At 42.3% G+C, this 144,179-nt stretch overlaps 5 protein-coding genes and 1 long non-coding RNA gene across 22 annotated transcripts in view; 3 read left to right on the top strand and 3 right to left on the bottom strand.

The window, feature by feature from the left end:
* KIAA0232 overlaps nt 1-44,914 on the bottom strand; it is a 53,402-nt gene extending 8,488 nt beyond the window's left edge. Inside the window, exons 1-8 of one of the 7 annotated variants that reach the window (XM_081015126.1) lie at nt 44,763-44,914; nt 41,126-41,236; nt 29,102-29,611; nt 14,667-14,804; nt 9,723-9,789; nt 7,967-8,051; nt 3,269-6,539; nt 1,454-1,562 (exon numbers count right to left, since the gene is read on the bottom strand). In XM_081015126.1, coding sequence (XP_080871252.1) covers nt 1,454-1,562; nt 3,269-6,539; nt 7,967-8,051; nt 9,723-9,789; nt 14,667-14,804; nt 29,102-29,332 — 3,901 coding nt within the window. In that variant the 5' untranslated portion in view covers nt 29,333-29,611; nt 41,126-41,236; nt 44,763-44,914. Of the gene's footprint in view, nt 1-1,453; nt 1,563-3,268; nt 6,540-7,966; nt 8,052-9,722; nt 9,790-14,666; nt 14,805-27,837; nt 27,924-29,101; nt 29,612-41,125; nt 41,237-41,605; nt 41,735-44,762 lie in introns of those variants that run through there. The other 6 variants (XM_081015129.1, XM_081015127.1, XM_081015125.1 and 3 more) reach the window with 6 other exon arrangements.
* On the top strand, nt 21,215-25,527 carry LOC308481808 (tigger transposable element-derived protein 1-like; the record flags this gene model as incomplete). The annotated part of the gene is made up of 3 exons (XM_081014516.1): nt 21,215-21,267; nt 22,032-23,720; nt 25,522-25,527. Exons 2-3 carry the CDS (start codon nt 22,215-22,217, stop codon nt 25,525-25,527), a joined length of 1,512 nt encoding a protein of 503 aa, XP_080870642.1. The 5' UTR covers nt 21,215-21,267; nt 22,032-22,214.
* Nucleotides 44,915-50,041: 5,127 nt separating the features above from the next.
* FAM193A (family with sequence similarity 193 member A) lies at nt 50,042-106,606 on the top strand. Of its 5 annotated transcripts, none has more exons than XM_081015139.1 (16): nt 50,042-50,212; nt 57,656-57,800; nt 61,791-61,865; nt 74,057-74,169; nt 74,714-74,962; nt 76,747-76,897; nt 77,054-77,236; nt 79,404-79,658; nt 82,041-82,227; nt 83,525-83,800; nt 87,783-88,059; nt 94,019-94,205; nt 97,535-97,765; nt 98,669-99,458; nt 100,547-100,628; nt 105,840-106,606. In XM_081015139.1, exons 2-16 carry the CDS (start codon nt 57,735-57,737, stop codon nt 105,931-105,933), a joined length of 3,216 nt encoding a protein of 1,071 aa, XP_080871265.1. In that variant the 5' UTR covers nt 50,042-50,212; nt 57,656-57,734; the 3' UTR covers nt 105,934-106,606. The 5 variants fall into 5 exon arrangements, with proteins under 5 accessions (XP_080871265.1, XP_080871264.1, XP_080871263.1 ...); XM_081015138.1 differs by lacking the exon at nt 50,042-50,212 and adding an exon at nt 55,401-55,583 and having other exon boundaries at nt 79,407-79,658; XM_081015137.1 differs by lacking the exon at nt 50,042-50,212 and adding an exon at nt 55,402-55,583.
* Nucleotides 106,607-107,829: 1,223 nt separating this feature from the next.
* ECSCR (endothelial cell surface expressed chemotaxis and apoptosis regulator) lies at nt 107,830-117,004 on the bottom strand. 2 transcript variants are annotated; one of them, XM_081015244.1, is made up of 7 exons: nt 116,876-117,004; nt 115,443-115,490; nt 113,628-113,753; nt 111,573-111,671; nt 110,242-110,278; nt 108,623-108,705; nt 107,830-107,968 (listed from the first exon to the last, which is right to left on the bottom strand). In XM_081015244.1, the coding sequence occupies exons 1-7, from the start codon at nt 116,931-116,933 to the stop codon at nt 107,937-107,939; spliced, it is 483 nt and encodes a 160-aa protein (XP_080871370.1). In that variant the 5' UTR covers nt 116,934-117,004; the 3' UTR covers nt 107,830-107,936. The 2 variants fall into 2 exon arrangements, with proteins under 2 accessions (XP_080871370.1, XP_080871371.1); XM_081015245.1 differs by lacking the exon at nt 111,573-111,671.
* Nucleotides 117,005-130,472: 13,468 nt separating this feature from the next.
* LOC308482264 lies at nt 130,473-130,924 on the top strand. Its single transcript, XR_013989166.1, has 2 exons — nt 130,473-130,555; nt 130,656-130,924. It is a non-coding gene; the product is annotated as an uncharacterized lncRNA (long non-coding RNA).
* Nucleotides 130,925-131,148: 224 nt separating this feature from the next.
* The window catches only part of STING1 (stimulator of interferon response cGAMP interactor 1), an 18,860-nt gene continuing 5,829 nt past the window's right edge, over nt 131,149-144,179 (bottom strand). For 4 of the 6 annotated variants that reach the window (XM_081015189.1, XM_081015187.1, XM_081015188.1 and 1 more), the window contains exons 2-7: nt 140,473-140,722; nt 137,137-137,317; nt 136,549-136,657; nt 135,136-135,374; nt 134,033-134,219; nt 131,149-131,572 (exon numbers count right to left, since the gene is read on the bottom strand). In XM_081015189.1, coding sequence (XP_080871315.1) covers nt 131,385-131,572; nt 134,033-134,219; nt 135,136-135,374; nt 136,549-136,657; nt 137,137-137,317; nt 140,473-140,717 — 1,149 coding nt within the window. In that variant the 5' untranslated portion in view covers nt 140,718-140,722 and the 3' untranslated portion in view covers nt 131,149-131,384. Of the gene's footprint in view, nt 131,573-134,032; nt 134,220-135,135; nt 135,375-136,548; nt 136,658-137,136; nt 137,318-140,472; nt 140,723-143,333 lie in introns of all 6 variants that reach the window. The other 2 variants (XM_081015186.1, XM_081015190.1) reach the window with 2 other exon arrangements.

The following is a 144,179-nucleotide window of genomic DNA, read 5'->3' as shown; positions in this document are numbered from 1 at the left end:
CACTTGTGTGGTTGTGATGTGTGAGTGGTTGTGGTGTACACTAGGCCTGAGCGTTGTATCAATACATGGGCTAGGACCGGTATGAGGGCCAGAGAGCAATGGCTGCTTCACCTGTAAGAAACACTGGGTAAAACTGCCATCGAGCTCTGGCCCTCATATCCCAGAGGGACTGCATAGGAAGGAGGCTTCTTTATATTGCTCCGCTGAAGGGTGTGCGGCTGCCGCACCTCAGTGGAGCAGTTTAATGAAGCCCCCGCTGAGGGACACTCAAGCTGGAGGCAGGGGGCTTGATCAGCTGAGAAGCGGGCTTTCTTAAACCACCCGCCCCTCGGCTTGCATGAGCCGGAGTGGGAGCTTCTTTAAACTACTCCACTGATGGGCATAATTTTCTCTTTTGGCCCATAAAGCTTACAATGGCACAGAGAGAACAAAAAAGACCCAAGTGAGGAAATGAATCAAGTAGAGGCTAGATATTTCTATCATTTTCTTGGATTAGCAGGAAGCAAGTTTAAATGGTAACATTCCTTTGTAAGATTGTTCATTTTTAATTAAAAGCTAAAAGTTGCATTTCAGCTGACTGAAGCACAATTGTTAGTTAAAGCCCAGTATGTCTTGCATGTAGAACCTATGGAGAAGGAAGTAAAGCACGATTACATTCCACAGCACTTACTCCCAGGCAGGTATGCTGCATAAAATGGTAGTCACGACACAAAATAATTTGGTCTCTAAGGTGCCATACAACTCCGTGAAATACTGGGGCATTTGTACATATTAAAAATTAAAAAGCCAAAATCCAAAATTCCCCATATTTTGATGCTTATACTAGAAATAACATTCACTTTACTATTTTTTAAACATTCGAATATACGGTCTTTGATGTATGAAGGAGAACAAACTGTAAAAAGCAGTGCAGCTATTCAGAAGTCAAGAGGTTTTTTTTAAAGCATGTGTTCATCAACCTACAAAAAACCTTAGCTATACAACTTCAGTTTTTAATCAGACAATACAGTGCTAATAAAAAACAGTGGTGATAAAATGTTTATAATACTGTTGTGTTCTCCTGGGGGGACTGGACTTCACAGCCAGCCATAATTTGCAGACCCTGTCTGAAACATCCCAGAGTTTCCCCTTAGCATGCAGACATCCCTCATGTTTTTCATTAGCCTCATTGTAGCTTCATTTCTGTCGGCACTCGCCACTTCGGTTGTGAGATAGTAGCTAAGATTAAATATAGATGACCATTCTTAATATGCCAGAAACTACTTTGTAAGCTCACAACACTATGATAAGAATGCATGGGAAGTAGGTGAGTGGCAATTCCCCTCCAAAAGTATGTTTGGCATACAGTACTTAATGGTTACAAGTTGGTACATGCTCAACTGCATTCACCTTCTATTTCTGCTCAGATATAAAGTGTTCAATTCATTTTAAGTAAGTTAAAAGATGCTGCTACCTTCAAACTGTGATGCAGGAAAGAGTGGCGTATAAAGAGCTTTCTCCCACCAGCACTGCTTCGCTTGATTGTAGCTTATTTTCTGAAGATCATTATTCAATACAGGAAACTGTTTTGAGAATAACTGTATTTTAGTTTAAGAGATAAAACACTGCACTAAACTGCACTTCTGCTTACTGATTAATCTGTAGCCAAAATACGTTTAAATGTTGTTTAAAAGTTACAGGTGCAAAGTTTGTGCTTTTTGATAGAGTGACTATATAGCACCAGTTACACTCATGCAGCACTGACTGAGAGGTCAGCCCCACTGAAGCTTATTCGCAGATTCAAAGCAGTCTGTTTCCCAAAAAACAGAAGAGAATAGCAGAAGGTATTTGTGCTCAGCCTTGAGATCAACACCTATGTTTGAATTGGATCCCAGCTCACATTTAATCCCTGTTTGGGGATGACAGGTAGAAAGTCATGGCTGCTGCATTCATTCCGCTGCTCTGTAGTTCTCTGGCTTGGGGCCCTCAAAAATCCTCATACTGATAAGAGCAGCCGTTTTTAAAAACCTCAAACAGCTAATAATTCATGCTTTAAATTTTAATTTTAAAATATACCATACTGCATATACTCGAGGATAAGCCGACCCGAATATACCGTAAGCCGAGGCACCTAATTTTACCACAAAAAACTGGGAAAACTTATTGACTTGAGTATAAGCAGGTTCACCACACCACAAACCTCCTGGTGGGCCAGAGTGCACGCGCGCACGTGCACATGCGCACACGGCAGAGGGGGGCTTCTCTCTCCCCCCAGCCCCTCCCGTCCCCCTGCCTACCTAGGGTGCTGCTGAGAGGCAGGGGCTGGTGGCAGCAGCGGTGGAGGAAGAACAAGCAGCCCCAAAGGGCTCCTTTTTGCTTCTCGTTCCTCCGCCGCCACTAGAGTATAAGCCGAGGGGGGCTTTTTCAGCATAAAAAATGTGCTGAAAATCAGCTTATACTAGAGTATATACAGTATTTTAAAGTCACAAATTCAAGCCAGCCTTTCAGTTGCTAGATTATATAGCATGACTGGAGGATAAATTCTGAAATCCTCTATCTTTTACCCTTCATAAAAAAATTAATCATAACAGTTGCATCAGGACTATACATTTTAGGCAGTTTGTCAAATTCTTCCAACAAGCAGCATAATACAAGAATAGAACAATCATTTTAGAACACCTTGGAATATTTACACAGGTTCTTAATATAGTGCAACAGCTATACCCTGCCCAACAGGGTTAGACAGCAGGTTGCAAGAAAATGGTATTGTATTTGCTCACTGAGAGAGGTTTGTTCTCTTAGCAGTCTGGATGCCAACCCTGTCTCTCTCATGTTCCTCTACTGCTTTCTTGAGTATCTTTGAGTTTACATGTGTGAACAATGTTGATCACAACCTATTTAACACATTAATGTAATTCATAGCCAACATGCCTTTTGTGATGGCATTAAGGTTCCATTTTTCTGAAATATGTTAGATCTTTGAATTATACAAAAAAATGTACAGAATACAGTGGTGCCTCGCAAGACGAAATTAATCCGTTCCGTGAGTCTCTTCGTCTTGCGGTTTTTTCGTCTTGCGAAGCACGGCTATTAGCGGCTTAGCGGCTTTAAGAAAAAGGAAACAAACTCGCAAGAACTTGCAAGACGTTTCATCTTGCGAAGCAAGCCCATAGGGAAATTCGTCTTGCAGAACGACTCAAAAAACGGAAAACTCTTTCGTCTAGCGAGTTTTTCGTCTTGCGAGGCATTCGTCTTGCGGGGCACCACTGTACATCTCTCAAGAACATACCTCTTTCAGCTGTGCTGAAGTAACAAGATTATCTTCATATGAATTATCTCCACAACTGCAAGACTTGTCTTCCTCTTCTTGTGGTTCTACAACATTGCAACTAGTGTTAGGGTTTTCCGCAGCCATCACGTCTTGCAGGTCTTTTATACCACATTCTGCGCAAGAACTCTCGTTTTCCAACAGCAATATTCCAGATGATTCTTCCTGTGAATCCAGAGATGTCTGTGCACTCTTTTCCATTCCACACTTCTTTAATCTAGGAAGGAACTTTCCAGACTCAAGTTCCAATTTGCCATAATAATGCCCTTCTTTTTCTGCATCTTCTTCCAGTGGCTTAAGATCTGCTTGTGGATCATCAAACACTTCAGTCTGTGAAGGGGCAGGGATAATCCCCTCATCTTTCTCTGATTCAAAGTCAGATTCACTTCCACCACATGGAGAAAGTTCAGATGCAGAAATGGGGCGAAAGTGAGTTCTAGGAGAAATTCGTATCGCTCTGTATTGTGTTCTCCCAGCACCACATATTCTAGGACGAAAAACCTCCCTATCAGAATCAGAGCAAAGAATAGATTTGGGTTTAAAGCAAGGGCTGAAGGATGCAATTCCTTCTGGTTCAAATGTACATTCTACATGAAGAACCTGTGAAAATGGATTATTCAAATCAAAGGAAGAGAATGAATATTCAAGACCAGACTCTTCACCTTGAAAATTACCACAAGCTTCTAACAAGTCTTCATGGAAGATAAATGAAAAACCCCTATTTAATCCACGATCACCACACTTCAACTGCTCACTCTGTTCAAATGATACTAAAGGTCGCCATAACTGTCTGTGACCAGGGGCAAAGCTGTTTCCTGGTGTCATGAAAACATCTGTACCAGCTATTGTAACTACATCAGAAGTTGCACACTGTAGTAAGTTTCCTTTTGGATGGTTAGGCGGCACCACTGCCCACTCTCCATCACTGTTAAAGGTTTTGAGCTCCCCATACACACCACCAAGAATAAATGAACTTTCTTTATCTTGGTTAATATCCCATGGTTTGGAGGGTGTAGTATAATCCCCACAATCCACTTCTGATAAATTGTTTGAAGCAAAAGCTCTTTTCTCCAAATTCTCTTTCTGTCCTTCCCACAGATGATATTCTGATCTTTGCACTGCTTTGTTAGGGTCCTGAAGAATTTCTACCTTTGTGTCATTTAAGCAACAGCAATAATGATTTACATCAGTTGAAAACAGCTCCTCTTCTACACCATCTATTTCTATAATTGCTGCAGAATTTCTGTCTGTCATATTTGTCCAGATGTCTTTAATAACCCCTGAGCCATAGTCATCTTCATGTGGACTGCTGTCACTACACACTTGTGTAGATTCATATTCTTTATCTTCGGCTTTTTGTTCTAATTGTATACCACATATAGATTCTAGTTTTGATTTTTTTGTAAAAACTAAGGTAGGCATTTCTCCTAAAGGTCTAGTCTGTTCCGGGCAGGTTTCCTCCTGCAAAAAATCTACAATTTCTTCATCTATGTAACTTGAAGATACTCTGGGAACTACATAATTTATCTCATCCGAGTTAAATTGAGGGGATTCTTCAAATGGAATATTTAAAGTCTCATTGTCTGAACGTGTTTCTTCAGAGTATGACCATGGACTACAAGTTCTTGTTGATAAATTAGAACAGTGTTCGTTTTCATCAAAGGCACTATTTTTGGTCCATATTAACAATCTAGACTGTGTTTTCCCAAACATACCAACATTGCTACTAGAATCTGTATTTTCATTTCCCAAACTGAATTTTTCTAAAGGAAATGGTAAGACAGAATTACTGCATTGCACTTCAAACACTGAAAAAGAATTTAAACCAGACCCTTCATTAGTATCTGAAAACAGCTCTTGATTGCCTGCAAGCATGTGAGAATTAAGCATTGTGCTGTCTAAAGTAGGAGAAAGTCTAATAGGAGAATCTCCTCCAAAGCTTTCCCCATCTGCATCACCAGAGCTAGAAGACGAACAGCACTCCCAAAATTGAGCTAAATTACTAAGATCTTGTAAGAACCACCCTTCAGCACCAGAGGTGGCTGAATCTGCCCATATTGCACTTTCCCCTTGCAACTCCATTCCATCAAACACTATGCAACATTCTGCCTCAAAATTAGTCCCCTCTTTACTTTTCTGCCGAATCATATTCAAAATCCGACTCTCTCCTTCCATCTTGCCTGAGGCACCAGAATCCAACATGGATTGGTCAATATCCACTTCATAGAAGTGCGTTAGTTCTGACAGATGAACGCCATCTGAGTGTGTATCGTCCTCTGGTTGAGAACACTTTGAAGTCCTAGTGAGGCCAATGTCCTCATTTAGAACTGCAGGCATTTCCACAAAATGGCCATCAATGAAAGTACCTGCTGCGAGGTATGTTTTATTAATATTATTGTTGCTAATGCAGAGACCTTGCACCGATTCAGCTAATTCTTCTACAGCCTCCGAAGTTGCATCACATGCATCTTGCCTATTGCGGTACGTCGTCTCCAGCTTGCTTTTTCTACTCAGGGGAACAAAGTATTCAGTAATTGGCTCAGTATACCATAAGGGCTCTTCCTTATATTCCTTCTCATTTCTGCTATCAAAATATAGCTCTTTTCTCTCGTAGTTCCCAGTTTCTTTCCTTCTAATTTCTTTTAATGGCCGTTTACCTCTTTTACAGAGTTGTTTGATAGATCCATTACTGCTGCTGCCACCATGAATTTTTCTTTCAGACTTCTCACCAAATTTTGCCAAATGCCTGCTTTGTCCATTGCGTCCTTTTTTACTCCGAACCTCCCTTGTTTTATGCCTGACTTTAACACATTTTGTGGTTGCCTTTAGTTCACCTTGATTACCACTAGAATTTGAACCTTCTTCACTGGAGCCAGAAGACCAGGATCGCGGGCGTATCTTTCCCTCAGATTTATGTCGGACTTGCTTTTTATATAAAACAGATTTATCTTCAACACTGCTACTTCCAAACTTATTCTCTTTTTCATCTTTATCCTTTTTCTGTGTGGTTCTCTCATGGACAGTGGCATGCACTTTGTTACCATTTCTCTCTTTGGAAATTTCACTTTCACTAATACAATCCTTTGGAGATGATGTATCTGTGCTAGTTGCTGGGGCAGTAGAAGACGATGAGGAGCTGGAGTAAGAACAAATTTTGGATTTATTCCACACTGTCATAATTTCTTGCAGGCAAACAGGTTTCTTGGAAAGAGGTGGGAATGCTTCATAATACCTGAATGGAGAAACGAAAAAATAAATAAATCAGGAAGAAGTTTTATATGCAGGACTTACTGTAGATATGGATTTGACACTCAATCCTTCTCTCATAGCTTGCTAGATGAAAGGGGGATGACAGACAAGGGTTCCCTTTATATGAAGGGGCAATTGGAATGTCTCAGACACTCCCATACCTGTATTGCTTGGGGTTTGTGGGCATCACGGGAATGATTACTCATTGTGCCCAGACATCCTGGCTCACTGTACATGCACATGAGTGTCCAAAGTCTCTCTGCAGAAATAGGTGGGCCCTTTCTGCCACCTCTGAAAAGCAGTGCAAAGTGGGAGGCAGAAGGAAAGGTTCCATCCAGTGCTTTTTTCTGGGGGGATGCAGGGATACGCATACAACTAAACATTTTATGAATCTTAAGCTTGGCCTCATTGAGGGGCAGTATTTCAATATGAGTAGGAATATGAGAGTACCCCTAAACACTTTTTTTGGGCGGGGGGGGGGGAGCACTGGTTCCATCCATGTCAGGAGGGGCACAGAAACACAGATCTCTAGAGTCCCTGGTGCCCAATGTTGTCATCAAGCATGAAGAGGCAAAGAAGCCAGATGTCCAGGAGACCATCTTGTAAATTCATGTTATTTTACTCAACAGGTTGTTCACTATACCGCATATCATGAAAAATAAAAAAAGTGTCACTGAAGACAACATTTCTGACACAACAAAACTAACTTCTCCAGCAAGGTGAAAGGTAAAGGACCCCTGCATGGTTAAGTCCAGTCAAATTTGACTATGGGGTGTGGCACTCATCTCTGCTTCCAGGCCAAGGGAGCCAGTGTTTGTCCAGACAGCTTTTCAGGGTCACGTGGCCAGCATGACTAAACTGCTCCTGGCGCATGGAATACTGTGACAAGTGCCAGAGTGCACAGAAATGCAGTTTACCTTCCCGTTGTAGCAGTACCCATTTATCTACTTGCGCTGAACTGCTAGGTTGCCAGGAGCTGGGACAAAGCAACAGGAGCTCATCCCGTCATGTGGATTCGAACTGCTGACCTTATGATTGGCAACCCCAAGAAGTTCGGTGGTTTAGACCACAGCCACCTGTGATTCATCAAATCAATAGCTTTTCCCTGCTTATTTTTCTCATCCTTAGCACCTTGTTTGGTAGGACTGATAAACTGGGGAAGCCTTGCTGAGGATGAAAACCAATATTATCCTTTGTCAAAGGAAAATATAACTTTCTCATGTATATATTTTTTAAAAATCTTATTTTATGATTACAATGCAGAAGTAAACATTTTAATAGAAAACAAAAGACGGAAACCCTTATATTAAGACCTGTATATGTTTAACTGTCTATTTAAAATAGCATTTGGCTTTTACATCAACATACACAGGAAAACACAATACTTCATTTTAAAAGAGAGATACCTACATTTCCACCTGATCCTTTGCTGCAGGAGAGAAATCAACTTCAGGAGGCAAAGAGCCCTCAAGTTTTTTGTGAATCTTCTCCTCTGCTAAGAAATAAAATAAAAACAGTCTTCTGAAAATTTTATATCATACTTTCCCTACCATGCTATATCTTATAATGAGAAACATGCATCATATTAAGTAATTGTATTTACAGTAGTATTATTGCATAGTTTAATGGTTTAAGCACTTTATTTTAAACCTTTCATCAAGTGAATTTTGTCCTCTAAAATTCATCAAATATTATTTGAACACAATCAGGGTAGCCTTATATACATTTGGGATTTAACTAATTTTAATAATTTTCTAAAACATACTCATAAGTTATTGAAGCCATTAAAATATATAAAATTTGTTAATACAGCCTTTATATCATGCAGGGGTGTAATTCAAATAATCTGCTCAAATAACCCACATTTTAAAAAAAAAAACAACCCACATTTCTTTTACAATATAGTATTCTGTCTGGAGACAAGTGAGGAGCAGTTATGAAAGTAATGGATTAATTAATTTCAAGGAGGCCAGGAAAATTCATTTACCTAAGCTTTCCAAAAACACCAGCTACAGATGCAGATAAAAATGTGTTGATGTTCAGCTGTTTGGTAAAACGTTTGGGGTTTGAGACCGGAACTAAGATGAGAACTCAGTGAGTTAAGAGTATGAGATCACCCAGATATTTCTGGTGAACAACATTAATGAGACACAATGTGTTATTTTTTGAAGCCAAGGGATGGATCCAAGTGGGGTGATGGCTTGCTTTTGTCTGCTCCCTTGTATCAATCCCACAATTGTAAATCTGTATGTATTACTGCAGGTAAAAGTCTAGCTTAAAATGCAATCTAAAACAAGGTCAAGTGTAGGCTTTAACCTCTGAATCATCACTCAAGAGACTTAATAGATCCTTTGCTATGAAAAGAGAGAATGATGATGACCACCAACTTAAATCTCATTGATTTCAAAGGGCCTAAAGTGACAATAATTTATTCTGGCTTGCCTTCCCAGGCTAAATACTTAAGTGTGTTACTGTTGTAAGTATTGTATTTTCTTAGTTTCAATATAAACTTTTTCAAGTGCATCTTCAGACTTTTATCAACCCATTAACAACTCTAGAAAGCTGGTCATTGACTGGGGTAGCCAAGATAGACAGGGATGTTCCAAATTGTAATCCAGCAACACCAAGCTGGTCTCCCATGGATTACATTCTCTTGTTATGGCTTCACAATGTTCCTTATATATAGTGGGACGGATCTCAATTTACTAAGAAATGTCGCACATCATGACCCAATATTACATCTACAGTCCTTGAAGAACTTGGGTGCAGTTATCATAAAGAGCCAATAAAGTGGATTGTACTACTTCAGGCTGCATTGGAGGCTCACATGACTGAATGCTCCATCACAATAAAAGTATTCCTGTGCTCAGCAAACGAGATAAAAGGCTTGACTTCAATGTCTAAGACTGGGGTAAAGGGTGAAGCACTCTAAACATGCGAGTTCTCACTAGCAGCCTGAAATGGCAGACACCTTACAATTTGAGAGACCTGGGTTTTGTTCTAGCCTAACTGAAACCATAGAACTGTGTAAGGTACTGACCTAATGCATCTAAGAATGGTCTAGCCCCACTGCCTTGTGATATTTTATATGAAAGTGTGGTTTATAAATACTTAAATAAAAATAACAAATAACTCTGAAGATATGTAGTCCAAATGTTTTTCTCACCTTGTTCACTCTGGAGATCTTTCAACCTGCAGCAGAGCTCCTCCACTAAAGTCTCAATCCCAGAGCTCTGTGTAATAATAAAAAAGCTTACAATGACCACTTGGCATTTACTTAATACATTTCAAGTACTGAAAGTGCTTCATATATATTGTCTCCGTAAGAGTCTCAGCATGTATCCCCCACTCCAAGGTAATGCTGGCAAAGAGAACAGTGGCTTGTATCTAAGCCAACTAGTTAATTTTTGGTTGCAGTGTGAGCAAGTAAACAATTTCCCCATCTTTGCTCAAATTTGGAGTCACTGGAGCTGCTTTTAAGGAACTAACTGGAATCTTCAGCCAGGAATCTCAGTGGAATGTGTAGTTTGGCCTTAAAGATATGGTAGGTGTCAAACTAAAATGAAATGGAGCGGAGGGCCATGTTACCTATCCAAAAGTTCCCCAAAGAACTCTAATTTTAAAACCAAAAAAGGTCAGTTCAATAGCTACAACAGATCTTATCCCAAGTAATATAACAACAACAACAACAACAACAACAACAACAACAACTTATTTGTACCCCGCCCATCTGGCTGGGTCTCCCCAGCCACTCTGGGCGGCTTCCAACGAAGATTAAAAATACATTAAACTGTCACACATTAAAACTTCCTTAAACAGGGCTGCCTTCAGGTGTCTTCCAAATGTCAGGTAGTTGTTTATCTCTTTGACATCTGATGGGAGGGTGTTCCACAGGGCGGACGCCACTACCTAGAAGGCCCTCTGCCTGGTTCCCTGTAACCTCACTTCTCGCAGTGAGGGAACCACCAGAAGGCCCTTGGAGCTGGACCTCAGTGTCTGGGCAGAATGATGGTGGTGGAGACGCTCCTTCAGGTATACTGGGCCAAGGCTGTTTAAGGCTTTAAAGGTCAGCACCAACACTTTGAATTGTGCTTGGAAACATACTGGGAGCCAATGTCAAAAGGCAATCCCAACAAATCTCTAATTTTTGAAATATTAGTGTTATTCAGAACTACAGATAGGGAAGTACAGTGAGAGATAGTGGCCAACCAGCTGCATTTCACTTGATCCTTACACCTTGTCACCTACTGCTTATTTTCATTAATTGTTAGTCTACCAGCTGAAATGTATTTTCAATCATTTATTCAACCCTATGCTCCAGCACATGTCTAGCCTTTGGCACAACACTCTATGTCCCATGCTCTACTACTATGGTGAGAAACCACTGGCCCATGCGCCTAAATAGGAACACATACCCCAGATGGCCTGCAAGACGGCCACTTTGGCCAAACAACATCCAGCTGTCACTCACCTGACATCAGGTGAAGGGCAAGTAAAGCCACAGCTGCACAAGAACAATCAGGAGCCTTAGAGAATGCTCCTGATGGTTTCTTTGCACCATGACTTCAAATGATTAAATTTGGCTCTGAATGTAAACTGCACAACTTTTGAGCAGATCATGGAGCTACCCAAGAGCTCTGATCATCACCTCTGTCTTACTGAAACTCAGATTGGAACTATGCCCGTCATATACAACCTATTTAGCCTCCCCTCCCCTTGGCCTGCTGCAGTCAAATGGCAGCTTGATTTCAAGTTTCCAGCACCCTGGGGAATGAATTTGCTTTGAATGTCTGCAAAATCACTCTTCTTCACCTTTCTCAGCACACCTCCTGAAAGGTAATGCTGCAGGGGTTGCATGGCCTGAAAGGTAAGTTAGCAAGGCTTGACTGGTAGGAAGCTGTAGCTCCTGATTACTCAGAGCTCTCAGAAGAAGCTTGTGAGGAAAAAATGGCTCCAGGGCCTAAAAGCAAAAGGCAGGAAACCTTGTAGCAGCTTAGATAATAAAAAAGAGGGAGGGGAGTGTATTCATAAAATAAGAAAGACTTTAGCAACAGACTGAGCAGCTCCTTTGCAGTCACTTGAAAGCAAGATTGATATGTTATCTAATCAAATAGCTGATGTAGCACAAACAGCAAACGAGACCCTCAATACCAGCTTAAGTACCCAAACATAACTGCAAGCACTTAAGGTAAAATGGCAAATGAATATTTAGATTTAAAATTTGCTTCTCAACTGGATAGAGAAAAATTTGAAAAAAAATTAAACTACATGGGATTCTGGAAAAAGAGGAGGGGGAGAGATGACTGATTGGGTTTTAAGTTGGTTAGACAGTTTGAATATATAACCCCCCCCCATCACTCTCCATGACACTGAAAGGGGACACAGAGTGGGTGCACCAAGAGCAAGTAACTCAGAGGCACCAAGAAATATTGTTGTCTGCTTTGAACGCTACCAAACTAAAACTCTGATTTTAAATGCCCTACGCAACTATCCAGAACTTAAATACAACTCATTCAGTGTAGAGGCATTTCCAGATTTATGCCAGGAAACTGGCTCAACAGAGATAATTCATATGTCACACCACTGCGCTGAAGGCTGCAGGGATTTCCTACTGATGGGGGTTCCCATTTAAGTTGTTGGTGCAAGTCAATGGCAAACACATTGCTGCCTCTGATAAACTGCCTCTGAAAATACTACCCATGAACGTAAAATTGCAATCCCCAAAGTAGCTGCAAGGAGTGGAACTAACCTCCCCTCCTCTTCCTCAGGGTTCTCACACACAGAGAAAAAGAAAATGCAAAGCTCTGCAGCAGACTCTCTTTGTTCACACCATGGCTCTTAGGCCTTTGTAAAGCACAAAGGATTAAACCAAGCACTTAGCCATCAGGCTTATTATGACTAACTCCCAGAGGAGGAGAGGGTGTGGAGCGAGGGTGTGGAGCAAAAGATCTTTCTCTGCCTCAGCCCCCCCTCTGTTCCTTGGTGTGCTAGCATAATGCTCTCCACAGCTTCCCCTATTCCAGCCACAGATAGCTGGATGAACCTTGAACAGTTTGCTATGTTAAAAGTTGAAGTTCTCTGTTCTTACTGTTCTCTCCTGTTGAGAGTTTATTGTACAGTGCAATCAACCCTCAAGCATGCTGCTGTGTTCTTACTTCTTCCTTTGACATATTGGATAAGCACTATTTGTTCTCAACTATGGTTATAGTGCCACCCACTGTAAAGGTTATTTCATTAAATGCTAAAGGTTTAGGCTCTGCTGTGAGGTGCTCCAGAGTAGAAACGCTCCTGAAAAAGGAACATCCAGATATAATTTGATACAAGAGACACACCAAAAGAAAAACAGCAAAACAACTACATTGCTACAACTACACTGCTATTAAAGGGCAAATGGTTAGGTGACCAAACCTGTGCCCTCAGCAAGGGGTGTGGCCATAATGATTGCAAAAATAAATAAATGCCCATTCACTATTCAGGACTCCATAGCGGACCCAAAAGACAGATACCTCACTAGGGTCTGAGAAAGTTTAGCTCCCTAAAGCCTGGTGAAGCCTTCACTAAACTTTAGCATGCCAATAATTTATGCAACCTCTGGCAGATCTGCCACCCCACTGACAGGGAATTTACATTTCACTCGTACATGTATGGCCCATTTGGACCATATCTTCATATCCAAAGATCTCTGGTATAAAGTGACAAAAACAGATATAGGAATCATCCCAGTCTCAGATGATGCCCCAAATTCTATCTCTTTAGCAGTGGACTCTCTAAGCCCAAGTTCATTTCGCTGACTTTTGATTCTCTCCTACTAACCAACAAATTGGCTAAAGAAAATCAAGCGCTAAAGTTTTATTTCCTATAAAATGCTATCCTGGACACTAAAATCTCGAGCCTATGGGATGCCATGAAACCAGTCATCAGAGGGCAAAGCCAAAGCCAATCCAGCAGAAAAATAAATAAAGGGAACTTGCTTCTTCCAGAAATACGGGACTTGGAAATCTTGGAGGAAGGAGTAGCAGAGTTGTCAGACTTTATCATCCCAGGACCCAAGGAGGTCTTGGGGTCCCATGTCTTAGGCTATGCTATGAGGCTTTTCAATTAAAGCAAATGGCGCACATTATTAATGGTTCATTCTCAGGGGCTACAATTAGTATGGGAGAGTGATCTGGGTCTCTGGATAGAGCAACAAGTATGGGAAACGATGTAGTCTAAACCCTCACTTAAAACAATTTCTGTAAGAATACAGAAAGCCACACTGAAAACAGTGTTAAGATGGCATTGGACTCCACTCCACCTGCCTAGAATTGGCAAAGGGTACTCTAATTTATGATGGCGGGGTTGTGGTCACAGGTGTGGTCACATTGGAACACTGCTCCATATGTGGTGGGATCGCTGCATAGTTCAGAGATTCTGGACCCAAATTTTTGAAACTATCTCCACCATCACTCCTATCCTTGGAGCCTGGTACCAATTCACCCATCATGCACAAATCTCTTGTGTCTGTGGCCTCCCACTGGAAATCTGACTCACCTCCTTTCCGAGAGGAGTGGCCAGCAAAAGTATGGGACATTGGAGAACACCTGACACATAAATGGAGAGTCATTAATTGTTCACCAAAAATAGACCACTTTCATTTGATGGTATAAGTTTTTCTCCTATGTTAACTTGTCCACACAGCCTACTAAACCCCCTGCTCCACAGATAAATAGGTGGAGAGGCTTTATTGATAACTAATTTGACTCACCTTTTTCTTTTTATATGTGATAAATATATACAGCATAGCACTCTCAGTTGTTTCCCAGTTTTCCCCTCACCTCTGTATTTTCATTTCATTTTTCTATTTGTATTTTTACATTCATTATTCTTACTGCGTTTTGTATGTGCTTATGTCAATAACCATTCTGTATGAAAATGGCAATAACAATAATAATGAAGTTTCTTATTTTTTAAAAAAGATTAAACTTAAGATTTCATATTCAACTAGGATATTTTGAAGGGAAGCTTTCTATAACTGAAATTTACCAACATTACAAAACTAAAATTTATCCACCCCAATACCACATTAAGAATGAGAAGTTACATAGAATTAAACAAGGGTGCTAATTCTTACTTCATCAGAAGCAGAGCGAAGACACTGAACAGCAGCCTGTTTTTTCATTTCTTCTAGTGTTAGATCAGAGCATTTTTTCTTACTCTTTCCCCATTTCTTGTAAGCTCCTTTTTCCCAACCCAGGAAGATGTCATTCTCCTAAAAATAAATTAAAGCGAAGAATAAAAGTTAACAGCAGTATTTGGCTCCATGTTGTTTGCAAGACGCTGAAGACCTTTGTACAAGGATGGCACAAATACCGTGGTGAGGAGCAGAAGCACAATAACTATGTACACGAGCTCCATGAGCCCATTACTTGCCCTCCTGACTCTTAGCTTTAATTACAGTAAATCCAACCAACTAAATTTTCCAAATACAGCTTTACAATAAAGATTTTAAAACACAAGAGAATATAATGTATGCATCAAATAACATCAGCAACACTTACAATAGCACATGATAAAGCAGCACAAAAACTTAGGCAACACTTATTCTGCTAAATTGCCTCGGAGTGTAAGCACCTAGGTGTCCTAAAAGCAGGCACAACGAAAGCCTCACTGAGGAAAGTATTCCAGAACTGGATTGCCACCACAGAGAAATCCATTGCCTGGTCACTACTTGACATAGTTGTGAAAACAGAGGAACCCAAGAGAAGGTTCCCTAAAGATGAACTACACAGGTTAACTCAAAAGGAGACAGGTGGTCTATCAGATACCCTGGCTGTAAGCTGTGAAGGGCATTAAAAAGAAACAGGAGCTAGTGCAGAGATCAGTACCATCAGTGCCCCCAATGCCTGGTCCCAGTTGGCACACTCAGTTGGATTTTGCACTAAATGTAATTTTTCAATTGCCTTCAAAAGGCAACCAAACATATAGTGGTACCTCGGGTTAAGTACTTAATTCATTCTGGAGGTCCGTTCTTAACCTGAAACTGTTCTTAACCTGAAGCACCACTTTAGCTAATGGGGCCTCCCGCTGCTGCCGCACCACCGGAGCACGATTTCTGTTCTCATCCTGAAGCAAAGTTCTTAACCTGAAGCACTATTTACCTGGGTTAGCGGAGTCTGTAACCTGAAGCGTATGTAACCTGAAGCGTATGTAACCCGAGGTACCACTGTAATGCATTAAGGTAAAGGTAAAGGGACCCCTGACAATTAAGTCCAGTCGCGAACGACTCTGGGGTTGCAGCGCTCATCTCGCTTTAAAGGCCGAGGGAGCTGGCATTTGTCCGCTTAAGCAGACAGTTTTTCCAGGTCATGTGGCCAGCATGACTAAGCCGCTTCTGGTGAAACCAGAGCAACGCATGGAAACACCGTTTACCTTCCCACTGGAGCAGTACCTATTTATCTACTTGCACTGTGTGCTTTCAAACTGCTAGGTTGTCAGGAGCTGGGACCAAGCAATGGGAGCTCAACCCATCACGGGGCTTCAAACTGCCAACCTTTCAATCAGCAAGCCCAAGCGGCACAGTGGTTTAACCCACAGAGCCACCCGGGCCCCATATAATGCATTACAGTAGTCTAATCTCTAGGCCAGCACAGCAGAGATAACTAAAAGTAGGCTCTGTCCCAGCAGCTGGCACACCAGTCAAACTGATAAATGGCACCTCATGCCACAGAGGCTACTTGTGCCTCCAGCAACAAAGCTAGATCTAGAGCACCAACTGATAAACCTGCTTCTTTATGGGAAGTACAACTCAAAGTGTTGCCCACCAACAGCTCTTGTCTTATCTGAATCAAATTTCAGTATATTGACCGTCATCCAGTCCATTACTGGGCCCAGTTACTGATTCAACATTTCTACCACCTTATATGAATCTAATGTAAATAGATTCACTCTCAAGGGTCCTCTCTAGTACTGGACATCACATGAATGGATACTTAACTGCAAGTGGTTGAAATCTTGCTCCAAAGTTGACTGAACACCTGTAGTCGTGTTTACCACATGGCCGTGAAGGCAGCAAAGTCATAATTCACCATGTCCATCACACCCTTGATAAGTGAGCTGGCAAAGTTGTTCCGTGTAGTCCAGAGACTAGTTAGCCCAAATTCAAGGGGCGGACTCCTAGAACACATGGTAACTAGCAGCTACTATCTTGCAAGGCACTTTATCTCTGATATATGTAGCTCAGTCAATAGAGGATGAGACTCTTAATCTCAGGGTCATGGGTCCGTGCCCCACATTAACCAAAAGATTCCTGCAATGCAGGGGGTTTGACTAAATGACCCTTCTGGTCCCTTCCAACTGTACAATTCTGTGATTCTATACTTCAAGGACAAAATCTCTAAACTTCATAGTGACATGGATGTTATTATTATAGCAAATCCAATCAGAGTTCCAAGGCAGTGTCTGGCCTATTGTTATGGGACCATTTCCAGTTGATGTGGCCTGAAGATGTGGACAGATACTTGAAGAAATAGAGCCAAGCATATGCCCTCTGGACATATGCCCTTTCTGGCTGGCTACAGCTAACCACAGCGGGGTGGCTGGGTGAGTCTAGGGTGTTGTGAACACATCACTGCATGAGGGGGAGGTCCCAGCTGCCCTTAAATAGGCAGCTACTCCTTTAAAACCCCACAGTGGACACAATACACTTATTTTTGAGAAACATGGTGAAGATGGTGGTTATGGAGCAATTCTAGCATTCCTAGATGACAATGATTATCTGGATCCACCTCAAACTGGATATAGGCCAGGTTTCAAGAGTATATTAGCCTTGTTATTAATAGAGGGCCAGGGGAGTGTGGCCCTGTTACTCTTATGAACTTTGATACCAATGACAACAGTAACCTCCTAGATTCATTGTGTGGGACTGGAACTGGTGGTATAGAAAAGCTAGGAGTCAAATGGCTTTTGGGACCTGGGCTGTGGGCACCAAAACAGAATGTCTAGTCATCAGTGGGGTGTGTATGTTGACAACCATTTTTGTTATTATTTTGTTAAGTATGAATTAATACGCAATTCACATAAGTGACACATTGTCAATATCTCATTTTTAGCAGAAATTGTTAATACATTTTAATTTGGTGTTGACAATAAAAATATTGGTACCATACTTCAGTTTTCAAACATTCTACTCTTTATTGTTAAACGCCTTAATGTATTGTCTATCCTTAACATATACTTTGAGCACAAACATTTCAGTAGTCCTTGAGTGTCAGCAGACACAAAAATGGCACCCAGACTTTTTGAGCTCGCAAATGGAGAATTTAGGCACAAAATGCACCTGGCGCCCTGCTAATTTTGAACCCTGCCTGCAACTTGTGCTGTGGGGTTCTACATGGCACAATTTTGTCCCCAATGTTATTTAACCTCAGGACTAGATTGCTGCAATGTGCTCTATGTTCTTGGGCCTGGTCTAAAAATTCCAGCTATTGCAGAACGCTGATGGGGGAAGGCAGTCAGCATTTGCACTGCTGCCCAAATGCTACTGGGCCAGATTCAAGGCACTTGGTGTTGATATACAAAGCCCTGAACAACTTGGGTTCACAGCACCATAAGCAGCTGAGCGTTTATACCCCAGCTGGATCACTGAGATCATCTATAGATGCACTGCTAGTCGTTCTCATGTTACCGAGGTCTGACTGTCCTCAGCTAGAATGTGGGCATTTAGTGTTGCCAGTCACATACTGCAGAACACTCTTCCACCATTTAAAGCCTTGAAGACTTTTTATGCAGCTGTTTAAAACACCATAATGATTGTGTTCTCTTTTTAATGGAGTGTTGTTTTTTTCTCACTATACACTGCCCTGCTATTCTATGATGTATGTATATGTGTGTGTGTGTGTGCACACATGCGCGTGCTAACCCAGACTTCCTCAAACTCAGCCCTCCAGATGTTTTTGGCCTATAACTCCCATGATCCCTAGCTAGCAGGACCAGTGGTCAGGGATGATTTGAGAAAAGGTTCTTAAGTCCATGTCAAAGAAATGATCAACTTCTTAACTGAACAAGGAAATCCATCTGAAGAAACTGATTTGGTGTCAATTGGGGGCTCAAAAGTAATTCTAAGTGTCGAAGCTGTCAAGTGTGTTAGAGAGGCATTTACAATAGGACTGAAAAAGTGTGAAGAATATGTCATGCCTCATCTTGATCAAGTTCAAAATACAATTCATGAATTTATTCCAAGGAGCAACCTTCACATTTTTAATAGAACAAAAAGCACCAGTAAAACAAAGTCCAAGATTACTAACTTGCGAAAAGACTCCAACTGGTTCTGCAGAGCATATGCCATATCTGAAGTATGGGATGGTGACATTGATGCTTTCTTTTCCTATGAAAAGCAATTGTACCCACCCTCCATTTCAGATGATGAAAAACTCCGAAAACCAACCAACAAGTCTGAAATTATAGACTGTATTCAATCAAAATGTGATGACATCTTTAATCACAGCAAACCAAATGTAATAGTTAAAATATTTGATGGAGCAGCTGTAATCCACAAACGTAATCTGGGCAATGTCAAAACATTTTCAGAATACTGTGAAAGTGTTTTTAAATCATATTTCAATAATCAACTGAAGGATATTTCACGACTAGATATGGTGTTTGATAGATACTCTAGTAACAGTGTGAAGGCAGATACTTGAGAATCAAGAGAAAGTGACATCAGTATTCAAGTCAAAAACTACAATTCCAATGCAATTTAAGCAATTCCTACGTGTTAATGAAAACAAGCAACAGTTGTTCCAGTTGCTAGCCAAGAGAATGGTGTAAAATGAGCGTCCAGGAAAACTTATTGAGCTTTTTGTTCATCTTTGATGCTGTTAAACTGAGTAAGAGGGTGATGAAGATTTTATAGTCATACAGTGGTACCTTGGGTTACATACACTTCAGGTTACATACGCTTCAGGTTACAGACTCCGCTAACCCAGAAATAGTGCTTCAGGTTAAGAACTTTGCTTCAGGATTAGAACAGAAATCGGGCTCCGGTGGCGCGGCGGCAGCGGAAGGCCCCACTAGCTAAAGTGGTGCTTCAGGTTAAGAACAGTTTCAGGTTAAGAACGGACCTCCAGAACGAATTAAGTACTTAGCCCAAGGTACCACTGTATTTGCAGGGCATGGGCTTGATGATCCTTGAGGTCCCTTCCAACTCTACAATTCTACGATGGGGGGGGGGGTAATCCTGATGTCTATTTTGCTTTAGGAGGCTTAAAAGGTAAAGGTACCCCTGCCCTTACGGGCCAGTCGTGTCCACTCTGGGGTTGTGCGCCCATCTCACTTAAGAGGCCGGGGGCCAGCGCTGTCCAAAGACACTTCCGGGTCACATAGCCAGCGTGACAAGCTGCATCTGGCGAGCCAGCGCAGCACACGGAAACGCTGTTTACCTTCCCGCTAGTAAGCGGTCCCTATTTATCTACTTGCACCCGGGGGTGCTTTCGAACTGCTAGGTTGGCAGGCGCTGGGACCGAACAACGGGAGCGCACCCCGCCACGGGGATTCGAACCGCCGACCATGCGATCGGCAAGTCCTAGGCGCTGAGGTTTTACCCACAGCGCCACCCGCGTCCCCTTAGGAGGCTTAGTTTGGTCAAAATTGAATATAAGTTTTGAGAGCTAATGCAAAATACATTACTTCTGGCAAATGAGCCACCTTACCTGCTAGAGGGTCATGAACATTTGTGTCCTGGGCTTCTTAGACTCGTCTACCCATGTACTTACTATCTGAAACCAAAGCAGCACATTGGTTGCCAGATGTAATTTGTTTTTCAGCTTTCCCACCCCAGTAGGTAGAACCCAGTGGATCTCCACAGCATAGAGGCCATGGAGGTTAACAGTACTTCCCTAGCACCACTGCTTAGAATTGACCACCCAGGGAAGAATGGAACCACCATAATACATTGCCCCCAATTCCCAGCACAAACAGGCTTTCAGAAGGATACTATGTTTAAGTGTACAGTTGTACCTTGGTTGGCGAACATAATCCGTTCTGGGAGTCCGTTTGACTCCTGAAATGCAGGAACTTCCTGCACTCAATTGGAAGCCATAGACATTTGGCTCCCGAAAAATATTTGCAAACCGGAACATTAACTTCTGGGTTTGTGGCGTTCAGGAGCCAAAACATCCGAGTACGAAGGCGTTCGATAACCAAGATACAACTGTACCGAAAGTGGCTCAGAGGTACAGGAAAATAAGCATGGTCAAACACCCTCCTTGTTTGTTTCTCAGCATTAGTCATCCATCAAGACAAAGCAAGTGGTGTTTGTGCCAAAACTATATCTGAATTCATTTCAATCAGATTTCAGGTCACCAGTCTCATCCAAGAGTATCTGGAACTCCATAACAACCTTGCTCAGGAAGGGAATACACTGGTACCTCGGGTTAAGAACTTACAGTGGTGCCCCGCAAGACGAAAAGCTCGCAAGACGAAAGGTTTTTTCGTTTTCGAGTTGCTTCGCAAGACGAATTTCCCTATGGGCTTGCTTCGCAAGACGAAAACGTCTTGCAAGTTTGTTTCCTTTTTCGTAAAACCGTTAATACCCAGGGTGCATTGCTGGAAGAGGTGCAGTTGCGACTTGACTTCGAGGAGCAACACATTGCACGCGGTGTGGTGGCCTTTTTGAGCTTTCTAAAGAGTTTGCTGAATTTTTGAAGCTTTTCCAAAACTTCTTTTGCAGCTGTTTGGTAAGTTAAACTTTTAAAACTTTTTTTGGGGGTTTTGGATTTTGGGTTGGGGTGTTTAGAATTCAAGGACTTGGTGTTGGGGAGAGGTTTGCAAGAAACTGGGAGCTTGTGTGGTTTTTTTCTGCATTTTTATGATTTTCTGTGACCATTGGGCCATGTTTTTTTTTTTTTTTGAAAAAAATTTCTGGGTTTGAATTTCTGTGTGCTGGGTGGATGGGGGAACAGTTGAGGAGGGGTTTGCAAGAATCTGGGAGCTTGTGTGGTTTTTTCTGCATTTTTATGATTTTCTGTGACCATTGGGCCATGTTGTTTTTTTTTGAAAAAAAATTCTGGGTTTTGAATTTCTGTGTGCTGGGTGGATGGGGGAACAGCTGGGGAGGGGTTTGCAAGAATCTGGAAGCTTGTGTGGGGTTTTTTTTTGAATTTTTATGGTTTTCTGTGACCATTGGGCCATGTTGGGTTTTTTTGAAAAAAAATTCTGGGTTTTGAATTTCTGTGTGCTGGGTGGCTGGGGGAACAGCTGGGGAGGGGTTTGCAAGAATCTGGAAGCTTGTGTGGGTTTTTTTGAATTTTTATGGTTTTCTGTGACCACTGGGCCATGTTGTTTTTTTCGAAAAAAATTCTGGGTTTGAATTTCTGTGTGCTGGGTGGATGGGGGAACAGTTGAGGAGGGGTTTGCAACAGTTGGGGAGGGGCTGGGGGAACAGTTGAGGTTTTTGAAGACTTTGGTGATTTTTAAAGCTTTCCCAAAACTTCTTTTGCAGCCATTTGAGGATTTTGAAGACTTTGGTGATTTGCAGCCATTTCGTAAGTTAAACTTTTAAAACTTTTTTGGGGGGTTTTGGATTTTGGGTTGGGTGTTTGGAATTCAAGGACTTGGTTCTGGGTTTGAATTGCTGATTTTTTTTTTCTTTTTCTGAGTTTACGAAGGTAAGAGCTGTGCTGCCATGGGACCCAAGAAGACTGCTGCTGCTGCGGAGGCCGGCAAGAGGAAGAAGGAGAAGGTAACGCTGGAAATGAAGAAGGAGATCATCCGGAAGCACGACGGTGGAATGCGTGTGACGGACCTCACCAGGGAGTACGGCAGGAACCCATCGACCATCGGGACCATCCTGAAGATGAGGGAGAAGATCCTTGCGACTGATGCAGCCAAGGGAGTCACCAGGATCGTGAAGAACCGCCCAGCTGTTCTGGAGGAGGTCGAGAAGTTGCTGCTCATCTGGTTAGAAGAGAAGCAGCGTGCAGGGGACACAGTGACTGAGGCCGTCATTTGTGAGAAGGCCAAGGCCTTGCACGCAGACCTCATCCGGGAACAGCCAGGAACCTCAGGCGAGCCAGAAGTCTTCAAGGCAAGCAGAGGCTGGTTTGACCGGTTCAAGGCAAGATCTGGAATCCACAGCGTGGTCAGGCATGGAGAGGCTGCCAGTTCTGATGTTCCTGCGGCTGAAGACTTTGCCTTGGAGTTCCTGGAGGTTGTGAAGACGGAGGGCTACGTTCCACAGCAGGTCTTCAACTGCAACGAGACCAGGCTGTTTTGGAAGAGGATGCCCAAAAGGACTTTCATCACACAGGAGGAGGCCAAGTTGCCTGGCCACAAGCCCATGAAGGACCGCCTGACCCTGCTCTTCTGTGCCAACGCAAGCGGCGACCTGAAGATCAAGCCCCTGCTGGTGTACCACTCGGAGAACCCACAGGCCTTCAAGAAACACAAGGTCGACAAGGAGCGGCTGAGTGTCATGTGGCGATCCAACAGCAAGGCTTGGGTCACACGTGTGCTATTTGTGGACTGGGTCAATCTTGCTTTTGGCCCTGCTGTCAAACAGTACCTGCTGGACAACGACCTGCCGCTGAAGGCTTTGCTTCTGATGGACAATGCTCCTGCTCATCCTAAAGGCCTTGAGGTGGACTTGTTGGAGGAGTTCAGCTTCATCAACATCATGTTCCTGCCGCCTAACACCACGCCACTGCTCCAGCCGATGGATCAGCAGGTCATCGCCAATTTCAAGAAACTCTACACCAAGGAGCTTTTAAGGCGATGCTTCGAGGTGACTGATTGCACCACCATCACCCTGGGGGAATTCTGGAAGGCCCACTTTGACATCGTCACCTGCTTGAAGATGATCACCACGGCCTGGAACGGGATCAGCCAGAGAAATTTGAATTGCGCTTGGCGCAGCCTGTGGCCGGACTGTGTGGCACCAAGTGACTCTGATGCACCAGAGTCAACAGTGGTGCAGGACATTGTTGCCTTGGGGAGGACCATGGGCCTGGAGGTCACAGAGGAGGACATCAGCGAGCTGGTGGAGGAGCACGACCACGAGCTGACCACCCAGGAGCTGGTTGAACTGCAGGCAGAGGTTGCGCAGGAGCAGGCCTCGCTGGAAGAGGAGGAAGCAACTGAGGAACGGCCGTCCTCCAAAGAACTAAGGGTCATTTGCCAGAAGTGGAAGGAGGTGCAGGCTTTTACAGAGCGGCACCACCCTAACAAGCACGTGGCACATGACCAAGCGAACACTTTTGATACGATGGTCATGTTGCCTCTCAGGGAGCTGCTGAAAAGGCGGATGAAGCAGCAGACCATGGACAGGTTCCTCAGCAAGAAGCAAAGAGTGGAAGAGGAACCTTCTTCGAGTGGTCCCCCAGAGTCTTAGAAAATGTATGTACAGTACACTTTGTTGATTTTTAAATGTTTTTCTGTCATGTTTAGAAACTTAATTTATCGTTCCTTCAGTTTTTGATATGCTCTTTAAAGTATGTGTGACTTTAAAGAGCAGTTAATAAACTATTGTTGTACCAAATTTGGCTTTGATTGGACTTTTTTTGACCATAGGAACGCATTAATTGAATTTCAATGCATTCCTATGGGAAACCGTGCTTCGCAAGACGAAAAATTCGCTAGACGAAAAAACTCACGGAACGAATTAATTTCGTCTTGCGAGGCACCACTGTAATTCGTTCTGGAGGTCTGTTCTTAACCTGAAACTGTTCTTAACCTGAGGTACCACTTTAGCTAATGGGGCCTCCCGCTGTCGTGGTGCGATTTCTGTTCTCATCCTGAAGCAAAGTTCTTACCCCAAGGTACTATTTCTGGGCTAGTGGAGTCTGTAACCTGAAGCATCTGTAACCCAAGGTACCATTGTACTAGCAATTGGCTGGTGGTTGTTAACTTCTTGATCCACAAAAGCTTCTTTAGGTGAAGCTTTATAGTTACTTCCTTCAAAGACAGAAGCACTCCTCCACAAAGTGAGGCAGTCGTCTCGTCTTTTACCTAGCTGGCCAATCCCTCCCTCCTTGATATAAAACAAGGGGGAAAGATCAAACATACAATAAACTGGTCGCCCTTGTCCAAAGAATCTTGTCTACACCCCAACAGCTGAAACTCATCTGAAAATACTTTGATTCAAATAAGTGCTGGACACATTTATAATCTGTACTCATCAACAGCAGCATCAAAGTCATGGAAGATATGAACAATTTCTGCCTCAATGCACTTTGTATGCACATCACAGCATATCAAAGGTTGTCATCCCCTCTGACATTATCTTCCACACCAACATTTCAGTCTACTTAAGTTCCTCCCTCACCACATTCATACACACCACTAGCTGCCATACCCTCTTCTGTCTCATTCTGCTCCTCTACCTACTGTCTAATTTCCCTCCTTCCCTCTGAACAGTTATCTCAACTTCTGGCTGCTCTCCACTGATATGGTACACTGTATGTATACTCCTCAACTTCTCTGCTGTCTTCTATACCATCAACCACTTTCTCCACTGCAACTTCCTTCATTCCTTTTTTTTTTAACATATTGTTCTCAGCTGGCTCTCCTCAAGGGATTGCTTGATCGAAGTCTTCCCTGTGGGAGGAAGTTTCTCTTGACACAGTCTATGAATACCTTCAAATTTTATGGCTTTTCAGGGACTCTTAATCTCAGGGTCATGGGTTCAATTCCCATCTTGGTTAAAAGGTTCATGCATTGCAAGGGTTTGAACTAGATGGCTCTCGTGGTCCCTTTCAACTCAGTTCTATGAGGTTATCTATATGATGATGGCACACAGCTCTTCCTTTCTACCTATGATCCTTCTTCCATCCCATTCCACATATGACTGCCCATCTGTTTTTTTTACTAACTGCTATCTTTTTACTTACTTACATCTAACTGCCACCTCAAACTTTGTATACAAGAACACGATCGTCTTACATCCAAAATTGCTGTCTGTATCCACTGGCATCAACATTCACCCTGTTAAACAGGCATAAGCCTCATCTTTGATCACTAAACATGATGAACAAAAAGCAGACGATTCTATTTGTGTTAAAGTGCTTCTCTCTACATAATGCAAAGCAAAAATTCATCCTATCCTCTTCACTTTAGTCCAAATAGTTGCAGGCTTCTCTCTGAACATTCTGGTCACATATTAGCCCTCTATAAAAAACTTCAAAGTGAAAGAGATTTGCCCCTCTTATTGCTCAAAATACATGATACCCCTTCTCCATTTACTACACTGCAATCCCATCCCTTTTCACAACATACACACACATGTATCTACCACATCTTTAGTTTTACAAACTTCCCTGAGTCTTCCATTCTATCCTTGTTCCCACTTACATCCCTACTGGGACCTCTACACTCCAACTCTGCCAGCAAGGACTCCATTGGTAGCTGCCATATTTTCTCCCCAGATATCCCCATGGAATGATGCTAGATTAGAATACCCAATTATATTCTGGGATGAAAAAATTGTGGCTATCTGCCACTAGAAGCAGCTGTGCCATGGACAAAAATGTTTCTAGAGGAATGGGGAGAAGGGCAATCCCAGTGTTATCAGGGTGGCATTTAGACTATTGCTTGAGGAATTGCTGGTTGCTTTCACATCAGCACTAACATTCTCAGAAGTGTTACTTCATAATCTGTAAAAAGGTAAAGGACCCCTGATGGTTAGGTCCAGTCGCAGACGACTCTGGGGTTGCGGTGCTCATCTTGCTCTATAGGCCAAGGGAGCCGGCATTGGTCTGCAGGCAGCTTCCGGGTCATGTGGCCAGTATGACCAAGCCACTTCTGGCGAACCAGAGCAGTGCACGGAAATGCCATTTACCTTCCCGCTGGAGCGGTACCTATTGATCTACTTGCACTTTGACGTGCTTTCAAACTGCTAGGTTGGCAGGAGCTGGGACAGAGCAACGGGAGCTCACCCCATCGCGGGGATTCGAACTGCCAACCTTCTGATCAGCAAGCCCAAGAGGCTCAGTGGTTTAGACCACAGCGCCACCCGTGTCCCCATATTATATTATAGCCATCTTCAAATATATATAGGGCTATCACACAGAGAATGAAGCAAGCTTGTTTTCTCCAATGGATTCAAGTTACAAGAAAGGAGATTCTGACTAAAAACAGGAAAAGGTTTCTGGCTGTAAGAGCTGTTTGACAGTGGAACAGACTCCTATGAGAGGTGGTGGACTCTTTTTCCTTGGAGGTTTTTAAGCAGAGGTTGTATGGTCATCTGAAATGCATGATCTAGTTGAGATGCCTGCACTGCAGGGGGCTGGACTAGATGACCCTTGGGGTTCCTTCCAACACTACAATTCTATGATTCTACAAGGATTACACGTGGGGTGAATTTTAATAAACAGAAATATATTTGATCAATGGAGAAATTTAATTTGTTTTAAATAAGGAACTTAGAATGGCTTTCCAGTATATTATTGTTTTTCTCACTGTCTTTTGCAAATTGTGGTAAGAAAACTTAAAAAGAACTGGCCAACAGTCAGGCAAAATGCAAGTTTTAGTCCAGCAACATCTTTCCCACTCTGGAAACCTGTTACTTTTGATTTTGAAATATACTACAAAAACAGTATAGCATAAACATATTAAAATAGATTTTTTTGACAAACAAAAATCAGTAAAATAGCAACAGATGATAAAAACAATTTAATAGTTTTGAGAAAGTTTTAACCAAGTGAAAGAAAGTGGATACCTTAACAAACCATAGGTCTTAAGAGGTTTGCACGCAAGAGTGAGACTGGATGGGGTCTAGTTGTTAGTGTTCAGTCTCTCTCAACTCTACAGGAGTGTTTATGCTATCCAGGTGCAATACGGGGGACCCAGAGGCATGGAGACGAGGTTGGAAAAAGTGTTCCTCAAGCAGCTTTGTCTGTCAACTTTGCCATGTTGGTCCTGAGCAAAGCAACACAAGTCCTAGCTCAGAGGTCACGGCAATGGCCTTAACTTTTGTTTTCCTTTAATGTTATTAAGCTCCACTGTAGGAGACCTATATTACTTTTGAGCACCAGGCTCTGCAAATACAAGCTTGCAGAGTTGAGAGACTAGGTGCCAGCTCCTAGACCAATAGTGGAACCTTGTGGTTCATACTCCTGTGTGCAAACCTCTTAAGATTTATGCTTTGTTCAGGTAGAAAACGGACAACCAGCCACATTCTCATCATCTAACTGGAGACCATTTATAAATCACATTTTCAAAATGCATTATAATTCATTCATTCACACACACACACACAAAATAACTACTAACGTAGGCGACTATTACTCCCATACTGAATATGCCACACTTGCCTACATTCTGGCTCTGGCCTGTCAAGTGTCCATTTGCTGCCACTGCTGGTATCTCCCACACCACAGATGAAGGAAGAAATTGTGATCTATTTGGTAAAACAGTGCCAACATTTTACTTGAGGCTAGCAACATACAGCACCAGTCTTAAGGAACAAATAAAAGGCATGAGGAAAGAACGGCATACGGATTGTGCCAAAACAACTGCCAGCCAAGCTGTTATCCAGGGCCTCTTTTCTGGTAAATAGACTGGCACAATCCTGGCCAAACAGGTAAAAGTTCTATTTCGGAACAGTATGGCCTGCACCAACTGACTGCCATGTTAGTAATGTCTGCCTGCTATTCCTGCTGCATTTGCTGGTGCCATTGCAGGAGCATTTAAATCCTGCTGCCCAGGATGTGCCCTCTTCCTTTCCATCATCACCATTGCTCATGTAATGCCCTTGTAAGTTCTCCTTTTTCAAGTTGCAGAACAAGTTTAAGTTTGTACATGCAATTAGGTTATGTAGATAGACACATGGACCTCTCCTATATTCTTCCACTGACTGCCAAGTAATGGGTTCAAGGAATATACGAGTCAATTTTCAAAAAGCGGCAAATTAAAGCTGCAAGTAACAATGAGCCTTCTCTGGACAGCTCTAACCCCACAAATTCAATGAACACCTCATGCCAAAGAGCAACTAAGAAAGTTTAAACATGGCTTAATGTCTAAATTTGAAAATAATAAATATGAAAAGAAAAAAGGGGAAGCGAATTGGGACACAAAAGGAAATTAAGGAAGGGACTAGGCAACAAGGATTTGAGTAAAAAACAAACAAGCTCCAGCCTTTGTAGACAGCACCTAAAGGCTGATGCCCAAAGCTTCATCTATCAATTAGGACTTAAGCAGATGATCCACCCTTTGCAGATTTTTTTTTGGGGGGGTGCATTTGTAATGTGCCTATGCAATCAAGGTGGGGGGAGCTTGAGAAGCACCTCTGCTACTACAGAGACAGGGATATGTGGTTCCAGATCAGGGACAGCCTTGGTTAAAAAAAAGGTTGTTCAGAATTGTTAAAATCTGCCCTTTCTTATCCCTCCTCCATCTGTAAGATTTGGGTTGCCAGTCAATCAACCCTCAAGTCTAGTGTAACCACTCTGTACCCAATATTTGCTATTCAAATGGGAATCCGAAATCAGTTAACACATTTAGAATTTCAAACACGTGTCACACAATGAAAACATGCATTCGTTTTTCACTCAAACAATATCCAAAATATGCAAATACCTGTTCCTGCAGGTCGTAGTCATAACTATCATGCAGTAGAAGACTGAGGACATAGCGAGTATAAATCATGGCATCAATGCCACATTTTTCTAGCTCTTGTCCCAGCCAGGTCTGCACGGGGCCCAAAGCATGAAGCAGAGACATTTCAGAAACAGGTACAGAGCCCAGACAGGAGCTTGAGGAGCTTTCAGATGGCAAACCATCCACAACAACTGTATAGATTGGGTGCATGAATCTAGGTGACCGTCATCCTTAGAACGTGATGCATTTTCTGTAGATGATATTCCGTAGGAACCTGGAGATGGTTATTTTTTTCACTCCAGCAAGGAGGAGAGAAGCTTGACTTCTAGGATAATCATTTATATTTCCTGGCAGTTATCAGTCTAAAGACAAGACCCACTCTTCAGGCATAACCACTGAGTACACTAAATCTTAACAGGAAACACATGTTTATGTGCATTTTTCTACCTTAATTTCACATTGACGCCAGATGTAAATCCCCAGCAGGACCTATAAATAAGAGGAAAAAAGAGGCTGTGATGCATATGAAGAAAAAAATCACAATTTAAGCAAAATACATGAATGTATAAAGGGAACAGAAATGTACACTTATGAAAAAAACAAAGGCTTGTTATAAAAAGGAACTGAACTGAAGTGAACATTATAGGCTTGAAAACTAAAAAGAGAAAGTTTTGGGGAGCACTTTCAGCTGAGAAAGGGGAACCTTGTCTCCCTTTCCCTTGCTCTAGGCAAATCTTCCTTTGAGCTTGATAAAAGCAATTCTTTGCTCAGGGGCAATTAAATATTTTGACATGTGATCCACCTGTAAAACTTAGTCAACCTCTGAGCACTACTTTCCTGCTCTAAAAAAGGAGTGGTAAACTTTGAGTCTTTGAGTGGTAAACTTTGAGCCTGGGGTGCTCTGGTCCATGGGGTCACGAAGAGTTGGACACGACTAAACAACAACAACAAACTTTGAGTGATTTTGTAATTCATTTTTAACCTTCCCTTTTACTGGATTCCAATCCCACAAGAGCCAAGCTTGCCATACAATATTAAATTAGCATATCTGTTTTGGTAATTATGGTTTTTCCTGCTATTCAGTTTTGTTAAAATTTTTATTATTAACTTGCTTCTGGAAATACTTGGGCAGTCATAAGTGGGCAATAATAAAATATTTACGTGGAGAATTCTGCAGTACAATGAATTCAAAGGACTGGTTTGTTCCTTGCAACACCTGTAGTACTTAAGGCAACAGACTACAATATTAAAATAAGAAATATATCACACATTTCGATGGCTCAGTTGATTAAAGCATGGTGCTGATCATACCAAGGTCGCAGGTTCTATCCCCATACAGGACAGCTGCCTATTCCTGCACTGCAGGGGGCTGAATAGATACCGTAATCTGCAGGGTCCCTTCCAACTCTACAATTCTTTTTTATATATAATTTTATTTTTTATTTTGACAAGGTAATAATAATAAATAAATAAATAACAATAAAAATGTGCACCCCACCCCTGAGACCATCCATTCTAACTACCCAACCTCCCAAAATTTCAACACCTCTTGCAATGGTTTGACCCCATTGCATTTTAACAGTACAAATTCTACAAATACCTTCCATAGCTCCTCAAAATCATTTCTCCTGCATATTCCCCATCTTACCTTAATAGTGCATGTTAATTTATCATTAATACCTATATCCCACACCTCTTTATACTATTCTTCCATTTTATCATCACCTTGCCCCTTCCACGTCCTAGCAATAATAACTTGTGCAGCTGTCAATAAATTTGTACCTTCCACCCCATCGTAAACTGATAATAATGCTACCTTGGGACTTTCGGTCAGCTTTAACCCAGTGATTTCTGTTATGTCCTTAAACACCCTTTGCCAAAAAATTGTACATATTTGCACCCCCACCACATGTGAACATAAGTCCTGGCATCCCCTCTAACATAACACTGAATATTCCTTGTTTATTTGATTTAATCTGACTGGTGTTAAATAACATCTCCAAATTAATTTATAATAATTTTCTTTTATCCTTATAGACAACATTTTCAAAGTGTGTTTCTCCCCAGCTTTGACTATTTATCTGCCCTGCTGTCTCCTTATCCCCATTACAAAAGTAATTAATCATACTTTGCCAACACTTTGTCTCTGTCTCTGATATCTTAACTGGCAACATTCCAAATAATTAAAAAGAAAATTTTGTCTAGATTTTTTTTATCACTATGCTTCCAAACCATGAAAGCTTAATTTTCTTATATTCCTCAAGCTTTTCTTTAATTTCCCTATTTAATTTGTTAAAATTCTCTTGTTCTAAATTTCTTGTTATATTTATTCCTAGGTACTTTATTACATTTCTTAATTTTATATCTATTTTTATTTCCTTCAAAAATTTTCATTTTTCATCATCACAGATGAAGGCTTCTCCTCAGATTGTACAAATCTTTCACCTTTTACACCTCTACAATTCTATGATTCTGTGATTCTATGATCAGCTCTTGCTCCATTATACAGTAAGATGAGAGTAACAGAACAAGTTGATACGATATGGATATAAAAACAGTCACTTCTAGGAGACACAAATACAGTAGATAGATTTAATCAGGAGATTGTGCTGTTTTTTCAAATTAATATCATTTCAGGAGCACAATATGAGAAACCTTTAAATGTTTCCATGCAGGGTTATAACTGCTTCAGACTTTAGAAGCCAGAAAACAAATAAAAAGAGAGGCAACATTATATAAAAAATGAAAAATGCAAGGAATTTGTTAAGGAGAAATAATGGAAGGCATTAAAAATGCTACAAGGGCAATTAAAGGTGCTTGAGATTGGTGAAGAAGTCTCACCTTTGGCTTTCTTGAGACAAAGGTTTTTGGCTTTGGACAACAAAACAGGAAATTGTCGGCTCATGTACTAGCAATGAAATCTTTAGCTGGAATGAAGGTCGAATAACAAAACTTTTGTAGGGAGTAAAGAATTTTATATACATCAAGTAATCCAGTCAGACAGACATTGAAACAGTTAAGTCAAATATTATATAGAAAATTGTCTAATTCAAAATCTTTTAGAAAAATCACACCAATAAACTATATTTAATTATTTCAATTTTCCCACTCACCCACAGAATAGACTAAAAGTTTATTTGAGGTTCTATGGCACATATTTGCCCCCAGATGCCACATGAAGCCACAAACTTTCCTGCAGTGGCAAAGAAAAATCCCTGAGCCTCAACTCTAGAATGCAGAAGTCTTCTTAAAAGGGCTCCAGTGTGCAGAGTACACACAGGAACTCTCTCCTTCTTTCTTCTAGCCTTTAAACTACTGTTCTCTGAAAAGAACATATAGTCTTGTGTACAGCTCCCCAACCACAATTTCTTCCTCTGATCCTCTAGAAAAAGAACAGAAAGGGAGAATACAGATGCTAGCAACAGCTTGGGATGCCCTGCTGTGCCTACAAGCTAAGGGTCATGGCAGGATGCTTGGATATCCGACCACTGTCCCTGGCCCCCCTGCCCAAGTGATTCTAGCCTAGAGAGAGACATGGAGCCTAGTAGTTGCTCAAGTGCCATGCTACACTAGCAGTTTTCCCTATCATCTCTCAACAGGAGTGTGGGGAAAGGACAGCTGCAAAGTACATGGTCTGGTACTAAAGCACCTGCTAGTCAATTGGTCCATTTAGGTTAAGGCTAAAAGGCATGATCTCCATGTCCTTCAGAGGCCAACAGCTGCCTAAGTGCTCAGCCATGTGCTCTACAGCTGTCCTTTCCCCGTTTCCATCTCTCAACAGCAAAGGAAAAAGGACAGCTGCAGGGCGCATGGTGACTGCTAGCCTGAGGGGACTGGGGCTGAATTGTGCAGCATTTCACAGAGGAATCCACTTTTCTTGTGATCCCCACAGATTTGCCTTTGACTCCATCTCCTACAAGCCTGTGAAGGTTATATGGCAGTAGATCTAATGGAGGAAGAGAATAAGTAATGCCATCTTACTTACATGGGCTTCACAAGAGTAAGAAAATAACTTTTCCTTTTTATGTCCACAAAATCTGTATAATTTTTGTGGTATATATATATATATATATATATATATATATATATATATATATTCTTTTAGTAAATGGTTTCCTTATAGAAAGAAGACATAAGCAGAGAAAGTCAGGGCTAGTGGTAAACTGTATAAAGCAGCTTTTAGTATTTTATTTTACATCTATCTGGCACAAGGGTGGGGAATTAGACTTGGTGGGTGGGCCAGATCATTATCTCCCACACAATGATCTCCTGATGTCACAATAACAGAAAGTGATCCATGTTTGCCCAGGCAGAGGATTGCTGGAGTTTGAATAGCTCTCTGTGATGCATAGCTCCCTGCGATGAAGTGAACAGGTTCAGTTATTTATAAAAATAGTTGTATGCCTCTATATCATAAAAAATATATCAAAGCAATAAAAACATCTCACGTGCAATCTGGACACCCCCTTGTTGTTCTTTTTATGTTGAGACCTGGATGCGCTCCAGACCCAAGAGTTAACACATAAATAACACAAAAGTCATTTTAATCCATCAAAAAGGGAATTAACATGCTGTCTCTAAGGGAAATTAGCATATTTACTAAATATATTGAACAAAATCAATGGGCAGCACACTAACAAAGGGCTTAGTTTAGAAGTCTTGTTCCTAAAGCATGCCTGAAAATACAAAGGGTACACTAGAAAGAGGGGAAATTGGCTGAGGGAATGAAGCTGGTACCAGGAGAGTTTAGCAGTAGGGAGAGAAGAGGCGGCTGCCGGAGGAATAAGGAAGGTTTAGGCAGTGGAGCTTTGGAAAAGTTTTTAGGCAAAAAATGGGAAAAAGCAGGTGACAGACTTTGGGTTAATGGCTGAAAGTCAAAGATTCATTTTTGCAGTAGTTGGCTAGAGAAAGGAGACATAATACCTGTCGAGGCTCAGTGTGTTGAAGTTGAACGTCCCTTTTCTGGCAGGAAAAGGGAGAAGGAAAAGCAGGGGAAGAAGTCTGCAGGAAAGTTCCTGAGCACAGATGTGGGGTGCTGAAGTAAAAAGCATAGCCTCTTATGTTCAAGCAGGGCTTGAAAACTAGCATAAAGAACACATTTCCTATCTTCCTGGTAATTAATGGGTGTTAAAATATTTTGAGGCGGTGCCAGCCTAGAAGATCTTGGTCTAAAATGTTTGATAAATGGCTTCTAAAGATTTCTTCAGGTGAGTAGGGGGCAAGAAATAAACATATATTTTGGTCTCTACTAGAAGAAGCCTCGGGTCATTTAAAGTCAGGTCATCTGTGACATCAGGTGTAGGCCAGGTGGACACGGCATGGTCAAAACAGCCTCCTGAACGAAATGGGAGGACCTAATTAGGCCCACAGTCCAGAGGCTCCTCACCGCTGATCTTGAGAATACCAAAACCTAGTTAGTAGCATCTGTACCAACATTTGTTCTCTAACAAATATACTGTTTGCTTACTTACATTGGTGATATAACTAATATTTCCCAATTATTTCTACCCTGTCTCAAGGACTCATAATGGACTACAGTAAATACACACGGGTGCCATCTTGCCCTCAGGGTTGTGGGTTCCCACCACCACAACATGGACATGTGATGTCACATGCACACACCTGCACATAGTGCATGATATCAAATGTACTATGTGCAGGCGTGTGCATATGTCATGGCACATCTGCACTGTGGCAGCCGGCAGTGATGTCTCTTCCTCCTCCTACTATCTGCAGCTAGCAAGTCATCCTTTTACATGGGGAGGGGCTCGTACACGGAGGCAGAGAAACACTGCATCTGAGCCTCAGCCCTGCAGAAAGGGGGTGCCTCACTCTCTGGCTGTGGAGGGAGGAGCTGAACTGCTGCCTGCTGGCTCTTTCCACTGACACTGTGGGTGCCCAAGCACCCACGGTCCCCTGGAACTGGCTCCTATGTAAATGCACATTTATAACAATCTTGCCAAGTAGGTTTCAGCCCAGTGCAAAGCGTATTTACTTAAAACATTCTAAAATAAATTTAATAATAATTGCTTCTAAGTTACATTCTCATAAACTAAGCAAGTAGTGCAAATAACAATTATTTGTAAAAGTAGGATTAAAGTTCTACAGCCCAAACCACATATTTATGAACAAATAAATTCCACTCCAGCAAAAACAGGGCTAACTTACCTAGACTGCAATCTTAGAATGAGAAAAGGAGTAATTTCATCTAATTTTATCCACGCTCCGTATCACAGGGTACTCAATAGCCTAACCTAATGTATTGATACACATTTCTTTACACAATATTGGAAAAATAAGCTCTTGCACTAGGCAACATTGCAATTCTAGCTAAATGTGGTCCTGAAAACCATGCACTCAAAGCTGGCAGCTTTGTCCATAAGTAGAAAGGCATTGTATCAGAGTTTCCTGTTCAATAACTGGTTGCAGGCACCTATGCACAGGTCCCAACTATCCACTCACTTCTTATGTGAAAAATCATTTACCAAAACATAAAGAATTATGCCCAAAGCTCACTATACACACCACAGATTCAGATATACAAACAATTAAGAGTTTGCCCACTTCCTTCCTTCCTTTGTGTTTGTGTTCCAGATACCAGGAACCAAAAAGTCCGACTGACTGGCAGAAAAATGGCAACTAGGCATTCTGTTCTGGCAAGTGTAACCCCGGTTTAAGGAGCCATTTGGTGCACCTCCAGATCTGTGTTAGAAACTCAGATATATAAGCTAAGTGCCAAATGGCTCCTTAAACCAGGGTTACAGTTGCCAAAATGAAATGTCTAGTTGCCATTTTGGGACAAGATGGCTCTAAGGTCTTATTTTTCAAACGATTGACTGACTGTGATTATCAGTTAAACATCTGGATAGTTCAGATGACAACCTTGAGCTAGGTTAAGAGCTTTGAGAACTTAAAGAAGAAATCACAGTTAGTCCATCATTTGAAAAGTAAGATTTTAAGGCCAGACACAAACTGATTATGCTCCACGTAGCTCTTAAAGATTTTTCAGAGTGTGTGAATGAGAACTACAATCAGCATTTTCACAGGAGAAAGAAGCTTCCACCTTAGTTTAGTAGTTGTTAGGAGTGGTTTCAATGCAAACTGTGCCTGCTCTCTTGGTTAACACCCAAAAGGAACATCCTGATTTTTTTCCACTACCAAGCATTGAACAGGAACTTGTGGTTTCCAGGTGGAAAAATCAAAATTGGAAACAGAACTGTAAGATCCAAAAATCAAGAATTTGTCAAGAATGTATAACTTGCTGTTGAAATGGAACACTCAGGATGAAACGGTGAAATCAGCTATGATTAAATGGGCACAAGATGTTGGACATAATATAATGATGGCTGACTGGGAACAGTTATGGACCACAGGTGTGAAATTTACGGCATGTAATGCCTTAAGAGAAAATTTAATGAAAATGATTTATAGGTGGTACATGACACCAGTCAAGCTTGCAAAAATTTACCATTTGCCCGACAATAAATGTTGGAAATGTAATGAGACTGAAGGTACATTCTTTCACCTTTGGTGGACATGCCCAAGGATTAAGACATACTGGGAGATGATTTATAATGAACTGAAAAAGGTATTTAAATATACCTTCCTGAAGAAACCAGAGGCCTTTCTCCTGGGCATGGTCGGCCAATTGGTGCCAAAGAAGGATAGAACTTTTTTTATGTATGCAACAACAGCAGCAAGAATACTCATCGCGAAGTATTGGAAGACACAAGATTTACCCACCCGGGAAGAATGGCAGATGAAGTTGATGGACTATATGGAAATGGCAGAAATGACTGGCAGAATCCGAGACCAGGGAGAAGAATTGGTGGAAGATTGGAAAAAGTTTAAAGACTATCTACAGAAATATTGTAAAATTAATGAATGCTAGAAAAATGTTGGAATGAAATTATATGGCTTTAGTAGAAATGTTATAAGGAAATAAGTATAAATAGATTAATAGAGTATTAAAGGAAAAATAAGGTTAGAATGTGTTAAGATAATTATAGGATAGAAAACAGAGGAAGATGGAAAGGAATTGCTGAAACAATTAACAGAAGTGGAATACAAAAAGGGAGGTGTGAGGAGGTCGTGGAAATAAGTGAATGAAAGATAAGATATTGAAATTGTTTGATTTACTTTAAACTGTTTTTGTTTTGTTTTGTTAGTTTAATGTGTTTAATGTGTCAATGTTATGTAGTGTTTTTGTATTGTATTGTATTGTATTGTTTTTGTAGTGTTTAAATCGTTGGAAAAGCAATAAATATTAATTTTTTAAAAAATGAACAGAAACTTGAAGGAGAGAGCAATTTCAGATCCTTCTCTAAGTGACATTTTGATTTCCCCATATTAATTTATTTACCTACTTAATTTATAGAGCTGCCCCACAACAGAAATACTCTAGGAAGCATTTGGGATGTAGTGGTTAGATTGTTGAACTAGGACCTGGGAAATCAGGGTTCAAATCTCCACTTAGTTATGAAGCTCACTGGGTGACCCTGGGCCAGTCACAGTCTCTTAACCTACCTCACAGGGTCGTTGTAGGTATTAACTGATGAGGGGGGTGAACCATGTATTTCTTGAAGAAAATATGGGACATACATGCAATAAATAAGCTCTCCTACTTAAGATAGCTGACAGGCCAGCCAGATGGAGATGTCAGTCGCCAACCAGGGATCCAGAGATCTCCATAGGGTGACAATTGGACATGTGTCAGTCACAAAATGCCGTTGTCGACTGGAGGGATTTCTAACACTGCTTGCCAGTACAGAAATCAACCTTCTCTGGTTTTCAGTGAGGAAGCGTTCTAGATTTGGTGCAAACCCATTTTAGAGATCTCACACAAGGCCATATTCTCAAGTTATATTCATTGTGCTAATTGCTGAGTGTCAGAGAGATCAATATAAAAGCTTAACTACAAGTTAAAATCACATCACTAACCAATTACTATTTTCTGTGGTGGAATTAGCTGCTCAGATGAGCCACAAGCGCACACACGAGAAAAAGAGCAAACTGAGAACCATGCTGTCATTGAGCAACCAGCTGAGTAGGAGCTACCTGTGACTAATGCAGAGAGCTGCTTGACTTAGGAATACAAGGAAAAGACATTGTGTGCAGCCTCCAAGGGACATAGTTAAGGCCAAACGCATATTGGGAGGAGGATGGCAGAACACATATATGAGCTAGATAAAATAGGGAATCAGAGTGGCAACATTAGGGCCTTCAGGTTGCTATGTAGTCAAGTTGCTTCTACTTCTAGAATTGGGGCGCATTGCAAGTTCATGACTGAAGCCACATCAGCTATGAAAGAATCTAATGTTGCCTTTAAGAGGCCAATGTCACTGCAGTTTCTGGAGAAAACAGGTGAAGCAATGCATGTCAAGCCAGTTGCACAACCACAAATGTAGCAGCATATGCGTTACCTGGGACACCAGAACTTACAAGACAACTATCAGGTCCTTCATCCACCCCTGCTTCCACTACAGCCTATTTAGTAAGTGTATCTAGTAAGATCCTCAAGATCTAATCTCCCTGGTAAACTTGCAGAGGAGTAAATGGGGTGGAGGAGGAAAGACAACCCAAAGGATTGGAGGAAAGCCACTTTTCAAAAGGTTTGGGTTTTTTCATTGCAACTATGTTTAAGTTAAAGAAAGAAAGATACTAGTGAAAACTATGGTTGAAAAGTTACCTAAAACTGGAATGTAAAAAAGCTAAAATCGTTAAAATAACTGTTACCCAGTCAAACACTTGAATTTTTACACTTAATATTAAGATATTTACTGTTAATACAAGGGGAGACTGTTAAAATACTTATGCTATAGAGAAAATTGCATCTCTAACAAGAGTCAGAGAACTATCATTAATCAGTAGGAAGAGCAAAAAGTTCCCTTATTTAGGTCATTTTCATTAAATCTTTCGGAAGCACATGGACCAGATTACTAAAATTACATTTTCTATAGCATGGCTCTGCACGCAGTGGTGGACACAAAAGGAAAGTTGTTTGTTTGTTTATAGGAGACAAAGTCTTTGCTTGCCTGCCCTCCCTCCCTTTAATAAAAAAGGAGAGATTGGTGGGATGGAGTTTTTTGGGGGGAGGGGGCTTCTGTGTTGGGGGAAATGGAGGGGAGAAGATTTAACTGGTTGCCTTCTGCTGAAATGAGAAGTTGGGTACTGTGTGTGAGAATGGTATGGAGGGTGTTTGCTGGTAAGCAGTGCAAGCAAATGCATGTCTACTCACAAGCAAGCTCTACTGGATTCAATGAGGCTTACTACCAGGAAAGTAGAAGTTTAGATGAACTCAGTGGGGCTTATGCATGCATAGATTCCGCTTAGACCTCCGAGTGGGGAAGTAGATGCAACTTGCCTTGTAAATCAGTTGAACTATTCTTAAATTGGCTGAAAAAATATTTAAAATATTATATGGAAGTTTATTAATATTTTTATGAAATCTCACACCTCCTTACGCTGTAAAGCCCTCAGCTGCCATGGGGAGGTGCAGCAAAGCTTTCCGCCACCCCAGGGAAGCGTAGTGCACCCTCTGCCATCTCAGAAAGGCGCGATGGTGGCCCTCAACTACTGTGGGGATGCCCAGTGAGGCCCTCCTCAACCCCGGGGATGCCTGCAAAGTCCTCCGCTTCCACAGGGAGGTGTGGTGAGGCCCTCCACTGCCATGAATAGGCATGGTGAGGCCCTCCTCCGCCCAGCAAGGCCCTCCGCTGCCGCAGATATATATCATGATATATCAAGATATTGTGATGTTTAGTTGGCGATATATCGTGATATTGAAAACCAGATACCGCACAGCCCTAATGGCATGTAATGCACATCTCTGCTTTCAGGCCGAGGGAGCTGGGGTTTGTACACAGACAGCTTTTCTGGGTTATGTGGCCAGCATGACTAAACGTCTTCTAAACTTCTGGCACACAGAACACCATGACAAGTGCTTACATACAAAGACTTTGCTTGAATGATTTTTACAAAATGTAGTTGGCTATTGATATTTACCTATCAAATTTTTAAAAAGAATGTAGGAGTATTTTCCATATATATTCATATATTGGGTTTTTTTCTTTACACATTTTTGTCCCTTTTTTCTTTTCATCCCTTTTTCTTTGTACATTTTATTTCTTTATAACTGAAAACTTTTCAATAAAATATTAATACTAAAAAGCCCTTCATCTTCTGAGTAAGGCTAGCAGTCATAGTTCATAATCAGTAAGAAGCAAATGAACTTTAAAAACTATGTGCTAGCTATTTCATCATAGGAGGTGGGTGGAATTAGAAGTCTGCTTATGCCAAGTATTCCTGAGCAAAACTTCCGCCTGGATATCAGATATATGCAGGCATATGACTTCGTGGAACATTCTATCTGCTCAGAGATCTTCTTTTTAAAAAATTACAGGTTTATTATTTTTTGAAACAGGCTCTGGATCAAAGTCTGATTAAGAGGAAAATCACATTCATATTTTTAAGAACTTAATACCACTTCACTTAATACACATTACCACTCTTCACTTTTCCAGCTTTGAAATATTCTATCACAATGCCCCTTCCAGCTAGCACAAGAGAAAACACTTCTACACTATGTGTGGTATTTGACTAATTTAGGACTATTTATTTCAGTGGGTGTACTCTGAATATGACTTAAGTTGGATACTACAGTAATCTATTCTGGATACTTGACCACAATCCACTGCAACGAGAGTTGAATGCAATTCCATCACAACATGATTGGTGCTGGCTTCACTGTAAGCCTAGAAGTATGAAGGACTCTTCTTCATTGCTTGCTTATCTGCTCCATTACCTTTTCTTCCTTCATCTCTGATGTTCAGTGACACTGACATTACTGAGGGCTTGGGAATGATGTGTTTTATTTCAGTTGTGGCATTCTCTTTCTTCCCTCCTTCAAAATGGTGTTTCATATATGTAAGCAACAGCTCATATACATGGGCTTTCTGAAGGAAATATACTATAAAGTTCTGTGAAATTGACACAGCTACCCACCTAACTTGCCAGTTCCATCAGAGTGAAGAGACAAAGCAGCAACCAATCACATGGCAGTTGACCACAATCATAAGGAAGCAGCAGGAAGCAGGTAAGGGAGCAACATCAATCCTGTCAATATTGATCAAATATTAACTTCCCTACATGAAGTAGACATTTAAAAGATGAGAAGCACTATTTTCAAACATGGATATAAAGAAAGTGGCAGACAGAGGATTAAAAATGCATCTATTTACATTCACTAAGTTTTACAGTGTAACACAGTAAGGCTGAAATACAATCCTAAATCCTTCTTACTATATGGACAACAATCATTTAGAAAATGTTATATAACTTCATGTTAAGTCCTATTTCTGTCTTTCACAAATGAATACCAGTAGCGCAAGAAAAAAATCAAATGTGCTTTTTTAAATGGGCTCATTTAAACCCCAGTGGCAGTAGTAGAAATTATCAGCATTCAGCTTGCAAATACAGGCGTACTTCATTTTACTGAGCTCCTTAGGAGGACGTGGGTGCAGCTGCAGGCAGCCTGTCTGCTTCCAGGAGAAGGAAGTCCTCTCTCTGCTGCCACCACCCCTCTTGTGGCCACAGGAGTGGCACTGGCTAGGGCTGGAGCAGAAAAGGAAAAAATGCACTTTATTGTGATATGTATTTGTTTTATTGTGGTGGTCTGCAACTGAACCCACAATATCTCCAAGGTGTGCCTGTACTGCTGTACTGTTCTGCACTGAGTTAGGAACTTCTCTAGGGAAAGGGAAATTTTCTAATCCTTGGAATTTAGTGAAATATAAAAATATAAATTTATAACTTTTTTAGATCCTATATTCCTTTTACAACCACAGGTTTCTTTTCACTTGTTTCTAATGGAAGTCTCAAATTGTAAGATACAGAACAAAATATGCATTACTTCCTGTTCAGAGATTTATTACTCTGATGTGGTAGGATATTCTGCATATGCTCAGGAAAAAAGTGCTTAATTCCTAAAAGAGAGACAAACATCAGGGCTCCAGAGTGCCTGAAACCTATGCCATCCATCCGGAAATGCTGCTCCTCAACTTAATTTGGTATGTTGGGACATAATGCAGTTGACTACTTGGCCTCTTAAGGCTAAGTCCCTTGTGCATACTCATCATAGATCTATTCATCACCTTCTAATCAATTATTTCCATGCGATTTACGGGGGGGGGACCCAACAAAAATATGCTTATGAGGAGACCCAACAAAAAACAGTAAATTCATTTAAAAGGGAGACTAAAACTATGCTGCTTCAGTATCAGAGCTTGAATCCTGGAATATATGGAAACAGATTCCAAGACTGAATCCTAGAACAAGTTAATCTATCAGAGGTAAGCCTATTATTTTACACTAGCATTTAGGGCTAAGCAAGTTCTGGTTCAGTTTGGGATAGGGATGGTCACCTTCAGCTACTACAAGACCCTAATCCAGAGGTTTTCAACCTTTTTGAGTCCACAGCTCCCTTGACACACTTTCTGTGGCTTCCCTGTGGGGAAACGCACTTTAAGCCTCAGAAATCCAGTTATGTCAACCCTTGCTTGCAGAGCTGGGAACCCTTTGCCCCTTTTTGAAGACCCTCCCTTGTGGAGTGTTCCCTCAGCTTCCTCTCCTCTCCCCTCTCCTTCAGAGTTCTCTGGGCAGTTGCTGATGCTGCCCCACCCTATCCCCAAAGAGAGATGCCTCCTGGGAGGAAGATGCCTCCAGCCTTAGCGGCCAGATGCAGACCGGCTGAAGGTGAACATGAGGCCACCATCTTACTCACGTTGGGAGGCAGCAGTGGGCACCGCTGGGCCTGCATGGTGAAAATGCTCCCCTTCAGTGCTGGGCACTCAGCTCCCAGGCAGGCATTGCACACAGCAAGCACAAGAAAGGCCAGCACAGCACCTGCCTGCCTGCCTGCCCAGCCTCCCACTTGCTCATCCATTCCTAGCAGCAAGGACTGGCGGGCTGGGTTCCCTCACCCACTTGCCTGCTTATTCCAAGGCCGCCCCAGCAACCAGCACCCCCTCCCTTCAGGGATACCAAGAAAAACTCCTCCTTTGAAATCTCAGAGCAGAAATGAAATACCAAGTATTTTTGACTTTTCTTTTCAATCCCATATAGTCTCAGAATCAATTACGTTCTCCTTTAAATTATAAGATTAAAGAGTTATTTCAAAAATATTCCCATAAGCCTCTTCACCCTCTTCTGCAGAGCAGCCACTGCTGCCCTCTCAACTTCCTCATATGAATGCTGAAGTAGCTCTACCACAAAAAGCAGCAGCACTTTTTACAGCATACATTTTCATCAACTCAAGTCATATGCTGCTCATTTCACCCATACTTTTATGTTTAAGTATGCCAAGAATGTGGGTGTATGACCTGCAATTTAGCATTTGCATCTTTAACTTTTTCAAGCCACTGACGATGCATGTTCACTCAGAACTGAGCCTTGCTCATAAGTTACTCCCCAGTAACTATGCCTAGGGTGGCAGCCTACAGATAGGTTTGCAAGGGCAGGTGAACTACTAATACAGTTGTGGATTTGTTTAAAAGGCCAGACTAAACACACGCTTGATTTAAACTATCGGTAAAAAACGCTATCGGCTCAAATCTCGTTTTGAAAACCAATATACCGGTAACCCAAGCCATACATTAACTAGAGTTTGAAACCAAAATGGCTCTGGCGGCCTTTCAGTCAACTCCTAAAGAAACTCAGTAACGGAAAGGTGGGAAAGTTGGCAAGAACATTAAGCTTCATTAAGCTTTGGAACGTTTACCTTCAAGGCCGTGAGGACCTTGTTTGTGGCCCGAAGCGGGAGTCTAGCTAGAAGAAGGTGAACTCCAAGAGGGCAAGTCCGTCCGGCGAGACCCCCCGCCGACACCGCCCTCCCAGCCCCGGGGTAAGGCTACCCGGCTACCCTGTTTATAGGCCTGTCCTCCTCTCCAGTTTACTTGGCACGAGAGCACAATAATATAAGCGCAGCAAACGTAGCGGCAGGTACATCAGAGCAGCGACGAAGTAACTTGAAAGTACTTTTTCCAGCAACCCCAAGCACGGTCTGCAAGATCAGCACAAGCGGGCGGGCGGGCGGGCGGGGGGAGCAGTCAAAATGGGCCTCTGGAGCCTCCGCCCCCGTCGCCCAGGTCGACTCCGCAGTGCTAAACCGGGAGGGAGGAGGAGGAGGAGGAGCGCCTGAACAAACTCCACAGGGGCGTCGCGGGAAGCGCGCAGGAAGCCCTCCGCTCCGGCGGAGCAGCCGGCCAACATGGACGAGTCGCCGCCCGCCCGCCCAGCGCCGCCCCCCCCCCAGCCCACTCCGGCCTCTCAGCCCGGGAGCCCGGGCGCAGAGAGGGCAGGCCCAGCTGCCCGGCCGTCCGCCCTCCCGACGCGCTCGCCCGGCGGCCCGGCCCTCCCGCCTGCCCTTGGAGCGGCGCCCGCGCCAGACCGCCTGCGGGAGCCGGCGCGGCCCCGGAGCCCTGCCCAGCAGAGGCCTCCGGATCAAGTCGAGAGGCCCGGCCAGGCCGGTCCCCCCCCCCCCGCGCGCCGCGCCGCAGGCCTCGGCCCGGGCCCCGGGGAGCGCGCGGGGGGAGCGGGGAGCGGCGCCCCCGCCGAGGCGCCCCTGGCCCAAGGTCGCGCTTACCTGCCAGGGCCTCTGGCGCCCCGTGCCGAGTCAGGCGGCGGGACCGAGCCGGAATTTGCCCGGAGAGGCGTTACGTAAACCGGCGCCGGCCCCGCCGAGGGGAGGGACAGCCAGGGCTGGGGCGGAGCGCCCTCTCCTCCCACTGCGCAAGCGGGAGGCGGTCAGGTGACGCGACGTCAGGATCCTTCCGCCGGCGCATTTCGGGGGGGGGGAGTGGGGGGGGTCGCGGGCGACCCGGGCTCAGGCCAGGCTGGCTTAGCCAGGCTTCCAGGGAGGAGAGGAGCCTTCCTCTTTTACCAGAAAATAACATTCCCGGGGGGGGGGGGTCACAGCGACACGCTGTTATAAAATATTTGGCTTTAAGAGTTAAAACATTCACCATGAAGCATGCGTCTGTGTCACATAAGAAATAAATACAAGTTATAGTCCTGTACTGTATATTACACTCTCCTAAAATGCCTCCTTGCACTCCCACTTTCCTTTATTATTTCAGCCCCAATCCTCTTCCTTTGCAGGTTGGATTATTGATCGAATAATTATTTAAAATGGTTTATGAACTACTTAGTAGTTTAAAAAATATATTCATGTGATGAACAATATTTAAAAAACTATCGGTGAAACAAAAATACCACCTAAAGCCACTAAAACAGCAGTATAGAAGCAAATTAAACAAAATTTTGAGAGATTCAAGTGCATAAAGCAGAATCCAATCACATGTGTTAGGAAAAGCTTGGGGAAAAATATAGGTATTTACAAGAAATGTGAAGCAACTGATAGTTCCTGCTATATTTTAGGGAAGAGGGAGGCATTCCATAGAGTAGGGGCAACAGCAGAAAATGCCTATTTTGGAGTCACCATCCTATGTTATTCTGTAGGGTGTGCTGCCACAAGTGGAATTTATCCTGATTAGCTAAGTGATCTTCCAAGTTTATATAGGGGCAGGTGATATTTCAGGAAAAGTGGTTCTGAGTTGTTCAGGGCTATATACGGTATATGTTAAGATCTTGAGCATGGCCTGGCAGCTTACTGGTAGCCAGCACAGTTCCCTCAGCACAGGTGTAATCTATGTGCAACTCAACAACCTGTCCACAACATTCTACAACTTTGTCACAGTTAACTTGGTTCTGCTCCCCATCCAACATAAAACCTGCCCACCCTAAAATAAATCATGGCCATCTGGGCGTAGCCAGAATTTATGGGGGGGCAGGCTTTATGTTGGGGGGAGCAGAACAAATTTATCTATGATGCTATTGGTCAGTTAATTAAGTATTTTTATTTACTTGATTTGTAAGCCCATGCTACCTGCCTTCAAATCATGTGTGGATGACTCACATTGAGGAGCTGAGTATCCTATACTTGGCAACTAAATTTGCATGTGTTAATGTTTAGGTCAGGTGTGAATAGGTCAGGATATGCCTGAAGGCCTTACAGGAGAGGAGGCTGGAATCAGGCTTGTCATCAAGGTTCATAATGGTGGGTTTCCTGTCATATTAGCCTTTTTATTATGTCAACCTTTTTATTGACACCTATAACAGAGAAAGAAAATGCATGAGCCAGGTTCCTTGGCAAACCTCATGGTTAGCTAACGGAAGTAGAATCTTGATCCTGTGTTTTGGGTTTGTCAGGGTGGGGTTAGGGTTAGGACTATTTTTACCTTTGTTGATTGACTGACTTTTCCCTGGACTTGAAACACTCTGCTTGCTTATTCTTTCCCGCACATTGCAGTAGATGTTCTGCGTCAATCACTACACTAGTAGGGCAATACTTTCCAACTCTGGTGAGCTGTGTTCCACGTATTTGCTTATTTTCCCCTATTTTCTTTTTGTGTCTTCCCACCTTCCAATTGTAAGCCTATGGACAGGTACTGTACTTTTTTTTTACTGATCTTCATTGCCACTTGGGGAGCCTTTTTTGCCTAAAAAGTTAGATATTTACCGTATTTTTTGCTCTATAAGACTCACTTTTTCCCTCCTAAAAAAGTAAGGGGAATGTGTGTGCGTCTTATGGAGCGAATGCAGGCTGCGCGGCTATCCCAGAATCCAGAACAGCAAGAGGGGTCACTGCTTTCACTGCGCAGCGACCCCCCTTGCTGTTCTGGCTTCTGAGATTCAGAATATTTTTTTTTCTTGTTTTCCTCCTCCAAAAACTAGGTGCGTCTTGTGGTCTGGTGCATCTTACAGAACGAAAAATACGGCAAATAAATAAAATTGAATGATTACTAGCTAACCAGCACTATATAAATAGAGTTCTGGAATAATTTTGAACTATTTATGATTTATTTTCTAGTTCTAATCTACAACACCTCACCCACACAGTGGCGGAGGAACCCTCTCCGGCACCTGGGGCGGGATGCCAAGGGGTGGGGCGAACCACCCAGCTGCGCACACGCGGCATGCCGTATGGACTGCGCACGCATGGCAGCTCGTATGGTCACTGTGCAAGAGGCAGCCCGTATGGACGCTCGCACAGATGGCGCGCGAGAGCTGCAGTCCGTACGGATGCCACGTGAGCGGCGCCCATACTAACTGCACACATGTCCTCGGCTGCTCTACAGCTGGGGGGGCAGTGGGCCATCTTGTCACCCCCCCCCGAGTGGTGCCCAGGGCAGCCCGCCCCTCTCCTTCATACGCCCTCACCCACAGCAATAAATGCTTAGGTGGTTTTGGGGGAGGGGATGAGATTTATGGGGAAAGTTTAGCCACTGTCCCATCTGTTGCGTGGGAGCCAACAGGCAGCACGCTTGGCTAACAGCCGAGAGAAACCAGGCACGCAGTGAGCTTCTTTATCAGTTCATTTATTTAGTATCAATGCAGAGTAGTCCTTCATAGCTGAGCTGTTGCCCAGAGACCCCTCCTACTTATGGTGGCTGCCAAGGGGCTCCTTCTACCCGTTTGGTTTTCAGCTCTATGCAATGGATAAAACGCCTGGTTCTGCTAGCTTGCTCCTGTTATAAGAATTTTAAGGTCTTATATATATAAAGTAAACGTTCATAAATGTACCAAGCAAGCATATACATAAATGTATAGACCACATGTCTGAGACCCACAGAAAAAGTCCCGAAACCATTTGTCTCTTCCAAATGACCTCAAATATTTCTCTGCAAGGTTGAAGGAAATGGGGAGCCTCCCCATTGCCTCTTTGCTAGCAAATCCTACCTCAAGGGCACATCTAAGATATGAATAGGGTGAGCCTGTGACCTGTATTCAGGGACTGAGTAGTTATCATAACAAAAGAGTGGCCAGGATGCCCAGGTAATCCAATCAGGTAACCTGGCAGACAGGATAAAAACAAAGCACTCAGATTTCTGTAGTCCGCCCCTTTTCTGATATACGTATGATGTATTGGAGGGTGGTTTGGGCTACACCCCTTCTGTGATGTACGTATGATATATGGAGGGGTGGGCTGTTCAAAAGTCTATATAAGGGCTTGCACACCTTTGTCCTGGGTCCCTCCTGCCTCCTGTGTGGCAGTGAGCACCCTGTTGCAGCAATTAATAAAGATCAGGCTTATAGCTGCTTTGCTTTTGTATATCCTGGTCTGGTCTGTGTTCATTTTCTGACCGGTTTGAGCCTTAAAAGATACTCTCTCTGAAGGTCCAGTCTTCCTTAAGAAGCTGAACCCCTTGAAGGGACCCCTCAATATTCTTGTTTCACTCCAACTCCTGGACGCATCTTGGGGTGCCCCTCACCTCCTCATCTGACCAGTCCCTGACAGCTGCTTATTCATTTCAAGCATTTTTAAATTGAAGTTTTCCATATTTGCATGGAGCTGCTGCCCCCCCCCCATTGGGCTCTTTTAAGCATGACAGCCATTTTGTGCTCACAGCAGCCATCGTGTCACCGGCGCCCACAGACTCTCAGGATCCCAAAAGTGCGCACAGACCCCAAACACATTGGCGGACACTGTCTGAAGTCACTCTTTTGGAGACCAGGCTCGGGAATCTGTTGTGATCTTGAAAGAATTAATATTCAGAGCAACTTGAGCACAACAAAACGTACTTTTGCAACACCTGGAGGAAGTTTTCTCCCCTTTCCTGCCCACTTTTCGTTTCCTTGGCCTATGTTAACTTGCGCTAAAAATTCATCAAAACCCATTAAGCCAGTGGTGTCCAATCTGTTTTCAGAGAGAGCCAGATTTGATGAAGTGAAGGGCTGACCAAAGTTGACCTTTTTTAAGTATTGAAGTTGAGGTTTTTAGGATTTTACCCCAGGAAATAAGCTGCCACAGGAACCGGATTAAACTGACTGGAGGGCCGAATTAGGCCCCTGAAACGGACTTTGGGCATGCCTGCATTAAACCGTGTGTCCTTGCAGTTTGGTGTCGAGTCATGTTGTCCAATATCTTTGGTTCTAGTAGGGTCATTATTAAAAGTCCATAAAATAGATTTGGCGGGGAATGGCGTTAAATAGTAGTAGTAATCATCATCATCATCGTCATCACACCTAAAAGTCTCTAGGCGCGGGAACTCCAGTTGACCGTTAAGAGTAGTTATTACTTTCGGTCACAAGCAGCCAACTGGAGGAGGGTGGGTTTTACTTCGTTTTCCCACGAGAGGGCCCCTCCTTCCTGCGAAGCCCCTCTCGGGCTCCCTGCCCAAGGCGAGCTCCCTTCCTGGCAAGCCGCGCAGCGGGGTCGGCTTGGGCCGGTTTTGAATGGAGGGAGCGCAGGGGCGATGCGGGTGTCGGGAGCAGCCAGCCTCGGCCAGCACTGCAGACCCATGAAAGCGAGCGGTTCCCTGGGTCTCGGCTTGGTTAGCAGCGGAGAAATCCTTCCCGGGGCGGCAACACGGCCGGAGAGCCCCCGGAGGAGGAGGAGGAGGGCAGCAGCCTCCAGCGGAGCCGGCAGGAATTGCGCCGCCCTCTCCGCCTCCGTCGCAGTCCCTCGCCTGGCTTCCTGGCCTAGTGGCGCGCGGCCGCGGGAAGGCAACCCTGACTGAGGTGAGCTCGGCGGGGCGCGGGGCGCCGGCTGGGGGGGGGGGAGGCTCCCGCCGCTCGTCACGGGGCGCGGCGCCCGCTTTAGGGCGCGGCCTGCACCATCTTCTTTGTGTCAGCCTCCGTTTCCCCCTCGCAGCTTGGCGGAGCCGAGGCGGCTTGCGAGCGGCCTGGCGTAGCTGTCTTTCTCCCTCCCTCCCTCCTCTTCCTCCCCCCATAGGCCGCCCTTGACTTTGGGCCTCCGAGGCCTCGCCTTTGTCTCCTGCCGGGGTTGAGGGGCAGCGGCGGGAGGGCGCCGTCGCCGCCTTCTCGGTGCGGGAGAGCGGCCTTGGGAGCCGCCTTCCTTAAACCCCGCTGCCCGCGCCGAAGGGGCGCGAAGGAGGCCGCGGCGCTTGCGGGGTCTTCGGACTGGGCTCGGTCCCTTTGCTGCCCCTGAGGAGGGTCGCTCGCTTCCCGAGGCTGTGCGTTTATTTGAAGGGGCCTCTTGCTTCGCCCGGCATCGGCACCGCTAAAAACCAGGTAAAAACTTCCTCGAAACCCAGAGGAAGAGACCCGTGGCTCCCTTTGCCAGCCTAGTTCGGGCACAAAACAAGTCTTGAGGTTCGGAAAACCGTATGATCGAAAGACTCGCTTTGGGGTAACATCTTCAAGCTGGCAGAGGCACCGGCTCCTCTAAAATCAGGATTTGAGCCCCCAGCTCAATAAAATAGGGAAGTATGTAAAGCCCGTACTTAGAAAAGAACGCGGTAGCGGCCTATTTTTCCTTTGCTCAAATTATTTTTCATCTCTCATTCTTGGTGGGCAGGTACTTTTCCCCGTACGTTATCAGTAACTGTTACTTAGATAAATTAAACTTACATGCTTACATATGGAAAGTAGGAAAGAAAGTATTCTGTCCTGAGAAGACCGTATCTGTGCAGGCCTGGATTTATTTATTTTTGTTTTTATTTTTGGTGGATGAGGAACGCCTGCCTGTCATTCAGAGCAGAAACTCCCAAAGGGTTGTGAGATAAAGGCTTCTGTGAACCTCCCCCAAGGGGTGCTGCCTGGTATACCCCTGCATGGCTTGGCTGTGTTCGCCCCCTTTCAGTCAGTGTCCTCTGGACAAGTCGTTTTTTCTGCGTCTATATCCACAGAATGCAATTCAGTCAGTCTTGACATGGACACAGCAAAATTGCATGATTAACAATCTTCTACTTATCTGCATGAGAACTGGGTTATCTGCATTTTTCAGTTTTTTTCTTCTACTAATCAGATGATGGTCAGAGCAGTGATTTCTAGAAACAAGGTGAAAGCTTCTCTTGGAGCACAGAATTCATAGCTAAGGGGAAACCTTTTTACATATTAGAGTGAAACATGTTTCCAATATTAATTCAGATAACTGCTTCAGCCTTCAAAAGTCTAAAAATATTGATCTTGCATTTTGGCAGGTTTCCCCCTTTATGCTAGAGAGGGGTGAGGAATGCAGCTTGCTGTGTATAGACCAGTGAGCAAGCTTTGGGAAAGATGGCCTGAGCTCAGTGGCTAAACTGCTGACAATTTGGAAGTGCTATCAGTAGGTAGAAGTGAAATTGCTGGTGGCTAGCAAGCACAGGGATACTTCATGAGAGACAGTACGTTCTGCTTCCAAAGTTTCCCAGGTCTCTTTTCCTATATGCATATAGAAAAAGTGTTACTCTGAATGCTATATGCACGTGCATTGAAGAGTGTAACTTTCTTCTGTTCATATTATTACTAAATTGGAAATCAAAGTGTGGGTTACTTATATCACCACTCGAGGCTTTAAAATTATGGAATAGACTAGCATAGCGATGAGGGGCAGTGATAGAAACAGTAGTTTGGAGCATGAAATGCTTTGTTGTTTCCAGATCTATTAAGTTTTCTTCTAAGGACATCTAGGATGCTTATTACAGATGTACAGTATTCAACAAATAGTAGTATCTTTACATCTGCCATATCATGGCAACAGTTCACATGAATTTTTACAATGAAGTGTTCATGTTCCTAGATCCTCTCATGCCCCTCTTTTTATCCATATTTCTAAAACAGTGCAGGTGCTTCATATGTGGTAGTTGTCCTAATGTGTCCTTGTTTTTGTGAACACGTGTTGCAATGAAATATGTGTATTATCCCTTTCAGTTTCCATACGCCCTAGAAAAATGTTCCAGAAAAAATGCTCACATTTTGTGACATTTCAAGCAGTATAGGGCATATTTCACGCAAAGTAACTAACTATAAACATATTTTCTATCTGTTTAACATCAACAATAAAAATGGGTTTTTGGATAACTAAAATGCCTCCACAAGAGCCCTGACATCATCTTCAAACACTTTTTATGCACTTGGATTTGGTCGTGACTGTGTATGTCTTTCTTCCCACTTTGATGCTGTACATCCTTGAGTTCTTCTAGCATTCTTGCAGTGTAGCTGCCATTCAACATCTAAGGATTGATGGATATTCAACCAGTCTGACCACTTCTCTCCACAGAAGGCTGAGAATGTTTGCTTTCCCTTTTGTATTGTGAATTTTCCAGCATTAGATGCCAGTGAAACATCTGAATGCTTTAAAAAAAAAAAGGTTTTTATTAAATATTTTCATTGGTTACAAAATTACATACATCATCTCAATCTTCAGATCATAATGTACTTTCTACAGATTAGTCATATTTGATGTGAGACTTTAATGTTGTATGCAGTATAAGGTTGGGGGAAGAGAGGGGGTAGTAAACTTTCATTCTTTTACATAGTATATGTGTGAGGTTTCTGCGTCAGCTTTGTGTGGGTAGGTTATCTTTATTCATTTATTGGTTTTCACTGGCATTGAGAGAGGCTGGGGGGCCCAGGGCATGGATGGTTGCCTTCAGTTGGCTGCAGTGAGTTTTGTTTGCATGTATGGGGGGCGCGCGGAGATGAATTGTTGGGTAAAGTTAGCCATATTGATTTGTATGCTGTCAGTGAGTTCTTCTTGTTGCTTTGTTGGGCTGTGTGTGTAATAAAGGGGAGCCACACCGGGCTGAAGGTGTCCTCTTTTATTTGTCCCCAGGTCAATTTCAGTTTGTTGGTTAGCTTTTCTAGTAAGGCTGATTTCCATACAGTTTGGTACCAGTGGTTCATGTTCAGATCCTTCTCTAGGTGACATTTTGCTTTCCTCATATTTAGGTACTTCCTTAATTCATATAGCTGCCCCATGGCTGAAGTACTCTAGGAAGCCAGTGTGGTGCAATGTTAAAAACTGGGATGGAAAAGCTATTTGCCACATGGCTTCTGGAACCTGGATTACAGGTGCAAAAACCGAATGGCTAGTTGCCTTTTTTCCCCCTTCAGTGCAATGACACTTTCTATTTCTTTTTTCATAGAGAATTTATTTGGTTCTTTTTGCAGTTTGTGGTACTTGGAGGATCGTAACCAGCCATAGCAAAACAGGTCATATAGAGAGCACAGTGTAACTTAAATTTAGGCATGTATAGGAAGTAATACCCAGTGAACTTCATGGCTGAGTGGGGATTTGAACTCTGGTCTCCCAGGTCCTATTCTTCCAGACACTCTAACCATTACACCACACTGGATCTCACTGGGGAAAACCTTTTTCTTTCAGTTTGCAAAACCACAGCTTCTGTGATAGGTGGAGCTACCAGTGAGGAACATTGTCTCATTCTGTCCATTCATGCCTACATAGCGTGATTACCGTTATTTTCAAGGTTCTAAGGTTTTTATTTCTGTAAAGAAAAGTACTTCCCTTAAATGGTGCAGGAACACTCATGCAAATCTTTAAAAAATAATAATAAGGTGATGCACCACCATTTCTAAAAATAAATAAATCCTGCATTATGATATCCTTTAAGACAGGCGTGTCCAACTCCCAAGAGACTGTGATCTGTGAGCTTTTGGGGAGGGGGCAGAGTTGTCGAGCTGAGAACTAACAATAGATGCAACGGAGGAGGGCAGGGCGGAGAATTTTTTTTCTATAGTTTTTTAAAACACAGGATCAAAAAGCATCCCTGTGGATCTACCTGTCGATCACGGTCAACCGGTTGGACATCGCTGCTTTAAGAGATGTGGTGACCACAATTGCACATAGTATTCCGAGTTCAGCTGCCATGTCCTTCTTTTTTCCAGTTCTGTTTTCAATCCTTTCCCTAATGATCCCTAAAATATAATTCCTCCATTTTACTGCTGCCACAACCTTGGTCAGTGTCTTAATTGAGCTATCCACTCAAGATCCCTTAGATCTTGGTTCTTGGTCAGTCACCAACAGCTCAGACCACAATAGCATATATGTAGTGTTAGGATATTTTGCCCCAGCATATTTCACTTTGCACTTTTTAACACTGAATCAGATTTATCATTTTAATGCTCATTCACCCCTTTTGGAGTGCTTCACAGCAACTTTTAGTTAAAAACTACCCTGAACAACTTGGTGTCATCAGCAAAGGGCTAGAAAGATGCTCTGTCTCATGCTGCAGACATGGGTTCAAAAAGCAGACCACACACATCTAGTAAATCTCACTCACTATCACAAATGGGCAGGACCGAAAGTAAGAACTAGACCAGAATGGTTATCTTATATATTTCAAGATATGAGAATATTTATTCTATTTACACTTCTTCCTCCATACCAAACACACCATTAGATACACAAAATCAAACTTCAGAATGGGCAGGTACACAGGAAGGGGACTGCTTTCCCCACCCATTCCCCATTCTTGTAGCTAAATTGTAGATGACTTTCAGTAGATTTTCTTATTGTAGTATTTTCATATGAATTCATATGAATTTGCATGTTCCAAAAGTGGCAATATTGGCCACTGGAAAGGTGAGATCTTGACCAGTTCAGAGGTACAGTATACAGTCGTATCTTGGTTTTCAAACAGCTTAGTTCTCGAATGTTTTGGCTCCCAAACACCACAAACCTGGAAGTGACTGTTCTATTTTGCGAGCTATTTTTGGAAGCCAAACTTCCAATGCGGCTTCCGATTGAGTGCAGGAAGCTCCTGCAGCCAATCAGAAGCCACACCTTGGTTGTTGAATGTTTTCGGAAGTCGAATAGGCTTCCGGAACGGATTCTGTTCAAGAGCCAAGGTTCGACTGTAGTATTGTGATAGTCGTCTAGTTATCCTAACACTTTGCACAACTAAGCATTGCACCACCACCTTCCATGCTTTTATCTATGTGAGATGTGCTACATTAGAGATGCCTGATTCAGTGAAATAGTTGGCTGATTCTGTTGAGCTGCTATTGTAGTGAAGATACCACTGTATAAGTCTAGGCAGATGGAGATCACACACAGCATTGCCCATCTTAGAGGAGAGACAAAACACACTATTTATATGAAATGTTGTGTCCAAAATGAGAACTTGAAGACAAATTCTCTTACTTGTTTTGTATCATGTAGCATCAACCCAATGTAAATTGGACATGGTGTGTCATGGTTGATTCTATGTCTGACAGACTGGGTTTCAGTTTGAATTCACCTGTCCGTGTGGTTAATCTCCCAAGAGCTGAACTAATGTCAGTATTGAAGATACAGTTAGTTGACAGGGTTGATCCTTAATGTTAAGGCACTCAATTTTATTGCCCGTTTAGGAAGGCAGTTAATATAACTGAAAGAGTCTCCTCTTGACATTCTATTAATGTTCCATCAAGATTTGATTTTTTAAAGCATACTTCTATGCAACACATAGAAGGCAAACTGCCCGGTGTGTTTTGTGACTGGGAATTGTCTGATTGTGAGCAATTTGAGAAGTCTTGTCGTCATGTATGCGACTGAGATTCAGTGTTAAAATTGCTGGTGCTGTGGGCGCAGGAGGAGAAATGCCTCCCTGCCCGACTCTAGAGTAGGAGAGATTGCTGCTGCCTTCTGCGTGCCGCTTTGCCACCCCACCCCAAACATGTAAGTTCAAATCTAGCACAATACTTTAAATAACGTATATTATATCTATATATATACATGCCGGTATTTGTAAATACTATTTTTTCAAATGACTTAAGATTTTCACCCTTATTGCAGGAGCTGAGTCCTATTTATGTTTGTGGTGTCCAATTAAGAATTGCTTTTAAAAATGTGATATTACCAATGTGTCACTTATATGAACTGTGTATTATTTCATGTGTTTCGAAAAAATAAATAGAAAGTGCAACTGAAGTGGACAGGGAGGGGAATTGTGACTAGACATTCTGTAAGCTAGGTAACAAATGGCTCCTTAAACCGAAGTTACAGTTGCCAAAATGGAAAGTCTTGTTTTTCAAATGGACTGGTTATGATTGATTATCAGTTAAACATCTGGCTAGGTCAGATGACAACCTTGAGCTACATTAAGAACTTTGAGAACTTAAAGAAGGAAAGTTACTTTATCCAGGGACAGTCTATGTATATTTTCTTAATGGTGACGCAGATCATTCATAGCATAAGAGTATTCTTCACAACTGTGAGCAGGGCAGTGGGGTGGGGTAAGTGAAGACAAACTACAACAATTAAATATAATGTTCACTGTTCCTGCTCAGGCTGCACAGAAAAAGCATTTTGGTCCCTGAAATTCATTCTGATTGCAGATAAAATATATCTGAAAGAATTTTAAAGGGTGATATTTGTGGGTAAAAACAGTCAAGATCCAATGATCCCCTGATGATGGAGATGTCAGATGCTACCCAGGCATCTTCACTTAGTCGCAAATGGCTAATACTCAGATGCAAAATGCACCTGGCTAATTTTAAATACAGTCGTACCTTGGTTTTTGAACAGCTTAGTTCTTGAACGTTTTGGCTCCCAAACACCACAGACCCGGAAATGACTGTTCTGGTTTGCAAACTATTTTTGGAAGGCAAACGTCCAACGCGGCTTCCAATTGAGTGCAGGAAACTCCTGCCACCAGTCGGAAGCCACGCCTTGGTTTTTGAAACCAACTCTCTTGTTCTGAAGAGGTGCAAATAATTTCTTTCTGTGAGCAGTCATGATACATGCACCATTTTGCATTCCGTAATAATGATGGTGATGGTGATGATAAAAAATAATATTTATACCCCACCCTTCTGGCTGGGTTTCCCCAGCCACATTTCTTCTCTCTTAGATGCGGCACTCACACAGCCACTATTTTGTGTTAATGCCATGCTCCCACTATAGCTGCCATTTTGTGTTATGCCAAATACCTCAGAGCCATCTTATTTTGACAGGCACCCATAGTACTTTCTCAAAATTCCAAATGTGCCCACTGGTCCAAAAGGGTTGGCAACCCCTGCTGTGACCACTTGTATTTCCTTTCTTTAACATCAAGAGAATGTCTGATGTGACAAATTACATTAATGTTGCCCAAAGGGCACAAAATAAAGGTAGAATTGATGTCAAGAATACATTAAGTTTTGGGTCTGAAGGTAAAGGCAGTGCAAAAATACCCTTGAAACAATATGTAATACTTCTGATCTAGCTCATTTAATAGATCTATCAGCATCCTAGCTTGTAAAGCAATGCAAGATAGAAAATATGAAATAGGGAAGACAAAACAACTTCTTAGTCTAGTTTAAATCCATCAGTTAATTTCATTGGCCCTCTAGAGTAATGTTTGAAAAATAGCATAAAATGGGAATTAATTATATATTTATTGTTATTATTTGTTTAAACCATTTACATCTTAATGTATGCCAGGACAGGATACATCATTAGATCTCAAAAGTGAGGCTTGCAAAGTTTCCCCATCTTTTTATGACCCATTTCTTGGATTTGGCTAAATTATTTCTCATTTGTCCTTTAATAATTACTCAAGATGTTTAATCTTTCCATGAGAAAAATGCCAATTCTGAGAAAAAATGCCAATTCTGGACCAATAAACAAGATTTATTATTTGGATTTGTTGGTATGATAAGTTTCTGGAATATAGTAAAAATGCTAGTTGATAGAACAAAATGCTTTAATATATTTTAGTTAAGGTTGTTTACATAAGACTATACACTTACTGTTATCTTAATTGTTAGGCTAGGAGTAACACATGATTCCTGTAGCGAAGATACATATAGTAACTTGCTTCAACAGTATCACCAGTTGGAACAGGAGATGGGTCAAGTTGCTGAAACATGGCTTGAATATCAGAAAAGAATAGATGATTATGTTGATGAACAGGTAAGCAAATAATATATATTTATATATATATATATAATCTTGATCAGAAAGTTCAGGTGTTAAAACAAATTGTATACAGGTATATGTAAAGAGATGCAGATAATTGTTAACACTGTGTATAGGTGTACTATATTAATATGTTTGTGTATGTGCACAAATAATTTTATTTTAGTCATTTGCCTTATATATATTTGCTTTTGAAGAAGATGACAGGGAGCAAGGAAAGCCAGCAACTGGCTTCCAAAAAACTGGAGGAATTGGAGATGCTTGGGGTTGAAACTTTTCTGCTATCAACTGTTCTCATGAAGTGTTAAGTGAAAGTTGTGTTTGTGGCACGGGGAATATTTGTACATGTAGTTTTTGCTGGGTAGCCATGCAGGTATACTATTGCTCCCAGATTAGCAGGACTTGCTACATGTCATAAAACTGCACCTTAAATTTTTTATAGTGGCAGCACACTTACTCTTTGTGTTGCCTGCCATGGTTGCTGCAGACAGCAGCATCTTGTAGAACTGTGATGTGTAATACACCCCCCTGCCTTTTTACATGTATATGGAAAGTTTGTTTGTGTTACCATGAAGCATTTTCTATGAAAAAGTTGATAATGAGAGTTTTACACATATATGACTCTTGAGATTGTGTTTTAAAGGGGGGGGGGTGTTTAGCTTTGTTTATTAATCGCCCTATTCTTTTATGGAAAAGGCCCTGAGGAAGCCCTGTTTAGGCCAGTGCGTATTGACCATTAATAAAAAAATGCATTGCTTTTTAACATCTTTGAAACTGTTTCCCCTGCACGTTCTTTCTGTTGGATTCTTTGTTTATCACATGTGCTATAGGAAATGACAGCTCTGAGATGCATTAAAGCATTTTTGTTTTTAATTTGTACACTTATTTTTACCAAATTAATTTAAGTGTTAAATACTGTGTTTTAATAATCGATACATGATACCTGTATTGAGTCTTCAGTATTGTGTGATAAATAGAACTTGTGAATAAAATACTTTTGAAATTCCAAAAACACTGAATTACTCACAAATTTTTGAATCTGAGAAAGAAGGGTTACAAGTGTGTAAATAAAATAAATACCTGAACTTCACAGTTGACCTAGGTCTCATTTGCAAGAAGAACAAGTTGCAAGATGTTTTTTAGCTATTGAATTAAGTTTAATATACTAGTGGAGTATATTACACCAAAACCAATAATGAAGAAAGCTAGTATGGTTAGAATGCTAGACTAAGGTGCAAGAGACACAACTTCAAAATCCATGTAATTTCTATTCGGTTAGGCTAAAATCAACAGCAATATGGAATGTTCTCTGAGATTTTATAGTCTAGAATTCTTTCCAAAGAGCTCTTAAAATCTTCTAGTAAGATTTGTTTGAGCTAAGAGCATATAGGGCTAAGCTACTCATGATGGGATGGATCTGTCTCAGGCATTTGACTTACCGTAGATTTCGACGTATATGACGACTTTTTAACCCCGGAAAATTCTCTAAAAAGTTGGGAGTCGTCTTATACGCCGGGTATGGGTTCACTGGGCAGCGGCAGTGGGCGGCGGGCTCCATGCTGGGAGGAAGCTGCCTGGTGAAGTGGCCCAGAAAATGCTAAGCTAGCTTCGCTGGGCGACCTCCTCCTGGCATGGAGCCCGCTGCCCACTGCCGCTGCCCAGCGAAGCTGTCGCAGCAGCAATAGATGGCGGGCTCTCTTCCGCACCGGGAGGAAGCTGACTGGCGAAGCTGCCCAGCGATGCTAAGCCGGCTTCGCTGGGCGGCTTCCTCCTCGCGCAGAGCTCGCCGCCCACTGCTGCTGCCCAGCGAAGCTGCCGCGTATAAGACTGGGCGTTTAAGTCGACCCCCCAAATTGGCAGCTGCCAATTGGGGGGATTGTCTTATACGCCCAGTCGCCTAATACGCCGGAATCTACGGTAGATTCATACCCATTTTGAACATCCTTCAATATCTTCTAGCTTCACAGTATCGACAGCAATTCATTTATATTGTGTTAAAATTCAGAAATACAGGTTTTTAAATACTTCATTAAAAGGTTTATAGCATGCATTTTTCATAGTTTCCTCAAACAGATCTTTTATGTATGCATACTGTAAATACCTCAAATTATAGTACCTACAATTTGACATTAATATAAAGTTATTATCTTTTAGTGAATAAGTTCAGATAGTTTCAGAGAAGCTTAAAAAGACTAATAACAAAAGTTTTTATGTGTATTTAAGCTATTTTGAAGGATACAGACCTCTGTAAAACTTCTGGTCTAAAGCTTTATGACCTGAATAAGGTGATGATAAGAATACAGAGTCAGGCCATTGGCCTATTTATCTCTTTACTGTCTCTATATCAGCAGTGGGTAGTCTCTAGCCTGCAGGCCTCTTTATTATCAATTTATTTAGTAGATTTATATCTCCCTTTCCAGTCAGAGTCCTCAAAGTGGAACAGTGTTTATAAAGCACAACAGATACACCAAGAATCACATGCTCATAAAACAACTATCAGTCCTACTGAAGCAGAAGTTGGCATCAGGTGTTCCTTCCTATAGGACAGATGGTGTCCATTGGCCTGGGGTTGTTGAGAGGAGGGAGTACTCTGATTGGAGCAGGCCCTGACATTGTCTTTGACCACCTGCCTCCCTATCTTCTTCCCTCCCACTGGGCAGGTGGTTCTTGTGAGGGGCCGGGGGGGGGCGAATTCAGCCCATCAAGCCTCCCCATGAAGTTGTTTTGCCCAAGTCATGCCTGCCTGTAGCCGTATGAAGTTGGGTAGAGAACAGGTAAAGCAGCAGCTGTAAAAAGCATGGGCTCCAAAAGGAAGAATAAGGAATGCATGACTCTGATTTTTCTTTTGTACTTGTGATTTGAATTTTGTGCTTTTTGATTCAGGTGCCTTATTTTCTCTCTCTTTTCAAAATGCCAGAAAAAGGTGCCATGTTATAACTTCAGTTTGCAGCTTCAGATGAAGAATTGGGAGTGATGCACTCCTGGTACATATTTTTAGCCACAGATTTAAGTTACAGTCACCTGACGCTATGTGCAGTTGGGTCGTTGCCAAGTGGGTGGCCACCTGTCAAAGTGGCCCATATGGGGTTGGCCACTTGTGCTCTACACTGACTGGCACAAGAGTCTGGAGATGCTGCGTATTGAACCTAGGATCTTAAGGTTTAATTTATATATTGCTAACAGGATATCGATTCCAGACAGCTTACAAAACCACAGATTTTAAAATGTCATATAATCAGCATTCATATATCTATTAGCTTCATTGTTCAGATGTGGACTAAGAAGTGGAGGGTTTTTGACATTCCTTTTGCTTAAAAACATGTGTCAAAATGATCTCCGCTTTCCCCAATCCCAACATTCCCCAGTGTGATAGATTGGCAGTTTCCTTGAATACTGCTTTCATTTCCTCAGAATATTCAGGCCCAAGCCTGAAGAGAGAGGGGGTTTTAATGGATTGAGGGATGGGGTAGTTACTGCCACTGACTTCCCTTCAGCCAAGGAAAATAACAATGCTGATGGTTCTGTGGCTCAGGGTTGAGCGAGCAAGAAGCAATAATTTAGTGGGTGTATGTTGGATTCGTTAGGATGTGTACCATGCTGTGCTACTTCTGAGCCCTAGCCATCCGCTTTGATCTTAGAACACTTATAATAAAATATAAACAGTGTTCTATCTAATTGTGCTAGCCATGTAATTGTTTGTATAGGATATTTGTTGCCAGCTTTTCAATTTTAAGTTTAGCCTTGTGTGAGCTTGAAAGCAGGTTTCTACATTAGAAAAGGTAGGAACCAGCTCAATTCAATGTAATTCAATACATCACCTGCATTTTTTCTGCATCTATGTACCATAACTTTTGTTGATACAAATCTTATGGCCTTAAGCTGCTATATTATTCAATAATCGGGATATAAGCATGTATGTTCTGAGTTGGGTAAAGTAGAAATCAACCAGTGTTAATCAGTGAACTTAGCTTAATTTTGTTCCAGGTGACAGTGAGAACAAAAGAACCCTTTCTGAAAGAAGACTGGGAAGCTTTTAGGAAGAGGCATTTCATAGAACAGGTAAAACTATATACTTCCATCTAACACGGCTCAATTCAATGCATGTTTACTCAGAAGTAAATTTCACTGTGTTTGGTGAATCTTGCTTCTAGTAAAATGTGAATAGGATTGCTGCCATAATTGTATATAAAGAATTGGAAGAGCCTTTCTGTGCTTTTCAGCAATATTAATTTTTCTTCAAGTCTGTATATTGTATGTGTACTCTTCAAACAGCCACCACTGAAAGGGTACTTAGAGCATAACTGTCCTCCTTAATTTGTATTTGCATTATTTTAAATAAACTGAAAATGCACAGATTCCCATTAACCTATTACAGTGGTACCTTGGGTTAAGTACTTAATTCGTTCCGGAGGTCCATTCTTAACCTGAAACAGTTCTTAACCTGAAGCACCACTTTAGCTAATGGGGCCTCCCACTGCTGCCGTGCCGCCGGAGCATGATTTCTGTTCTCATCCTGAAGCAAAGTTCTTAACCCGAGGTACTATTTCTGGGTTAGCGGAGTCTGTAACCTGAAGCGTCTGTAACCTGAAGCACATGTAACCTGAAGCACATGTAACCCGAGGTACCGCTGTAATACACTTTATAATGAATTAAATAGGTCAATACTAAGTTCCTTCCATATGTTTGAGGTTCTGTTACTTTGGTTAAGATTTTGTTAACTGCTTACGTGTTTCTACTCAAATATCTGCAAATACATTACAGTATTCAGCACATAGGGTTGGCAAGCCATTGGAGCCTGAAGACTTACTTTTCTTAAGATTCAGAATTGTCTCAATTTCCAGTACAGTGATACCTTGGGTTAAGAACTTAATTCGTTCTGGAGGTCCGTTCTTAACCTGAAACTGTTCTTAACCTGAGACACCACTTCAGCTACTGGGGCCTCCCGCTGCCGCTGTGCCCTGCTGCACGATTTCTGTTCTCATCATGAAACAAAGTTCTTAACCTGAGGTACTGTTTCTGGGTTAGTGGAGTCTGTAACCTGAAGCGTCTGTAACCCAAGGTACCACTGTACAGTAACAGATTCACTTAAATGAGTTGTATCCTCTGACAAAAACTTCAGAATGGTTATCTGACTTGTAACTTGACAACAGAGAGCACTCGGGTGGGTTCTCCCAATAAGCAAAATTCCTAATGATACTCCTCACATTTCTATTGAATCTGAATCCATAATTACTAGCCTCAAATTAAATTAAATTTTTGCTTAGGATACTGAAGTAATTCATTTAAAGATAATAGTTTGGCAAGCATTGTTTTCTTAACAAACAAAAATGAGAAATGCACGTTGTGGTCCAGTGAGTCTTTTTCCCCATTTGCTGTTGTAGCCCTTTTTGATCATCCTCTTGTAATGCTACTTTTTGTTTTTCCTCTTGTATTTTCTATCTTATTTCTTCCATAACTGAATCTGTTTCAGTCTCCTCATAGATTGCAGTCCTCAGCGTACATTTCCAGGAAAAGGCTTCATTTGAGCAGAGTAGGACTTGCTTCTGAGTAGACTTGCTTAGGATTAGGCATTCATCACCTGTGGAGATGAATATCCTCTCAGAACGGCTTACTACCACCCCAGTCTATAATCTGTATCTCTTGCTCATTAACCACCCCAACTGTCATTTGTGTGTCAAATCACCATCATATTATAGACCTCCTTGGTGCCAGGTAGTGCCATTCTTTATTCAGTCCTTTAACCACATAAGAAAGCAGTGATTGCTTGAAGTTATTGTTTTGTAGTGCTTTCAGAAGTGATCTGGTCTGTGATAAGCTGCATCAGAAATATTGAACTATAATCCTTACTCTTCAATGTTAAATCTTTTCTCTTGATCCAAAATCTCAATAGGTGGTGAAATAGTTATGGGAGTATGGCATCAATTCATTAAGATGTTAGACTGTATTTTTCACAAAACATGGAGAGAAAGTTGCCCAAACATGCAAATCTCCAAAGAGATGAAGACAAAACATTCCATTTTCACAAAACCACAGGAATCACTTGTCACAAACCTTTCTAAGTGCCTTAACAGTATGGATTCATCATATTTGTTCATCAAATTAATAATAGGGCACAAAGCAACTGATAAGGGAGTTGGTGAATCTGAGTGCACAGGCCTTTGCTCCCTTTTTTTCTTTCAAATGTACTGTAAAGGATTCTCCCAATTAGATCTCCAGGGATTTTCTGTTAAAAATCTTTTTTCTTTGTCTTCTCACATCCTAAAGCAAATGGAAACATCACTTACAAGCAAGTTTCTTAAATCTATCAGCATCTACTGCTCAGCAATTTTCTTTAGCATTCAGGGAGAGAACCCTGGTTGTCATCCTAGCATCCTTTCCAGAATTCATAATAATGGGGTGTTTTTTGTTTTACTGTCACAAAAGGAATTGCATGCGCTTTGTGCAATCAGACATTTGTCCTCATGTTCTTTGATGCTCTTTGATGAGGTTGAAAGCTCACCCAAACAAAACCAAGCTGGTGAAACAGGTACAAAAGTAGGCACATTCTGATGTAATGACCTGAGCCCACCATTCTGTTATTGAAATGAAGTTAGTAAATGCTTTAGCCTGCTTACTGCAAGAACATAGACTTCTAGTCAAAACACCAGGGCTCAGCTAAACTGCTTAACTTCCATGATCTTCAGATTGTAAAGGAATACATGTGGAATTCAGTTTTGATTCCTGAATGAAATTCCTGCATTTTCAGAAAGTTGCTGTGGAATTACACCAACCAGCTTGCATAGTTATGAATACAAAGGACAGAAAGCCTCAGTGGACAGTAGTAGGTCAAAGCCTCTTTTTTGCTTCTTGAAAGAAATGTAAGAATTTTTGGTAAACCATCCAGTACCTCGCTTTGTCTTCAACTGAACACCTTCTTCAGTTGCCTTGCAGAACTCTTCATACCTGACCAGAATTTCATGTGGTACTGAAGAGTGTTCACTCAGTACATTGAGTGTACTCAATGCATCAAGAAAAGCTGCCAGTTCTCTGAAAACCATATCAGGTATGGGGGTCTCTGCTCTGTGAGTAACTTTCTGAAATGCAAGATTTCAAGCTGACAGGATTTGGTGCCAATGTTTGCATCAGCTGAAATACATATTTGGAATAAATTATTTCAGTGCTCCTGCAACCTGTATTCTAGTTTCCATGATTGCATGGATCTTCTATATTCTTCAAGATAATTCTGCAAAGCTTTAAGGCTATTTGGATATGAAATTCTGTAAGGTGGATGAAAATTACATGTATATCAAAATGCATGGGTGCATTTTGCAGTCGCAAAGCCACATGACTGTTATAGGTCTGATCACACCCACCTGTAGTGTACCTTTAATTTGTAATTGTTACTGTCTGAGAGGTTTTCTTTACTCACAGTGATTCAGTAAGCCTGGTGTGGCTGGATATTTGAACAAAGAATAAACCACAACATTAAAATGCAATACAATTAAAATTCAACAATAAAAATGGTAAAATGCAGCCTAAAAGCTTTCTAGAAGCAGAAAAATGAAACCAATTAGTTCATTTTAAAAGACGTTTAAAATATTTTTGGCTCATTTTCTCCCTGGCAAGCTGGGAACGTAAGACCTATCTGCCTAGTTGGGATTGAAAGTTTGTTTGGTGCTTGAACCCAGTTTTGTTGCCAATGCTCAGAACAGTTTTCAGTCATGTTCTTGAAGATGAACAAAAGGCTGCTTATGTGAAATGACATATAATTGAGGATACCCACATAAAATATTGTCAGACTTCATATTTTTATGTTAAATTACCTCATCAGTTGGTTTCCACCATATACCTTCTGACAAACAGAATATATTTTAGAGTGAAGGCAACTTTTAAATAATTACATTGGCGTTCATATTTTATGTATTACAACACATTTCTTCACAAAGGGACCAAACTTCCAGCCATTTGTGTTATAATGTATAATGGTATACTTATACCCTAGGGACACTTAATATGAAGTAAGTGCTATTGAACTCAGTGACTGGGTAGTAGATGCCTGCCTTGTTGCTTCACAATAAAAGTATGTTTCATTTACAAAAGCCCATCTGCTGCTGTGGTTGGGAAAATAGGTGTCATAGGTGGACAAAACGTATGGGTTGTTCTGTTCTTGAGGAAGCTAAACCCTGGACTCTAAAAGTGATTCTGAACTCTCAGATTTTAAGCTTCTATCATTATCTTAATCTAGTCCTGTAATTGGTTGTTTTTACCAGACCCTCTTTGGTATCTTTTTATGCTAATTTTTAAAATTCATTTTCAATAACAATCTTCCAATTAATGACAGATTAAATCAAATCAATCCAAATTACAATAATAACAATACCACCATTTATATATTTCAATTATTAAAATTTTTTTTGGGGGGGGGGACTTCCCATGTTCCAGATGTCTAGAGATAATCGTCCTTATTCTCAGTCTAATTAGTTATTGTTCCTGTGGTTCACATCTTCTGTAGCAAAGTTTTTGTATTGTTAACACACAGGAGGCATTTTTTATTCATCTTATTCTCTGTCCAATTATTTTGGTGTTCAGTCCTCTTATCTCTCCTTTGTTCGTCAAGTTCTCATTAAAGGCACCGGGCTTTGTTCCAAAAATAGAGTTTATAAATGGCAAGTCAACAAGTTCTCTCTGATGTCTCTTAATGAGCTGGTGTCCGTATATGTCTGTACAGTGGTACCTTGGGTTAAGAACTTAATTCGTTCTGGAGGTCCGTTCTTAACCTGAAACTGTTCTTAGCCTGAGGTACCACTTTAGCTAATGGGGCCTCCCACTGCTGCTGTGCCGCCACCGCGCGATTTCTGTTCTCATCTGAAGTAAAGTTCTTAACCCGAGGTACTATTTCTGGGTTAGCAGAGTCTGTAACCTGAAGCGTCTGTAACCTAAAGGGTCTGTAACCCGAGGTACCACTGTATATAATGCTGTATTGTAGGGCATGCTTTCCAGCTGTATATTATGTGAGAATTATTTAAATTCCTCCAAGAATAAAAGGACCTCCCCCCCCCCCAGCTCCTCCAGGCCCTAGAAGAGCTGGCAGGGATCCAGCACTCTCCATCCTTCTGTCCACAATTTCTGTCTTATACAAAATCTTATACAAAATCATGTATAAAAATAATCCATACAAGCAGATGTATTTTAGAATGAAATACACCCCAAGTTCAAAGGAGCTCTTTTCCATTAGAACCCCCCTTTTTTTGTAACTGTGCAATAATGATTGCCATTTTCTTTCCATCTTCAGCCTGAGCCGCCATATCTGATCTTATTTTGCCAGCTCTAATTCTAATTAGAGTTCTCCGTTGATGGCTGTGCATCATGCATTCAATTAAAATTTTCACCTCTTGTGTTTCGTTCAAGTAATTAAATTCTTTCTGGATGAGCTTCGCCAAATCGTGATGTATATAACAAGTACGGAAAGAATCATAGAATCATAGAGCTGGAAGAGACCACAAGGGCCATCGAGTCCAACCCCCTGCCAAGCAGGAAACACCATCAGAGCACTCCTGACATATGGTTGTCAAGCCTCTGCTTAAAGACCTCCAAAGAAGGAGACTCCACCACACTCCTTGGCAGCAAATTCCACTGTCAAACAGCTCTTACTGTCAGGAAGTTCTTCCTAATGTTTAGGTGGAATCTTCTTTCTTGTAGTTTGGATCCATTGCTCCGTGTCCGCTTCTCTGGAGCAGCAGAAAACAACCTTTCTCCCTCCTCTATGTGACATCCTTTTATATATTTGAACATGGCTATCATATCACCCCTTAACCTCCTCTTCTCCAGGCTAAACATGCCCAGCTCTCTTAGCCGTTCCTCATAAGGCATCGTTTCCAGGCCTTTGACCATTTTGGTTGCCCTCCTCTGGACAAGTTCCAGTTTGTCAGTGTCCTTCTTGAACTGTGGTGCCCAGAACTGGACACAGTACTCCAGGTGAGGTCTGACCAGAGCAGAATACAGTGGCACTATTACTTCCCTTGATCTAGATGCTATACTCCTATTGATGCAGCCCAGAATTGCATTGGCTTTTTTAGCTGCCGCGTCACACTGTTGGCTCATGTCAAGTTTGTGGTCAACCAAGACTCCTAGATCCTTTTCACATGTACTGCTCTCAAGCCAGGTGTCCCCCATCTTGTATTTGTGCCTTTCATTTTTTTTGCCCAAGTGCAATACTTTACATTTCTCCCTGTTAAAATTCATCTTGTTTGTTTTGGCCCAGTTCTCTAATCTGTCAAGGTCGTTTTGAAGTGTGATCCTGTCCTCTGGGGTGTTAGCCACCCCTCCCAGTTTGGTGTCATCTGCAAATTTGATCAGGATGCCCTTGAGTCCATCATCCAAGTCGTTGATAAAGATGTTGAATAAGACCGGGCCCAAGACAGAACCCTGTGGCACCCCACTAGTCACTCTTCTCCAGGATGAAGAGGAACCATTGATGAGCACCCTTTGGGTTCGGTCAGTTAGCCAGTTACAAATCCACTGAGTGGTAGCATAGTCAAGACCGCATTTTACCAGCTTCTTTACAAGAATATCATGGGGCACCTTGTCAAATGCCTTGCTGAAATCAAGGTAGGCCACATCCACTGCGTTCCCTTCATCTACCAGGCTTGTAATTCTGTCAAAAAACGAGATCAGGTTAGTCTGACATGACTTATTTTTCAGAAATCCATGCTGACTATTGGTGATCACAGCATTCCTTTCTAGGTGCTCACAGACTGTTTGCTTAATGATCTGCTCCAGAATCTTCCCTGGTATTGATGTCAGACTGACTGGGCGGTAATTATTTGGGTCCTCTCTTTTCCCCTTTTTGAAAATAGGGACAACATTTGCCCTCCTCCAGTCTGCCGGGACTTCGCCTGTTCTCCAGGAATTCTCAAAGATGACTGCCAGTGGTTCTGAGATCACATCTGCCAGTTCTTTTAATACTCTTGGATGCAGTTCATCTGGCCCTGGAGACTTGAATACATCTAAACTAGCCAAGTATTCTTGTACTATCTCCTTAGTTATTCTGGGCTGTGTTTCCTCTGCTGAATCATTTGCTCTAAATTCTTCAGGTCGGGCATTGTTTTCTTTATCGGAGAAGACTGAGGCAAAGAAGGCATTGAGGAGTTCAGCCCTTTCTGTGTCCCCTGTTTGCATTTCACCATCTTCTCCTCTGAGTGACCCCACTGTTTCTTTGTTCTTCCTTTTGCTACGAACATACCCATAAAAGCCTTTTTTGTTGCTTTTAACCTCTCTAGCAAGCCTGAGTTCATTCTGTGCTTTAGCTTTTCTGACTTTGTGTCTACACGTGCTGGCTATTTGTTTGAATTCCTCTTTGGTGGTTTCCCCCCTTTTCCATTTTTTGTACACATCCTTTTTTAATCTTAACTCAGTTAAAAGTTCTTTAGATAGCCACCCTGGCTTCTTTAGGCACCTTCCATGTTTCCATCTCATTGGTATTGCCTGACGTTGTGCTTTTAGTATCTCCCTCTTAACAAACTCCCAGCCATCATGAACTCCCTTTCATTTTAGTATTACTGTCCATGGGATCTCACCCAGCACTTCCCTAAGTTTTATGAAGTCGGCTTTCTTAAAGTCAAGAAATTGAGTCCTAGTATGCTTGGCTGCTCCTTTCCGCTGTATAGTAAACTTCAGAAGAGCATGATCACTCGCGCCTAATGATCCTTCCACTTCTACCCCACTAACCAGGTCATCAACATTGGTTAGGACCAGATCTAAAATGGCTGTTCCTCTTGTTGCTTTTCCCACTTTCTGGACAATGAAGTTGTCTGCAAGGCCAGTGAGGAATCTGTTTGACCTTATGCTCTTGGCTGAGTTTGACATCCAACAAATATCCGGGTAATTGAAGTCCCCCATTACTACTATCTCCCTTCTTTTTGCATGCTTGGCCATCTGTTCCAGGAAGGCATCATCTATGTCCTCCGTTTGGCTTGGGGATCTATAGTAAACTCCCACAATGAGGTCACTGTTATTCTTCTCTCCCTTAATTTTGACCCAAATGCTCTCACTTTGGCTTTGAGGTTCTAAATCTTGGATCTCTTCACAGGTATACACATCCCTGACATATAACGCCACTCTTCCTCCTTTCTTGTCTGGTCTGTTTCTCTGAAATAGATTGTATCCCCCCATTATTACATTCCAATCGTGGGACTTATCCCACCAGGTTTCAGTGATGCCTATTATGTCATATTTAGTTTGCTGTACCAAGAGCTCAAGCTCATCTTGTTTATTTCCCATGCTTTGCACATTAGTGTACAGACATTGAAGTCCATTAATCATTCCCCCGTGTCTCTTATTTAAGGATTTTTTCCTCCTACCACTAGGTCTGCGTGCTGTTTGCTCCATTTGGTCTATGACATTTGGATGATCATCTTCATCAATTGATAGACTCCTACCTTCAGGAGCACTGTCTCCCTCCCCCACATTAGTCAGTTTAAAGCCCTCCTGATGAGGTTTCTGAGATTTTTGGCAAAAACATTTCTCCCAACCGTTGTGAGGTGCAGCCCATCGCTTGCCAGAAGTCCATCTTCAAGAAACTGCAGTCCGTGATCTAAGAATCCAAACCGTTCCTGTTTACACCATTTGCGAAGCCAGCTGTTCACTTCCACTATTTTTCCCTCTCTCCCTGGGCCACGTCGTTCAACTGGGAGGACAGATGAGATGACAATTTGTGCATTTAATTGCTTCAATTTCCTGCCCAGAGCCTCGTAGTCTCTTTTGATCTTCTGGAGGCTATTGCTTGCAGTGTCATTGGTTCCCACATGAACCAAGAGGAAGGGGTATTTGTCAGTGGGTTTTATGATTCCTTGCAGTCGTTCAGTTACATCTTGGATCTTAGCCCCAGGGAGACAGCACACTTCCCGAGACATCTTGTCAGGCCCACAGATCACTGCTTCTGTTCCCCTCAGTAGGGAATCCCCTATCACCACTACACGCCTCCTCTTAGGTTTGTTCGGGGTCCTTCCGTGAGCTGTCCGTTCCAAGGTCGCCTGCACATTCCCTGAGGACTGACTTTGCTGCTCGTCTTCATATACCTGATCGACTGTAATGAGGGAGAGATCCTCAAATGGAGTCTGCTCTTCGTCTTCCATGCTAGGGGAGAGGACCTCAAAGCGATTGTGTATTTCTAAACAATCAGAGCGAACCCTGGGCCTCCTACTTCTTTGAGTCACGTTTCTCCATATATCTGGCTCCTGTGTTGGTGAACTAGCCTCCTTCTCAGGGGAGTCCCCTGTCACCTCCTTGGTGGAGACGGTGTGCTCTGTTGCTTCCAAGAAGAGCTCCAGCTTTCTAATTCTTTGGAGTGTAGCTACCTCCTTAGTCCACGTTTCAAGATGAGAGTCCATTTAAAGTCCAAAGTTCTGCATTCAACGGCTGCATAATTTGACAGTTTTTTCCCTTAATCTCCTCCATCTGGAACATGCTTGATTTTTGTCCAAATCTTCTTATTTTAGAAAACAGGTGTCTCCTGCATGCAGGAGTGGCTCTGGAGAGTGCCAGCCATACCGTGCTCTTAGACACAGCGTCCCTGTCGCTCGCACCTTGATGCAAGCCAACAGATCACGGACAATTTGTGGGTCTGTGAGACAGTCCTCCCTCACCTTGGAGAATCTGCCAGGGCTAATTACCCTCATATCAGCCCTGAATTACTGGCACGGCTTGGGTCCATTCATGTGGGAGGCAGCCATTTCCCACAGCAGGAAACCAGAAGTCCGGATATCTTTAAGTAGAAGGATTCTGGCATCACCTCACATGGTCACTAGAGGGCTACAAAGCTTGTGTTGTATTTAATGTTACATGTGGCTCTAGAAACATTCTGCTTTATCAGGGGCATGGCAGATATTATTGTCATGATTAGATCATTGTTTACACAAGCACAAGATGCTGCTCTTCAGACTGATTAGATTGCCCTCATAGTCCCTTCCAGCTGTACAATCTTATGATTAGATTGGTCCACTTCTAAAAAAAATGTATTGAGCAGATATGACAACTTCATGATGGACAGCAAGCACAGGACTGAATTTCTTAGCACCTGATATCCAAAACTAAGAAGGTCACAGCTGTTGTGATAATATCCTGAATTGAACTGTTTGCTGTTGATTCCTCTGACCTGCAGCCCTGATGGAGTCGGGGATCAATGCTTGACTTGCAAAACTGTTGGCTCAAACTCTGCATTTCTGATACTGTGTGATCACACTGTATATTGTCTGGCAGACATGTAGAACAGTGGATTATCAGAGACTATTGATTCCTAAATGCCATTAGCAGAAAAGGGTGACACCCATTTTCGGTACGTACACTAGTGGCCAAAATTGTGGAAACCTTTTGGAGAAAGTGTATTTCCGAGGTTTGATGGCTCATAACACGACCTTTTTTGGGGGGGGAGTAGTACCATAAAATTATATATCAATGGAAAGATAATTTAATGAAGAATGTAATGCAACAAAGTCTGTTTAATTATCTGTACTCTATCAAAAGTTATAGCCAAATAACCAGAAAAAGGAGTGTTTAGAGAGCCAATCAGGTGTCATCTTATTTTGGCAATGATGGCTCATAGCACTACTTTTTTTAACGTGTTTTTTTTTAGTAATGCCATAAAATTATATATCAAAGGAAAAATAATTTAATGAAGAGTGTAATGCACGTTTTCCAAAAGGTTTCCACAATTTTGGCCACTACTGTATCTCTTCTCTGTCTGCTTCATGTAGTGAAAAAAGCTTGGATTGATATGAATTAAGAATTTCAGAGCTTTGGTCTCTGTACAGTTTAACTAAAAACAACCTATATACAGCTACAATATTGAGTTTTATTTAGTGTTTGTTTAATATGAGAGCAGCCTTTTAAACATGTCCACAATAGTTAGTGGGCCACAACTTTTTTTAATAACCTCTTTGCCCATACATGTGTGGAATGGAGCTACAGATATAGATAGATATGGGGGATTCTATTGAAGAAGTATCATTTTAGATACTCTCTCCTCCTTCAATAGTATCCCTTTTGCTGTAGCCATCCATGGATTAGAGGATTAAGAAAAAGTATGAATGATGGTCTCCTAAAAATATTTTTGTCATGAGTTAACTTCAGAGAAACAATTCTCTCTTCCTCCTACCTTCCCTGACCCAATAAAATACAAAAAAAAAACAACAACTAACATACTTAGACTGACACATATAGCCTAATCATGTATTTACTCAGGAGAAATTCTGTTGTGCCTACTGGGACTTACTCTCAGGTAAACGTGCCTAGGACCTCAACTGCATATGCTTGGAAATTAGCTCCTTTGATCTCAGACTTAGTTCCAAGTAAAGTGTCAGTCTCTTTCTTAGTAAGAGATCAGCAGCTGCACCTTCTTTTAAATACAAAGAAGGGCTTGCCTAACAAATTCAAACATTTCAGTTTCAGGACATGCTGAATGTAAATAATCTAGTACAAGTAATCAAGTGGACAATTTTAGAGTCACAATTGACTACAAAATGCAGCTGCAATACAGTGGTGCCTCGCAAGACGAAATTAATTCGTTCTGCGAGTTTTTTCGTCTTGCGAATTTTTCGTCTTGCGAAGCACGGTTTCCCAAAGTCTTCAAAATCACCAAAGTCTTCAAAAACCTCAAAAAAGGCTACCACACCGCGTGCTATGAGTTGCTCCTCGAAGTCACCCTGGATATTAACGGTTTTAAGAAAAAGGAAACAAACTTGCAAGACGTTTTCGTTTTTTTCATTTTTCATCTTGCGAAGCAAGCCCATAGGGAAATTCGTCTTGCGAAGCAACTCAAAAAACGAAAAACTCTTTCGTCTTGCGAGGCATTCGTCTTGTGAGGTACCACCGTATAGCGTTGTTTATGAAACATGCCAAATTGAACGTATTATTCAGTTACGCATTGGTACTGAATCCTTACTAAGTGCTGAACTGAACATGTGTAATGGATTTTGATTTTTTAAAAAGCAGGCTCATATTTCACCTAACTGCAGACATGAGTCTTGATTAGTCCTTATTACCTGAGGACAATTTCTATAGTACTTGCCCCAGGTGACCAGGAGAGTAGTAATTTGCAAGCCTCAGAAAGAGGCATTAGTACAATTACTTGATGGAGTGTGTATATTATCAGATTGTGCTTTATCAGGTTATTAATTTCATTTTGAATTTATGGTTTTAAAATTATTTTTTGTCAACAGCAATTAAAATGTTACTGAAAATAGCTCACAGTTTTTATATATCCTTGCTAATTCTAGTTAAATGGCAGTAAAGCAATATCTGGAGAAAATAACTTCACAGACACAATGAGACATCTGTTGTCATCAAGACTGAGTATTTCTGACTGTCCTAATTGCAATTTCAGGCACAGGTGAGTAGATAATATTTAATAGCTATAGTAGTAAAATATTATTTCATAATAAAATCTTAACTGAGAGCTTTCCAAGTTGTGTGTCGCGACACATTAGACTGTTGGTTGCAGTGTGTAGGTGTGTTGCGTGAACACTCCCCACACTCCTTCCGGTGCTGGAAAGGGGTTAGTTTAACCTCTGGTTTGCTAGTAAAACTGAATTAATGTGTTGCAAAATGATTCATGTCTAAAAAGTGTGTCACCAACATGAAAAGTTTGGAAAGCTCTGTCTTAACCCTTTGGTGAACCAATTCCATCTTCCACAAAGGTCTGCCTTCGCCTCTGCACTGGAACAGCTAGTCACCATATCTGTGCTGCAGCTCTGTCTCTGGCCTTGCTTCATGTCGCCTGTGGGAAACGCTGCAAATCTTCCTGGCTTTTGGACTCTGTCCAAACTTCTCACAGGAAAAAATTTCCACTGGTTGTTTTATGTGTGAATATTTAATTTAATGAAATTGAACAAAATATTGGTGTTGATAATATTCTATTTTGAATTCATGAACAGATGTACTTGTGATGACTGCAGCCTTTCGCATATTCTGATGTGTGGAATCATGGATTCACCAGCTACAGACGATGTCCATAGTAACCAGCTTCCCCTTCAAATTGATTCTGCTCCCGATTATCTCTCTCAAATGCACTTACGAAGTATATCATCAGGAAGCTCAGGGTCTAGTTCCAGTTCTCCTTTTACTGACCAGCAGATAGACAGACAAAGACTCATCCTTGCAGATAATAGCTCTGGATCACCTTTGTAAGTGTGGCCTTGTTGTTCTTTTGATCATAGTAAAATGTGAAATTTTGAGAACAGAATCTAACAGTAGTGAAAAGAATTTCTTTGTGTACAGTGGATTTTCTGGGTGCTTACTGCTTTTCCAGTGGCAGTTCCATGTGCTGGTGTTGAAGAGGGTGAGCAGCACTTGGTACAGGGCATAGAATGCAAGTTAGAAGACAAAGAAGATGAGACCCTGCTGTAAATATAGAAGCACTTACACATACACTTGAGGCTCCTGTGGACCCCAGCTTTAGAAATACTGTATATTTTTAAACTTGTGATGATAATAATAGCACCTTTATTGTCAATGTACAACCTGTGTACAATGAAATTAACCAGGCCTCCCCCCTCCCACAAACACTCAATCTCATCTGTGTGCTTGTCGCACAACACACCAACCCCGAAAGTCAGTTGCACTATATTATTTTTCATTCAGCAGCCTAACAGCCCATGGATAGAAACTGTTTTTTAGTCTGTTGGTAAGACTGATTATACTTCTATATCTCCTGCCCGAGGGTAAAAGATTAAAGAGGTGCTGGCTGGGGTTTGAATCGTCCCTGAGAATTTTTCTCACTCTCCTAAGGCAACGATCCCTTGTGACGTCATCTAGCGGGCTCAGGGGACAGCCCATGATATCATGTACTGTGTTCACCACCCTTTGTAAAGACTTTCTGTCCGTGGTTGTCAAGCCAACCGACACTGTGATACAATATGAGAGGACACTTTCTATTGTGGACTGGTAGAAGGAGATCATCAGTTGTTGTTTAACGTTGTTCTTTTGCAAGACCTTGAGGAAATGGTGTCTCTGTTGGGCCTTCCTAACCACCTGAGTTATATTGTTTTTCCAAGTGAGGTCTTCACAAAGGTAAACTCCCAGGAATTTAAAGGAAGAGACTCTCTCTACACAACCCCCCCCCATATACAGCGGGGCTAGTTCCCCTCTCTTCCTCTGAAAGTCCAACACCATCTCCTTTGTCTTGCTAATATTTAGGTGCAAGTTATTCTCTAAGCACCATGTAGATACTTTTGAACTTCCTCCCTGTACGCCGATTCATTTCCACCTGTAATTAGACCCATTATGATCAGCCTGTTCCCAAAAACTGGAACTATCCTCGAATCATGAAATTTGAAACATAGGCTATACTTCTGGCATAATTAAGTGGCGGGCAGAATGGCAGATTTACTCCTGAGCTACTTTAGTTTTTTGGGAGCTGAAACATACTGATCTTTAGGCAAAGTATGGAGAAGCCCCATTCATTATTAACATACAAGAGCAAGCCTTCAGACACTGGACTACCAAGGTGATAGTGACAAGGGGTTTGAGCATACCTTGTCCATTCACTTGTGATGGAAGTCCTCTGCCGTAGAATAGAAATTTGCTTCACTGGCACTCAAGTACAAGGGGAGTGACAATGATGATATCAGAATTAACCCTTTTTACCACAAAGCTATCCATTATGCTTTTAGGATGTATCATGTCTTTGAATCAATGCTTTTAGGGCTAAAATGCAGTATGGCATCTTTTTAAAATGAAAAATCTGTAAATGCCTTACATGTCGTCTATATTTGGATTTGCACCCAGAGCTTTTATTTCTGTTACAAATTCCAGTGAAATGGTATTAAAATAACAAACACCCAACCCCTATTTTCTAGAAGAAAATTACAAATTCAAAACCAGTGGAAATTGCATTTTACTTTCTTTTCAAAGTTCTCTATTGCTTTACCTACTTAGCATGTACAAAAAACCCCACTTTTCTTCACAGTAATACTGAAAATGAAGATATTTCAGCAGTATCAGAAAAACCTGATATTTATTGTATTAATCACTACGATAATGCTGAGGCTGTCAGAAACATGAATGGGATCCACAGACTGTTAACTGATGGAGTCAAAAACATGGCATTAAAGGCTGAGGTACTGTAATTTTGAAATACATTTTATACATCTATTATTTACATTTATATACCACTGTTCATCTTGTGGGGTCCCAGGGTGGTGGACACATATAGCAGAATCATAAAGCAATTCAGATGTAATTTAAAATCATATTCACCCTGAACTATTTATCAGTCTCCCCAGCAGAGTAGTAACACTAGTAGCAGTTCATCAGTAGCAGATGCTGAAGAAGCAGATGAAGAGAATGGTGGTAATTTACCAAGGGCTCAAGAAGGGGATTTAATGCTTGGAACTAATGTGCGAAGGAAGGATGAAGCGAAAACAGACAGTTCTTTGTCATCATACTCTATTCAGCAGGTAAAACACATTTAGTTCTTAAGAGTAATCTATATGAACCCTGAAACAATGTTCTTCTGGATTTCTTTTTAGTTAGCCAATGATAAATTGTTCAAAAAAGAGAGAAATCACAGCAGTACTAATAAATAATATCACATTACAAAATAGTGAAATGCTGCACATAGCTGTATATTTATAATTCAATTTGATATTTTCACCCAAAGTTAGCAATCACTCATTTTCTGGCTCCTCCACCCCTGTTCCCACTCCAGACTTTCAGTGTTTTAAATCATTGTGGTAGTCAGACATATGAAATTTAGCCCGTTCCTTTTTAATAGACAGAACTGCAACTAGGAATCTGGCTAGATAAAATATGATCCTATGGTGTCTGGTTTTTGAACAGAAAGACCAGCCTGTCCTCTACCCCGCTGTCCCTCCAAATCCCCTTTGTTCCCCAACCACTTCACTATGGACATGGACAACTACATATACTGCACTACAGGGTGTGTTCCAGGATTTCCACAGCTGGCTGTCAATATCAACATCTGTGCTCCCCCAGTTCCTCCTTTGAACTGTCCTAATGTAGTTGCAGAAGGATTTCTTTTCATATATTATAGCAGACCAATCTCTGGTTTTGATGTAATCATAATCCATGCACCCTTAATGTTTGCCTTTCTATTTCTTACACCCTCTTGAAGTTTTTGTACAATCATTATCCATGTAGTGTTAGAGTTATAATAGGGTTGTGCTTATATGACTGTATCACACCAGTACTATTTCATCTGGACTGGCTGTCATTTTGTTTCTTGGCCTGTTGAAAGTGTTGTATTAACATTTAAAACCTAAAAGAGCTTACAACCTGTTACTTGGAAGGTTCACTTCCTCCTGTATATACCTCTTTGGACCTTTGGATCTTCCTCAGAGCACATTCTTGTTGGTTGAGAAAGAAAAAGTAGGTAAAATAAAAAGAGAATTCCTGGATGCCTAGAACCAGGTTTGGCAAGAGAACCACAGCAGAGCATTAAAAACACAAAATGTGTGGCACTGTAAAGTTTGGAAATTTAGGCTGTTAGACCATTAAAACATCCCCATCTAAGTTGCTTCCAAAATTCCCCACCTCCCTTAGCATAGAAAGAGATCGCACATTGTAAGTTTAAACTTTTATAAGTTTAAAATGCTTTACTTACAAATTTTTCAAAGATCAGATTCATGCGCTTTTTCATACAGCACTTAGAAAAGACAGACAGTAAAACTCAGGTTCCAAAGTGGTAAATGTTTCTAAATTATTTGTATAGAAACACTAAGATAGCTCCTTAAGCCATGTGATCTTGGCTTGGAGCAACTAGTCCAGACCTCCTTCCTGGTAGGGTTCACATGGTAGAATGTGAGAAAGTGGGAGAAACAAGAGCTTGACAACCCTTCTTCCCAAGGTAAGCAGGAGTGACCTCACTAAGCCTGGCAGAACAGCTTACTCTTATGGTCTTAAGCTCTTCATGCATTAATTAGACTTAAGCATGTTGGTTATGTGAGACTGATTATCCCACACTTTCTTGGGCATCCCCACCCAGTAAGGGGAAGCAACTAGACAGAAGTTTAGAAGTAAAGGTTGTCTAGTTGCACCAACATCCTCTACTCCCCCCACCTGATGTTATTGATATCTAGAAGAATTAATGCTGTAAAGCTCAAGAATGGAATTCCAAGCCTATGTTATTTAATACTAGTAAAGCCTTAGGTTTCAATCCTAAATTAATGGGAGGGCCATTGAACTCAATGGGAGATACTTCAGGGTAAGCATTGGACCATAGCATTAATGTAATTTTCAGGTAATGAAGTGGACTGCCAGGGTCTGAAAGTAAGATGTAGTTCAAGTGCTAGAAGGTATAAGCAGGGCTTTGTTTCTAGATAAAGTGGTGACGGAACAGTTTCGGTGAGTTCCGGCTGAAAAAAACACCCTGGTACAAGTCAGTACGTGAATACATTGGACACACAGTTTATAACAGAAACAATTAAGGTGGTTTTAAGCTTGTTATTGTTAAGCTTATTGTATTTTATATATTTGAGAGGTGTCATTATTGTCATTTTCTAAAACAATAGATTGCATCTAAGATAATTGTTTCCAAAAAATAAAAGAAATGTTTCTCTAATTTTGCTGTGTGGTTTACATTGTGTGCCCTCCTTTCATTTATAGCAGATTGATCAAGAACCAGCTTGTTGTGAGTGCCATGTCTGTAAACAGGAAATCTCAGGCCCCTCTTCTTCAGACACTGAAGTGAAATGTCTTCCTGCTGGGCATCAATTTAGGATGCCAGAAAAACCTGCCCATCCTGCTCTTCATCTTTATCCTCATATCCATGGACAAATACCACTTCATACTATTCCTCACTTACCTCCTCCACTAATCCATCCTTCTTTATACACTGCTTCCCCCTTTGCACAAAATAAGGTAAGTCTGTCAAAGTGGCAATCTTCCGGGTTCCAGGATATTTCATGCATCTGTTAAAAATAATTTGCTAGTTCAGAGGTTTTCAACCTTTACTGAGTCCACAGCTCCATTGACCAACTACATTCATTCTGTGGCAGCCCTGTGGGGCTCAGGAGCCCAGTTATGTGATCACTTGCCTGTAGAGCTGGCAGCCTCTCATCTTTTTTCAAACACTCTCCCTTGTGGAGTCTTCCTTCAGCCTCCTCTCCCTCTGGGCAGCCAGTGCTGCTGCCTCTGGTCTCTGAGCCTCTGCCACCCCGAAAGAGTGGTGCCTCCTCACACCGCCCCACAGGGACCTGGGAAAAAGATTCCCCCAGACTTGGTGGCCCAACGGAGACTGGCCAAAGTTGAACATGAGGACAGCACCTTAGCATGGGAGGCAACAGTGGACACTACTGGGCCAGCATAGCGGAAAGCTTCCCCTTCAGCACCGAGCACTCAACTCCCACAGACCTTGCACACAGCAAACACAAGAAAGGTCAGTGCAGTGCCTGCCTGCCTGCCTGGCCTCCCACTCCTGGCCTGTCCACTCCAAAGAAAGGGCTGTCGGACTGGGTGAGTGGGCTTCCTCTCCTGCCTGCTTGCTTACTCCAAGGCTGCCTCAGCTCCTGGTAACCAGTACCCCCTGGCCAGCCCCAGAGACATGTTTTTCCAGGGAAGCCTGTAGCCAGGACTGCTGCAACAAAGAGCTGTGCAAGACAGAGGCCAGTGTTGCCTGCAGCATCCCCAACCATCTTTCAAGGTACGCCCGGGTGCCGCGACACACTGGTTGAAAACCACTGTGCTAAGTCTTTGAACTGGTGTTATCAAATGTCACTACCAAGGAAACAGTAGCCATTAGATGATAAATTGTCAGTTTTACAAAAATTTGGTACTTGAAGTTTTTTAATCCCAGAGACACATTCAGCTATGAATGAATAACTAAAACATTAAGAAATTAATAAAACATTAGTTTTATATTAAGGTTACCATTACTATTTAAGAGTGCTACAATTATATTTTCCTTACAAAATATTCTTTAAAAAATGCATTCACGCCTGCATATACAATACAATACACACATGTAGCCAACTGAAAATCATATAGAAAGATGGGGAAAGTAGGTGATCCTTTTGTCTGTGAGAACATTGCGATCCTGGGGATATCCCATCATTGATCATTCCTTGCTCTCTCTAGCCCAGGTGCATGTGTGTCACTAACATTTTCATGCCACGTTTCACATTTCCAAAAGCACCATGGATATCAGTCACAAAACAGCTGCCATATCTAAAAGAGCAGAAAAAGATACATAGCCACAAAAAGCATGGGTGTGCCCCCATTTTTAAAAAAGGCACCTACAGCAGCCATTACTGTTATTTGCCATAGAAATAAGAGCTTTCTATCTCCTCTGTTCAGCATTAGCCTTCCGTTAAGTGTGGGTATGTTCAATGTATGAGAGGCCAAGTCGGTTCAAAGAGGAAGTGAGTAAGAAGAGCAAACAGTCTCTCATGCATTGTGAATTTTTAAGTGTTGGACCTTCTGTGGGCACCATAAGAGGTACAGTGGGCACACTGGGTCCTGCAGGCACCACATTGGTGACCACTGTGCTAGCCTATTTGAATGGAACAGACAGTCTTATCCAATGGTAATTGGTACCATCATTACATGTCCCCTAGGAATCTGCTTAGCAGGTTTTCTTAGCTTGGTCTTCTTTGCAGCTGGTAGGACTCCAGCTCGGCAATCCTGCTGTTAAATTCCTTCAATATCAACCACAGGTGCTAATTTGAATCCCTGGGGCCACCAAACAGAAAGTTATACATGACAGCTGAAGCTCTTGTTCAACACCTCAGAGTACATTCCAACATTGTAGAATCAGTTCAGCACATCCATCACTTTATCTGTATTTGATGAAAAGAAGATACAGAGCTGAGCCTCATCAGTTCCACCTTGCTCAGGTGACCTCATTCTGTGTTTTCCTTCCATCTATAGCTACAAGTAGGCTGCAGCTATGGCCCTGTGCTCTACTGACTATATAGTGACTGAACTGAAATGTAACAGCAAATCATGGTAATGAGGAAGACCTTAGGCTATGAAACAAGAAACTGAAGTTAAGCAAGCAAGCAAGGAGATGCTTTCAAACACCTTGTTGTCATGCTAGAGGGAAGGCTCATGAGCCCAAGGACTGCATAGGCTCATTCTGGTCATTATAAACTGTGGCATAGCATGATGTCTGAATGCAGCTGTTGTATAATGGTATTTTCAGAGCAACATGACTCAGTGCATCATTTTCCCTTGTATGTGCCTAATAATTTTGGAGTGGATGTAAACAAGCAGAAGACTAATTAGAAAGTACTCTTGTTGTAGGCCCTGGTTCAGAATAATGGAAACAATCAGCAAGCACTCAGTACACCATTCCAAGATAATATCTATCCAAATGGTTTTGGAAGTACCACAGACTGGAAGGGTTCTAAATTTTTAAGCATCTGGGAATCGGAAGTCATGAATGAGAAAAACTGGAATGCCTCCACCTCTTTACAAGAGGAACTTCCTGGTGAGAGTATAATTCTGCTTTACTCTGAAAAGCGGCAATTTGATTCTGGATGTTCTAGTAAGGCCCTTGACTGAATTAGATTTACTGTCTGATTCCAATTGGGACAATAGGAGGGAAAGAGGGATCAAATACAGGTACCCATTTGATTTGTGATATTTACAAATGCACTAGTATTGTCAGAAATCTTTGGGCCTCAGCAATCACTCTTTGGGCGTGATTGCTGACATGTGGGTCCTTGTTGACCCAGAAGTAATGGGGGGCAGGACAAGGTGCACTCCACTACCGCTTGCAGGGGCCGGAAACAGAACCCCCATGTGAAATTGTCGCTGCTTGTATAGTAAAACTAGTGGACCTGCAAAATGTTGTATTGTAGCTCCTGTATTCCACCCCTCTTCTGTTCCCGTTCCCCAGTCAGCCAGCATTCTATGGCCACTGAGCATGCTCGGTTCTCATTGAGCTGCTGGGGTTTCTTTGTCCTAAAATATTTTTGTAGTTCTGCACACGTTAAGGTTTCCCTAAGCCTGTTGATTCCTCTCTTTTGTGCATGGATTCTGCTGTTTTAACTGCATAAGCAACAGTAATTATAGCCTGAACTTCTTTGTTTTTTTGAGATGGGGAAGAACTCAGGCTCCACATCAAAATGCAATATATTCCTAATGCGTTTGTTTTACCTGCACTTCTGGCTGAAGGTGTTGAATAAAACAAACCAGCATCAAAGACAGGGATTCCGGCTATAGTTTGCTTCTTACCTCATGTACATTTTTTAAAAAGTTCTTTAACGTATAAATATGTTGCATCACGGTTCTTTAATAAGTATAGCACAGCCCTCCAATAAATGCTCTGCTATCATATTTTTAAATGTTTTAGGGCTTTATAGATTGTAGTTTAATGGTTTATGGTATAATGAATTTTATTACTGCCTTGGGATGGTTTACACGGTGTTTGTAAATACCAGAAGAGGTTTTGGATAGTGGTTCTGTGTATAAAACTATTAACCTGAAATTGCTTTTGAGATTACAATGAATTATTACATTACTTAAAGTTTTAAACGGAATAATACCAATTCTAAACATATTTCTGATTATACATATCTGTGTTACAGCTGATAGCATAAGGAGTCTTTAGCTTTCATTCATCCCAGACATACTCTGTGAACCACCCTGAGACCGCTGGGTTTAGAGCGGTATTTAAAGTGTGTGTGTGTGTGTGTGTGGCCCTATACCCATCTAGGTGACATTAATGCAATGTTAATAATGCTAAACAACTGAACTAGTTTGTCTCTTTCTTCAATTTAAAGGAAGTGCTGCAGCAGCAGCAGCTCTTTCAGAACTGATACCTAATGTACTTCCCGTAACATCTAGAAATGAAGGAATGGTAATAACTGAGAGCAAAAAGAGGGAAAATACTTTAAAGAAAAAATGTCTGTATCATTGTCAAGATGCGTCTTTTATGGACACTAAAAAAGTAGTGATGGCAACATCTTCAGCAACCTCTTCAGTTTCATGCACTGCTACCACAGTACAGTCAAGCAACAACCAGTTTAAAGTTTCATCTAAAAGATCATCATCACTAGGTAAATATTAAATACACTTGTTATCCTGCTTATTAGCCAACAGAGTTCCCAAAGCAGCTTACATAAACATTTTTAAGCAGTTACAAGTCATAGAATCATAGAGTTGTCTAGTCCAACCACCTGCAATGCAGGAATCTCAGCTAAAGCATCCAAGACATTTGGCCATCCAATCTCTGCTTTAAAACCTCAAAGGAAATACAGTCCACCACCTCCCAAGGGAGACAATTCCCCTGTGACAAGGAGAGTGCTGTTGTGCTAAGGTTCTGCTTACAGAATTCCCATAAGCATCTACTTGGCCACTGTGAGAAGAAAATGCTGGACTTTGGGCCTTAGAACTGATCCAACTGGTTCTTATTTTCTAACATTTAAATCTCACACAAGAGCTAGCAGAGGAAAAAAAGAAGAGGGCAAACATAGGTAACAAGAAACCTAGAATTGATAGCCAAAGGAAAAAAATGGACAAGAGCAAACCAAAATAAAAGCAGAGCTAAAACAAAAGAGAAACAATTTCAGTTGAACCCAGAAGTTGTTGGAAAGATCTGGTGCTTGACTTTGCATCTAGATCTGACTTTAGTGGGCCTCTCTTGGGAGGGTATGCTAAAGGTTGGCCCCACAACTGAAAAGTCCCTGTTTCTAGTAAATGTCTGCCAATATGAGTCTTCTTTTACAACAACAAATGGAAACACAAGACCCAATCACATCTGAAAACAATACTTGTACTGTGCTCTCAAATATCAGTGCATGAAATAGTTAATAACCAAACATACAGATAAACTATTACAATGTTCTAAACAGAGTACTAGTGAAAGTGCTTTTCATCTACACCCAGGGTTTTTGTTTTTTTAAAGTTTTATGTGTAATTAATTTCTGGTTCTTTGGTATATTTTCTGTGTGAATTCCATATTAAGTTGGTGATAAGGGAAATGCCTCCAGCTACAACTCCATAACAAGCTTTCTACAAAACACATTACTACTCGCATACCATTACACCAACTTATAGTCTTAACTTTTTATAAATAAAAAAGGAACCATTTAAGTGACAAACAAATATGTAATATTACAAGGCCATCTACACGGCTTGCCAGCTTATCTTTCACCAGCCCAAAGACTGGATGGCTACCACTTCAGGCTATGCTTGCATTCATATCATCTGCAACAATCACATCCTTAAAATAATAATCACTTTTAAGATATACAGTGGTGCCCCGCAAGACGAATGCCTCGCAAGACGGAAAACCCGCTAGACGAAAGGGTTTTCCGTTTTTGAGTTGCTTCGCAGGACGAATTTCCCTATGGGCTTGCTTCGCAAGACGAAAATGTCTTGCAAGTCTTGAGATTTTTTTTTCGCTTTTCGCCCCCTTTATCTAACCTGCTAAGCCTTTAATAGCCTTTAATAGCCTTTTAGCAGCTAATCCGCTAAGCCTTTAAGCCTTTAATAGCCGCTAATAGCGCTAATCCGTTAAGCCGCTAATAGGGTTGCTTCGCAAGACGAAAAAACCGCTAGACGAAGACTCTCGCGGAACGGATAAATTTCGTCTTGCGAGGCACCACTGTAGCCTGTAACTAAAAACAGATGCTATAAAAGTGCCAGCAGATCAAAAGTTTCATTCAGCTCATTAGGGGTTACAGTTTGTAAAGAAAAAATCCAATAGGCTTCTTGCTAGCAGAGTAAAATGTGAGGACTTTGCACTTTTTAAGTAGACATAATTTGTTCAGTCACTAGAAACCTTGCATTTTCAGGAAAATTATTTTCCAGAAAATGTGTTAGAAGAGCCTCAGTAGTTTAGTTCTGATCTTTGTTCTCTAACCTGTAATCTGAGGATTTCTTTATCTGTCCTATGTTTACAAAAGAGGAATGACACTAAATAGCATAAATTACATTGACTTGCAGTAAAATCTCAATGTAAAACTTTACCATCATTAGGATTTGTAAATGGTTGAAATGTGGGAATGGAGACAAAAGGAATTTTCTCTGGTGTTCACTCATAGAGCTAAGCATACATAAGTCACAGTATTTGATAGACAGCCTGTCAGATAATTCTGCTTACATGTTCCATTACCATGTGAAATGAAGTATGCCTAAGACCAAACTTCCCATCTTTCTTCCCAAGTTCCTTTCTACATACCGTATTTTTCCCTCTATAACACGCAGATTTTTTCTCCTAAAAAGTAAGGGGAAATGTCTGTGCGTGTTATTGAGCGAATGTGTGGTCCCTGGAGCCGACAGGCGCGAGTGAAGGCAAAAATCAGGCAAATATCAATCGTCCGGAGAAAGGAAGCCTTGAAAAGAGGAAGCTGCTGCTTTCCTGCATTCTGCCTCAGGGTCTTACTGCCCACCCGCTTCTGTTTGTTACTGTGTTTGCTCAAACAGAACAAAGAGCAGAGAAAACCCCTCCCCTCCAGGCAAGGAGAGGGGAAAGCAGAGCGTCCTTCCTTCTAATTCCTCTCGTGCTCCGGTGCTGCAACATGCAGGTGGGGGAGAGAGAGAGAGCTGGCTGGCTTGGGTGGGTGGGTGCGTGGGGGGAACTTTTGCCTTCCTTTCCTCCCTCCGGTAAAATCCCTCTCCTGCATTCTTAGCCAGCTGCTTCTCCGCACACCCCTCTCGCTGCTCCTTGTCCCTTCTATGTTTTTCCTTCCCTCCCCACTTAAAACGTGGTTACAAAGCACGGATCCACATGGATCCTCAGGATCTTTGCATTGGGTCACCCCAAATTCACCATCAGATCACATAGTAATGATCTGATGCAAAAACAGGGCTGCAATGGTGCAAAAACATAGTTACAAAGCACGGATCCACATGGATCCTCGGGATCTTTGCATTGGGTCACCCCAAATTCACCATCAGATCACATAGCATGTCCATGGCTACAGCCTGCACCAAAAAAACACCCACCCACTGTTGCCTGGGGCTGCAATGGTGCAAAAACGTGGTTACAAAGCACAGATCCACATGGATCCTCAGGATCTTTGCATAGGGTCACCCCAAATTCACCATCAGATCACATAGCATGCCCATGGCTACAGCCTGTACCAAAAAAACACACACCCACTGTTGCCTGGGGCTGCAATGGTGCAAAAATGTGGTTACAAAGCACGGATCCACATGGATCCTCAGGATCTTTGCATAGGGTCACCCCAAATTCACCATCAGATCACATAGCATGTCCGTGGCTACAGCCTGCACCAAAAAAACACCCACCCACTGTTGCCTGGGGCTGCAATGGTGCAAAAACGTGGTTACAAAGCACAGATCCACATGGATTCTCAGGATCTTTGCATTGGGCTACCCCAAACTCACCGTCAAATCACATGTCTGTGGCCACAGCATGAAGCACAAAAATGATACATCCACTGTTTCATTCAGAATTTTTTTTTCTTGTTTTCCTCCTCTAAAAACTATGTGCGTGTTATGGTCAGGTGCGTGTTATCGAGCAAAAAATACGGTATATTTCTTATACAGGTTCCTGTTTCCTCCCAAACGCAGAATAAACTAACCCTTTCAGCATCCTCCATAGCCTTTCCCTCTGCTTCTCTACTCTCAGCTGTATGTCAGTCTCCTGTCCCTGCCCAAATGCCTCTGCCCCTTGCTGCATCATATGTCTTACAAGATAGCTTTGTAATGTCACCCCCTCTTTCTCTTTCAAACTTGGAATATAGAATTGTGCCCAGAACATTCATAAGTGAAGTTCATTTCAGTTATCTCTGTGCTGAGAGATACCATCCAACAGGCATGCAAACAAGTGAATTGATTGCGTGAGGCTTTGGCTTTAAGATGCCATTTGGCAATTATTTTAAATTACAAATATTTATTAAATTGCCTCTTTTAAAAACCAACTGTTTGTGCAATATTTTATCCATGGTTGCAATTTTTTTTAAAAAAACTAGATTATAAATTCTATTCAAATTTCAGAAATGACTGCCAGTGAAATGAAGACATTGTTAACGTTGAGAATATGAGGTAACTTTTCTTTCTTGTATTTAGGTGATGTATTCCACAATATCAGTTCAGAGGATCACAGATGTTCTGCATTGGCTGCACCTCAAAATCCCACAAATTTTGTGCCACTTCCTTTCCTTTCTCCTGTGGTGCTTCCTCCAGCTTCTACTCCCCATCTGCCAAGTCCTAATGCTTCATCTTTCTCCAGAGTTACCACAACTGCACCCAGCTTTGTGGATTCCCATTCAGGTCTTTATCCCATGACAGTTCCACCTCTTTCAACCACAGAGAGCTTAATTAGTGCTCCATCAAGTGTTTGCAGGTGAGATTTTGTTTGTCTTTACATTTTTATTTAAAAATAGAAATTTAAAAACCACAACATGGCCAAAAGATGTGATTAATACTTGGATGCCAAGACCATGTAACACTGGTCCTGAAAGACCTACATTGGCTCCCAGTACATTTCCGAGCACAGTGAGGTTACAGGGAACCAGGCAGAGGGCCTTCTTGGTGGTGGTGCCCGCCCTGTGGAATGCCCTCCCATCAGATATCAAGGAAATACAGTGGTACCTCGGGTTACATACGGTTCAGGTTACAGACACTTCAGGTTACAGACTCCGCTAACCCAGAAATAGTGCTTCAGGTTAAGAACTTTGCTTCAGGATGAGAACAGAAATCGGGCTCCGGCGGCACGGCAACAGCAGGAGGCCCCATTAGCTAAAGTGGTGCTTCAGGTTAAGAACAGTTTCAGGTTAAGAACGGACCTCCAGAACGAATTAAGTACTTAACCCAAGGTACCACTGTAAACAACTGTCTGACTTAGAAGACATCTGAAAGCAGCCCTGTTTAGGGAGGTTTTTAAAGTTTGATGTTTTATTGTGCTTTTAATTCTGTTGGGAGCTCCCCAGAGTGGCTGAGGAAACCCAGCCAGATGGGCAGCGTATAAATAATAAATTATTGTTATTGTTATTATTATTCTCGGTGCCTTTAGAATTTATTTGCTTGTTAATTCATTGGTTTTGTAAAAAATTTTTTTATTAGTTTTCCAATATTATTCCAATAATAGCCGCATTATACCAATACCAATTCATATCCAATTAATACAGTTATTAATACAGATTATTCAAATCCCAAATTATACATTTTAATTAAAGTGCCCCCCACGTGCTAGATTTGATGGCTTCCTGATTTTATTTTATTTTATGTGTTCCAAAATCTCGCTAATTTCAGTTACATTCCAGTTATAATGATAACCCCTTATAAAACAGCTGCAATCTTAATGATTTCTATTCATATTGTTACATTAAATAATTTATAAAACTTCAAGTGAGGAACTTGTAAGTGTTGTCATTGTTCTTTCCTGCATGTGGCAATTACTTTGTCCAGTATGTTTCTTCTTGTCCATATATGATGCTATGTCTTTCTTTCCTCCAACTGTTGCTGTTACCCATCATGATTTGGGTGGAGCTGTTGTTCCATTGTTTTCCAAAAGTCTCTGCATTGCTATTTGTTGCTTTGCACAGAGAACACAAACAGCAGCTTCCTGGAGCCTCTCTGTCCCAGTAAATAAACTGTTCTCGCCATTTTTTTCTCAGCTTGGGAAGAGTGGTATGTGATTCCTTACAGCTGATAATTTATGGCTAATTATCCTTCAAAGTTACATTAAATCCAAGTCCTCTCAGTCTTTTTTCCACTTTCCTTTGTAGCTAGTAGAGGGTGGGTGGGGTTGGCTTTATATTTCCAACATAGTCCTTCCTTTTGTTTCAGGTCACAGACAGTTTCCATTTTTGTTGTTAAATTCCATTTTAATAATCCAGTTTCTTTCAGCCTCACTTGTACATTTATATTTTTTACTTGCATTCCGAGGAGGGTTGCCAAATCATATTCATTCATATATATATATATATATATATATATATATATACACACACACACACACACACACACATATATATATATATATATATATATATATATATATATAATAAGCCAACCATGGGCTCCCCTCCTTCCACCATCTCTGGCACCGAATGAAATATTAGCTGCTCAGTTCATACCTTTAATCCATGCAGCTGGGTTGTCCTACAGTTTGTAAACTCATCTCTTCTAGCACACACCTGTACTTTAATCTCCAATTAAAATTCAATTAGCAGGCTAACCTCTGCTTCCAGGAATGGAGTCGGGGGTTTCGGTGTTGCAGAAAACTTGCAGCTGAGGTTCTTCCTTGGATGAGCAGCCAAAACCTCTACTAGGAAAGAGGAGTCAGGACAAAACGGATAGGTACAACACCTAATTTATTTCAGCTGAAATAGCCAGTGCTCTCCGATTCACACCACAAGGAGAGACTGACAACTGAGCAAACAGCAAAGCAAATTCTTATAGGGTCTGCAAAACAAGCTGCAATCATCAAGAGGGTTGACCAAGAGGAAACATTTGTTGCTTGCAAAGGGTACCTTCTTCAAAATTGGCAAAAACAAGTCTTGTGGTTTCTTGCTACTGAAGCTTGCTAAAGAAACAGTTTCAGCTGTCATCTATTTTTAAATAAAAACTTGCTTAAGCTTGTGAAACTAACAGGGTCACTCAGAAGAGTAAAATGGATTTTAGAAATAAATTATGACTGTTCTTATGTCAAGCAAGCTTTGTTATATAAAAGCTGAAGGCAAGGTTAATTCTCAGTTAGCATTTATGTCTTACTTCTCTAACATCGACAGATGGAGTGCTCCTGCACCCAGTGCCTTTGCCTGCCTTCACATTGCCTGGGAAGTGAGTGTCAGACCACAGGGCAAACTGCTGGTGAAAAAAGCCTGTTCCTCCCAAACCCTGAGAGGAATGCAGAAAACAGTTTAACCCCCACCATTCTCTTTCATCTTCATCTGCGACTCCCATGATGTTGAGGGAGGATCTGTTCCTGGCGCAGAACGGAAAAGGAAGCCGTTAATTCATTGTTGTTATTGTTAATTATAATTTAATAACAACATCATCCTATGATTCTCAAATCAGTTAAAGCCACAGTGTTAGTACAAGTAACCATATAACATTTGTTCTTTGCCTTAATTAAAAAGCAAGATAAATGTGTCAGAGCTGCTGCTATGATATGGAATTGCTGATCTATATATTGATTCATTCCTTACGTTCTTTATATTTTTATCCCACAATTTTTCTTAGAAAAGCATCACGGTAGCTAAAAACACAGAACCCTAATCAAATAAACCCATTCCAACATTGCTAAAACTCATGTAAAATTAATAAGACTAGCCAAAATATGTAGCAGTGTTGCACCCAAAAAGTGGTTGAAATCCATATTAATTATTTTTCTATCCATTTGCATTCCCTTTTTCTTTATCTTGAGGTATATCCCTAATATCTGGGTACGAATATCTGAGGCCCTAATGGACTCTGCATTCTTCATGCCATATCTGCTGTTGGGTACAAAAGACTTGCCTTCCAGCTGTTAGCAAGCTTACTCAGGAAATGTGTGTAAACACATCTGCAGGCTACTTCAGGGAATAAGCTCTTGTGAACATGAATGCTTAGAGGAATTTGCTCAAATAGGGGAATACTGTTCTCAATGCATCCCTGGTCATATTCCAGACTGATGTCAGTCTCGTGGAGTATGCTCCTGCTAACATACAAAAAGAATTCCAAGGATCCAGTGGCATGGGTAATATTTAGAATATTTAGTCTGGGGAAGTTACGTGCCCTTGTAAGGTACTCAGGGAGAAATAGAAACGAGTCCACAAATGAACTTCTTCAGAAAAATTGAAACTACTTAAACAGCAATTATGAGGCTTTCGCAGAAAGTGGGGTGGGTGGGAGAAGGAGGGATAGTGAGGTCAATTGGTGCCACTGCTGTGCAGTTCAGCTTTGACTTGGACAAAATGGGAATAGTTGCAGTAGCGTTCCTGACACTGGACAATTTGGATAGATAAGGGTTCTGCTGGGTTACTGCCCACCTCACTGAGCTGACAGACCTGGTCTCAGAGGTGGTGTGGATGACTCCCAGACGGCTGGTTCTGAGAGACATCAACATCCATGCTGAGGCGACTAGCTGTGGGGTGGCTCAGGACTTCATGGCTGCCATGACGACAGTGGGACTGGCCCAACATGTCACTGGTCCAACACGTGACAGGCCACACTCTGGAACTTGTATTCTCAACGGGGCAGGGTGATATGAAAGTGGGCGATATTGACATCAGTCCCATGCCATGGTGAGATCACTTTCTGTTGAGATTTAGCTTTCAGCACCTTTTCTCTGCAGAGGCAGGGGGACCTATTAGGATGCTCTGTCCTTGAGGGATGATGGATCCATTGGGTTGCCATACAGTTCGGGTTTTTTTCCAGCTGATATGATTGGTGCCATGGTTGACCCCTGGAACATACAAATGGCTCAGGCCATTGATACGATTACCCCTGAGCATCCTTTCCCGCTTGACTCTTTGGTATATTCCAGAGCATAGAACAAGGAAACAAGCTGGGAAGCAGCTTGAACATGTGTGGAGGAAAGATCTGATTGAATGCATTCTAACGCTGGTGAGGGCTAATCACTGAGCTAACCTAGTGGCAGAGAAGGCAGCAAAGAAGGCAGACTTTGTTGCCTCCATTGCATCCTCACTGTGCCATCTGGCGGAGCTTTTCTGGGTAGTGCAGGGCCACTTACAGTCTGACCCAAAGGAGGTGGCAGAACTGAGGGCAGCTTGCTGTAACTTGTTTACAAAGTATTTGGGGGATAAAACCCCTTGCATCCACTATGACCTTGACTATGCTGTTATACCAAATGAATCTCAAAGGGTGTCCAGGGCACTGTCTGGTCTTGTTGTGCCAGATGAGTTTCAGTTAGTAAGACTGAAGGATGTGGACAAGGGGCTCATGCTCTGGACCATTGCTCCTCCTGCCTGATAAAAACTAGCAGGTAGGGGACAGCTGGGTAGGGCAGGGGGGTGATTAATGCCTCCCTGCAAGAGGAGGTAGTTGCTGCCTGCAGTGGTGAAACCATTCCTCAAGAAACCCTCCCTGGATTCAGAAAATTAAGTGACTACTGACTGGTTGGTCTTCGTTTTGTATTTTTCTGTTGTGATCCGCCCTGTGATCTTTGAATGAAGGGCACTGTACAAATAGGGTTTGAGGAGAAGGAGATTATTTGCTTCTCCTTTCACTTGCACATTGATGGAATGTGAGAGAAAGGGCCATGATTTCAGGATACACAGTTCAGGGAAGGGATTTGGGACTGGTGGAAAGCAGCAGTACAGCTTGGGAACAAAGAGAGAGCAGTGTGTCTGTCAAGCATTTATAGACATGTTGTAACAAAAGGTTTTGTGAAATCAGGGGTGCCGACTTGGGTCCCAGATTATGGGTGCCCAGTGGCACCCGGCGCTTAACGTGACATCATGACGTCATTTTATGACGCCGAAGCCACAGCTGTGCTTCCAGGGCCTTGAAGGTCACACCGGAGGCCTTGTGAGATCTCTGACACAACCTCCGGTTTATACTGGAAGTCGTGTTCAGAGACCTGGCAGGGCCTTAGATGTTGCTTCCGAGACCTTGCGGGGCCTCACGGCTTCCGGCGGTTTCTTTTCTTTTTTTATTATTTTTATTTATAATTTTCATTATTACTTTGGCAAAATCACATTCAAATATACATTTCCACTGTTAATATCTTTCTTTTAATAAAAACATTCAATGACTTCCCTTCTTCCCCTTCCCTGGTTCCTTTTATTTTTCCCACCATTCCTGCATATTCTTATATATCCATTTAGTTTACTTCCTCCCCTTATTCTTCCTTTATTATATATTATACTGTTGAATTTACCTTAATCCTGCTAGCATTTTCACTCGTTTACAGTTGTTTTCCAAATGCTCCACACAAAAATTCAACTACTCTTTGTATGCTAGATCTTCTTGCTCTCTGATTTTACTTGTTAGACCTGCTAACTCTATATATTCTATCATTTTTAATTGCCAATTCTCCTTATCAGGGACTTTATTAGTCGCTTCCATGCTTCACGGGATCTTGTACGTCACTTCAGAGGTCGCTACAGGCCTCCAAGTGACTTCTGGTAGAAACTGGAAGTTGCATCGGAGCCACACGGTGGGGGTGCTCAGCACCCTCAAAAGAATTGTGGGTGCCCTGGCACCCAGAGCCCCCTAGAGCTGGCACCAGTGTATAGAATAGGACCCACTTCATCATATGCATGGAGTGTTATACTTGGTTGATTGTTTTCCTGTTGCTTTCTAGACTGATTTAAGAAACTGGGTTAAAATATCAGTTTTCTGCTTTATTGTAGTGATCCTGACTGTGAAGGCCATCATTGTGAGAACAGCCATGTATATAACCATCAACAGTATGATGGTGAGGAGAGCCAAGATGAAGATAGCTGCTCAGAGCATAGCTCTAGTACCTCAACATCCACAAACCAAAAAGAAGGAAAATACTGTGACTGTTGCTACTGTGAATTCTTTGGTCATGGAGGAGTAAGTAATCCACCACAGATTTTATTTTTAGGTGCCTGCCACTTGCATTTCACTCTACTGTTGTTTTGGCTTTGCAAAACATACTGAATTAACTGCTGTTGCCAGACTTAATTAACTACCATATTTTTCCGTGTATAAGTCTACCCCTATTTTTTGAGCCCAAAATTCAGAAATAAATAAATGCAACATTCCGTGTATAAGACGACCCCCAATTTTAAACTTTAAAAATTTTGGGGGGAAATACAGTCTTATACATGGAAAAATACAGTAATTCCCACTTCATGTCAGGCATTGTGGAGAGTCAACAGCAGGAGGAGAGACTCACTGCTTCTGAACAGAAGGTCTGAGGCTGAATTCCTGGTTTCTCCAGAGAGGACTAGGACAAGCTCCTGTCTCCAACCCTGAAGAGCCACTGCCAGTCAGTGTAGACAGTGCTGAGCTAGATGGGCCAGTGGTCTGACTGAGTATAAGACGTCTTCCTGTGTTCCAGAGTCAGATGGATAAATGGATGGGTTTTATCTGCATCAAAAGACTTGACGTGGCATGTTGGTCCTTTCCTATTCCTTAGCTTAGCTTAATGATTCTCTGATGGTGAAGAGAGGTAATGAGGCTCTGGGGTGGGAGGGGGACTTAAAATCTACATCTCTGTAGATGTACATGCATATGCTTGCTGAAAAACATTTAATTATTTAGAATACTTCGTACAGAGTTCTACAATATTTGGCTGGCCTTGTTTTGTTCACTTTTAATTTGGAGTCGGGCACCTCCGACCAACAGCAAAGGAAGTCCACATGCACACACAGCCTTTCTTCTTCAGAAAGGCAGGCAGGGAGCCTTCTGGCTTCAACTGATATTTGGCAAAAGGGCACTGAGACCCTCTGCAGAGCGGCAAGCGGAAAAGGCCACCCGTGTCTCTTTTTGCAGCGTTCCCACCCCCGAGTTGCTCTCATTCACTGGAGAGGAATAGATGGGTGAGCAGCTTACTGGTTTGGCTGTGGTCTCAATGCGCTTCAGGTCCCTTGGGCATGCAGTGGCCAAACCATCCCAAGCCAGAAAGTAGAAACCCAACCTTGGATCAGGGAAAGGGGCAGGGATCACTGCCCACCTTCAGTGGAATAAGCTCCTCCAACTGAAAAAGTTCTTACATGTTCTTGCAATCATTTTGAAAGCTTCAGGACTTATTGTGAGCCGTGTTAAATTAACTTAAAGACACATTGAATCTCTTTGGGCCAGGCTAGGCATTTTTGTGCAGAGAGCAGTGTGCCTGTGCCCAGTGGCTTCTGCAGCAGACTTATTTGTTGCATCAAGTCTACATCTCCAGACATTAAAAGGATTTTAACAATGGCAGATGCCGTGTAATTGTGACCTGCCAGGGAGCGAGACTGAGGGAGCACTCATACCCTAGTACTACTCTTTTCCCAGTGCTCAGGAAACAGGTCTACTGCTCCACTCAAGTTGGACAGGGGATTCATTATGCTGTGATAGCACTGATAGACCAGTGTGTTGCTGTTCAGGCAGCTGCAGTGAGGGAATGAAGGAGAAAAACAGGTACTTGTCCTTCTGTCTCCCAGTATGCATTTACAGTCCTGTGTTGTGAAATATTTTACTAATGAATCTGCTATAGGAAGTATACTACCACCAACTGACACTGTGTTTGGCATATAGGAAGCTGCCTTGCAGCCAATCAGACTTTGTCTATCTCGTTCAGTATTATTTATTCTGAATGACAGTGGTTTTCTAGGGTTCCTGCCCAGGTGTCCCTGTCACTTGCTCCCGGACAATACCAGAGATTGAACCTGGGCCCATCTGCATTAGGAACATTAGGAAGAACTTCCTGACAGTAAGAGCTGTTCCAACAGTGGAATTTGCTGCCAAGGAGTGTGGTGGAGTCTCCTTCTTTGGAGGTCTTTAAGCAGAGGCTTGACAACCATATGTCAGGAGTGCTCTGATGGTGCTTCCTGCTTGGCAGGGGATTGGACTCGATGGCCCTTGTGGTCTCTTCCAACTCTATGATTCTATGATACTCTGACTGACTTAGCTACTGCCGCTTCCCAAATATATGCAATTATATCTGTTTTATAGGTAGCTATTTTTATGTTTAAATTCAAAATTGGAAATACAACAAAGACATAACTTTAAATTTAAAGTTTTCAAAATTACAGGCGTACCTTAGTTCTCAAACATTTTGGCTCCCAAACACCGCAAACCCAGAAGTGGCTGTTCCAGTCCTGCAGCAAATCAGAAGCCGTGCTTTCGTTTCTGATCATTTTGGAAGTCGAACGGACTTCTGGAATGGATTCCGTTCAACTTCCAAGGTTCAACTGTAGTTGTAAATACATGTTTGAATTATATGTTTAGTTCTAAAAACTGAAAGTATTTCTCTGTGTTGCCTTCCAACTCTTGACCTCAAAATTTCACTCAGTTTGAGCAATTAGCTGTTTCCCATACTCTTGTGATCCAAACTTTGTAGGCATTCATGGATTTCTGCCATTTTTAGCTCTAACAAATTTTGCAGTTGTTAGCAAATGCATTACTAGGGCAGCATAAATTTCTGTTACATACATTTTGACGTTCCAACAATTGAATCTTAGCATATGTAAATTTACATGGAGCTTAATGTCTGGCCTGAAGTATTTTCTTACAACACTTGTGATTATTATGCTAGAGTCCTCTTCAGGTATGAATGATCACCTTCAGAGGCAACATGAGTAGAGGAAGCCTGGAGGGCACACATTTCTTCCAGCCCTTTGTATGAGTAAAATAAACTTACGTAGTTGAGAAGCCTCGTTTATCTGTGAATGCTCCTCACACAGTTGAGAGCCCTGAATGATCAGGCTTGTCGGGGTGGTGTTTTGCCAATTACCACTGCAGGTTTTTAAAGGATCTTTGGTAGACGATATATGAGGGGAAATATAAAAACCCTTTTGCACCAAGAAATAATCCCAATTCCAAATAAACAATTTCCCCACCAGACCTTCACCCAGATCTAGCACCAAATTCAGCCATAGGAAGCCTCAGCAGCGTTTGGTCCTCCTCGACTGTGTCACCCTGCCCCATTTGTACCTGCCTCAGCCAGGCAGGGCTGGATGTCTCTACAGCCGCCACCTGTGCTGATTAGAGCTCCTAACCTGGGCAGCCAAGCCACGCTGGGCCGCCCTCAAGGGCCTGGAAGGAGTTGTGCAGCTCTGCCCATGTTGCCTCTTAAGCCTGATTATTTGTGTTTTGCAAAGTTCTTCTATGTGGACATCTTTTTAACTGCCTTTGTTTTTGAATGCTAAAATTCAAGTGATTTTTCAGTATTTACCATGAGTTTATAAATTTTCTGTTAGCCACCAGCAGCACCAACTAGTAGGAATTATGCTGAAATGAGAGAAAAACTTCGCTTACGTTTAACAAAGAAGAAAGAGGGACAACCCAGGCAACCAGAGCTGATACAAGATAGGGAAAGTGTTGTTGATCATCGAAAAGTAGAGGACTTGCTGCAGTTTATAAACAGCCCTGAGACTAAGCCAGTAAGCAGCTCACGGACAGCCAAAAGAGCAAGGCATAAGCAAAAAAAGGTAAGCCTAGACTTGTATTTGAGGTAGCCATTTATTGAAAGGCATGAAAATGAGCTACTCAAGGTGTTTCAGTGGTGATAAACCTATTTTTAAGATGTTTCACAAAATTATTTTCAGAGATGACTTTTGGGTGTTAAGTTTTTAACTCTTGTTGTGTTGTTACTTTTTGTTTTTATTAGTAGATTGTGTAAACTTGTTGTTGTTGCTGCTGTTAAAATCCACTTTGGACTCTTTTTGGAGAGCAAACAGTGTTCAAATGCTTTAATATCTAAGTAAAGTTAAAGGTACCCCTGACTGTAAAGTCCAGTCGCACATGACTCTGGGGTTGCGCGCTCATCTTGCTCTATAGGCCAAGGGAGCCGGTGTACATCTTCCAGGTCATGTGGCCAGCATGACTAAGCCACTTCTGGCGAACCAGAGCAGCGCATGGAAATGCCGTTTACCTTCCCACCGGAGTGGTACCTATTTATCTACTTGCACTTTGACGTGCTTTCGAACTGCTAGGTGGGCAGGAATATCTAAGTAGACTAATTGAAATTAATGAACATAACTAAGTTAGGTCCATTAATATCAGTGGTTCTACTCTCAGTAAAATTTAGTTGAATCGCAGCCAGTGTGTGCTATATGAGCTATATCAAAACTATATTTCTGTATCTTCAGGAAGAATTAAATACAGCGCTAAGCAGATTTCCTGATGGAAAATGTTTGCTCCATGTGCTGTTTTGAGAGCTTTCCCACCCAACCTGAGACAATTGGGGGAGGGGAAGAAGGTCCCCTTGCACTAGTTGAAGTCCTTGCATGGGCTTCTACTGGTGTGATCAGTTAGTTGAATCCAGCCCTACATCAACTTACATTTTGGAATCTTCATGCCATTGTAAGAAAGGTAAACTGTTGTCTTCCCAGTTAAAAGAAAAGGCCCACATTGAAACCAAAGCTAGAGAAAAGGAACACCATCAGCTACTAGAACAGCAACAGCAAGAAGATAGAGGGGCACAACAACTACAAGAGTTACAAGACATTAAGAAAAAGAAGAAAGAGAGGACCAGCACAAACTGCCAACAAGTACAGGTGCATACTCAGAATTGTCAAGTAAGGATGAAGCCTTCCCCTGACATCCCAGAAAACATTCAGAATGAATTCCTTGATGAAATAGAAACATCATCTGAATCACTGTCTAAACATGCAGACCATGTTGAACAGGGGCAAGTTTATGAAAAGTGCTTTGACCCATCCAATCCAATAAATGGTAGAGACTCAAAATTGCTTTTCAATACAGAGATGACTGTGAAATCACATGAACCCCTTTCTTTGCTTCTTAACATAATGCATCACCACACAGAAGATAACAACAAAGAGCAGATAACACAAATAAATGATCTGTTTTCTCAACGACTGAAAAAGTCTTCCAAAGCAACTGATATACAGACTCCACCTAAAATAAAAAACAAAATAAATTCTAAAATAAAAGTGGCAGAACTTCAGTCACTTGCTGTCTCCAAAAAAGAGGAGAAAAAAGTAAGCACAAATAAAGCAAAGCAAATTAATCCTGTGACAAAGTCACCTTTTGTGAGAGGCTCCTTATTTCCAAATGAACAGCTGCATAATAAGCTTCTACTACAAGAATCTCCACAGCCAAAAGGCAAGAGCAAGAAAAATAAGAAAAAGAAAAGTGACAAAGGGAACTCCTCAATTGGTAAGCCTCTATTTCATTAGCTAGTTGTGTATTTTAAATAGTTTAATGCTTCCAAAACATCTCCGGTCACATTGAGGACTATCTGAAATAATACTGAAACTGAGAAGTCACCTTCTGTGCTTAGTTGAGAAGTGTTGTAGCTCAGGGGTAGAGTACATGATTTGCATGGGAAAGATCCCTGCTTCAACCCCTGTCCTCTCCAGGTGGGGCTGAGAAAGGCCTCTCTCTCACACCACAAAGACCCTCAGCCAGTCAGTGCAGGCAATACTAAGCTAGATGGACCTGATGGTCTGACTCATTACAAGGCAGTGTCATATGTGTACAACAGTCTTTTTATGAAATTATATCTTGTGCAACACACAAGCACACCCCCAGTGCATAGGCACCAACTTTTAAAAAAGAACAACACAATCTGGCTTCCCTCCTCTCTCACTCATACTCCATTCAGCAACTAAGCTTGAAAAAAGCATGTGAGAATTTCTTTTCCTAGCCCTAAATGCTGGTGGATGGGCCTGTGATTTTCATGGAGATTGCAGCTGGGGCAAGGGAAAGGTAATTTCTCTCTCCAGGTGCGATCTTCATGCAGATTCCCACTCACCCCATTCTTGAAAACAGCCTTCCATTGACATAAATAGAAAGCTGTTTTCAAGCTTATTTGTCACCTGGGGGTGGGGTGATTTTTGGTGGGGAAATGGTGGCACATGAGGAAAGAGGAGTCAGCTTTCCCCTCCAGTGCAGCAGTTGCACTTGAACATAGTTTTCTGTTGGCCCTAACAGAAGATTCCTGCTGTAGCGGAGAATACCTGCAAAATGGGAAGACTCCCCTCACCAGAGTTACCTAATAGGTTGGTGGCTCCCCACCTCTGCCTTAGGGTGCCTCTTGCTGGCCCTATTTCAGTGGTCACTGGTCACGTTACAGAAGTCCCCAACTTAAACTTAAGAATGTGGCTAAGTTCTAAAGACCAAAGTTCTTAAATATCCTATACCGGATTAAAAGGCTTAATTACTTCAGGTTGCATGTTTCCATTTGTTTCCTTGGGAAAAGAGGTAATTGAAAATAATCTTGTTTTTACAATGTGTTTTTGCAGATGATGTGTTTTTGCCCAAGGATGTTGACCTAGACAGTGTGGAAATGGATGAAACTGAGCGGGAAGTTGAACATTTTAAAAGGTAAGTAAGTGCCATATGGCTGTCTTGTTGCTATTATGGCCCAAATAAAAACTCCCAACTGGTTTTAGGCATAGCTAAATAGCATCTAGGGTTGCATTCTGTTGAGGTATGGTTGTGCCCAGGCAACACACTCTACTGGTGTGGAACAGAGTATTCAGGGCATTGATACTGAGATCAACTAAGAAGTGCGCTAGACAGGCAACAAATGGAAGTGGTAGATTGAGCTTCTGGGGGCCTGGATCACAAGTTGTGTTTACTTGCCTTAAAATAAGGACAAGCATCCTTACAACAGAAGGTAGGTTAAGAACTTCAGCTAGATCTCTGGGCCGTTTGAAGTAGATCAGCTAAGCTATGTGATTCTCAGGTGTCTAAAATAGCAGCAACTAAGAAGCTCCCTTCATCTTGCAAAAGAAAAAAAAAGAGGTTTGCTGGGAAATAATGCCTTGGTGGGTGGGAACAGGAGTTGATTTTTTCCATAAAATAACTTGTGGCCTTTATTGTGGCACTGATAACAAATTCTGGGCAGAACTTCATAGAATCATAGAATCATAGAGTTGGAAGAGACCACAAGGGCCATCGAGTCCAACCCCCTGCCAAGCAGGAAACACCATCAGAGCACTCCTGACAACTTGCAGGCAGAAGTCTCCATGTTGATTCTTAGCAGCTCAGGCAAGGGAACACATACTGTTTTGTACCAGTTGGTGACTCTTGGGGTAGTACAGTGGTACCTTGGTTCTCAAACTTAATCCATTCTGGAAGTGCGTTCCAAAACCAAAGCATTCCAAAACCAAGGCGCACTTTCCCATAGAAAGTAATGCAAAACAGATTGATCCGTACTAGACTTTTAAAAACAACTCCTAAAACAGAAATGTAACATGAATTTTACTATCTAACAAGACCATTGATCCATAAAATGAAAGCAATAATCAATGTTCTGTACTATAAAATAAATAAGACAGTATTGTAGATGATAAAAATAAAAATTAATTCTTTTCCTTACCTGCACATGATAGTCATTGTTTGGATGGAGGGCTTTTATCCATTTCTGCAGTCACACAATCAATCAATCATAAAACGAAAAACAAGCCAGTCACAGAAATGAAAAAGCCACAAAAACGCAAAAAATAGCAAAAACAAAAGCACCAAATATCACCTCAGAACACTGCAATCAGAAACGGAAGGCTTTAATTACAGTGGGGGGGGGACCCAGATGAGTGGTGCAAGGGCAGATGCGAGAAGAAAAAACGGCTTAATTACTATGCGGGGGACTGAAATTTGCTGTGCAACTGTAAAAACGGATGCCCAGGAGCACATTTGGCTTCTGGGGCAAAGTTCGAAAACCAGAACACCTACTTCCGGGTTTGCAGCATTCGGGTTCTGAATTGTTCTTGAACTAAGCTGTTCACAAACCAAGGTACCACTGTATTTAAAACACAGTAGATCCTGCAAGCCTGAGATCTGCCCACCCGTGCCTTACAGTTTCAACTGAAGCGTTCTCATCATAAATCTTGGGAAGGCTCAACGTTTTTCTCTGCCCAAACTTGCAAGATGCTCTAAGACTATTTCATATTCTTGCAACAGGGGAAACACTAGCCTCCTCCTTTCAGAGGTTCTAGGTCAGTGGGTGAATGTGGTGTACAAAACATCATTTTGGTAATACCCACCCAGAGACAGCAGGGGGCAGGATCCTTGCATTGTAGGGGGTTGGACTAGATGACCCTTGGGTGCATTTCAACTCTGCAGTTCTATGATTCCATGTCATACCCCATCCATCAGTGTAGCCGTTCCTCTTATTCATGCATCCATGAGGCCCATCTCTTCACCATCCAGCCCCCACTACCTCTCAGCCACCCACACATGGGTACATGAATACATGCATGCAACACACCCTTCTAATATATAAATAGATACTTGCTTCCCTTACAAAAACAGACATTAAATGCTTGACCAGTAAAGAGTTTGAAGTCAATTTTATTATTCATTTATTTTATTTTATTTATGAATCACTTTCCATGAAACATCCTTGATCGATTTAACAATAAAAACATAGAAATCAAGTTGAAGGCCAAAATAGATGCAGACTGACATCAAAATCCCCACTTTTTTTTAAAAAAAAGCACAGTGTCCCTTTTTTAACATCTGAGATGCCACAAGCTGTTATAGTCGTCTCAGACCTTATTTCAATTTAGATTATTCTACTAATTCACTTAGAATTAGGCTAAAAATATTGTTCAACATATTGAAAGTTTTCCCTTCTGACTTTCAACAGATTAAGACTTCTCATAATACATATCCACCATTGCTGAGTGCTTTCTTTTTATTTTCAACTGTTATTTTGTTAGTAGCATTTAGTAGCATTTTTATTTTTAAAAGTGGGTCAGTATCTCTTAGGAGTCTTCCCAGATTTGCTGTCACTGATGAAACTGTGCACAAGTTTCCAGTGTAGCAGCCTTCTTTTCAAAGCAGCTAGAAGGACTCATAAAATAAAAATGCTCCCCTTCTTACTTTCTGTGAAAGGCTTATACATGTGTGCTTTTAACTACAAAGCACACTTTATTCACAAGCAGCCCATAACTTCAGTTCTCTGCACTGTTATACAGCACCTCTGCAGAAACAGAGAATGGACAAACTAAAACTCACAAAGCAGAAACCTACCCTAGTAACTACTTTTATATATTACAGCAAATGAGAGGGTGGCCGCATATGCCCACTGCTGTATTGTTCAGTCTTTCCATTTCTGTAATACTAAATCTGGCTGAATCGAAAAATACAAATATGTTTATCCCACATGTGTAAGACCATGCACCTTCTTGATATATGTTTTTTCACAACACATTTATGAGGTAGGTATACTGAAAGCATGATTTGTCCAAGCAGAAAGCAGAGTAGGGATTTGAAGTTGTACCCAAATAGTATTGCATCTAAACGTTGTAAGCTTAATCATTGGGACTGAGGCATTGAACTCTGCTCCATGTATAAAAATGCATGCATAGTTGCACCAATGTTTAGGTTCCAAAGACTTTAAAATGAGCACTGGTCATCAGGCACTGTTAGCAGGGTTAATGAAGTCAGCTGTAGAACTGAGATCAAATTCCAATATGGGGGGTCATCATTTTCACGTTAGTGCCACCCTTGGGGCCTCTCAGCCCAGGCATTGGGAGCCCGTGGCTCTCCACATGTGGCTGGAGTTCAACTCCCACTTGCTTTGCTAGCAGGGCCTGATTGGAGCTGAAGTGCAGCAACATCTGGAGGGCCACAAGTTCCCCATCCCTGTTTTAGCACAATCAAATGAGATTAAACATTGGTTCATAGCCTCTAAGTCTCAGTCAGCAACACATTTTAATAGCAGCTGTTATTTGAAATGACCCAGAGCTGAGGGGCGAGAAGCATTGGCTCTGCTTACTGACTTGCCACATTCGCTCATTGCAAAATGCAGACAAAGGTATCTTTAAACCTTACCCCACTGTGAATAGCAATTTTGACTTTAAAAGAATTCTTTACTTACTATATATATATATATATATATATATATATATATATATAAAAAATACAACATTAGTTATCATGTCAAATCATTCAGCCTTCTTCCACCCTAGGGTGGGTGTTAATGCACTCTCTTTTAGCTGAAGTTTAAGCAACTCTGCTCAAGTATTAACAAGGTACATTTTATATAGCTAGTAATTAGAAATCTAATAATTATCAAAGGAAATTGTAATGTAGACATGATGATATACCGTACTTTTCGCACCATAACACTCAGTTTCCCCCCCTAAAAGGTAAAGGGAAATGTGTGTGCGCGTCGTTATGGAGCGAATGCAGGCAGGAGGAGCCGCTCTTGCTGGCTGTTCGGCAGCCTCTCTTCCTCCGCTTGGCTTGCTGAGAAGCCGGCAACAGCTGAGCAACAGCTGAGTGTCAGGAGACAGCCTCTCTTCCTCCTGTCTGCCTGCTCTATGGCTTTTTGGCGAGGTGGGAGAAGGGAGGCAGCTTGGAAGCCGGCAAGAGCTGCGCGCAGCGTGTAAAAGCCAAGGTGGGGAAAGGGAGACAGCCTCTCTTTCTCAGTGTCTGCCTGCTCTATGGCTCTCCCTTACACAAATGTAAGCGGCTCTTACTCTGCTTTCTTTACAATGAGCCGGAAGGAGGGACAAAGAGGGCATCCCCTTCCGTCCCTCCCCCAGCACCTCACCGGTAAATTCAAACAAAGAGGCTTACAAGGCTCGTGTCCCTGAGTCTCCTCCTCCTCTTTTTGCTCCGGTTCGAGGCAAGGCAGCTGCACAAATGTGAGTTCCCCCTCTCTCTTCCTTCCCTCCCTCCCTCCCTCCCTCTTCCAACTTCAAAAAATATTGGGGGGACAGCCAGGTAAGCCCCACTCACATACCACAATGGGGGGTGGGGGATGACTCCCTCAGATATTTAATGGGGGGGGTGAAGGCACCTAGGCCCATAGGAGTTGGCTGCTTTGCATAGGACAAATGTGAGCTCTCCATCTCTCTTCCCTCCCTCCCTCCCTCTTCCAACTTCAATAAAATATTGGGGGGGGGGGCAGGTACAGGTAAGCCCCATCTCACAGACTGCAATGATCTCAAGACAAAGTGCATGCACACTGGTACCTTATATGAATGGCAATGCCCATCAGCATGGGGGGGGGATGACTCCCTCAAATATTTAATGGGGGGTGAAGGCACCTAGGCTTATAGGAGTTGGCTGCTTTGCCTAGGACAAGTGTGAGCTCCCCCCCCCCTTCCTTCATCACTGTATTGGAGATACCATACATTACTGACAGTTCCTTCATTCACGTGGTTACAAAGCACGGATCCACATGGATCCTCAGGATTTTTGCACTGGGTCACCCCAAATTCACCATCAGATCACATAGCATGTGCATGGCTACAGCTTGCACCAAAAAAATCACGCACCCACTGTTGCCTGGGGCCGCAGTGGTGCAAAAACGTGGTTACAAAACACAGATCCACATGGATCCTCAGGATTTTTGCATTGGGCTACCCCAAACTCACCGTCAGATCACATGTCTGTGGCCACAGCATGAAGCACAAAAATGATACATCCACTGTTTCGTTTAGAATATATTTTTTTCTTGTTTTCCTCCTCTAAAAACTATGTGTGTGTTATGGTTGGGAGCATGTTATAGAGCGAAAAATACGGTATACTTCCTTGGTGTGTATTAGATTTCCTTTACACGTGTTTTCTTTACAGATTCTGCTTGGATTCTGCCAGACAGACAAGGCAAAGACTTTCCATCAATTGGTCCAACTTTAGCTTGAAGAAAGCTACCTTTGCTGTCCACTAAAGGACACAACATGGATATGAATGTTGTGGGATCTAATTACTAACTGCACTCCCTGTGCTGAGAACTGCTGTGGCCTTGAGACAAATACCTTCATTAGCAGTGCTGTGTGGATCTTCACTGGTCATCTAGCCTTTTCCCTGATTATGCTAGAAGGCTGCAGAATTGCTGCTTTCTAACTACATATGTTAGTTTCTGTGATTGAAGTCTGTGAATGAGACTTATCTGACTATAGTCTGCAGTTGCTGGAATTGGAACAACAGCATGTTTCCAGTTTCTGGAGATACCTTGGCTTTTCCCATTTTGCTATGACTTGTCCTTTAAACAGAGCAATGAATCCAACTAGTTTTGCTCTTTCCTTATAGACTTCTTTAAAGAAATTGTCATAGAGAAAATTCCTCTTTTGGGACAAGCATTTACTTTTGTTTTTCACAATCTACTGTTGAGAATGTACAAGTTAAGCAATTTGTGTTTTGATTCCCAATTTGTAGCCAGCTTGTGTAAAAATACTTGCAAGAGGAAGTTTAGCAAATGAGTACTTGCATATCAAATCAGTAAAACTGTATAACTGTATTAACGCTGAAGCCTATTGGCTGATTTTTTAACATATTGTTAAATAATATTAAGATCATGCCTTTCTTGTTGAAAGATGGAATACATTAGTAATCACAAAAGACTCATGCTCTGTTTTGTGTTTCATTGCTGCCGTGGTAGATGGTGGTGGGAAGTTGGTGTGTTATAGATGAGGGAGGGTTCATGTAGTTTTTGTTTTTATGTGTTTGGACAGCTACCCTGGGGAAAACATTGTGCAAAAATCGCTAACAAATAACAGCTGTGAAAAATGTTATGATTAGGTTGTTGAACTGCAACTGCAACAGAGGCAGCAATTCAGAAGCAAATAATGTAATTGGTATAATACCTGAATTTCTTTATAATCCTAGAAACAGTGTGAACCCATCTCATACCTGCAGTAGTTGTCACATCTCTGTGTGCTGACTAAGCACAGCACTCTGCTGGTGGAGCAGTATATTTCTACATCTAATATAAGCCTTCTAGCACAGTGGAGGAAAGGAAGCTAGGCAGGATGTTACGCTCACTCAGAGGGTTGGTCCTGCCCCCAACTATGGTGTGATGTTACCTTTGGAAAGAAAGTTAATGAAGATCCCCTCCCTCCAAACCCTTCTCCAGCTGCATTTGAAGACAGGATTCTTTGCAACTGTTAGAAATGCATGACCAGGAGTATAAAAAAACCTAGCCAGGGAACTTTGCTCTCAGACATTAAGACATCACTTTGCCACCAATTCAAGAATACTCAAGAGGGGACTTTGATGATGGGGAACTCTGCATAAAAAGGTAACTCAACAGCCAAGATAAACACAAATAATAAAGGGCAGATAGGTGATGTTTATCTTTTCAGATTCCCCTTTCAGATACTCTGCCCAGGATTTCAAACACAAGCATCTGCCAGGAATTTCAAGCTCACTTCTGCAGCTGCGGATGCAAGGACAAGGCTTCCAGCACAGGTAAGCAAATGAGAAGTTGCTTGTGCATTAAAATGTGGCTGTCTGCACCCTCCTTCCTTCTCCTGAGAAATATATTTTATGTGCTCCATTGAAATTAAAATATGCCAAATTAACAACGACCACAATGAAATGTGACTGGTTTTCCCCCCCCCCCATCAATATGAGTACTTTTCAAAGAAAAAATAGAGGTTTCTTGGCCAGTTGAAAACCACAGCTGGGAAGGACCATAACTCAATAGTACAGTGCATGTTTTGCATTTAGGAGACAACAGTTCCAGGTAAAATACCCAGTATTTGCGTTTAAAGGATCAGATACATTGGAGAGTCACCATAAGTCAAGAGTATACAATATTAGGTTAGATTAATCATTGGTCTGATTTACAAAGTGGCTTCATGTGTTTATATCCCAAAGAGAATAACAAATACCTTACAGAATTCCCCCACATTGATTAAAAATAAAGTTACACATTTTAAAAATGTTTCTTCAATTTTCAGGTGTAATACATTTTGCAGCACCTGGAAAAACCAACATGGCAAAATTAGAAAGCCTCAGAGCTCTAGGTACAGAATGTAAAATAAACCTTACTCTTTGGGTTCTGTGCCTAGATCAGTGTTTAAACAAAGTAATTACCCCTCTCTTCCCCCAAAAAACAACTTTATCTAAAGTACAATCCTTCTGCTGTCTGTATGGGAATCATGTATAGTTCACAGCAATATCTTCTTGAATCTGAACTCACAGGGAGTTAAGTCCTTTGCATCATGTATTTTACATTGTAAATCTCTATACAGTACAGGTATTGTCTTCATTTAATGTGTACAATGCTTAGTAAATTCTAGGTACTATACAAATGATAAATAGCTTGCTAGAATTAAACATAAGCTACAAGGTTCAAGGCACACGCTTGTGTGGCCATATGAGCAGAAGTCTTAGGACAGGTTTAATAGGAATCTAATGCCTTGCTATAATTCTTTTAAGTCAGTTATCATGATAAAGTATAATCCCCAAAATAATCTAAGAGCCACAGCAAATAATTGTGTTTTATCCCTGGGGAATAGTCACTTACAATACTTTTTTGCTTTTATAAATAGTGGGGTTCTAATTAGTCACTCCCACTAAGACTTGCTTATCAAATAGAACACCTTTGGGTTTCCCCAACCCTTAAACCTTACCTTGGCTGTTGCTTATGTTTAAGTCTTTCATGGAGACCAGCATGACATTTTTCTTGCCAACTGCAGCTTCAGCATCAGAGCAGCTGCCCAAAAATAGAGGATGCATCCAATGTTACTTTATCTGGCTACCTCATGAGAAAATGTGTTTTTCCTTGCAGGTGACTAACACTGAAGAGCTAGACATCTCAGTGGATTAGGAAGCACTGATGTGTAGCTTGTTCTTTACTTTCATTCTGCCAATGCTATGAACAAAAGCCACAGCATGTTTTGCTCAGTAAATGTTCTAATGACTTTAATCCTTCTGTCCATTTATGGAGTTTCAACTTAGGAAGCTTCATCCAAATCTGAAATCTATTGCTTTGGATTTAGAAATATTTTAATGTTGTGGGACATATTGTAATGTTTATGCAGGATGTGCTTTTATTGGTGTTAGTATCATTTCTTACCATCTCTCTTTTACTTAACCAAGCAGCCGGGCAGACTCTCATTGCTGTGTGTGATGTTTCTCTGCTGCTAGGAAGGTAGGCAGTAGATCATCAAACTCGCTTAATAAGAAATGTGATTTTACAGTACAGTCGTACCTCAGAAGTTGAACGGAATCCATTTGGAAGTCCATTCGACTTCCAAAACGTTCAGAAACCAAGGCGCGGCTCCTGCAGCCAATCAGAAGTCGTGTTGGACGTTCAGGTTCCAAAGAACATTAGCAAGCCAGAACACTCACTTCCGGGTTTGTGGCGTTTGGGAACCAAAGCGTTCGACTTCCGAGGTACAACTGTGCTACTATATAATTAAACGTTGCTCCATTACTTTAGTGTCATAATAATCAACAGCTGAGGGCAATAGGGAGCAATGAAGCAAGCATTTTCTCTGTCTTCAAAGCACATGACTATAAAGTCATATCTAAATGAAATTATAGTGACTATTTGAGAAGCATTGCCTTGTTGGTGGCTGCGCTGGGCAACTACACTAGTTGCCATCACCCCAGACCAGATCACTTTATCCCTCTGTATCCTATGAATGTTCCTAAACATTTGGCTCAGCCATAAACTCCATACAGTCGTCCTAGGCAAGCTGCTGTGGGTTACATCAAAGTTAGTAGCATAGGAGTGATACCTGCATACCCTTACGACAGTGTTGTAATTATTGCTGAGATTATGCTTTGAAAACCACCGCATAAATAATAAGGCTGCAGTTCTAAATTCCTTCACTAAAGAGTCAGTCTGATCGAACCTAGTGACACTTGTGTAAATGTGTGATGATAGGGTTGTTTAATCTGATGTGTAACTTTACTCTTGCTGTGCCACTCTGAACTGTTCCTGTGTTTTGGATTGTTTCTGATTCTTATTCTTTGCCGTCCCTCTCTGCAGCCACACATTCCTAAGGTTGAAGCAGGGCCCCAGACATGCAGTACTTTGGCTGTAGCTGTTCCACTGTTGACCATGTCCCTTTTCATGCATTAAAACCCAAAGCTGTATTACAGCTCACATAAAGGTTTTGACCAACCTGATTTAGTCAACAAGGATCACAGCCACTCTGAAAGTTAGTAGCTGAAAAACAAAATTAGCTGCAGCTTGACAGCAACTAGTAAGAAGAAAAAACTCTAAAACATATTTTTTTACCTGTAAGATACAATCGGATGTTGAGGTTTTTGTTTATCTACAAAGAGAAAAATCCATTAATAATACGCACTAAAAGATGTGTACAAATAATATACTGCCTTTAATTTAGTCCTCATTTATCATTAAAATAAAAGCATATCTTGGAAGAGGCAGAAGGAATGTCCAGAGGACCCAGCTAGATGTGTTAACATGCTTATTTTTGCAATTAATGTGCACGTTTAAAAAATGCAAATAGTCGCTGGTGTGTGCATCAATGATAAGGATCACAGTGGGCAGGAAAGGAGGAGTGTTTAACCTTTTCCTCCCCTGCAGCAGTCATGATGAAAACTGCTCCTCCAAAGCTGCTATTTGCTCCTGTTGGTGCTAGCTGGAATTGTAAAGTTCCAGAGGACAAGGTTAAGTTAAAATATGACACATGGAATAACGGATGAGAAGGAATTATATCAGTAAAACAAGTAGGTGGTCAAGCTGAAAGATGAGCATATAGATTATAAGTGATTAGAAGTTGAACTGGGTTTAAAATCAGAAATGAGAAGAAGTTCTGTCAGAAGAATAAGAAGAAAGTGGATAGAATACAATTTAATCAAGAAGAAATGTTCACACATTTGGGGTATGGGAAAGAGAGCACATTAAAAAACAAATATACTTAGTGAGGACATAATAAGGTAGGACCAAACATGAACTTGAATCAGTTGTGGGGCAAGCTTACACCTTCGCTTTTCACGACGTGAATGCAGGCCCAGTGCAGTGTAGCCGTTAGAGTGTTGGAGCAGGGCCCGGGAGACCAGGGTTCAAATCCCCGTTCAGCCATGAAGCTCATTGGGCTAGTCACAGTCTCTCAGCCTAGCCTGCCTCAAAGGGGTGTTGTGAGGCACAATGTAAGTCATCTTGAGCTCCTTGGCAGTAAGGTGGGACATAAATAAAGTATATAAGCTGAAGGAAATCGAGTGAAGGCAGTGAATAAGGAAGAGTGTTCAAGTGGCATCATCAAGAACCTGAGAAGTGAAGAAGGTTAAAAGTGAAGAAAGGAAGGAAAAAACCCAGGAAGCTTGAGACTATAAATTACAACCGGCCTGCAAACCGGAAAGTGGGGAATTATGGAATTATCTTGAGCAAAATGTTTGTAAGAAGAAGGGTTGGACAAGAAGCATTTTACCCAAGAAAGAACACAGAACAAGAGCTAAGCAGAGAATCAAAGTCAAGAAATGTGGATAGTGAACCAAGTCCATGGCAGACAATTGCAAGGTGAATATTAAGTGGATAAAATGGAGACTTGGATACAAGATAATCACTTCAGGGCTATTAAAACAATGACGCACACTGTTTAATACCTTCCACATTTTTGCAGTGATGACACCTGAATCTTAGGCTGACCACACAGACCAGGATAATTACAATCACCACCAGAATGGCAATGAAGCTGATAACACCTGGATAACGAGGAAAACAAGACCCATAATGGCAGCCATTGGTAGTTTTCCATTCAACATCTGTTAGAATCAGTGACAACAAATAGGGTTGACAGTGCTGCCAATCACTACTTAAAACCCAAACTTGCCAAAGTAGTTAAAAATGGGCAGGAGCACAATCAAGGACAGCCAACAAGAGCATCTCAATACAACAATTGATGTGATTGTCTAGTGTCTAGGAGGGTATAAATTTCTGTAAATCCAGGTGGGAGCAGAGACAAGTGCATTAAGTCGTAATGTTTCAAAAATGTAGAGTCTACATATTTTTTAATCTGTATCTGAACATCAAATGGAGTTACTGAATAACCAGAAATTCTCTTAAGCCTATTAACAAATGCCCCAGAAGAAATTTCACTGGCAGCCCTGTAACAGCTGGAATGTACCAGTGCACTGCAGTGACAAATTCTTTACTACTGCCAAGTGCCAGCATTGTGGCAATAGGCCGGTGCATGTTCTTTCAGGAAGAGCTATCAGTACTGGACAGCACAGCAGCATTGTGCAAAGTGGTGACGTGGCAGAGATTTGGATGGCCTTGTGTGTTCATGAGTGATTGCTCTGTCAGCCCTGTCCTCCAATTTCCATACATTCAATGTGACATTTATAAAGGACAGCCTATTCACACATGCTCTCTGCAATCTGAAAACCCAGTACTTTCCTAGCTGAGTGAGCAGCCTGCATATGCACACTTGTTTGCAAATAGGCTCTCTTGAAAACGTGCACATCAGGGATGGGGCCAGCAGGGTTCACCACATCAGGCTCTCTCTCCATGTTTTAAGTGTATATGTGGAATGGAATAACTGAAAAGACTTGATGTACCTTTGAGACAGTGTACCCAGAGAATAGTTTGTGGGGCACCTAATGTATAAGGTGTCTGCAGCTAAGCAGATCTCAGTCCGGCCATTACTTCAATGCAACCACACCTCACCCACACTGCTTTTGAGATCCTTTCAGACCGGGTAGAACAAAAAAGTGGCAGTCAATCATTTGTGCTCAACTCCTCTATTTGTGTTCTGTCCTTCCTCCAGATAATTTATAATTTTATTCTAGGTATGCTTATGTTCTTTACTCCCAGGTAAGTGTTCATAGGAGCTCATACATTCTTGGGACACTTTGCAGGAAGTTAAATTAGGCAATACAGGCACTGTAAGTACATTTGAGAATGAATTTGACAAAATTAAAATTAACAAATACTATGTGTTCTATGCAAAACAGTTCTAAGCAAAGCATTTTGTCTCCTTGTGAAAGGGAGCATTCTCCCCAGTGCCCCCTATATCTGTTCAGGGGGTTCCCCCATCCCTCTGGACAGTAGCATTGCATCCTTGATTAGGGCCCGGTGTGTGCGTGCGTACCAGGCAGGACCAGGGGCTAGGTGCTCCACCGCCAAGCAGGTGCGGGGATGCATTGCGCTGCTTGCCCACCCGTGCGGGGGGAGCCCTTGGTGAGGGGGCCAGGGGCGCAGTGGCAAGACTGGGCTCTGGAAGCCAGAGACCTCCGGCAGCAGGCAGGGCAGGAATCCCTGTGGGGGGGCCCTGACTCACACCCCCTGAAAACCATGTGCCCTGAGCTATGACCCCCCCCCCGGCCCTCCTCACTACACCCCTGGCTCTGGAGACATTTTTGGGACAGTGCAGGGCATGTGTGGGGCAAGAAGGATGTCCTGTTGTGCTACTGCAATTTTGTAGTTGAATGCCGCTTCATGAATCCTGACTTCTTTTTTGCTAAGCTTTACAAACTACTACTGATAAGGTGTTCTTTGGGGGCAAGAGTGTGGAGGTATAATCAGAATACTGATTTCCGTAAGATATAAATATTTTTAAAATACTTGGAAAAATATTTAATGCTGGCACCCTTTAAACCCATCTGTCTTATTACTTTCTGTCCAAAATTGTGACACCTCATCTTAATGTCTTTACTCACCAGTTGCTGCCACTGTTAGTGCTGCTGATTTTTCTTCTGTAGGGGAAGGGATAGTGAGAAAATCTGTATTTACATACAGGAGACCTTTCGTGGGAGAGGTGGCCCCGTTATATATACCTGTGGAAACTAAGAAATAGAAAGGTATAGAGACATTGAGAGGCGGATTCAAATGAAGAGGCAATGGATTGGGGTAAGACCCTGCATCTACTACTACCTTTGTTACTGACGTTTTTTTCCTGACTCAAAACAGCATTGCATTCCCAAGTTTGTTTTTTAAAAAAAGATTAGACTGATAGATTTCTTGAAAATTTATAGATTAACTGCCTTTTTGATTGGATAGCATGTTTTGTGGTTTATACTGTAATGGCCATTGGCTATAAACAATGAAATGGGATGAATGGACTCCAGTGCCGCAGGCGGCTGGCTGGAGAGGGAGGACCCAACTGGCCTCAGCACAGCGTGGCTTCTCTCACTAGCTTCCTTGCTGTCCAGCATCAGCATCCTTTGCCTCAGCTGCCTAACAAGCATGGCTACCCCTAGTATATGGAGGACAAAGGAGGCAGATGAAGCTGATGGATTATATGGAATTGGCAGAAATGACTGGCAGAATCCGAGACCAGGGAGAAGAGTCGGTGGAAGAAGATTGGAAAAAATTTAAAGTATATTTACAGAAATATTGTAAAATTAATGAATGTTAGAAGGATGCTGGAAAGAAGCTATATGACTTTAGCAGAAATATTATAAAGAATTAAGTATGAATAGATTGACATTGGGTAAAGGTGTAAATTTAAGGCTAAATTGTGTTAAGATAAATTATGGAACTAAATTTGAGAAAGAGGGAAAGGACTTACTGGAATAATTAATTGAACTAGAATACAAAAAAGGAGGTGTGAGGAAGTCGAGGAAATAAGCAAATGAAAGATAAGAATATGAAAATACGGGGTCTTTTTTTGTTTGTTTGTTCTTTTTTCCCTTTTTCTTTCCTTTTTTTTCTTCTATTTTTAAAAGGTTTGGGTTTTTTAAATGCTTTTGTTTTTCTTTTTTTCTTTTTTGTATTGTTGATGTTTTGTATTATTGTATTTATTTTTGTTTTTGAGGTTTTGTAATTGTTTATTGCTTGTATTTCTCTTTTTTCCTCTTTTCTTTCCTTTGAAATGCTTAAACTTTAATAAATATCTTACTAAAAAATAAATAAATATGGAGGACAAAGGAGACCCAGGGCACAGTCAGTGTGCTCACGCCAACTTCTTTCCTGTCTCAGTACCCTTACATGTGTTCTGCATAAATATGCACAGTAAAATATCCAAAAACCAGTCAGGGAAAAACCGCTCTCTTCTCTGAGAAAGGAAATGGCAATGCAGAACAAGAACAAGAACAAGACAAGGCATAAAATCCACTGACCATCAAAAATACCTTTTTTGGCCACTATGAATTTAGCTGTATGGAACAAAGGGACTGCATCTGACATAGCAAAAATAGGTTTAAATTCCCTTTCTCACCTAAATCAAGCAACAATCAGTTTTGTAATATAAGAACATTCATTACCACAGGATGCTGAGAGCTACTTGTTTATAATGCATAATAGTAGCATGTTGAAATGAGAAGTGATGGTCTGGCATTTTCCTACCAAAGGATCTGCCCACTGTAAGTAATCCTGAGTACAGGTGTTAGAGATGAAAGGGAGGATAAAGAGCCATCACGGATATTTTGCCCTTGCCCTCCATCAGGATCACACAAAGGGTTCCCTCATCGCTTTACTGGAACTCATTGAAAAGGTAAAGCCTTTTAATAGCAGGGTAATTGTAGAGCGTCTACCTGCTGAGGATGGCTGGATGACGCTTCCATTTTTCTTGGGCGCAGACTCTACAGGCAAATCGGAAAATAGGAGAGCAGTTAGGATATATATCTTTTGTGGGGACATGTTGGTTTTGCTACATTATCTGACATCCAAAACAAAGGCTATATGGCCAATTTTACCTCCAAGTGACCCATTTGTTGCTAATGCCTATTTTCCCGCCCCCCCCCCACGTTAGCTAAATATCTGAATTCAGTTCAGTAAAATCTGTCCTAATGTCTTGCTCCTCAACAGAAAGCTCAACATCTCAATTCACATGTACTGATCTCCTTCAAGTCTACATACTGACATTAGATGGCCAAAACAGGCCCTCAGAGTTCCCTCTATACTTATCAGAGCATGTTAATAATAATCCAGGGTTAGGGATTAGGTTCTGGTCCCTGCAGCACCCATGGGGACGAGGGAGGGCACACAGGAGCCGCCTTGCGCAAGTGGAAGCCTTTCTGCAGGGCTTCCGCTGATGGGTCTCATTTGTTGAATCCTGCCCATTGCATCTGCTCTCTGACAGTGTAGGCCCTCCACAAGGACTTTCTGCTTATGCAATGAGGCTTTTCCCTGCCTCCTCTTCTCTGTGCCCCTGCGCTCAGACTGGCTCTGGGGGCTTGGGAGAACCCCCAGAACAGCGCATGTGGGCAGGAGAGCAGGGATCTTTAAATCTGGCAAACCACACTCCTTGCATAGCTGGAACAACTGGAAGAGAATGACATGGAATTCCCTCTGTATTTTAGTCATCAGCACATCCTCGCTTTATCCATCAGTGTATCCTGCGTACACTCAGTATAATTCAACCCCCCAAAAATGATGAAGAATTATGTTGTTTTCCACATCATATATTCATTCAGCTTTTGTTTTAATTAGCAGTTCCATCAGCTTTTCTTCAACAAAACAGGCACCATTGTCCTTTTGGTGAAACAGCCACACCTTTGTTACAGAAATTGTGTATTAAAGGCCCTAGGCAATCTGTAATCCTTAAACTCTGAAATATATGTATTTCACAACAGGAATGCAGTTTTTTAGAGCCAGATTTGTTAAAAGATCTGCACCTCTTTCAGCCAAAGGAACTAGATTTGCATGAATACTGAGTGAGAACTGCTTTACTTTGCTCCTTGATGAATTGATAAATCTGTGTTATATTGAATTAGAACATAGATTCATCTTACTCAGCATTGTGTACACTGACTGAAAGCAGCTCCCCAGAGTTTCAGGCAGAGAGAAATCTTTTGCGGCCCTGCAGCCTGAGATTTTAACTGTAGATGCCAAGGACTGAAATTTATCCATTCAAAACACAAACTCACCATTGCCCTCCATTTGAACAGGATTAAGGTGGCAATCATAAGCCCCATTGGAACTTTCCCCTCAGACTTGCATAGAACTGGGCAATAAAGTATCTTACCTTGAAGAAGAACAGAGTCACATAACCAGAAAAACATCAAAAAATGTAAAGCTATCATTATGTCTTCCACTCCTCAGAAACTTGCAGCTCTGTCCATTCTGCAGTCTGGGAGAACAAAAAACAACCAGGAGAGAAGTTTGTCTGCATGTGCTGATTGTCCAAGAGCTTCCTGTTAAAGAATAGAAGGAAGCAGACTGAGTCAACAAGGGGATTGACGCTGTGGAATACTTCTCTTGCCCATTATAGTTCCAAAGGAAATGAAACAGAATTTACCGGCCACAAAAGAAATTTCAATATTGTTGTTGTGAGGAGTCTCTACGCTTACGAGAAATTTGTGGGGAATGAAAATGAATGAAAATAAGTACACAGGAATATTTAACCTTACTTCTGGTCTCTGTTTTGAAAGAAGGACTTGCGGCCTGTGTGCAGAGTTTAGCAGTCTGGTGCTTTTGAAATATACTCATTCTGTTCAAAGGGTTTGCTGTCTCTTCCTGTCCAGTCCTCAAAACTCTCCATTTGAGGCAAATGAACTATGAACCCCATAATTTGGAATCTCCTCCAAACCTGTGACAAAGTTTTGCAGTTCTTTTGCAGCAAAACCCCTGCATTTTGCAGCACCCCACCAGTGCAGCAATTACTATATTCAAACCGGGGGGTCATTGCTATTACTCTAGAACCCAACATTGTGTGATTCAGGATGGAGAGATAAGACTTTCAAGAAACTTCTGCAGATGACTTGGTTTTGACCCTGCAGGAGCCAGAGTCTAGTACGAAAAGAGTATTACAACTGATTCATGACTTTGGTCGGGTGGCGGGATTCAAATTAAATAAACAGAAAACTAAGGTTTTGGGAAAAAACTTGACAGATACAGAGTCAGAACGGTTTCAGAGAGAGACAGAACTAAATGTGGTTAAAAAAGTAAAGTACCTAGGGGTAAACATAACAGCAAAAAATCTGAGTCTATTTAAGGATAACTATGAAAAATGTTGGTCAGAAATTAAGAGAGATTTAGACAGCTGGACAAAATTGAAACTTTCTTTGTTAGGCCGAATTGCCGCTATCAAGATGAATGTATTGCCAAAGATGTTGTTTTTGTTTCAAACACTCCAGGTTGTGGATAAGACGGAGTGTTTTCAGAAGTGGCAGAGAGATATCTCTAAGTTTGTCTGGCAGGGCAAAAAGCCCAGAATTAAGTTTAAGATATTAACTGATGCGAAAGAAAGAGGGGGCTTTGCCCTGCCAGACTTAAAGTTGTATTATGAGGCCGCAGCTTTCTGCTGGCTAAAAGACTGGCTACTTCTTGAGGACACTGACGTGTTGGACTTGGAAGGGTTTAACAACACTTTTGGATGGCATGCATACTTATGGTACGACAAGGTTAAAATCAATAAGGCCTTTAAGAACCATATTGTCAGAAAATCACTGTTTAATGTCTGGACAAAATATAAAGACTTGCTGGAAAATAAAACTCCAAGGTGGCTTTCACCTCTGGAAGCTAAGGCCCGAAAAAGACCCAATATGGAGGCCAAATGGCCAAAATACTGGGAAATACTAGAAAAAGATGGAGACAACTGGAAATTGCAGAGTTTGGAGAAAATGAAGGATAAAGTGCGAGACTGGTTACACTATGCTCAGATTAAAGAAGTTTTTAAAAATGACAAGAAACTAGGGTTCCAGGTGGAGAAATCGAAACTAGAAACAGAACTGTTAGAACCAAAGACTAAGGTACTTTCAAGAATGTATAACTTGCTGTTAAAATGGAATACACAAGATGAAATGGTTAAATCGGCTATGATAAGGTAGGCACAGGACATTGGGTATAATATCATGTTTGAGGACTGGGAAAGGTTGTGGAGTACTGGGTTGAACTTTACTGCATGTAATGCTTTGAAAGAAAATGTAATGAAAATGATATATAGATGGTATATGACCCCAGTCAAACTTGCAAAAATATACCACCTGTCTGATAATAAGTGTTGGAAATGTAAAGAGAGTGAAGGAACATTCTTCTACCTCTGGTGGACCTGCCCTAAAGTGAAGGCGTTCTGGGAAATGATCTATAATGAACTGAAAAAGGTATTTAAGTATACCTTCACAAAGAAACCAGAGGCCTTTCTTTTGGGTATTGTCGGCCAAGGGGTGGCAAAGAAGGACCGGACATTTTTTATGTATGCAACAACAGCAGCAAGGATACTTCTTGCAAAGCACTGGAAAACTCAAGATCTACCCACACTGGAAGAATGGCAGATGCAACTGATGGACTATATGGAATTGGCTGAGATGACCGGCAGAATCCGAGACCTGGGAGAAGAGAGGATGGAGGAGGATTGGAAGAAATTCAAGATTTATCTACAAAAATATTGTAATTTGATTGAATGTTAAGCAGGATGCTAGATCATAAATAATTGAGCACCACTAAATTAGATGATTCAGGATGATAAGTGAGAATGAGAAAACATAAACTATTTCGAGAATTATTAGACTATAAATAAATAGATGGGATATAAATGCAAACAAGATGATAAATTGCTGGTAAAAATTTATTAAGATGAAAGTGGGAGAGGGAGATGCGAGGGAGTCCAAAGAAGATGTGAAATTATGTTATAACATATGTTATTTTGTTTATTATATCTATTTGTATTGTAAACCCTAATAAATATTTATTAAAAAAAAAAAGACTTTCAAGAAACTTCAAGATTCACTTCCGCCCCAAGTCACAATGGGAGACGACATCTGCTGGGAAGTGAAAGAAACAACACCATCTATGGTCGGAAGGAATCTCCATGGGCATAACAGTATTCATGAGCAGGACAGAACAAATATAGTACAGTCATACCACATGTTACGGACGCTTCAGTTTACGTGTTTTCGGGTTGCGGACCACGGGAAACCCGGAAGTACCGGAACAGGTTACTTCTGGGTTTCGCCTCTCGCGCATACGCAGAAGCGCCAAATCGCGCCTGCGCAGACGCGCCACTTCAGGATGCGAACGCTGCGGGTTGTGGACATCCCTCCACGGATTACGTCCGCAACCCGAGGTTCCACTGTGGTTTGAGTTCCTCACTTGAAGTTTTATAAATTTATATAACAACACGAATGGAAATCATTAATTATGCAGCCATTGATTAAGGGATTGTTATTATAACTGAAATTAATAAGATTATGGAATGCAGTGATATAAGATCGGAAATGCATCCAATCCACCATGCGGGGAGCCGCTTTAATTAAAATGTATTAATTGGAAGTTGATTGGTATTTGAATAATTGTATTAATTGGGAATGAATTGATAGTGTTATAATTTGGCTATTATTGGGGGAATATTGAAAAACTAATAAAAACTTGTTTTTTAAAAAAAACAACATTGTGTGATTCACTCTAAAGCAGTGCCAAAGTGTGGCAACAGTTTTGCAGCAAAACCCCTGCATTTTGCAGCACCCCACAAATTGAGTGATTCCTCAGTAATGGCAGAAGCATAATGTGTGCTGAGTGAATGAAAACAGAACAGTCTGGGGAATGTGTGAGCTTTATGTGCACAGATTTCATCTTTTAAAGCTTGTAAGATTAAAACACAATTTATAAATTGTAATGTGTTGTAAAATTGAGTCTTTGGGAAGATAGCAATGCAGTAGTTTTGTGCTTTCATTAACAGAGTTCCCTCCCTAATTCTCCCCTCTCCCGTATTACAAATTTGGGGTTGTAAGAATATGCTCCTATTGAATGATGGCTAAGGCTGGTGATCCTTTGTCAAATTGTCTGAGAGATAAATAGCTTAATGGCATCCATTCAGGAGTTACTCAAATTTTAAAGGCTGCAATACTGAAATATTGTAATCTTTACAGAGGTAAGTATTGGGGTGGGAGAGCTGAAAATAATGCCAACATATTTCACATCCGGCAACCAATGTGCCACTTTGGTTTCAGTACGTGGGTAGACAAGTTTATGAAGCCCAGGACACAAATTTTCACGGCCCTAGCAGCTTTGGTGGCTCATTCACCAGTATTTAGCATTAACTCTGGAAGTGTATACTCGATTCTGGCCAAACTAAGCCTCCTAAAGCAAAATATACATCAGGATTAACCCCCCCCACACACACACACACAAAAAGCCCATAGAATCATAGAATTGAAGACTTGGGAGGGATGCCCAAAGGTCATCCAGTCCACCCCACTGCAAATATGACCATAAAACCTTCATCCTCCAAATTCAATCTAACAGCATCAAACATAGAATCATAGAATCATAGAATCATAGAGCTGGAAGAGACCACAAGGGCCATCGAGTCCAACCCCCTGCCAAGCAGGAAACACCATCAGAGCACTCCTGACATATGGTTGTCAAGCCTCTGCTTAAAGACCTCCAAAGAAGGAGACTCCACCACACTCCTTGGCAGCAAATTCCACTGTCAAACAGCTCTTACTGTCAGGAAGTTCTTCCTAATGTTTAGGTGGAATCTTCTTTCTTGTAGTTTGGATCCATTGCTCCGTGTCCGCTTCTCTGGAGCAGCAGAAAACAACCTTTCTCCCTCCTCTATGTGACATCCTTTTATATATTTGAACATGGCTATCATATCACCCCTTAACCTCCTCTTCTCCAGGCTAAACATGCCCAGCTCCCTTAGCCGTTCCTCATAAGGCATCGTTTCCAGGCCTTTGACCATTTTGGTTGCCCTCCTCTGGACACGTTCCAGTTTGTCAGTGTCCTTCTTGAACTGTGGTGCCCAGAACTGGACACAGTACTCCAGGTGAGGTCTGACCAGAGCAGAATACAGTGGCACTATTACTTCCCTTGATCTAGATGCTATACTCCTATTGATGCATGCTATACTCCTATTGATGCATGAAAGAAAAGAAAATGCTAAGAGTGTACTTCATGTTTCAGAGAAACATCCCTCGCACTGTATATAGGTCTCATGAGTCACACTGTCACTCAAGAAAAAATATATAGATAAATTGTCTCATCTGGGTCTGAGTGTTACATATAATCATGTGCAAGAAGTATCAGCCACAGTAACAAATGTATTGTGTAAACAATACATGGAAAATTGTACTCTAGGCGGCTTCCAGCACATACAGTATAAAAACATAATCAAACATCAAACATCAAAAACTTCCTGGCCAGGGCTTCACCAACATTTTGAATTGGTCTCAGAAACATACTGTGAGCCAATGTAGATCCTTTAGGACAGGTGCTATGTGGTGCTAGTGGCTGCTCTCAGTCACCAGTCTAGCTGCCACATTCTGGATTTAGTTGTAGTTTCGGAGTTACCTTCAAAGGTAGCCTCACATAGAGTGCATTGCAAAAGTCCAAGCAGGAGATAACCAGGGCATGTACCACTCTGGCGAGACAGTGCGCAGGGAGTGAGGATCTCAGCCAGTGTACCAGATGGAGCTGGTAGACGGCTGCCCTGGACACAGAATTAACCTGTGCTTCCTTGGACAGCTGTAAATCCAAAATGTCTCCCAAGCTGTGCACCTGGTCCTTCAGGCACACAGTTATTCCATTCAGGACCAGGGAGTCCCCCACACCTGCCTGGGGATGAAGGTTTTATGGCCATATTTGCAGGGGGTGCACTAGATGACCTTTGGGGTCCCCTCCCAAGTCTTCAATTCTATGATTCTATGGGGGTTTTTTGGGGGGGGAGTAATCCTGATGTATATTTTGCTTTAAAGGTAAAGGTAAAGGTACCCCTGCCCGTGTTTGTCCGACTCTGGGGTTGCGTGCTGTAATGAGTATGGGTTGCTCGTGCGTAAGTTGCCGCCTCTCCTGGCTATGTTGCCTGGTTAAACCTTTCTGTCTGGACAGCCCTTCACTTCGTGGCTGCCTCAGTCGCTAGCAGAATCCGTCAGTGGGCGTTTCTTAAACCTTTTCCAACATAAAAGTTGTTTGACGCCAAGTCTCCTCCTACTCTCCCTGCGCAGAAGACTTCTGCGCAGGGAGGGCGTGGGTAGCGGAGGACCCGTGCTCTCCCCGCTGGTGTCCGGTGAAGAGTCCTGGAGCCCTCTCGCCGATTCCCCCATCTGCCCCCCTTTATCCCTGGTGTTGCGCTGATTTGCTTCCCCATCTGCTGAGCTGCCTCTCTCCCTGCTGGGCCCTTCTCCAGCATCATTTGAGAGCCTTCCCTCCGCCTCTAGCTCCGATGTCAGTTCCCTGACACGTGCTCATCTCGCTTAAGAGGCCGGGAGCCAGCGCTGTCCGCAGACACTTCCGGGTCACATGGCCAGCGTAACGAAGCTGCTCTGGCGAGCCAGCACCAGCGCAGCGCACGGAAACGCCATTACCTTCCCGCTATAAAGCGGTACCTATTTATCTACTTGCACTTAGGGGTGCTTTCGAACTGCTACGTGGGCAGGAGCTGGGACCGAACAACGGGAGCTCACCCCGCCGCGGGGATTCGAACCGCCGACCATGCGATCGACAAGTCCTAGGTGCTGAGGTTTTACCCACAGCGCCGCCCACGTCCCACATATTTTGCTTTAGGAGGCTAAAATTGGTCAGTATCGAGTGTACACTTCCAGAATTAAATACATTACTTCTGGTAAATGAGCCACCATAACCGCTAGAAGGCTGGGCAAATTTGTGTCATGCGCTTTTTAGACTTGTCTACCCATGTGCTATCTGTGATTCCCCCCCCCCCAGCTCTCCCACCCCACTAAAGAGGAATTCAGTGTAGTTCCTGAATACCTTCAGGAATTTTTTGCTGACTGTGGAACCAGAAATCAAGAAAGCTGCTCATGGAAGGTCACCTGTAGGATTTGAATTATAAAATAAAATGGAGAGGGGAGCCATTACCAAGAATTTGAATTTACCAGACATATTTGAAAGTATTAATTTGCAAGTTCTCTTTCCCAAAGGGACTAACGTGAAGGGCCCTTTGGGGCATCTTCAACATATGTGTGCTTTAAACTTATCATACAATAAAAAATGGAGTTTTTTTTACCAAGAATGTGTTTGTACACCAGTCTGCATTTCAGTCAGGCACCAGTTTGGAGTGAATCGGATAACACTGGGTTTGTAGCAATTGCTCAGTTTGTGGAATGCTGCAAAATGTGGGGTTTTCACTGCAAAAAGCTACAAAACAACGACAAAAGTTTGACAGCAGTTTGGAGGGGGTTCCAAATTTTGGGTTTTGTAGTTAATGCTAAGTATGAACCCCATGTTTGATGTATAAATTATCAAGTTTGTGGGGCGCTGCAAAATGCAGGCTTTTCACTGCATAACACTGCAAAAAAAGGCAAAACTTTGGCACAGGATTGCTGTTCTCTGTCTCTTTCTGAAGACTTCATGGACACAGTGAGTCAGAAACAGGCTACACAACAAAATGCTTCCTTCTCCGTCCGACATGTGCAATCTATTTTCCAGGGACAATCTGGAATTTACAGAAGCCATACTGGTTTCTGATTTGATACGGCAATGTCCTGCTCCTCCCAGGACATCCCTATTTTCATCAGAGAAATGTTGGAGGGTATGGAGTTATCTGACCCCTGAGTCATCTGAAGGCAGCCCTGTATAGGGAAGCTTTTTATGTTTAATGTTTTTATATATGTTGGAAGCCGCGCAGAGTGGCTGGGGCAACCCAGTCAGATGGGTGGGGTTTAAATAGTAAAATTATTATTATGGAATAGGACGTACCTATTTACATTGGAGAAAATAGAAGGGTTGGAGGGTATGCAAGTCCAGTGGGCATTACTGCGTGAAGGAATTATTTTTAGCTTCTTGATCTTCAGAAAAACAGCTGCTGTTCAAAGTGCTTGTTGCCAGCTAATTTGGCAGTGGTGTGAGTTTAGTATCAGCCCCACTGCATTGCATTGGCCATATCAAGGCGGTCAAAATCCACAAAACCAGTGGAGGGGGCTGCTGGCAGCCATTGGGCCAGGGCGCTTGCCTGGAGGGCACCGGGAGAAGGACGCAACAGCTGCCAGCACCAATCCCGAAAGCGGAACTCGCCAGGGCACCAGTGGGCAGGGGTGGCTCCCGAGGGGCACCCCACGCACAGCCCTGTCCCCTGGGTGCATCCAAATACAGGACCGGGGAGCAGTAGAGCATTATTGAGTTTACAGATGGTAAACTCACAGATGGAAGCTTAATCTTTAGGTTTCTGGATTAAGGTTTTACTCTGATTGAAGGACAAATTCCCAGTCACCGCCAATCGCAAATGCAGCCAAATCTCTTCATCATTAAGCCCGTTAGCCGAAAAGAAGCAGATATTCTTTCAGCTTCAGCTTTCTCATATGTATAAAAATATTCATTATATTTAGCAACCCTCAGTATCACTGCCAATCTCCTTGGAAGCCAAGCTGAAGGTAAGGAATGAGGCAGGGGTGTAGCATGGAAGGGGTCTAAAAGGATGGCTGGATAATCATAAAATCATAGAATTGTAGGGTTGGAAGGGACCATCTAGTCGAACCCCCTGCAAGGCAGGAATCTTTACTCAATGTGGGGTTCATTGAAATTAAGACTCTCATGCTCTACTGTGCTACCCCAGGTTCATTTACAAGCTACTTCCTTAGGATATTTACATTCCAGAATAAAATTCTGGTTATTTTAGATTTAAATTAAAGCCGATTTCAACCTTGACAGTTTCTGTATAGATATGTCATTGGAGTATGATTTGAGACATACATAAAATTACATGTATGTTCCCCTTTAAAAGCAGGAGAGAGTGAAGAATTCTGTATTGCAATATACAGTCGCCATATTTGCTGGCAGTTAGACCTTCCCTATATATTTCAGGAAAGCTGGAACCACAGAAGGTTGATTGGCATGAGCATGGTCTAGTAAACAGGGGGAATTTACAATATAGACTTTATACTATTTGCTTCATTTGCAAACACGTAAGCAGAATGACTGGAGGCAAACAGGCACTCCTCTAAGCAAATATAACCACTGTGTGTCAGATTCCGAGAGAGGAACGTCTACACTAGCTTCAAAGCGACATCCCAGTTTAGCTAACTGCAGTCCAGCTCAACTCTCAATGCTCTCTTTCTCATCTGTTGCTGATAGCGTTCCTGACTTGCTGGGGATTGAGATAACTACCTCCCAGGTTCCGATTGACCCCTATTCCTCTCTCTGCCTATGCCTCTCTGCCACTAAGAGGAAGGAGCAGGTTGAGGCAAAAAGGCTTTGTCCTGACCGTCACCTTTACACCTGCACTGGGGATGGGCCGGTTGCACCAGGCTGAGTTGGCACTTCTACAGGACTCCAGGTAAAGGGCATCCCCTTTCAATGCTGGTGAGTATGGGGCTTGATAGACCATGCTGTGATGTGAATGAGGACCAGATGTCCAGCAGGCATTCTGCCGCTTCCCATCACACAGAAGGATACCTGTTGATCTCCCATATGGGCCATGATGTAGAGATCAGCCTATGCTGTTGTTAATAACATGCAGCACAAACAGAAGTTGCAGTTATATCCTTGTTTAACAAAACCTTTCTCACTCGCTGAATAAAATCAGCCCTGCCCACTTGCTGACGGAGCCAGTCTCTTTTGCATGTTTGGATGAGCAGATGTTCCTGGGTCTGTTCCTTTAATGTGGATTTCGTCTGTCTCAAGTTGCACTCTTTCTGAATTCCAGATTAACTAGGAGAATGTCTTATATTGCAGAACCAGACTATTCATAGATTGCCATGGCTTTCCACTCCTTCAGTCCATTTTTTACGTATTGCCAATGTTTGTATGTGCACTGATAAAATGATGCACAAACCAGTTTTGATTTGATGGTGCATATTGCTGCACATACACAATATGGATATTGCTTGCAATAGCTTATCAGTATGTATACATGCACAGATAAAATGCTACCAAAAAAAGACAAAGAGCCTTCATGCAATCATAAGTAAAAACATGTCAAAGTGGTTTGTTTGCACATTAATGTGGATGTGCACATAAGAAACAGGATGGGAGATGTGGATGAACATATGAAATTCATACCTGAGGCAAACAGCATAAGTGCTGTCTTTGTATAAATTTGGAAATAAGAAACAGAACAATGGAGGATTTCTAATGTATTGGTTCCACTTTGGAAATGTGACCAGATTATTCAGAAGTGGAAACTCCGTGGGCTGGAGGGAAACAGATGACGGAGGGGACAAATTTTGGAAGTGTCTCTGTTGATTTTCCTTGTCAAACTGGTGGCTATATTTCATGAAGGGCTAGTTACTTAATGAAGATTCCAACCATATGAATGGGAGCTTTGCAAGGTCTCAGTGATTTGCATGGAAAAAGAAAGGGTTATATGTCAGTGGCAGAGCTGGTTATTTGGAACCTGAGATCAAGGGAGAATTTCGTATGGGGAGGATTTTGTAAGCATTTTACTATAAATATGTTAAAACGCTGAAAAATCAAATAAACGAGAATACAGAACGGATGGATAAATTTTACAGAAGGGAGACTCACTTACTTTTATAGAAGTTTTCAGTGGAAGGTATTGGAGCCAAACCTCTCTCTTTGATGACATTCACCCCCTACCTCCACTTGCCAAGACAAAAAGGGGTGAAGGGAATAGTTCCTATGATAAGAGGACTTGCTTGTGGTCAACTGGGGGGCTTGATTTTGTTGCTCTGGACTGTCATCCCATCCTTGGTGCCTGTATATTAAACTGCTTTATTGCCTTGGCTTTCTTATTGCTGCTATGATGATGATGATGATGATGTTTGCTGTATGATGAATACAGCTGTCAAGAATTGATCCCCTTTTGTAAAGAAGTCATGGTTAAGGGTTTCCTTGGGTCTGTAGCCCAAATGTAACTTAGAAGCTCACATACTGTTAGTCACAGTGTCCCCTGAATCATACAATTCTTGTTTCCATCAGTTACGAAGACTTTGATTTAAGGCAGAGTTTAACAAGTTATGGCAGTCATAACAGAAAGTTGAAAAAGGAAAGAAGCTCAATCTGCTCCTGAAATGTATTTAACTCTTTCTGCTGCAGCCTTTACCAACCGGCTGGGCTGGACGGAGTTACAGTCCAAAACATCTGGAGGGTGCCAGGTTGACAAAGGCTGTTCTGAGACATGAGCAGCTGGGTGTTTTACCAAAACGTGACAGGGAATAAAGCAGCGCAACATGAGCCCGTCTGTCAGGTACAGTTAACTGAAGCAACCTGCTATGATGCATTTTAAGACTGTTTTTCTTTGTCCCAGGTGAATACACTTCCTTTCTAATGCTCTGCAATGAATTTTTCTGTTGCAAACAATCATCTGAGGCAACATGATGGCCAGGATTTTGTTGACTTCACCCAGGGATCTGTCGTAACAAGAAAAGGAGATGGCCTTACCATGATCTCCATCATTGTTGCTGTTTTTGTTCTCTTGGCGATTATAATCATTGTGACTGTACATTATGGTCCAAAACTACGTACTATCCAGATCACTCTGTACCATGAGCCCATGCCACAAGACATGGATAATGGAGTCCAATTAAAAGACTGGAAGAAACTTGGTTCCCACAGAAAAAGCAGCATGCAATCTGCTCTGACATTGGAGAACAGCAATGCTTCTAGTCTGAACACTCAGTGTGCAAGTGGAGAGCCAAATGTGATAGAGATTACTTACTTGTGAAAAGGCCTCTGGTGTTTCCTGGCAGCCCCCAGGGAGTTTCGTCTGACATGGCAAAGCCCTGGTTGGTTTCTGGTGTACAGAGATAGGCATTGGCTCCCTTGTTTATTGGGGAATTTAGGTGATGAAACAAGAGGGACAACAGCTAAGGTGCAGAAAAGCTCAGGGTGAGCACTGGTGCCTCTTTGTGGCAGTGATAGCAATGAAGAAAAATTACTTATCTGCTATCATTGTGTCCATGCAGTGTCATCCAGTGACTAGAGACCTTTTTCATTTGCATCCCCAAGATGGATTTCCAGAGTCATTGGTGGCCTACTGTAGGTGTTGGAGTGGTGAAGCCATAGCACCAGACTCCAGTGCACTCCACAAATGCCCCCAATCCTTCCTTTCCAGCCATTGCTTATTTTGGTACATTTTTCTGTTGCCTGAGTGCTGAGAAAGAGGAGTACCAAATTTAAAAAGTGCCAAATTGAAGCTAGAAAAGACAAATCAGGGTCACACACTTGATTTTTCCTTTGCAGCTGCAATTTGAATTCAAGCTGTGGCTGCAAAGGAAGAAAGACTCAGGTGTGCACATCCACACCTGCAGTCCAAGTAATAGTATCTCAATGCATTATATACCAGGTTGGGGAAGGAGGAGACAGATTATGTCACTAAGGATATTAGAGAGATGCCTGAGATGATGTAAGTTGACAACTGCATATAGACTTTCTTTTGTACAGCCGGCAGGGTCAAAAAGAAACTACATGTTCATGTAAAATATGGCTTGTTCCATTTGTAATACCTGCTGCTGTACTTTGGAGTTCCATATATCTATCTGTAATCAACACACCATTTCCACACCCAGTAAACTGATTGCCCTCTTGGTGATTGTTGTCATAGATATAGATGAATATAATGTATTGACTTACAATGTCCATAGTATTTCTTACCAGAGGTATCTGGTGACATTCTTTTTACCAGTTTCCAACCGAAAACAGCCTTGCAGTTACTGGTAAATTATTCACAAATATATAGTCTATTTCTTAAGCATTGAGAAGTGAGAGAAGTACAGGGGAGGAGGTGGGGAAAGAGACTTCCCCTGGTTTACACTTTCTTTGCACTCTCCTGTTCCCCTTTTATGTACAGATGTTTTCTCACCTCTGGAATTGTCATCCTTTCTTCACTCACTTGCCATGCAGCATAGAGAAATATTGCTGTCAAATTGCCAGTGTTTCTATGTTGTCCTGTGTTTTTCAGACTGGATTTGTGGTAAAAATTTTGCAAGTTCACTGTCTGCAGTGGCTTTTAACATACAATTCTTTGAAGCATCTCAAAGTAGCGGTACATCCATGCTTTTGTTCAGGGTGTTTTCAACCCAAGGCTCACATTATCTTCTTGTAGGAATGGATTTAGACACTAGGAGAGGATATATAGTTTAGTTATTATCCTTCCTTGCTCACGTTAGTGAGATCAGCAGGGCACCATCCTTTGCAGCTTAACTTGGAAGCTAAGACAAGGTGGATTTAACCTTCTAGAAACAATAATCCACAATGCTTTAAGGCAGACTGGATTTTTCTTGGTATTACTCCATTTCTCCCTCTTAAAAACAACAATCACACACACATTGTTTTGTGAAGAAATAAAAGTAGTATTTACTTACACAGTCTAGGTCTTGAAGCAGCAGTTACAGCAGCAAAATGAAGGCAGGTTTAGAACTACTAAGTTACAAAAGTACAAAAATATAAGTTTCAAAAATGGTGTCTGAGCTGCCTAGACAGGAAGGAAATATGTAGTATTACAGCTTCCTGCCAAAGCAGACAAAGGAAGTGATCTCACAGAATTTTCTCTAGCAAATATTACAAGAAAGCTCTAAACATGTCAAGTGGAAGAACAAAAACAGGAATAGAAACTGACATTGGGGCAATCTGAGAAAATATTCAAGGGGTAATTAAGAGGCTATTCATCACTCATTCCTCAACTGGAAACAACAGGAAGCCAGGGTAGGCTTTTATTTGTTGCTAGATATATTTGCTGAATTAAACTTACTTTGCAGCAAGCATTATAAAAGCATCTTGGCCATGAGAAAGGGCACTGCCACATCTTAAAGCCACAAATGAAAGCATTTCCTCAGCCTATCTAGTGGCTCTAGTGTGGATCCAGCCTCTTACACCACACCCACCTGTTTTCTCCTACACAAATACTCAGCCCCCCCTCTCTCACACATAGCTACTAGCTTCTGATTAGCCAGCAAACAGAAGAGAGGAAACTGTTCTAATGGATACTACCAGCAGAAGAAGAGACTGGCCCTCTCTTCTTTATTCTGGTAGTGTTTGGTTAGAAAGGCTCTCATTGGATTCTACCAGTAGAGAGAAGAGAAGACAGGATTGATCACTGGTACTTTCACAAAGAGCATGGTCCATGTAGAGGCAAAGCCACACACACTCTCATCCTCTGGATTACTATTTTGGTAACCTTAATGATTCAAAACAATAATTGGTTGCTAGGAGAGAAACAAACTCTTTGGTTAAACAAACAAAACCTGGACATATCTTTTTCATAGCTTTTAGGTATGAAGTCCTCACAGATTTCATGGTATCTTAGAAAAATAGGCCTTGATATTAAGTCGGGGGAAAGCTGTTTTCTTATCTCATCACCTTTGGCCATAATATTTGGAACAACTTTGAAGAAACAGAAGAAGAGGCAGAAGGGAGAAAGGCATCAAAGGAAGCCACACATTCATATGAAAGAACAATCCATAAATGTTTGTCTTATTCCAACATATATCTGTGCCCACAAAGTCTCAGAGGTGGCCCTGCCTCAATTTTTACCAACATCTTCATGCTTTCTAAAAGGGTTTTAGGTCTTGTTGGGGTCAGTCTGCATGTATTAAAATTTGGTACTATTAGGTTTCATCTGGAAGCAATCCTCATGATTTCCACAAGAAGGGACATGGAGCTGTGAGATGGGGGCCATTATTTCAGTAGCCAGAACTATGCAAAGACATGGGATGATCAGAGCCACTAATCAGGAGCTGAGTCCCGTTTGATTCAGCATTATGTATGCTGCCTTCATACTTTTCATCCATGGTATACTCCTCCTGGAGCTCCTGTTCCATGTGTCTTAGGATAGTCTTGGACAGGAAGTGCTTGTCATTTTCTTCTGAATCTGGGAAAACAAAACCAGTTGTGACTGCACTGGTCTTTTCATAGGAAAATGTGAAGCCCTGCAGGTAACTGCTAGAAGAGCACTCTCGGTTGCATCAAGCTGTGTTATCTTTTCAAGTCTATCTATTACTACCCTGATTTGATTTGATTTTGCCTCAGAAACTTTAGGTAGAGTGTGTGGTAAAGATCTATGTATCAAGAGCACCATCCTGGTGGCGCTGCGGCCCTTGAATTGCCAGCTGCACCAACAATCATTCCCAGGAACTGCATAGATCTCTAAGGTGGATCTGTAGCATGATGAAGATCTCACAATATGCTTGCAGGAAGCCGGAGTACAGAACCCGCATGTTAGAAAAGCCTCATTAACTCTGCAGCAGGTGGTCTCAAAATTTGGTCACAGCACGCAATCCCTAATCCAGAAAACAATGATATTGACTTCCGTCTGTGCGTTTCAAGTGCAATCTTTTCCACTCCTTTACAAAGTTAAAAACCAAAGTGCTAGAATGGTACATTATATTCATGCTTAATTTTTAACTGCCACTGACCCCTTGTTGGAGGATATCCAACAAGGGGTCTTCCTTTCTAGGAGGTTTTTCTATCTTGCCCAAACACTGTATAGGTTGTTTCTTATCACATGGTTGAGAAATCCCTTGTGCACTTTCGTTTTGTCATAATATAGGTAAGCCTGCCATCCTTCCACTTAGCTTTTCTTGGAAATCACTAACAGATTCTCTTCACGCAGCTCTGTGCCACTTCAGGTTACGTTTCCTTTCTTATCCAATTATTTTCTTTAGTTGTCAAGTCTTTTTTTTTCAGGTTTCTCTAGTCCCCCCCCCCTTCGGTCTCGACCTGGGTCTTTGTTTCCAGGGGTGCTGCCACTACTCGAGTCACGTCCAGGGCTTTCTGTCACGGAAGGAGTTTGGGCCCCTTGCGCTCGGTTTCTACCCTCTCCGGCCCCCTTCCAAATTGCCAGGGGTTTGGTAGGGAGACCAGGCAGCACTGTGGGGTGCTTTTAGAGGCTCTGGTTTATCTCCAGAGCTTTTGGGGAGGTGTGGAGCCCACGCTTTACTCCTCTCTCCCTCTGCAGTAGCCTGATCTCGCTCAGAGCAAGCGTAACGAGCTGTGATCTCTTTGTGTGGTAGACCGGAAGTCTGAGTTTTTGATACATGTTATCTCATAAAAAAAGATGTCTTGTTCTTATTAAGAGAAATTCAAAAGGCAAAAATGAAATATGCCAGAATATACAGCTGAATATTTTAAAAACCTTTCATCACATACAGTAGGTACATTCAAGGGGGGGGGGGGAGGTAAAGATAAAAGACCCCTGGATGGTTAAGTCCAGTCAAGGGTGACTATGGGGTTGCGGCACTCATCTCACTTTTCAGGCCGAGGGAGCCAGCGTTTGTCTACAGACAGCTTTCCGGATCATGTGGCCAGCATGACTAAATCACTTCTGGTGCAACGGAACACCATGACGGAAGCCAGAGCGCACAGAAACGCAGTTTACCTTCCTGCTGCAGCAGTACCTATTTATCTACTTGCAGTGGTGTGCTTTCAAACTGCTAGGTTGGTAGGAGCTGGGACAGAGCAATGGGAGCTCATCTCGTCACAGGGATTCGAACCGCTGACCTTCTGATCAGCAAGCCCAAGAGGCTCAGTGGTTTAGACCACAATGCCACCCGCTCCCTAGATTCACAGAAAGCAGTATCATTGAGTAGTGATTTCAGCACTGTTTATGACTCACTAACTGCTCTAAGGGAATGTACATTTATTTGCAAAAGTATTCATGTATCTCAGTAAAGCACAAGATTGTATGAAAATGTATCTATGTGGTACACAAAATCTTAATTAAAACCAAAACCAAATAACAAATACCACTCCAGTATCAAAGGCAGAAACTATACATTCTCTTTATAGAAAGTGTGCTTTCTCACTCAATAATCATAATTTTGATTACAAAAACGTTTTGCAGAATTCAGCTGAGAAAACAAAGGTGAATCCATTCTGTGTGCAAGCCATCCCTAAATATCTTCCTTAGTAGGTGAGGCAAGACAGAGGGAGTTCAACTGGCTACAGGTACCCAGGACAAAGATCTCATGGCCGTAGTTCACTAAAAACATCAATTAGATTAAGATGCTTTCCAACGTGCTAAATCTTTATGTGCATTTGTATTCCTATAGCCTTGCTGCTGCACATTAAACTCTCTGGATCTAGGCAGAAATCCAGCCTGAGATGAGAAGAGAATAATAAATCTATGACCTTCTAAAACCACAGGCAGAAGACATAAGAACAGAGAGGAAGCTCTTTCTGAGTTCCCAAAGCACACTGAGATCAGGTCTTTTCTGGTGTAGAAAGAAAGGCTCTACCTGCCACAGGATCCCTTCCTGGAACTAAGCTTGTAGCCTCCTCCTTGCCCCCACCACTCCAAAACAAATAGCCAGACTGTCATCCCATTTCTTACCATCATATACAATGAGCCGGTAGCAGCCAGAACAGTATTTAGATCTCTGTAAGATTTCTTCCAGTGCTCTGCAGAAAAGCTTGGCTTGTTCCAAACGGTCTTGATAGCTGAAGGCAGCACTTTCATCTTGGGACATGGCAAAGAGGGACCGCAGAGGAGTGGCATACTCCATAACACAAAAATGTTTCTAGAGGAATGGGGAGAAGGGCAATCCCAGTGTTATCAGGGTGGCATTTAGACTATTGTTTGAGGAATCGCTGGTTGCTTTCACATCAGCACTAACATTCTCAGAAGTGTTACTTCATAATCTGTAAAAAGGTAAAGGACCGCGGATGGTTAGGTCCAGTCGCGGACGACTCTGGGGTTGCGGCGCTCATCTTGCTCTATAGGCCAAGGGAGCCGGCGTTTGTCCACAGACAGCTTCCGGGTCATGTGGCCAGCATGACTAAGCCGCTTCTGGTGAACCAGAGCAATGCACGAAAATGCTGTTTACCTTCCCGCCGGAGCAGTACCTATTTATCTACTTGCACTTTGACGTGCTTTCGAACTGCTAGGTTGGGAGGAGCAGGGACCGAGCAACGGGAGCTCACCCCGTCGCGGGGATTCGAACCACTGACCTTCTGATCAGCAAGCCCTAGGCTCAGTGGTTTAGACCACAGCGCCACCCATGTCCCTTCATAATCTGTACCAGAACCTAAAAACCTGCATAGGAGGTGAAGATGCCTTGGTCAACCTTCACTGGAAGATAACTATAGGGAATGTGATCATATCAGTTCTCCTAGACTTCTTTGTAGTTTTTGATACTAGCAACTATGCTTTGCTTCTGAACTGATTAGTGGGCTTGAGAGTGAGGACTCTATTTGGGGAATCCCACTCCTATCTGACTAGATGTCTCCAGAAGGTGGTGCTGGAGGACAGAAGTGATGTCTAGAGAGAATTATTCTGAGGGATTCATGAAAAGTTTCATCTTGTCTCCCATGTTATTTATAATCTGCATATAACTAATGGCAGAAGTTGTTGAGTTTCAGGCAAATTCCTTTTTAAAATATGATAAATTCAACACCTATTGTCACTCTAAGACTTTTTTTAATACAGAAGCATACCTCTTTGTTTTCACCCAGTATCCCATAGATACTATTTTTGTAGCTTCTTTTTTTAATGCCAGCAACATCCATGTTCAATTCTGGGAGATTCTTTATGAAGTGAATATGACTGTCAACCGTCTGCAGGTCATCACACACATCGCAGCTCAGGGGAATCAATATGTGCAATTTCCAAGTCTTCTCGCAATTCAGCAAATGGCTGTTGCTTTGGTTGAACTCTCTAATCCGATCTTTGAGGCCTTCAAAACAAAACCGCATTAAGGAAAGACAGCTGGATGGAGACAGTAAGATTACATTAGTACTTTAAGAAGCTTCGCACTTTCTCTATAGCCAGGGATGGGAATTTGCAGAGCATCTGTACACATGGAATGGAATTCTGTACTGTTTGTCAGATTCTCCAATTTTTGGCTACAAAGCCAAAAATGGGAGACTCTGACAAATGGTACAGAATTCCTACACTGATGTGAATGGGAAAACACAAGTATGCAGAAGTTCCTTGTATGAGTTCTATCTGCCTGAGCATATACTCATGACCAGTGCTTTTTTTCTTTAAAAAATGTTTAGGGGTACTCTAATTTCCCTATTCATATTGAAATACTGCCCCTCAATGAGGCCAAACCTAAGATTCACAAAATGTTTAGGGGTATGCGTACCCCCAGAAAAAAGCACTGCTCAAGACACTGCACTCTACAGAAAACAGGCATTTTCTGCTGTTGCCTCTGTCCTGTGGACGACTCTTCCCTCTGCCCTATGCGAAGCAACAACCACCAGTTGTTTGTCTTGGGAAAGCTTCCCTTCACCCGTAAGATTGCGCCATGTTTCATGTGTTTGGAGTCCTCTGAATGTCTGTTTTTAAATAAATAAATAAAGCATGTGTATTGCACTGATTATCTGCAAAAGGCTTCAGTGCCTTTGGAATGAAGCTTCTGCGCTCTGTATGACTACACACCCTTTCTTCCGAACCACATATCACTTTTCCAAAATACAACGATGCACACCATTTACCCATATCTGTCTTCATATTCCACTCTTCTTTGTGTACAAGAGGGGAGCCCCAGCTGATGAAGTAACTTGATCCCAGGGACAAAGCACTACTGTAACTGCTGAGTGATTTTATTCTGCTGAACCTTTTGGCATTTTTTTCTATTTTTTGCTCTTGCATCGGATCAGAACAGGATATTGTATGGAGATTTGGAAATATAATAACTGCTACCTTAGACTTAGTAGCTAATGTAACTAACTGCTTTTGTGGTGGGAATCCACCACAATACCAAAATAAATAATAAAAATTCATGATATAACCTACTAGTGTATACATGTTGAATCTGAATTTCTTTGGTGCAGAATTCTGGACATTATAATTCATTTTATATCACTGGCTAATGGAGAAGACCACTCACAATGGATACTCACCAGGCAAAATGAATTTTAAATACCCAACGTAATATGACCAGGCAAGTCCTTGTGCAACATTGCAGTTGTTTCTCTCATACATTTCAGAAATCTCGGCAGCTGATGGATGCTGCAGATGGAAAGGAAAAAGCTGTAATCATACGTTACCACGTGCAAAGCACAGCTCTCATCCCACCTCAATTGACTTCTGTTATAAAGCTCAGGGGAAAGCAGAACCCAGATCTGGGACAACAACTTGCTGCACAAGTATGAGGCATGATAAGATGCAGCAGGCCATACAAACACATGCTAAAAGGCCATTTCCCAACATTCTGCCACTCTAGTCACGTGACTACTCAGTTGTAGAGTGGACTCATATTGAGATGGACCACCTTTAAGGTTTGGAGGCCTTGCAAAGATTGATAGGCTAAGACTTGCACCTAGGACAGGGCCCACATATTATAGGCTTTCTGAGAAGTGTAACTTGATTCATTTATTTAGATACATTTAATACAGCTTTCCCACAAAGCTCAAAGCAGCTTACATGAAACAGAAGGGAATCAACTATTAGATGAATTAAAAGATTGCTTAATGACCCATGACTGCTACCTCAAGGTCAAAGGCAAAGTTTAAAAGTTGGCAGAAGCACACAATGATCAGGTCCCGACACACTGGAAGGTCAGATTCTTTGAGATGCAGGTAGGCTACTCCACACAGCAGGAGAAATAGGAAAGAACGTTTGCGTAGCTCTAGGCAAGCATTCAGGGCCCTTAAGTAGCTCCTATGGTACCTATGGGAGAGAAATTGATGAGGTGATATAATGTGACAGAACACCACAAAGTGCCCTCCTTCCTGAGACCCCTGTTTTGCAGGGATGAGCCAAACATCCTATTACAACGTCCCTTGACCCCAAGTATTTCAGTATTCTGTGTGCTTACTCTCCACACAATAAGCATTCACATCTGAAAAGGTCTACAAATCCTTGCAAACGGCAGGCAGGCATGCTACCACATCTGGTGTCAGAGTGTGGGGCACCTAATGTAACGGACCAGAAAACCAGTGCTCATCCATGGAGATGTAGACCCAGAGGACAGCACTGAAGTGAAAACAATGCAGCTTCAGAGGTGAAAGTGATGATCTGTCAGAGCTACGATGAGTGATGAAAATGGTCTCTTCCTTGGAACTCAGTTTTATCACTCCAGGTGTTTGGTGCATATATAGGGGGGGGGGGGAATTCCTGGATGCCAAGTTTGGGATAAGTACTTTTTGGTGAGAGAACCCCAGTAGAGATTTAAAGTGTGGAATTATAGGCTATTAGACTTTTTAAAATATGGGCCCTTCCAAGTGAGTTCTAAAATGTCTCCTTAAAAGTTCCTTAAAAAGTTTCCCTCTTCCCCCAGCATAGGAAAAGACCACACATTTGGTAAGTTAAAAAATGGTTTACTTACAAACTCTTCAAAGGTCAGGTTCATGTGCTTCAAAGAAAACTTGGCTTAGTTGCAAAGTGGTGAAAGTCTTGGGGGTGGGGAGAGATTTCAGCCAGAAGACCGGGGGGGGGGGGGGACGTCGTTCCAGCACCTTTTAAAATTAATTACCGTATTTTTCGCTCCATAGGACGCACTTTTTTCCCTTCAAAAATGAAGGGAAAATGTGTGTGCGTCCTATGGAGCGAAGACGCCATAGCCCCGCGACCCTCTCCCGGCTGGAGAGGTGACGGGCGGCTATGGCAGGAGCCTCTACAGCCCCGCGTCACCTCTCCAGCCAGGAGAGCGCGCGCGGGGCTAAAGAAGCACCCCGCGACCCTCTCCCGGCTGGAGAGGTGACGCGCGGCTATTGAGGCTCTTGCCATAGCCGCGCATCACCTCTTCAGCCGGGAGAGCGCGCGCGGGGCTAAAGCAGCCCCCCGCGACCCTCTCCCGGCTGGAGAGGTGACGCGGCTATTGAGGCTCCTGCCATAGCCGTGCGTCACCTCTCCAGCCGGGAGAGCGAGCGCGGGGCTAAAGAAGCCATAGCCCCGCGACCCTCTCCCGGCTGGAGAGGTGACGCACGGCTATGGCAGGAGCCTCTCCGCTGCTCCCTGAACTGCTCTTTGGGGCTGGTGGTGGGCTTCCCCCCGCCAGCCCCAAAGAGCAGGTCGAAAGGAACCTGAAGCCTGGAGAGCGAGAGAGGTCAGTGCACACCGACCCCTCTCGCTCTCCAGGCTTCCAAGGTAGCCGCCTGAACGCACCTTAAACGGCACCTTGTTTTAGAGCGGGAAAACAAGAGGGGGAAAGTTCTCCCCCTCTCTGCACAGCGCCTCCTGCCACTTCGCTGAAGGGGCGCTGGGCAGAGAGGGGGAGAAATTTTTTTTCTTGTTCTCCCCCCTCTAAAACAAAGTGCGTCCTATTGTCCGGTGCGTCCTATGGTGCGAAAAATACGGTATTTCCCCCCCTTCTGCTTACCCAGTAAAGGAAGTCCCCAGACTGATTGATCAACCCAATCCCCATTGGAGTCCCTTTCCTGTGGTTCTGTGCAGCAAATCCCACCCACTCTTCCTTCCTGCCCAGTGCTCCTTTTGCTCGAGATTCAAATTGCTGCCTGGTGCCTGAGCGAACTGCTGCAGCTTGCAGGGGTCAGCTGCCTGGCACTGTGGGTGCAGGAGGAGAAATGCCTCCTCACACAAATCTGGAGTACAGCTGCTGCCTTCCAACACTCCCTCTCTGCCCTGTGTCTGCCCTGCCTGACTTACTCTTGCAAGGCTTCCTCCTCTCCTGCCGCTGCTGCAGTTGGAAAGAGCCAGAGCGAGGGAGGGAGGGAGGGAGGGAGGGAGGGAGGGAGCAGCCGTAGCAAGCAGCTCAGGCACTTGGGGCAGGCATGAGGCGGGGTGAGCTGGGGCAGGGTGCGCTGCTGGAACTGTCCCTCCCAGCGCCCTCCAGCTGGAGGGCCGCTGAACAGGAGGCAGTGTGCTTGGCTGGCCCAGCGCTGTCCACAAAAGCAGCGCAGGGCCAGGGCTTGAACCACCATGTTCCTGCAGGGCACCTTGCAGCTGGCGGCTGAGAAGGTGGCGGCGGGCAGATGTCAGCCCATGCTGCCTTCGCCTGCAGGTGCCCAATCCACCGCATCACTCCCAGGAGAGACCCGAGGCTCGGATGCGCTGCAGGCGGGGTAGTTGCACCCCTTCCAGCTGCCCTCAGGCAGCCGGAGGCTGGGGAACGCAGCCACCCAGCACACTGGGAGCTGAGCCCTGGGCCATGCTGATTTGGGGCTGAGCTTCTCATGTAGACTGGAAGGTGAACAATAGGCTTGGTTACCTATATCCTCCCAAGGTATGGGCAGTGGACATAGCTAAACCTGGCAAGACAGCTTACTCTATGGCCTTAACCCCTTCATTAAGCATGCTTGTTATATGCTGGTAATCCCACACCATAGTCTACTAGGTATCCAAGTTCTCATGGGTCTGATATGGTTCAAACTACCAGAGAGAAAATACTTTAGCGTGAGAAGGCAGGATTCACCTTCGGAGTACCATCAGGGCAATGAGTACTTCCACTTGGTCAACTGGGCTCTCCCTCCTTCCCTGGGCCGCCTGGTGCCTCTAAAATCAGGAGGACCCCCAAACAAGCACACAAGGGGAGGAGAGGAGGAATCTGGTTAGCTGCAACGCTTGGGGCGAGGCCAAATTCAGCATCCTAAAACTAAAAACAATATATGTCTCACTATCCATCCTCTTATATATTCAGCTTCTCCCTTCCTTTCTTCCTTATCAGATCTTTGCTGCTACCAAGCAAGGACCAAGCCTCATTGGGTGAGTCTTCACCTCAAGGCTTATCATGCCTCCATTTCTCTTTTCTCTGTCCTGCTACTGCCAATCAGCTGGCTTTTGGTGTCCTTGAACAACAACTGTCATCCCCACACCATCATGCAAACATCCATCAGTATGTCCCATTATTTCCGCAGCTTTATCACCTGGATGTCACATGACGCAGCTCTTCTGCAAAGTTGCAGGCCCCCTGACACAGCGCTCCAACCTGCAGGGCTGTGAAATGGATGACAATGTGATGGAAGACAACGTCTAGGCTCTGCTCAGTGAGGCACAGGAAACAGACACACAGGGCAAGGAAGAGGTAGCTCACATGCTGCGCTCGATTTCCCCGAGGTCTGGGGATAAGAGAGGGAGATATGTCGCTAGGTTGTTCCTCCTTATAAGGCATCACACCTGCAACACATACAAAAGCACAAATTGGCCTTCTTATCAAGTGGATGCTCAGCAGACAGCTCCCATCTCTAGCTCCTCAAAGTGAGATAACCAAGTCAATCTAAATCCTCAGACAATAGCCTAGAGCAGTGGTTCTCAACTAGTGTGCCGGGGCACCCTGGGGTGCCTTGAATGATGGTCAGGGGTGCTGTGGGCAACACTGGCCTCTGTCCCTCTTTCCTTCCCTCCCTTCTCTGGGGCCCTCTCACTTCTCTTCCTCCCAAAGGCTTGCACGACTGTTTGCTGCAGCAGCTGCCCTGGCTACAAGCTCAGCAGCTGAATGGTGTCTCTGGGGCTGGCCAGGGGGTGCTTCCCAGGCCCCTGTGGGGCAGTGTGATGAGGCACCTTTCTTTGGGGCAGGGGGAGCAGCTCAGAGACCAGGAGCAGCAGCTGAGGCTGCCCATAGGACTCCCAAGGAGAGGGGAGAGGAGAGGAGGCTGAGGGAACTCTCCACAAGGGAGGGTCTTTGAAAAAGGTGAGAGGCTGCCAGCTCTGCAGGCAAGGGGTGACGTAACTGGGGCCCTGAGCCCCGCAGGGGTGCCACAGACAGCATGTAGTTAGTCAAGGGAGTCGTGGACCCAAAAAGGTTAAAAACCTCTGGCCAAGAGATTCTGAGCCAGAAATATGTTCCTCAAACGCTGAAGTAACACTCAGTGGGAGAATCACAAGTCGTTCCCCTTCCCTTTCTTAACAATGCAGCAGGGCTAGGAGGGCAATAATGGGCTAGCCAGTTCCCATCTGCTCTTGGGGTTGGTTCTCTTCATCCTGCTGTCTTTTCCCCAGCTCTGCTTCTTAGTTCCTTATCCTTTTGAAACCCTCCTGCTCCCCCTTATTAGGGACAGCTGAAACCGCCACCAGAAGTACTGCATAAAGTGGCCTTCAGCTGTGAATCTAATGTTGAATTTGAAGGTCCAGTAGAATTTACTTATAAGTGTATGGCATAGGCAAGATTTGGGAGATCATAGGTAACCCCCCCCTCCCACGAGGACATTATGGGAGGCCAGCTTTTGTTTGGGGGACCGGCTTCTGCTGGGTGGTGGTGGTGGCAGAACTTCAGTTAACTGAGTATTTTCAATGCCACACTTTTAATATTTTGTGGGGGAAGTACTCTTCGGTACCCCCACAAAGCAGCACTGGCTGTGGCTTGTTTCCACTGATGTTTCGGGTATATCTGTTCTTTCCTCCCCGCCCCACCTCAGCTCATTTGGCATAGAATTTGGTCTGTTTTCCTTTCCCCTTATATGGAAGCACTGGTTGTGGCTTGTTTCCACTGATGGGTATATCTGTTGTTTCCTCCCTGCCCCACCTGAGCTCATTTGGCATAGAATTTGGTATCTGTTTTCCTTGATAAGGCTTTCCCCTTACGTAGGGCCTTGTTCTGATGCTGAGGTGGTAGATTGCCTGCTGTGGATTGATGGACGTATGGTTGGAGATGGCTTGCTGTAAATGTGCATTTTGCTACATTTTAATTGTTCTGATTATATTTTCCTTTTTTTTTTTTTTGTTTTTTTACTGTTTCTGTAGCCTGCCCTGGGATCATGTAATTTAAGAATGCAATATAAGTGCAATAAATATTATGATGACATTAATAAACAAGTGTGATTGCCTCTAACAGTAAAGTCTCACCGCAAATATGACTGTTTTGTTTGAATGATTCATTGACTTGAAAGCAGAGGTTCTGTATGTTGTTAATAAAAGCATAATTAAAAATAAAATACAATAAAGTGCCACCAGAAAAGCAAATAGATAGATAAATAAATAAATGTGATAATAAGTTTGTTTGTTTGTTTTTGTTTGTTTGTTTGTTTAAAACTATACACTGTTTGATTGTAAAAGAGTCAAAGCAGTTTACAAAAGATAAAACATTAAAACCAGAAATATTCACAGCCCTACTTTAAAAAATACAAAAGTTAAAATACTAAAATAGATTAAAATCACCTCAACTTTCTAAGCATCCGGATAGGTTGGTCTAAACAGGAATGTTTTTAGCATAATAATAATAATCCATAGTAATAATCCATAATAATAATAATACAGTAATGACTTGCCTCCTGCACTGCTATTTCATTCACACAGCAGACTTTCACTTTCACACTGGAACTTTCCTCTCCTCTGCAGCCCCCACCCCCACCTCAAAATCTGCTCTAGGGGGTTGGGGGATCCTCCAGAGCAGATTTGGGGAACATAGATGATGAGGAAAAGAGGCAAAAGTCCTGCTGCAAAAGCAGAAATCCATCCCTGCAGCATCTGATACAACCGAATAATATTGGTGGCATTGGCCTTTCTCCAAACTCAGCTACTCCTAAATAGAGACCCTCACAAATAACTCGTCCAGATTGCCATTCCAGCAGCAAGTTAACTGGCAGCCTCCCTGTAAGCAGATCTGCTTGAAAGGCTGGGCTCTATCAGCCCATGCTTCTAGGCTGGAACCTGAAAGCAGCTTTTGGTTTCATTAGTTTCACTCAGGAGAAATATTCAGCTCATTTTACAGCCCAGAACCAACACTAGCAAATAATCAGTAGCCATTCTCCCCTGCCCAGAAGAGGTGGGAACTCCATTCAGCCACACTCACCAGTCTGTTGAAGCAGCGCTGTGAGGAGGGTCTCAATCCTGATGTTTCAGTCTGCTTCTCTTCTGCGGCTGTGGGTGGTTACTGGACTTTGTTTTTTTTACAAAATTGCAGCTTAGGCAAAATTGCAGCTTAGGCAATTTGAGGTAGAAAAAGAGCTCTGATTCATCAGCTGAGAAATGTACGAATCAGTAAGACACAAAAATGAGGAAGGGTGGGGTTTGTTGTAATGAATAATTTTATATGAAGGAAATGGTTTCGATGATAATGAAAGTAAAACTAGCAAATGGAACCTGTCCAATCCCAGTGCCTCATCATAAGAACTCCAGAAATGAGAGGTCTAGCTAACTGCATTGTGCTCCCTCATCACTCCTTAAAAAGACTAGATGTACTAGCTAGGGAACAAAGATTTCTCCATAGGGAGCTGTACAACACCGCAAGGCCTGTTCAGTACACCCTACACTGTGCTCATTCATTTATTTATTTAAATAATTTTTATTAAGTTTTCAATAAAAAGGTAAAGGTAAAGGACCCCTGACCGTTAAGTCTAGTCGCAGACGACTGTGGGGTTACGGCACTCATCTCGCTTTACTGGCCGAGGGAGCCAGTGTTTGTCCGCAGACAGTTTTTCTGGGTCATGTGGCCAGCATGACTAAGCTGCTTCTGATGCAACCAGAGCAGTGCATGGAAACGCCGTTTACCTTCCCACTAGAGCAGTACCTATTTATCTACTTGCAATTTTTTGGCGTGCTTTTGAACTGCTAGGTTGGCAGGAGCAGGAACCGAGCACCGGGAGCTCACCCTGTCACAGGGATTCGAACCACCGACCTTTTGATCAAGCAACCGAAG

This window comes from Podarcis pityusensis (assembly GCF_964106645.2).
Source record: "Podarcis pityusensis genome assembly, chromosome: 7".
Taxonomy (NCBI): domain Eukaryota; kingdom Metazoa; phylum Chordata; class Lepidosauria; order Squamata; family Lacertidae; genus Podarcis; species Podarcis pityusensis.
This window is presented reverse-complemented; position numbering and strand designations above follow the sequence as displayed.

What these genes read in the sequence shown, in the direction of transcription:
- FAM193A (XM_081015137.1), top strand. An exon ending in GCTCCATCAAGTGTTTGCAG is followed by an intron (nt 88,060 to 94,018) that starts GTGAGATTTTGT and finishes GCTTTATTGTAG; the next exon opens with TGATCCTGACTGTGAAGGCC. An exon ending in CAAAGGGAACTCCTCAATTG is followed by an intron (nt 99,459 to 100,546) that starts GTAAGCCTCTAT and finishes GTGTTTTTGCAG; the next exon opens with ATGATGTGTTTTTGCCCAAG.
- ECSCR (XM_081015244.1), bottom strand. Translation starts at nt 116,933, where the DNA reads ATGATAGCTTTACATTTTTTGATGTTTTTCTGGTTATGTGACTCTGTT. An exon ending in TGACTCTGTTCTTCTTCAAG is followed by an intron (nt 115,491 to 116,875) that starts GTAAGATACTTT and finishes ATTTGCCTGTAG; the next exon opens with AGTCTGCGCCCAAGAAAAAT. An exon ending in AAACATAAGCAACAGCCAAG is followed by an intron (nt 107,969 to 108,622) that starts GTAAGGTTTAAG and finishes TGGTTTTTCCAG; the next exon opens with GTGCTGCAAAATGTATTACA.